General features: G+C 38.8%; 2 protein-coding genes and 1 long non-coding RNA gene across 4 annotated transcripts; all 3 read left to right on the top strand.

Moving 5' to 3' along the window:
- The first annotated feature begins 24097 nt into the window (after positions 1-24097).
- On the top strand, positions 24098-61152 carry LOC124253705. Of its 2 annotated transcripts, XM_046687519.1 has the most exons (18): positions 24098-24168; positions 28348-28640; positions 32543-33235; positions 33355-33392; positions 33762-33828; positions 34238-34299; positions 35703-35766; positions 35943-36066; positions 37260-37306; positions 38199-38236; positions 38617-38683; positions 39083-39144; positions 40912-40975; positions 41141-41276; positions 46886-46932; positions 47842-47879; positions 55031-55089; positions 56151-61152. In XM_046687519.1, exons 2-18 carry the CDS (start codon positions 28364-28366, stop codon positions 56197-56199), a joined length of 1932 nt encoding a protein of 643 aa, XP_046543475.1. In that variant the 5' UTR covers positions 24098-24168; positions 28348-28363; the 3' UTR covers positions 56200-61152. The 2 variants fall into 2 exon arrangements, with proteins under 2 accessions (XP_046543475.1, XP_046543482.1); XM_046687526.1 differs by lacking the exons at positions 55031-55089; positions 56151-61152 and adding an exon at positions 43755-43759 and having other exon boundaries at positions 34238-34298; positions 35702-35766; positions 41141-41280; positions 46895-46932.
- Positions 61153-63204: 2052 nt separating this feature from the next.
- Positions 63205-75942, top strand: LOC124253727. The gene is made up of 3 exons (XM_046687551.1): positions 63205-63319; positions 70327-70476; positions 75148-75942. The coding sequence occupies exons 1-3, from the start codon at positions 63205-63207 to the stop codon at positions 75417-75419; spliced, it is 537 nt and encodes a 178-aa protein (XP_046543507.1). The 3' UTR covers positions 75420-75942.
- Positions 75943-88073: 12131 nt separating this feature from the next.
- On the top strand, positions 88074-94529 carry LOC124253747. The gene is made up of 3 exons (XR_006892279.1): positions 88074-88399; positions 89922-90046; positions 93289-94529. It is a non-coding gene; the product is annotated as an uncharacterized LOC124253747 (long non-coding RNA).
- Positions 94530-122818: the final 28289 nt, after the last annotated feature.

Below are 122818 nucleotides of genomic sequence, written 5' to 3' on the forward strand. Positions count from 1 at the left end.
AAATATTTACACACCTTAGATATTTATGTATCATACCGGATTTCATGGGTATGTATATGAACGGTTCATACACCTTCATGTTACCTGTGCTCAAGCAAGATGATCATATGTTTCCATGATGTGAATTACTTGGTTCATGGACCGCCTCCGTGGTGTAGTGGTTAGAGCGTCCGCCTGGAGAGCGGAAGGTCGCGGGTTCGATCCCCGACCGCGTCATACCAAAAGATGTTAAAATATGGTACTTGTTGGTCCCTGCCTTGCGCTCGGCATTAATGGGTACAACAAGGACTGGTCGGCTCGGAGTCAGTATAATGTGTCTGAGTGGGGTATTCATGGATGGTTCATGTAATTTCATTGTCACACATGTTAGTACGTTTGAAATCAACGTTCACATGACCTCAATATTCTTATCACCAACAGGGCCTGACAACGAAAGCAGTATTACGCAAGCTATCACGCCTTATTAAGTTGCACTCGCTCCTGTTACCAGTATCTGTTACGCCTTGTCTGTGGTGTTGGCAAATCTTGTGAGGTTCATGTTTCGAGGGATTTAAAGATGCCCCTTGGTCCTCGCAAGTGTCCCTAGCTGTCCCAATAGAATAGCACTTTGTCTGTCAAAACAGCCAAATACACCACACGTACCAACTCGTAATTTCTTAAGTCTGTTCAGCTCGCGCATCACTACTGTGACGTTCTTTTGACATTACATAATTGGAATATTATTACACTGCATGTGATCTTCCTTAATAGTCTCACAGTGCCTGAACAATGTTATTTCTCCATTCGCTCAGCCTTTGCTGAAATAACGCCATACATAAATTTTAAAGTTGTCCACATTTGTTTCACTAAGGCAAAAGTATACGATAACAAACAATGCCTTATCAAATTGTATATTCTGTGAGACATGAAATAAAAAATGGTTTTTATCGTGTAGCGATTATGAGCGGATAGCACAGGCGGGTGCGTTCTCTGAGTATATCATAGGCATGTTGGATCTACTTGCCTTTTGTGAAATTTGTCTATATTGTCCTGTTGAAATTGACGATCCATAACTGAGATTGCGAGTAAATATCACGTAAGTAATTGTGATGTCGCATTGCTGTAAATATCCCTGTCGGAGAAGTCATTTTCACAAGATATATACATTTATTCCCTTGTTTGGAGAAGGTCTATGGCTATTACGCCCCAGTGTTGCTAAACATCTTGTAGGCCTTTAGTCTGACACAGACGCAGACCTCGCATGTTCAAGTTCAGATCTGACAGGGGCTGCAAATATCATTCCGACATGAATACAATATCTCAGTGTTTTCCTAAGTAAGTGGAGTGCTTTCTACAACATTGGAAATAACTGTATCGTTGTCCTTCTGATATTCTGCCGAACGGAAGCTCTACCGATTTAGGGTACAATGTGTAAGTTACAGAATTGTAGGGAATAGTCTTAAGACTTTTCTACTTTGACCAGGATTCTTCGAACTTGTAACAGTCTTTTGAGAAGATCCAAAGAGAAAAGTGCGCGATGTATCTGACGGACGTATATGGAGAACGTTCGAAGAACTTTATTAATACAATAATAGAAATACCGGTTATGTTTAAAACGTACCCTCAATCTGATAGCCAGAGGGATTATTGTGAAAGATCGCAGTATGTATCATCATAAATGGGCCAAGATAAAAGTACATGTCATTCGTCCCCACATTTCCTCCCTTTTATAGACACGGCACATCGTTGTTACAGGTAGTGCAAACACTTTCTCCTAAAGGTATCTGCCGGTTTCACGCTACATACATGTGTTCAGATTATTGAGAAAACTAGCGAGGCAAGTTCTCCTCCATCACACCAGAGACCATATAATCTATCAAATGGCCCTTGATCACAAATATAATTGTATAGATACCCATTGTTTAATGATAGCGATGAAGCAACTTATCAAAATTTACGGCCGACAGTATCATCTGCATTACTACTTACATAAGGTGAAATATCACTGGGCTGTCATGGAAACGATAATTTGGCATACTGTTTATTGTGTTATTTTTAAATCTGCGATTAGAATTTCAATAAGTTTTGTCGTGAGCATGTTAAGAAAAGAGAAGCTGTAAAACGAAATGTATTGTGATCGAACATATAGGACTTTGTAAAAGCGAGTTTCAAGCCACCTACATAAAAACCTGTTTTCATGATAAATACCTGCTAATCCGTGGCACGATTCCGACCATATCATGGGCATGTGTTTGTGAATCATAATCAAATAGTGATGTTACAAGGCGTCCATGCCGCGTCAACAACACATGCAAACAGGGGCGTAGCTACCATTATAAAAAAAAACAGCTCGAGCTTACACATGATCTTTGCTAAAAAATATTTTTTCTTCTAATTCTTGCCAAAAATACCTACAAACACGTTCCATTTAAAAAGTGGAAATCCCTCTATGAATCATATTGACTACAGTAATCTTTGATTAAAGCATTACCATGTACAGTAAAGAGGTTATTTTTCATATCAGAACTTTCAGTGATGATTGTTTTTCCATTGACGTGTATGAGGATTTATTTGTTTATCATTTAATTTAGAAAAACACACCAAATTCTCGATGAATGGCATTGTATCAATGCAGCAGACATGTGTAAACTATGTCCAAACATATTTGTAGATGAGGAAATCACATTTCAACTTCCATGGTGGTAAGGCTTCCGTCCGTATCCCCCTTAAATTTTAACGATGAGGAAAACTTTCTTTGAGAGTCATTTTTAGAAGCAGAATATGTCTTTCAGTATGTTCAGATACAATTAACAAAACACGTTAAAACTCATCCTTATCAGATGAGGAATATATATTCAGGTGATATGATTTGACTAGAATGAAATTTAAAGGGGGATACAGGCGAAAGTCTTTCCACAATATTTTGAAGCTACTGAAATCATCAAACGTCAAACGTTAACTCTTCAGGTCTCATACAAAAATCAAAGTTTGGCAAACCCTCAATACCATCTAAAATATAAGGCTTTGCAGCCCATAGGGCTTACACGAAAAACTTGGCTTGCTACGCGCCTGGCAAACGCACGAGAATTGCAATACGGGCCTCTAACCACTGATTCTCCCTGACCTGGATACGCATGTGACTGAGCGTATGTTGGGACGTCGTCCGTCATACAGATATTTCCAAGCCGACGCAAGTCTACAAAATGTGGCAAGTCTAGATTTCCACAGCTTCAGGAGAAAGTCTCAGGGCTCCTTTTCATTATATTATATATTTCTTTTACTATGTACTTTTTTTCTGTAAAATATGGTCATCTCAGAGACTAGTTGTTATCTAATTCTGACGGGTAGAAGACAAAAGACAAAATGGATACTAGTGTTTTTACATTTTTTAAATTATATATAAACATTCGTCCTTTTCTCGGGATAAATGTATATTTTCCACCAAATGTACATTCGGAGGATATCGAAATCTAGGTTATTTGAATCATATTTACAATTAAAAGACCCAAACAATGATTTGTTGTGCAAATTTTTGGCCTTTTTGTAATGCTTTGGTTGCACATAATGATAGGTGATTGTTGTACATATGATGTTTTTGAAGGATAATCTCAGCTGACTAATACTTTGCACGTGTTTCCCCCCACTCTTTTCATACCCGTAAAAGTTAATTTTCCATATATATGTCTGTAAGAAAATACTGTAAAGTAATGGGATGGCTGAATTTGGCCACCTGAGGTAGTGACCACAGCTCTCTGGTTATAATGCATTGAGAGAGGACAGAGCTTGGCAAGATACCAATAAATATGCTTGTCATTTAAACCTTTATCTGATGTTTGTGGAATGTGATTTTATCATTGAAGATGCTTCCTGCACCTGTAGCCCCAATATAGATGTTGTTAGTCTGTGAATTTTCCAAATTACTTCTTCTCTTTTTTTTCTATTGAAATTAAGATCTTTGCCTTTTATCAAAATAATATATTCTAGTCTTAATGTGCCTATCTCGGGAATCAACCACCGGTTTTTGACCTGACAGGCAAAGCTTTAACCACGAGCGTACCCCATCATTCCTTGATTCTGTTAAAGAATATACATTGGTACATTTATTATACATTCAAGATTGAACCCAGTTTTGTCACCATATATCCTTCAGTTTTTATGTTAGTACATGATAATTTGATGCACACTGATAATTTAAAAGAGGAATAAAAATAATGATTGTTTGCGATCTTTATCCAATTTAGTTTTCCATTTATCTAGTAATTTTCAGTTTTTATTTCCTGAAAATTCTGTACGAAGGTACTTTTAACAGTTTCACAGTAAAGCATACAGATAATACGTTTCGGTACTTTGATAGATTAATAAGTACACATTATATTCCATGATATTGAGATACCAAAATGCTTAACATAATTATATAATGTATAACAAATTAGACAGCAAAAAGCAAAAGCAAAAAAGAAAACGCATGAGCAACATAAATGCTATCAGGTAGTAAGCTTTCAATAATTATCGAAACTGCTTAGTTATGCAATTGCAATCACTACAATTTTCTACAGTCTTCCCAAGAGATGGAAACAAAATAGGTCTACAGTATATTCCGTCGGGTAGCTGAAATTTGAGAAAACGTCCGTATGGGATAATACCTGTATTCCGAATCAAAAAGAGGTCATACGAAGTATGTGCATGTTCACACATTTACAACAGTAATTTACACCGGGAATCATTAATACATTGTAGTAATCTTTATGAAAGTATAGATAATGAAATTTGTTCAGTTATGATCAGTCGGATAACTCATACAAGTGAACACTAAAATTAGGGACCTACCGGTTCATGTCTGTGTTTTATTGTAACTAGTAAACAGCCTTTTAAACAGACATCATGTGTATGTCAAGAAAGACACGCACGTTATTAGTGGTGCTCAGTCATGGGTATCACTTCACCATGTGTTTCTAATTATCTCAGTACATTATGGCGTGGTCGGATGCGCCAATGAACCCTATGTGACAGTTATATTACAGAACCATTGAAATATATGTTAAAGTAGTGTCGTTTGTATTCCACGTTGGTCAAATCACGTGCGTGCCACATATACCTTCGTGCCATACTCGCGACTGGCCATCGATGCTTCGGTCCAACTAAATGACATAATCTAACGTTCACAATAACAACGTTATCGTAAGTTTTATCTGTAAACGCGATTATTTGCGATAGTTAGAATAGATATATAGTACGGATGACAGTCACAAATCAGGGTGTGGCTGTCTAGTAAATTCACTCAGGTAAGAAACTTTATTTCCTTCTGCTTTGACATACTATTGTTATTCTATGTTAACTTTAACCTATTGTAAATACCTTAACTATAAGTTACCACCCTTGGCAGTACCTTCAGGTTTATGTGGAACGAGGCATCCCTTAGTATGTGTCTCATATCTTCTGTGTTACAGTTTAGGATTGTTAATTTAATACTGATTGACACTACACTGTTTTGTGACTATTATAGAATGTATAGAGTGTGTCGGATATTTTAACTATTGTGTTACGTTGTGAACACTATGCTGTTTGGGACCGTTACAGAATGTAGATTGTATGAACCCCCACTGGGGTGATGTGTAGTGCACTGAACTATTGTTGTGTACAATGGAATATGTGTCGCGATTAATGTAGTATGTGTCGTGTATAACGAATCTACATGTAATGTTTATTTACTTTGATAGATGATTACAGTGTTAACATGTTCTAATAATTAATTGTAATCGTTCAGTGACTGCTGTGTAATAAACTCCTTGTTTATTTACTCAGGTGTTGCGTTGTGTTGTGTGTGGGTTGGTATAGTCATACCTCTTGCCAAGCGAGCTGATTCCCCAAAACACTCGTTTTAATAGGTGGCGGGGGGCCCAAAGTGGCAATGGCGACACACCAACCTACAAACATGGTAACACCTGACGCAGAACCGAGACCACCCCTCCACAGACAACCCAAGACTCCACCACAGAACCGGGCGGAACAGACGAGCAACTGGAGGATCCCGCAAACCAATGCCCCAGGTACCAACACTACAGGTACTCCTCCAGTCACTATATATGGGGTCCCACTTCCTACACGGTCCATATCGCAGTAAAGCACCGGTAGTTGACATGATGGATGACAAAGGCAGCGTCATGGCGGTCGTCATCATGGATCACAGAAGAAGATGACCAGAGGCAGAAGCCCAGACAACCCGGTCATCATCAAGATGTCAGCCGATAATCAGGACATCGTCGGTAACCCAACATTCATGTGAGTGAACCAACTTTCAAGTTCAAGTCAACCTAGGCATGCATCACGAATCATCTGCAAGTTTCTTCCGATGTGTGTGACAATATCAGTGAACTTTGGTTCTGACTCTAACCGTGAACTGTGTACGTGAACTTCTCAAGGACGTTCTTGTTTATGTGAGGTATGTTGTATGTTCTCCGGTCATTGTTTCGTTGTGTTCACATTTGTCATGTTTTTATATATTGAGTATGTATTGTAATCTATGTGATGTTATCAGACATACATCTTTATCAGATTAAGTTGTCGCAATCGGCTTGGTTCTTACTCTACGGTACGATCTGGTCACACCTTACGCCCTACACATGTACGCATTTAGAGCAGATCAACGTTATCGGCGGGATCCGAGTCTTCCCATACAAACCAGACTCCCAGTTTCAAGGATTTTTCTCATACTTTGTAGGTCTATAACCGTCACTATAGATAATAGCTTACCATAAGCTATTCAATACAATATGATTTCCTGCTTAAATTTTCATGTCATCCATTTTGAACATGTGAGCATCAAATTTATAAGTACTCATTATGAAAGATATGACATATCGTTCCCTGTCGTAACAGCTTCTGTACAAGAATACCCATGTTATGGAGACCCATTGCTAGGCATATTCACCGAGCTATTTAGTGGAGACTGTATACCCAGTCTGTATCGTACTACATGTACTTCGTTTCGCCTCTGTGAGTTTACTCTTAACTATGATACCGGCGGAAGTAAGTAACTTCGGGTCCCTGGCTCACAATATACGATTCGTAGAAATATCGTCCAGCCAAATTCACTTGAATGAATTTTTGATTATATGTCAGTGAAGGCTTTGAAGTTGGTTAGGTTCCCTTCTCTTCATGTCCTTACTTTGTTTAGAGCAGATCACAATAGCTGCTAGCCTTGCGGAGTCTAGGCTCACAATATAAGACTCCCAACTTCAAGGATCTTACTGTTTTCATGAAAATATTATATTCATTTACAAACGGCCGTAAAGACAGATAAACGTAATGCACCTTGGTTCTGTTAGCTTTAGAGATACTGGTCCCGGATTATGTCCGATGATCGTTATCAATGTGACCCTTGGTAGGTTTAAGATTGAGGAACGTAGTCAGTTCGTCTGTAATATTTCCAGTTTTCAATAACACATATCGGTATATAATATTGGTAAAACTTTGTCCAATTTTTCCGTGTTAATACGTTGTTCATATGGCCTCCGGATGAAACGAGTACTTCCTGACGTTAGTAAATTTTGGTAATACAGTCATTTTGTGTTGAGTCAGGAGGGTCATCTTTTCTCTCAGGAGGAGGTGTGTGGCTGTTATTGATGCTGATGGTGGACACACGCGATACTGGCGTTGTCTTCCTTCTTGTTGTGTACATGTGTGAACGTTTCATTTACCCCCGTCTCTGTTTAACCCACGTTGCCTTGGTCAATAAATGCAGTGCAACTTCATAACGCATTTCATTCTCTTCTTAAATGGTTACTTATCACATCGTTCTCTGAAAAATTATTGGATGCCAAAACGCACCTAAGAAATATGGTAATCTAGCAGTGATGCGTTTCTAATGGCTTTCAGTGTATATGACCTTTTGTTTCAACATGTTTTGACGTCGCAGTAAGGTTTGTAAAAATTCACAATTAACAAATTCGGCATGTCTTCCAGTGACCTTATGCTTGAGGTTCGCCGCTGTATTGTTGTTTTATAGGATTGTAATTACTTTATGATGGTGTCGGTCAATTTGTGTCAGCTCCATGGCCGTGGCGGTGGAAAGAGCAGCATTTCATTAATGAGAGTCGGTTACAGCAGGACTGACTGACTGAGTTTAGTTTTACGCCGCTTTTAGCAATATTCCAGCAATATCACGGCGGGGGACACCAAAAATGGGCTTAACACATTGTGCCCATGTGGGGAATCGAACCCGGGCCTTCGGCGTGACGAGCCAACGCTTTAACCACTAGGCTACCCCACGGCCCCGTTACAGCAGGAGGAAACACATGAGGTAGAGCGTTTTAATAATTAACGTACCAAAGGTGGAGACCATTACACGTGAGCGTGGAGTCATGTGTAATACGGCCATGGCATAATGGCCGCCAGGAGAGGGGAAAATTGAAGCGCAATTATTTTGGCATTTACAATATGTACAATTTCAAGTTACATTAATAATTCTAAGGTAAGAAGAGTGTGTTTTATGGTATTTGTCAACTATGTTAAGCTTACGAGCAACACCGTAATTAATGGTAACATGTAAATATAAAACATCTGATGAAAAGCGTAGTAAGTGAGAGTGTAGATAATATTGTAATCGCTGTAAAATACACTGATAGCAAGACACATCTTCGATCCTAAAGTTAATGCCCAACGTGTCCATCAGAACCAGCATGAGAAACAGATGTAATTATCAGAAGAAATTTTCCCTTACATAACATCCTCTGAATATGAATGGGTATGTATATGTTAGGATTCTCTGCACAAAAAACAACAACAAAATGACAGGAGTAAATGACAGGAAAATAAGAGCTAATTTCATCATGCCATGTGTTGCATACATACACTTCCGCATCGGAGGGTGGATATCAGTGCACAAAGTTTGTTCAACAACTGACATCGATCAATAAAGACACACCAATACAAGCTTTGTGAATACGGCTTCTATCAGAATATCCAGGTACACCTTTGTTGATCATTGGTCATGTGTAGCCGGCACAGATTCTATTTACCCGGAGTCAGTAAGGATACAATGAAGGACTAAGTGACTGGATGATTTGTTATTCATAAGTTGACTGTTCAACAGACCCTTCATGGTGTATTTTCCAAATCATACGAACTAAGTATGTCTAGTGAAGCTTGAAATGAACATCCCTTCTGGTTTTTTTCGCCTATATTCTGCGCAGAGAAGAAAACGCCTCGCATTGATTTGTTTAAGAAGCTGGATGGAACATTTGAAACGTGTGCCCATGGTGCCTTTGATACCACATAAACGCACCGTGTAAGGTCACAACTTACACATTTGCTTTGCTTCTTGACGTCCGAATGATGTATGTCTAACATTCCTTGTCATGGGCCGAACCAGCCTGGTATTGAATTGGTAGACAAATACAGCTATTCGTGTCATATTCTCTGGAGTATACCATCCCTGTATCCCTGGTGTCAGCATTTTGGATATCCGGTGCTATTGGACACCGTCCTTGTTGACACTCCATGGTGGGTGGGGAGCAGGGATGGCGAATAATTTTCCTTTCATCATGACTCTCCAACAAGCTGGTTAAACTCGACTAGATCGTCCATCTGACACTCACTCAAACGTTGATTCCTGGGCTAGATTTCTAGTGATTGAGGCTGCTGATTTTTTGCCCATCAAACTGAACCCATTTGCCGTGTCAAAAGCTACCTATGGTGTTTGTGGGGAGGTGAAAAATGTTACCCGTCTCCTTAGTGGTTCACTTCTGGTGGAGTGCGCACGGAGACAGCAATCTCTAAATCTTATGTCTTTCAAAACATTTGCCAACATAGAGGTTGCTGTGTCCGTGCACAAAACCCTCAATTCTTGCCGTGGTATCATACGTGACAGGGCTCGCTGTCTGTATGATATGACTGAAGAGGACATTGCTACCAAGCTTGAAGATCAGTCGGTTACAGCGGTGAAACGTTTCACCATTAAAAAGGATGGCATCGTAACCAAAACAGATACCTATCTCCTAACATTTGCCAGATCATCTTTACCACAGTCAATAAAGGCAGGCTATCTTAACATCGGGGTGGATGTGTATGTCCCCAATCCACTCCGGTGTTATAAATGTCAACTGTTTGGTCATGGGACTTACTCATGCCGTAATCCTGCAGTATGTTATCGCTGTGGAGATCACCATGACGGCACAGACTGCTAGAATGATCCTAAGTGTGTCAACTGTAAGGAGACGCATCCTGCTTCTTCTAGGTCATGCCCTATATATCAAAGCGAATCGAAGATAATGAAAATAAAATGTGAACAAAACCTTTCCTATTTTGAAGCCAAAAAACTTTTCACCAGTCAATCTTCAACTCCATCAAACATCACATATTCCGCTGCAGTTAAACGCTCTGTAGCAATGTCCTCAGCTGCATGTCAGACTGACTTGACTTGGGTCAAGTCAGACAAACCTGTGTTTTCATCTAACAAACCTGCTTCCCCACCTAAAAAAACTACTGCCTCATCCACTATGTCAACGTCTGAATCTCAGACAGAAATTCAGTCTGAGTCATCACAGATGACTGCTTCGCAAATAGCCACATCACAGCCAGCCACTGATCTAGTGAAAAAGAAGAAAGGAAAAACATTAAATAGAAAAGAAACACCTGTCGTCCCTTTACCCTTAGAGGTTCCTTTACAGAACACTTTTGGGGCTCTAGACATGGAGGTGACCCTGTACTCACAGGATAAGCAGGGGGGCTTACCCCCCTCACATTCTCGTGAAAGATCGCCAATGGAGCCACCATGACTCAATTGGCCAATATAATTCAATGGAACTGCAGAGGGCTTAAAAATAAGTTCAGCGAGATACAATTACTCATACAAGATCATCACCCGTCAGCATTCTGTCTCCAAGAGACACATCTTAAAAATACAGATAATTTTAATCTGAGACAGTATAGTGCTTATCATTCTTTTTCTCCTCCGGGGGATCGTGTAACTGGAGGCGCTTCTATTTTGATACATCACAGCGTTATTCATAGCCCTGTCACTCTAAATACGGATTTTCAAACTGTTGCTGTTCGTCTGACTCTGCACGTTGCCCTGACATTGTGCAGCTTGTATATTCCTCCATCTTCTAATATACGTCAGACAGATCTTCAAAATCTGTACGATCAACTCCCTAAGCCATGTGTTATCATAGGCGATCTTAACGGACACAAACCGCTTTGGGGAGGTGTCCATACCATCACTAAAGGTAAAATCATTGAGGAATTCATTTCCGATAATAATTTATGTATTTTTAACTCAGCCACTTCTTTACATCCAGCTACGGGAACATATTCTTCCCGGATTTATCACTTGCTGACTCCATCTTGTATAATGAATTCGAATGGATGGTACATGATGATCTATGTGGGAGTGATCACTTCCCTGCCATTCTCAAGACAATCAACCCTGGTGATGATCCACCTTTATCGAGAAGGAACTTCGCCAGGGCTGATTGGTCATTTTATGAGACATTATGTGCTGATCACTTAAAACATGATGTATTTGCGAACAGTGAAGATCCGATACAGTTGTTTTCCGATTTACTCAATGACATTGCTGACCAAACTATACCAACGTCCTCTGCAGTTCCACATATTCGTAAGCCATGGTTTGATAATGAATGTAAACAGGCCAGAAAGAGCAGGAAGAAAGCTGAAAAATATTTTCAGCGACATCCTACTGTCCATAATTTAAATAAAGTTAAAATTTTAAATGCCAAGGCTCGACGTACATTTAAACAGAATAAGCGTCAGTCTTCGAGGAAATATGTTTCGAAAATAAATTCACGCACACCGATTTCAAAGGTGAGGAACATGATCCAAAGAATTAAGGGCAAAGGTGCCAAATCTACTATCTGAAGGATGGTGACAATATATTAACTAATAAAACCGACTTTGCCAACCAACTTGGCGAACCTCTCGCCAAACATTCATCTCCATCCAATTATGTTCCTGAATTTCAGAAGCACCAGAAACAACAGAAGAAAAGAATTAACTTTAAATCAACTTTGTGGCGTAATGCCGTTGTTGTCCCTATTCGAAAGCCTGGCCGGGATCATACTGATCCATCTAATTACAGACCAATCTCTTTAACGAGTTGTGTCTGTAAAACCATTGAACGAATGGTAAACAATAGATTAGCTTGGTATCTTGAAACCAACAACCTTATAACAAATATTCAATGTGGTTTCAGGAAAAATCGTAGTACCATTGATCATTTGATACGTTTAGAATCATTTTATCAAAAATGCAATAGTAAATAAACAACATGCAATATCGATATTCTTATATCTTGAGAAAGCATACGATACCACCTGGAAGCATGGCATTTTAAAGGATTTACATGATTTTGGTTTAAGGGGTCGTTTAAGGCAATTTCAAGTCTGCGTGGGTTCAACCCTGTCTGACCATTATAATTAGGATCAGGGTGTCCCACAAGGCAGTATTTTGTCTGTAACATTGTTTAGTATTAAGATAAACAGTTTATCCAAGGTTTTAAATGATTCAATCGATGGCTCACTTTTGTGGATGATTTTAACATTTCTTGTCGCGGTATGAATATGCATACTATTGAGCGGCAACTACAGTTGTGTTTAAGCAAAATAAATAAATGGTGTCTTGAAAACGGCTTTAAATTTTCTAAATCAAGAACCAATTGCATACATTTCTGCCGTACATATAAACCACATAAAGACCAAGAACTATTTTTAAATGGCACTCCCATCAAGGTTGTCAAAGGGGCCAAGTTCTGGGGTCTTATTTTCGACTCCCATTTAACCTTTCTTCCGCATATTAAATCCCTAAAAACTAAATGCCTGAAGGCACTCGATTTATTGATAGTCGTTTCTAATCCAAAGTGGGGAGGGGACCAAACTACCCTTCTACACCTATATAGATCACTGGTCCGCTCGAAGCTTGATTATGGCTCCATCGTATATGGTGGAGCCTGTAAAAACAACCTAAAACTATTAGATTCTGTCCATCACCAAGGTTTGAGATTTTGTCTTGGGTCATTCACAACATCTCCTGTTGACAGTCTCCACGTTGAAGCAGATGAACCATCTCTTACCCAACACCGTATAAAATTATCATTACAATATATTACCATATACTATAATCTAACGAGTCTAATCCTGCATTTCACTGCATCTTTAATCCTCTTTATGAGGATTTGTACAACAAGAAATCTTCTCTTGTTCCGACTCTTGGGCTCAGGATTAAGCCAGTCATTACTGCTGCCGGCATTGAGCTGGAATATATATCTCCTTCCCGTCTTTTTTTCACCTTCTCCAATTGGTTAGGCCACTAGTCGACCTAACACTCACTAAATTTTAAAAACCAGAAACTAATTACTTAATATATAAACAAGAATATAATCAATTAAAAAGTAAATATAATACATATAAATCCTTATTTACAGATGGGTCCAAGGATGGTGGCGCGGTTGCTTGTGACACTGTCATTTGGTCCAAAACAATATCTTCCAGATTACCCAATGACAGTTCAATTTTCACAACAGAAGCGAACGCAGTACTAACAGCTCTTAAATATATAAATAGACACCCTAAATATAAACAATTATTAACATTTTCTGACTCTTCTTCTTGCCTTCAGGTGATTAAAAATATTTCTTGTAAACATCCACTTTTAATAGAAATTATAGAATTATATACTGATCTTGCAATTGACCAATACGACATCGTCCTCTGTTGGTTACCCAGCCACGTTGGCATTTCTTGGAATACAATGGCCGATTTTGCTGCCAAGGCAGCACTCAACAAATCTGTGACACCACTTCTTATCCCCTACTCCGATTACAAAGCTAGCATTAGAACTTACATCCGTGATCTGATGCAAAAGAAGTGGGACGCCAAAGTAGGTATAAATAAATTACATGCAATAAAACCAACTATCGGTTACACCTACTTGGGTTGTCAGTCCAGATTTGAAGAGGTCATCATACGACGATGTCGTATTGGCCACTCAAGATATACTCATGAGTACCTGTTGAAAGGTGAAGATCCTCCGTTTGTATCCCTTGTGATGAAAGAATCACAGTCAAGCATGTCCTGCTATACTGTGTTGAATATTCCATCACAAGGGATATCTATTTTAAATCACGAACTATGAAGGATCTTTTTAGTAATGTCAGTTCTCTTTTAATTATTGCATTTTTAAAAGAATTAGATTTGTTAAATGATTTGTAAATAGATAAATGGTATTTTAAACATGGTAATATAAATTTGCAACTGCGATTGTTAGTGGCTGTATCCTCAAAGGGGGTTGAAGTAGCGTAAAATCATTGTCCTCCTGAGAGGGTACGTAAGTCCCAAAACTTTCAAAGTTAAATTTTTGTTTACCCGATTTTTAAACGTAGTATATTTTTTCCTTTAAATTTCGGCTAAACTTGTCCTACAATCGCCATTGGCTGAAGGGATGGTGTAAATCCAACTAGGGTCCGTGCAGGTAGCAAAGTCCCCATGGTCCCTAGTATGGTGATCTACCTTCAGTTGTTGGCGATCTATAGCCCATTTTACATTGGATTGTCCCGAAATAATTTTCTACTTTTAAAGATATATTCTAGCTAGTTTTAACTCAATCTGTGATAATCTAGTGGTTTTACTGTCCTTCGTTTTGACAGGCTTGTATATATTATATGTATGCATTATGAATTTAGAACTAGTTTTAGTCACGATGTGGCTGAAATATTGCCGATGTGAATCTTAACTCACTCACTCATTCATATGTCACAATTCGTGTCTGTTTTTTGTGCTGGAACAAGTTGGACCATGCGTTGTGTGTAGATGTGAACATGGTGAACTACCAAATCACTGACTCTATTTACAGCAGTAACATATACAGCTATTGTAAAAATAAAATAGCAGGCAAATACGTACAGTTGATTTAAGCTGAATTAAATGGTGTATGCTGTCGGATAATATGATATAATAGAGATAGTGATATAAAGGAATAGTGATACACTAAGATTCATGCTTTAAAGGAGTATTAATACAAACTCACACACAATAAATCATAATAGACATCTTGTGACAAGATATTCATTTGTTACTGCAGAGAATGTGTCAAAACACGTTTACCAAGATTTCATGTACATGCAACATTTAATGTATCCATGCTGCTTCAGAATTTTAAGAAATTGACGCATCAACCAGCCTCCACTGTAAATAATCCAGTCAAAAAATCCAGTGATGGACATAATGGAACTATGCGATTGGGATTCAATGACATAACAGTGCAAACCAATACAGTTGCCTCTTACCACGGCTATGAGTTGCTGAAGATCAATCCTACTCCGGGTCATAACATGTCACGCCATAAACAAAGAAAACATGAACATAAATAAACAAATAATGGTATTGTTACAATAATATCAGAGGGAAGACGGTCTCGCAATAAAATTGCCTTAGTTCGTGATCATTTCTTATATTTGCTAGTTTTACTGGGTGAAGAAACAATTCACTTGAGTTAAACAACATAGTGACATTGCTCCGGTCATGGTCCCACAGGTATCTTCCAGGCGGGTTAAATATATTCTCTGCTTTTTCAATCCCATAAAATGCGGTTGGATAAGCTAGTTCGTGAAACAGCAGATATTTTGCGAAGATGTTCATAAGAAATAGAAACCTTTTCACATATGATGCAGGCACAAACACAATGTCAGACCATGCCTTATAGAAACCGTCGAACCGACCCGAATTGGCTTTGATAAATCCCCTGTATCTCTTATAGGCTCTGCCATAACTCTTAAGCTCGGATAACGATTTTGTAAGTGCAGAAATACTGTATGTACTTTCCAATAAGCAACATTCGATTGGTTCATTTCTAAGTAGAGGTTTCATGTGGGGTTTATTTATCCAAAGCTTGTCCTTAGGAAATGATGTCTTGATCATCAACCATGAATTCAGTAGCGTATCGTCCCCTATGATCAGATACCCAGAAACACGATACTGCATGTACATAGCTGCAATGGTACACTTGTGCGAGAAAGATCCATTACGCACAGTTACCTGAACGAAAGAAGGAGCATTATCAAGATACCCTGTCTGGGTCTGAAATGCTTCAAAGTTTGGACCACAATAAAGTCTTTGTGGAAAATGTAAAGAGTACAAGGTTTCCAACATTTCTACATTTTCATAATATGGATGGTTGAATACGATAACGAGAAGGATGTTGTCAAGCTGTGTATAATTACCCGTGTGAGCAAATTCGGGGATTCTGAAGTTAGTTTCTGGACACATCTTGCTCATTTTGGCAACGACATTCCAAGCGGAATCTATTCTCCTTTTTGTGATGTTATTTTTATCTGGTTGTTCATTCAGTGCAGAATACTGAACCCTTAATGGTTTTTCCGACGTATTGAAAGTTGAAAGATGAAACAAATTAGGTTGACGTACATATTTCACAAAGCTGGACACTGACAATGATTTTCTCTTGGGTTCTTGGTACCCAGCGTTCAGCAAATCAGACAGCCACGATTTGGTCAATTCTACATCTTCAGATCCCCAGAAGCCCCTCTCTGCCATATTGTGTGACAACAATAGGGCGCAGTCAAAGAGGCTGTTATACACAGGGCATGACCATTGGAGCATATATAGTATAAGCTTTTCCGCTTTGAAGTACAGATCTGTTTCCTCATAGGCATCATTTATATAGGAATGTGAATTTCGTTTCTGGAAAGCATTGGGAGCAATGAAACCTAGATTGCCTCCAATCTCCCAGAGTAATCTCTGCGCCCAGTAAGCTCTCCAGATGTCACACACACGAAACGTCACCGTCACTGGGATCATCAAGGCCCAGAATGCATCATAGAGAAATAACGTATTTTGGGCGTTGAATGGAGCAAAGGTCCCCTTTGGAAGAATAACGTTTGGTGCCATTACGTCAAACGTCACATTCAAGATGCTATGTTTCTTCTTACGGGTCAGTCTGAAAACAGCATCCATATCTGGGTCACCATTTACGAGCCCCTGTTGTATGAGAGGTGACCTCCAGACATGGAGTTTATAGATGGGTGCTGACGTCTCTGTGACGTGCTCAAGAGGATACCCCCGTGGCCAGAATGTTGGCTGACCAAAGTGTCTGTAGGGATTGAATAAATGAGTTCCATTATACATCAAACCAGAGGTTACAGGGCCATATATAAAATTTGCCAGTTGATCCAGTGGCCTGTTGTCGTCGTCAGTCTCATATATGATTTTAGCACCATGCTCAATAGCGAATAGATACCCAATATTTTTCCGCGAGTAACTATCCATTCGTACCCACTGGGAAGTATCGTATCCAAGGTGTCGTTGTTGATCATAGCTGAGGAAGATACAGTTGGTATACCTGAAATGTGTAGGATATCAGCTACAAACGCAAATACTTCAAATATCGCACACAACGCTACATAATTATTATACTGATTTTATTCTTGTAATTCTTAAACCTGGGGGCTTCATTGAGACTGAGACGATCGTTTTCATTACTTATCTTCAAACCCGTGAAAATCCGGGTTAGAATATTGATTTTCAGTAACCCATGGTTGTCGTAAGAGGCGACTAACGGGATCGGGTGGTCAGGTTCGCTGACTGGGTTGACACATGTCATCGCTTCCCGATTGCGCAGATCGATGCTCATGCTGTTGATCACTGGATTGTCTGGTCCAGACTGGAATATTTACAGACCGCCGCCATATAGCTGGAATATTTCTGAGTGCGGCTGAAAACTAAACTAACTCACTCACTCACTCACACACTTATCTTCAAACAAATCTGGTGAAGTCGTATGTCACCAGACATGTTGCACTGAAACGTATATCAACTTGGGATGTCAGCTTAAGGGCCACCTCACAAATATGTAAAGTAAACACGCATTATACTTTCTTTTGTTCGTGACATTAGAAAACATACTTTGGATAATTTTCAGTGAGTCTCATTATAATAGCAATTCTAACAAAAGTTGCTGTGTTTACCACGTTCAACATATGATTAGACAGAACATGTTGTTGCTTTGAGGTGCAGTCGCTAAATGAAGAATATATCATTCAGACATTCCTAGTTCATTGTTGGTTGTTTAACGTCGCACTGTTCCAGCTGGACAACAACCGTTTGCAAATAATCATCAGAAAAACCATTGATTGGCATTGTAAGTATCGAGCGGCGCACCTGGGAAACGATGACATGCATCAACCAAGTCACCTTCCCTGACCACCGGATCCCTTTATAGCCCCCCTACGGCATGCCTAGGGTGGTGAACGTCAGTGCTGACCTGATCACTACATGCTATGTCATTTTGTTACCAAATAGCATTTGCAGAAAATAATCATCAATGAAATTAAAACTCTATTTGCTTAGTTCTTCTTAGCTGGAAGAGGCGGAGGGGGAAGCCTAGTGGTTTAAGCCTTCGCTTGTCACGCCGAAGGTCATGGTTCGATTCCCCGCATGGGTACAATGTATGAAGCCCATTTCTGATGTCCTCCGCCGTGATATTGCTGGAATATTACTAAAAGCGGCATAAACCCATACTCAGTTGAGATTACGACTTAATTTGACCATATTTAAACATTAAGTTTACATTAGGCAAAATATGATATCATATGGGACATTCAGTCAAGCACAATTCTTGTAAAGATCTATATTGCATCTGTTTGTGAACTGATAGAATAAATGTAGTAAGTGGAGTTGAACTCTTACGACCAGTTGCTAGGGGTTTTCCTGTCCCCTACTACCACCACTTTCCATCCGGGTATCTTTGCAAGGTATTGGACATCCGGTGTAGGTGGCGCTACCGTGGTAATGACAATCCATCGATCGTGTTGGATATGGTTGTACAGCTCTGTCCTAACATGAAAAAGTAAGTATACTTTAGTATTAGATACATGCTGTATGTGATACCCGGCTTATGGGATCTGTGGCGTTTACGAATATTCCTTGGTGTGTCACCGTGTTATCAATATATAAGTCACTTTAAGTTACCCCACCAATGTCAATCATTATGTAGTGGGCTGCGAATCAAAGGTTAACACAACAGCAAATACAGAATCACTGTCATCCACGAATATCCGTTGTTATATTTATATATACAGACAGATAGATAGATATATACTACCCACAAAATACAAGGGGACATATCATTAGAAAGTGTTGAAGTATTGTTGAGGTGAACTCACATGATGCATGCGCATGGTGCATGGGTATGTTGAAACCGCAAGTGTGTTCACCCATAAGGGACCACACGATTACTGATGTAACTGAGCTGGGCATTTACTAATCAAGCCACAGATACGTTAAAGACAGTGTCCCAGTCATGGGTGCGGGGCTCCGAAAGATGAAACGTCAAACAAGTCAACCTACCCATGAAGCACATATTTGTTAAACATGGAATAACAATCGCCAGTGTCTCTAGCACGTACAGAATGCCAAGCCAAACAACCCTCTTCCATATGTGAAGCACATACAGGATGACAATTCCCTCTCACACACACATTTACACACACAGGCACGCACAATCGTACGCACAATCACACGCACGCGCGCGCGCGCGCGCACACACACACACACCCTCCATCTGTGAAGCACATGCAGGATGCTAAGTCAAGGAACACCCTTCTATATATGAAGTACATGCAGGGTACCAATTGAAACAAACCCCTTTCATCTGTGAAAGATGTATAGGATGCCAGTTCAAACAAACCCCTTCTATCTGTGAAAGACGTATAGGATGCCAGTTCAAACAAACCCCTTCCATCTGTGAAAGACGTATAGGATGCCAGTTCAAACAAACCCCTTCCATCTGTGAAAGACGTATAGGATGCCAGTTCAAACAAACCCCTTCCATCTGTGAAAGACGTATAGGATGCCAGTTCAAACAAACCCCTTCTATCTGTGAAAGACGTATAGGATGCCAGTTCAAACAAATCCCTTCCATCTGTGAAAGACGTATAGGATGCCAGTTCAAACAAACCCCTTCCATCTGTGAAAGACGTATAGGATGCCAGTTCAAACAAACCCCTTCCATCTGTGAAAGACGTATAGGATGCCAGTTCAAACAAACCCCTTCTATCTGTGAAAGACGTATAGGATGCCAGTTCAAACAAATCCCTTCCATCTGTGAAAGACGTATAGGATGCCAGTTCAAACAATCCCCTTCCATCTGTGAAGCACATGCAGGATGCCAAGTGCTCCTGTAGAGATCACATGTTCGGAGCCAACACAAGGATGGGTAAAGCACATGTTTGATGCCATTTCAATCAAACCCACCAACCTGTGCAGTACACTGGATATTCCAAGCAAAAAGTTAGATATACTCATTTACACAAAATCCACTTTTCCGTTGATATATTTCGCGTGTCCTTGACTTCATTATACAGTAAAAATACGCACCGTGATGACGCATCCTTGAAAAGGGAGGGCAAGAAATAGGTGTTTGTCTTCATGTGTTCGACTGCTATCCATAGTATGCATGAAATAAGACAAAGAATGAAGACTCTATACATGCTGCTCCCTCCCTTCCACGGCAGTAATTGATACCTATACCAGTGACGCATCTGTTCATCTTCATCTTTATCTCGTGTTTCGAGGCAGCTGCTGTCTACCGGTCAGAGTATCAGATAATTAAATCCGTCTTCTATAATTTAGTCACAGCTGCTTCCAGCTTTAGTCAGATAAGAGCACAATAGGATTTCAATAAAATAGTACTACTTTTGTTCCTACATTTGACAATGGCTCAGGCATGAAATATAACAACGGACAATGCATCATTGTTGTAAATCCCTTAACTTATTATTATTCAATTCGTTGTGCTGTATCTCTCACAGGTTCCCATGTCACTTTATGCTTGTTTTTACAATGGGAACAATGACGTCCCTTCTTCATGTCAACTTCAAAATGCCTCTCAAAGAATATGTACCTTCCGGTTTGCCCTATTTTATAATGGAAATATATATTCTGCTTTCAACGGAGCTTTTCAATCATGTTTTAACATCACAAATGCCTGATTACGTCATTTAGAACAACTTATTCCATTTGTTTTTCGCTGCTCTATTCTAGACCCCATGGTAACCGCCTCCGTGGTGTAGTGGCTAGAGCGTCCGCCCGGAAAGCGGAAGGTCGCGGGTTCGATCCCCGACCGCGTCATACCAAAAGACGTTAAAATATGGTACTTGTTGGTCCCTGTCTGGCGCTCGGCATTAATGGGTACAACGACTGGTCGGCTCGGAGTCAGTATAATGTGTCTGAATGGGTATTAGTCTGGGCTAGTACAAGCAGCTGCTGGGCTGGTACACATATACACATACACGCATGCACGTCGTCATATGAGCGAAATATTCTCAAGCACGACGTAAAACCCAATTTCACCTCACCTCACCTCTAGACCCCATGGGAATCGAATCCTGGGTGAAGCGACACGACTGAACACATCGACCAAAGACACGTCTACATGATGTTCGATGAATTTACATGCCACTCACATCTGCTCACGTGTGTATGTGTTCATTTGCATTCCAGAACTTTGCACTTACATTCAATGGTTCGAAACATAATCAGTCATCTTTTCAGAAGAGATAACACTATGGTAAACACAGGAAGCCGACATGGGTGCCGTTCCACTAACCGATCTTAACTAAGATCAATCTTAGCAAGTTACGCCAATTTTACAATCGTCTTAGCTAAAGTTACACGCGTTCCACTAACCGATCTTAGGCCGATCGTAGCCGGTCCCGATCTTACGATCCGATCCACGCTAGGATGGAGACTCTTTCGTTAGAGAGATAGAGGAATGCAAGGCACGAGTTATTTCCTTTGCATAGTCTAGTAAATGATGGAAGTAGTTAACGAACCAACTGAGTGAGTGAGTGAGTTTAGATTTACGCCGCACTCAGCAATAGTCAAGCTATATCGCGACGGTCTGTAAATAATCTAGCTAATTAAGATGCATAGCGTTCACTAACATGAGCGTTCATGTTAGTGAACGCTATGTATCTTAGCTATAAATAATCGAGTCTGGACCAGACAATCCAGTGATCAACAGCATGAGGATCGATCTGCGCAGTTGGGAACCGATGACATGTGTCAACCAAGTCAGCGAGCCTGACCACCTAATCCTGTTAGTGGCCTCTTACGACAAGCATGGGTTATTGAAGTTCAATATTCTAATCCGGCCCTTCATGGGTATTTTTCCAACCAAGTGTAAACGTGGAGAAAAAACCTAGAGCAAAATATTAGGGTAGTGAGCACCTTGGTTTCAGGTGCAAGTGTGTGTGAACGCTGGGTATCAGGCATAATATAATAATAATATATGCATATTTATAGTGCGCCTATTCCACATCCTGGGGCATGCTCAAAGCGCTATGTACAGATAATTTACACGAGAGTATTTACAGCCGAGATTATAAGTAATATACTGAGAACAGGTTTTAAGTCTGGACTTAAAAATGTCAATTGTGTCAGAGCTTTTATTATGTGCCTGAACCTTGTCAATCAGAATAAACAAGGCGTGACGAGGCATCCTCTATAACGTATGTAGAATCTGTCAGTGGTCTTGAATAACACGCGGCCTGCCTTTAGAATCCCCCACCAAATAAGCGCACGTGAAATCAAACATATTTGTATCTTTTTGTTTAAGAACATTGTTCACTTCATGACCCGTCCCTATTCTTAACCATGACGTTGCAATATTGTTGTACAAATGTGTTACACCATCTCGCTCGGTTGTGTTCCCATGACGACAGTGGTCAGACTGGCCTGACATTTGTAAGGCTTCAGTGCAATGTTTGTTTACATCACAGAAATATACAAATTCATTTCATGGGGGATTTTAGGGGACGCTCACGGTGAAATGCTCGCTCTTATTTTTCACATAGAATAGGAAAGCCACCATTTTGGTTTCTCTACCTTTGATTTTAGCTATCCTAAGTTGGTCATGAGCAACTTAGACTTTGAATCTTAACTTTACGATTGACTTGGGTAAGATTGGTTAGTGGAACGGTATGCCGATCGTAACGTCACGCTAAGATTGGGATTTTAGGGGTTTACGATTGGCATAGGGCTAAGATCGGTTAGTGGAACGGCACCCTGCATCTACAAACACGTCAGCAAATCAGAAAATACCATCAGTCCAGTTGCGTGATCTGGTGTGTTAGATATGTCAACGCAGATCCAAACTGTTGTTGCACTGGAAATGGATGATTGCATATTTCAGAACCTTGCTCTCCTTGAAAGGATTTCAGATAACGATTCTCAAACATAAAATATATTAGTACATCGTGATTGTTTCAATGTTTTTAAATACGTCGCACATGGTCTCGGTTTCAACGAAGAAGAACCCGTGAAGATCCGGGGAAGAATAGGTCTTCAGCAACCCATGTGCTTGCCATAAAAGGCGACTATGCTTGTCGTAAGAGGCGACTAACGGGATCGGGTGGTCGCTGACTTGGTTGACACATGTCATCGGTTCCCAATTGCGCAGATCGATGCTCATGCTGTTGATCACTGGATTGTCTGGTCCAGACTCGATTATTTACAGACCGCCGCCATATAGCTGGGATATTGCTGAGTGCGGCATAAAACTAAACTCACTCACTCACTCATTCAACGAAGAAGCGTAAAGGGAGAAACAGTAGCCAGTTTTAGTTATTAGTTCTTTGTTTCCATTGTGCGGGGGGGGGGGGGACCATTTATGAAAGAAGCTCAAATGAATGCTACATGAAACAATCATGTGTAACTATAGAAATGCTGTAGAATGTACTACACTAAAGTACCATATGCACATATTAGAATATATACAGTATATTTGTTTGCTGGCGAATAGGCGCCTTAATCGAGTTAAAACCTCGGATGGGACCCAGCCACGAGAAGCATTAGATTCTGTACACCACTGAATGTAATCCCAAATATAACGCATAATTATTACATAAGGTATGCATGTTTGCATTTTCTGTATCAGTCATTCGTACGTCGCCGAATTTCTCTTCATAAGCAAGGAGAATAGTCGGACAATATAAAGTTGATAACACTACAGGCACAAAGAAGGCTTGGTCAGTTGTTCCCCTTTATGCATTATGTAAAGTATCTTTTGATTGGCTGTTACTGCAGTTACAGAGCGGTGATCCTTACAGAAGACAGGCGTTTGTTTTTCTCGCAGATTACATTCCAGAAAGGATCAAGTGAGGTTTGTCTTTTATCAGAGGTTATTTGTGATCATGACAATTTGAAAGGTTATGCCAGTTTTATGTGTTAATTGACTGGACGCGGTAATTTGATACATGTATATGCAGAAAGTGTATCACAGGTTGCTATTGTTCGTACGCTATGTGGACTTGCACAGGTTAGTATTACGACAATAAAATCGATGTGTATAGTCATGGCTGTAGATCGGTGCATGATATCCACATGCACTTGTCTCCATTTTAATGAATTCAAACGGTAAAATGAGTTACTTTACAAAAGGGCACTTTGAACCTTGAGTAGAAATTTAGGGAAAGTCCCTTTCAAAAATAGCTAATTTCGGGAAACCCGGTTCTATTTATACATTTGTATTGATCGCGTTATCAACAGACATAACAAAAGGAGTAAATAAATAAGAAATGTGTATATCAAAACACAACAACTTCGGTTTGTAAACATAAATACCAAATATATATATGGGAGAAAGTGTCACAACAGTTATGATTTTTAACCCTTTTTTAGCCATTTAGACTCATATCATAATTATGATTGTATGACTGTTAGTGGTTGGATTTATCACTATATACATTTTCAATAATATTATCATTTATTATTATTATTTTGACCCTTCGGGCGTTCATACATTGATTTTATATATGCACGTGATACGATCAAAGCGAGCATAATTGCAATGTAGAATGATGGCAAGTCATTGCGCGGAACTGCAACGTATGTTGGTTATCGACTGTAAACCGTTATAATTATAGCAGTTGCGTTATACTCACACTGTTTGAATAACGATAATATTTTCGGAAAATCCCTTTCAAATATAGTTACAGCCGGAAAAAACCGAAGCAATCTATATTGTGTATTGATAACAAAATAACACTGCTGAGATTGGCCATTTCTGCCTGGAAAACAATAATCTAAACTAACGTTATACAGGGTGACGAAGCCGTTATTATTTCAGACACACACAGACACATTCACCACACACAGAGGTAATCTTTGAGGGGCGGTGGGGTAGCCTCGTCACGCCGAAGGCCCGAGTTCGACTTCCCACATGGGTACAATGCGTGAAGCCATTTCTGGTGTTTCATGTCACGATATTGCTGGAATATTGCTAAAGGCGGTGTAAAACTAAACTCACTCATTCAGCCATAACCTTTGTACAGCAATGTGAAATCAGATGCATGTAGTTTGAATTGCCACCTGACGGTAATAGAAAGTCCATATAAAAGGGCACTTTGAACCTGGAGTAGAAATTTAGGTAAAGTCCCTTTCAAAAATAGCTAATTTCGGGAAACCCGGTTCTATTTATACATTTTATTGATCGCGTTATCAACGACATAACAAAAGGGGTAACCAAATAAGAAATGTGCATATCAAAACACAATAACGTGTATGAATTGGTTTATACACATAAATACCAAATACACATGTATATATATGGGAGAAAGTGTCACAACAGTTATGTTTTTCAACCGTTTTTTAGCCTATTAGACTCATATCATAAATATGATTGTATGACTGTTAGTGGTTGGATTTAGCACAATATAACTGTTCAATAATATTATTATTTATTATCATTATTTTGACCAATCGGGCGTTCATACATTGATTTTAGATATGCACGTGATACGATCAAAGCGAACATAATTGGTATGCAGAATGATGGCAAGTCATTGAGCGGAACTGCAATGTATGTTGATTATCGACTGTAAACCGTTATAATTATAGCAGTTGCGTTATACTCACACTGTTTGAATAACGATAATATCTTCGGAAAGTCCCTTTCAAATATAGTTACGGCTGGAAAAACCGAAGTTATTTATATTGTGTATTGATAACAAAATAACACTGCTGAGATTGGCCATTTCTGCCTGGAAAACAATAATCTAAACTAACGTTATACAGGGTGACGAAGCCGTTATTATTTCAGACACACACAGACACATCCACCACACACACAGATAGTCTTTGAGGGGCGGTGGGGTAGCCTCGTCACGCCGAAGGCCCGAGTTCGATTGCCCACATGGTTACAATGAATGTATGTATGTATGTATGTATGTATGTATGTATGTATGTATGGATGTATGTATGGATGTATGTATGTATGTATGTATGTATGTATGTATGTATGTATGTATGTATGTATGTATGTATGTATGTATGTATGTATGTATGTATGTATGTATGTATGTATGTATGTATGTATGTATGTATGTATGTATGTATGTATGTATGTATGTATTTTCATAATCTTTGAGGGGCGGTGGTGTAGCCTCGTCACGCCGAAGGCCCGAGTTCGACTTCCCACATGGGTACAATGCGTGAAGCCATTTCTGGTGTTTCATGTCATGATATTGCTGGAATATTGCTAAAGGCGGTGTAAAACTAAACTCACTCATTCAGCCATAACCTTTGTACAGCAATGTAAAATCAGATGCATGTAGTTTGAATTGCCACCTGACGGTAATAGAAAGTCCCTATAAAAGTAAGGCTACAGTTAAAAGAACCGCATTTTGTATATAAGTTTGTAATCAACGCGTAGTCAACAAGAAACAATAAACCACAATACGCATGCAAACAATTAGCAGTCTGTGTTGTTTGTGGGCAGTTAGATGGCCTATATACTAGTATAAGGTGTGTTTACAGCACACTTGAGTCGGTCGAAAACCAGCAAGCAAATGCATTATCTGGACAGATTACCACTGGTTGAGAAAAGTTCTGGATGTTTTGAAATTGTTTTCAAAATATAAATGTATGAAACGTATATACATACACACGCACAGGCACACACGCACGAACGCGCTTCAGTTAGAATACTAAAGAACAAAAGAAAATATTTATACACGTATAATGTGTCACACTTTACTATTGCTATGACGTTTGATTTAGAAAATGAATAAACACAAATGAAAGTAAACTCGTATTACATCATTACTCAAGACATCTGTCCACAGTTTGACTGAGAAATTGAAACTACTTTGTGCATTGGTTGTGCGGTGCAAAACGTTCGTGTCGAGGTCGATAGACAGGTTGTCTCCCATCCCGTCGTTCAAGGAGGAAACGCGATTCATCGCTGAACCAAACGCGCGCGTTCCAGTTCCCCAGGTTCCATGCCTGTGCCCTGTTGCACCTTTGGACACGTTGTTGTCGTTGTAGTCGTGTCAGGACAGGTCCAACTTTTGGTTGATATGCTCGAATTCTCACTTCTATCGGACGATTTCTGATTGTTTGGCTGGAATTTCTTCGAAGACCAGAGGCGTGTTCAGAACCGTGAGCGCCCACGCCTCCACAGAATAAAAGAAGTTGTATATCCATAATAATTGTCATTATTCTTCATCAACTCAACTTCTAAAATGCCCATCAAAGGAGACATTAAACAAGGTCGACATCTTGGTTCGCATGGCGAGGCAGCTGCGAGGATGGTTCGCGTGCGCGCGCGGGCGCTCGAACGGGCACAGGCGTTCAGGATCGAGCGCTGGCTAGCGTTCGCGGGCACTCGCGGTTCTGAACACGCCTCAGACACCTTTCCTTCAGTGTCCGTTGCTGTAGCAAATCGGTGACCTAGGTGAAACACCCGAATGAATCGGTCCTGAGCAGGAGTTGTCACTCTTGGTCTTCAACTTCTGGGGGGCGGTGGGGTAGCATAGTGGTTAAAGCGTTGGCTCGTCACGCCGAAGACCCGGGTTCGAATCCCCACATGGGTACAATGTGTGAAGCCCATTTCTGGTGTCCCACGCCGTGATGTTGCTGGAATATTGCTAAAAGCGGCGTAAAATCAAACTCAGTCAGTCAGTCAGTCAATTTCTGGGACGATCTTTGGTCGAATTGAAGCGGGTATATCGAAGGCATGATCGAGATATGGTGCTATGCTGGACGTTGAAGTGTCTTGCAACTGCAAATTGGGGACTTAAATTTTTGTCGTAAATTTCGTACTGAAATGATGAATTTGATTTGGCCTTTTATAGTCGGTGTCTCCACTCATGTTTCCGACACATTGCACATGTATTGCGTGGAAAATATTTTTCTGCATGCAATTTGCGCGCACTACACAACAACCACGGCATGACTAGAGGGATTGAAAAATAGGAAGTGTCCTTAATGACGACTGCTGTGAAAATATCTCTGAATGATCTACTGAAAATGCATGTGCGTTTCTGCTTTGTTGTTTTAGCACTATTTGGCAACTGATGGCTTTGAATAGACCTCCTGCCTTGGACGGTCTGTCCGACTGGATAGTCAACATAATAGTCCAAAAGCAACCTGTCAACAGTACCATGAAAGAGACGATCAAGCAAATGATTTCTGACAATTTATCACAGACAGCTGAGCGGTGTAGAACTTTTTTTGAAGATCAACTTGCAGCAAACAAAACAGAAGAAGAAATGAAACGTTACAATTCTCATATGGAGGATTTTTTGATCCAAGCTTTCCGACAGAGACAATTGGAGCTTTTGGAGTCAAAAGGTAGGAACCATTTGTTGACGTTACGTGTCCAACACAAACAGTACTTAATCCCATCAAGGTATTTTTGTAAATATAACCTGCGAGCGAATTGTCACAGTAAGCATTATAAACGTCAGTGCCAACGTGACTCATGGCACGTTGACATATGATGTTTAATTAGTCATGTAAGCACTTAAACGTTGAATATGAATAGAAACTAGTGCGATGTAGCCGTTACTATTTCAATGTAAGTTAAAGGATGACCATGTACGTATATGTACGGCAATTGCTAAACAACATGAACTTAGAGTCATTAAAATTATTGAGGGAAACTGCTTTCTTTTTTTGCTCCAAGATTTCATTTTACATGAGTGAGTGTGTTAAAACTTTACATGGCATCGGCATTATTACAGCCATATAGCGATGAAAAGAAGGTAATCAGTTTAAATATGTGTCGACAAAGGACAGTAAAACCAACTAGACTATCACAGATATATATTTAAAACTAGTAATTAAGTCTAAAATACTTTAACTATAGAGGACGATACAATACAAAAACAGGTTATAGATCGCCCACAACTGACGGTAGATCACCATGCTAGGGACCATGGGGACTTACAGTACCTTTGCTACCTGCATGGACCTCATTTTACATGAAAATGATTCTGTTTGCATGATTTCCTTTGGATATTTATGTAAGAAGTACATTTCATCATTGTGACTGTATCAACCTGAATGCCTTTGGTATGCAAAGGAGTGCAAGATGAAAACTTGAATATCCTAAGTGCCTTATCTATAGTTTTGGTCGAAAGATAATTTCACCATTTGCATATTTACAGTGATTGAAAGATGAATGAACACACCGAATGAAACCTTTTTTACTTTTAACTAATGAAAGCTTCTATTTTTGTTTTATTAAGAATTTGGTAGGACAAAAATAAACCAACAAAATAAAAACCCAGAAAAAATATGAATCTATTACCCTCAACATTTCTTATTTTTTTAGTCGCGTATCGAAAACCCTCCGTCTAGCCAAAAAGCCCACCCAAACATTTCCTTAGCTTCCTAGCCTACGCGCCTTGTTACATTGAATAAAGTGTTCAGTGTGTAATGTGCATCTTATACCAAATTGGCCTAATCATCGTCAATACTATTATTTGAATACACAATGCCATATATAGGAAGTGGCCAAATGCATCACCTGTTTTATTTCGGGCTACATTTCCTCAGTAACGTCCAAATTCTATTACTTTCGTTTGGTTGGGTCCCATCCGGGATTCGAGCCCACACTCTCAAAGTCAGGTACCTAATCGCCGGCACACACAGTCAACCATCTAAGCCACTCAGCACCGCGGCCAGGTAACGTAACTTCCAAAAATTAAATTCTTTATTCATGTGAATGTCGGTCATTGGCCCGTGACACAATGGTATACATTAGCAGCCTTCAAGCTGCAGCGGCGACGATTGTTAGCATAGAAGATGAACATGGCATTTCTTTAAAACAGAGGAGTAGCATTATATATCAGTCCGTTACATTCACCCATTTGGATGGGTGAAAACATCAACAGGGATAAAACGTTTACGAAGGTCATAAGCAGTACATATCCATAAGCAGTTGTAGTCATTTTTAACATAGTTACAGGAACACATTTCACACAATCTTGAGCTTTTTGGTGTATTCATATATCTACCAGTTTCTATATTCAATTGGTGTGACCTACATCTGAACTTCACTATAGCAATATAGCAATTTCTTGATAGTTATGCAATGGAGACATGGTTCAACACCAAAAATGAATCTAAACTGAGAAGATAAATAAGTTCTGGAGCCATTAGACAGCGAGGAATACCATTCCTGTAAATATGTTTTCGCTCTAGATATGAATTCAGAAATAAAAAGGTTTATATCAGGAATAACTTGACTTTCCTATATGTATCCAAAATCCAATGTGTACAATATGTTTTTCAATTTTGAAAACCCAGTTAATTTTACCATTTGAAGCATCTATCAGTTATAAATTATAACATTTCTTACGACAACGAGTAGAAGGCATATTTAACAGTGTGTACCAATAATACAGCGTTTGTACGCAAAGATATACATAGGGTATCGCCCGAATTCGCCACGTACAACGTGGTTGGGGGTACATAGTTTAACATAGAGTACATATGTGCAGGCTAAGGTATGGATAGATTCAATACAATAGATGAATTAGACTCACACTCTAGACACCATACATTGGCACCATAAAAGCTAAATAGGCATTACTTTAGTGTACAAAATTCTGAAGAAGACATCACAGTTCATGTGTTCATGTTTTGTTCAAAATACCAAACAAAGCCTTTTTGGATTGAAGAGTAGAGCTCTCAAAATATTTATGCCATGACAATGTTTATGAAAATACTATTCCCCAATATCTATATGATGAAACACAATCAAGTAATGTACCATTTCTAAACACAACAATTTTGGATTTATCTAAGTTGACATATAGCTTATATTCCTTGCAATGCTAGCTGTTCAAGGAGATTAATACGTTTTTGAAGCATATAGATGGTGTCAGAGAATAGAATAACATCATCAGCAAATAGAAGGAGAAACAACTGAGTTAATTCTGGATGTAACACAACTATAGATGGATTTGATGCAACCTAACATCTTGGGTGTTAATCCTTTCTGTTGCAAAACTAACCATAATTTCGACTTATTTATCAAATCAAATGCTTTCGAGAAGTCGACGAAGGAAGAATACAATTTACCCTCTTCGATAGAACGCTCTGTGTAATAGAATCAAGAATAAAGATGTTGTCGACAGTTGAGTAGCCTGCTCTTAACCCTGCCTGTGCCTCCGAAAATTTAACATAAGCTTCACTCCAAAAGTTAGGTCTATCGTTAATAACTGCAATATACAGTTTACTAAATACACTGAGGATAGTAATTCCTCTATAATTTGAAACTGAATAGGGACAATAAGACCAACCGACCCCTGAGCTGGAAACACACCATTCACAAAGATCATGTTGAATAAAACTGTTAAATACGGAACAAGAATATCAGAAGAATACTTGAAAAATTCAGCAATTAACTTATCGTCACCAGCAGATTTAGAGCACTTGAGGGTATTTATTGCTTTCGCAACCTCCTCTACTGTTAAAGGCGAGTCCAGAATTGTAACATTACTATCCGTGGTCTGATATTCGCTATTGTAAGTTGTATTACGATCTCGGACCAGCAGCGTCCATGTACATATTGCAGAAATAATCAAACCACTCATGCAAAGATAATTATATTGGGATGAACTACAGATGACCCCGAAAACCGTTTGAATATATTCCGAAATGCTTTACTATTACACAGATTGTCTGGTAACAATCTCACTATCTTATCCTGATACAAGCGTTTCTTTTCTCTCACGACAGAAGAAAATATATTTCTAGCCGCCAGAAATTCTTTAAATCCTCATCAAATCTACTCTTTCTCAATGCCTTTAATAACATCTCCCTCTCAGCTTGGTAATAACTACATTCCCTATCAAACCACGGTTGATCTTGACTACAGAATTACTTTGTTTCATACAATTAGCAGCTTTACATATTAAATTTGCAAATAAATCAACAGCTTCAGTAATGTTTTCAGACACAGCATCAAGAAAATTAGCAAACATGTTCATACTATCATTGGACAATAATGTTTCTCTTATATTTCAGATTTGGTTTGATCCCAAACAAACCGGTACCAAAAATATTAGAATCTGTACTTTACTGAGGAAGTGTAAACCCAAATATAACACGTTACACACTATTCTTGAATATATTTAATTGCAGTAACTAAAATATTTTTAGAATGCACGCTCATTATGCTATGAAAGCATTGAATAATGAGGCTGTTTCAAATATAAAGCATTTACGTGATTCTTTTTCAGACACACCTCCACCTGATGAGGCCCATCTGCATGCATTGTGCATTTATTCAGACAGTTTACAAGAAAAGTTAAGATTGAATGACACTGTCCTCTTGGACAGATTAATTGAGCAAAAAGCCATGTCGGAAGCTGGTAGAGAAAGCATTCTGGTTCGAAAAACCATACAGCAACAGAATGCAGCTTTCTTAAAATACGTAAGCCAGACATTCGACGCAGACACATTTAAGGCGGTATTTCTTCCTGCACTTAAGGAGGAGCATGAATGTTTGGCGACAGAACTTTCAAAGGCTGCTGCAAATCCAACTTTATCGAAGTTCTTGCTCAATCGGTGTCTCAGTTGCAAGATAAGGGAACAAATACGAATTCGAAAGTTTGCAACTTGTCTTTATCAGATTGGTGCAATATCAGCGGCTTCACATTTAGATTTAACATCAACCAACATGTCTCAAGAAGACAAGTGGAACCATTTGATGCACGAAACGAGACAAAGACCTTCGGTTTTGATGAAAGCCCTTAAAAGATACAATGCAAGTCTCTACAATCAGCTTAAGAGCAATAGACAGTTATGTTTAGAGTGCACGTGCCACGATGATTTGAATAGCACCTTCGGTCAGCGTTCAGAATCTAAAGACCATGACGTAGCAAGAATGTCTGACTTTTCCGATTCATCATCACAAATGTACATGGAAACAGGCAAGTATACTCTTTGACATATTCTCGTTATTTGTAGTTGCATTAAATAAACGAACATTAATCAACCCATTTGTAGAACATTGGCGCTAATTATGTCATGTTTCGTATGGTTATGACAGGTGATGGAATAGACGCCAGAGCGACTGCTCGTCCATTGGTAAGTCTATTTCTTTTCAACACCACAATAAGAAATAGTACAGCCACATGACAGGTGTCCGTCATTAATCGACTCGAACCAGAAAACCCAGTGATTGGCATCATACGCATCCATGTACGGGGTGTAATGCAACAGTCTGCGAGCCTGACCATCTGATGCCGTTAGTCATGCAAGTCCTATCCTGGATCTTAACGGGTAGAATCGTTGAGATCAGAGATGAAATGAGATAGTGATAAAGGTTTCAAACGAACGATTTATAATATCCTATTTTTTTCTTGAGTATCATTCCCCCTGAATATTGGACAATAGATATCTATCTTTGATATGTTGTTGTGTCTATTCATGGTAATTAGTGCATGTCACCTTTAGAGTGAAGATACCTTCCTCCCAAGATCCAGGACATCACCATTAGCCGGCTCTAACAATGAACCAGAAGGTATAATTCATATTAATTTGTTAGATTCTACACATAAAAAGTTTACCGATCCCTTTTTAAATACGCCTGTAGCACTTACACTAATGTTTATGTGTACGTTTAACCTCGATATTTACTTGGGCATAACATGACCACCATCGGCTCAGAAACGAAGATATTCACCAGAGCTTATTATTTCACTAGTGTAATATGGACAGCTCATTACATCATATGGCACACTAACAAAGATAACTGCTGTTTCATTATAGCACAAACGTTTCCGTCCTTGATGATTAAGGATTTATCAGTTTAAAAGTAACCTTATAGAATAAATCCATAGGTCTCATTTATTGTCTGCTCACCTTATATATATATATAATATATTTGTGAGCAATATACGTTGTCTCAAAAGGACATTATTGTGTTCCAGGACCAAATCATGGGATACATGTTCCTCAGAGAATGATGAAAGCACCTTTACTACCTGTCAATGTGAGTACAGTTTGTCTTCCTGGACTGCATTAGTGTCTGAAAAGTAGTTATAACATGACCTGTTCGATTCTGGAATAGGTCCTAAATGATGGCTTAGGCCTTTAGCATGTTAGTTTGTGGAATATGCTGAGTACACTAGATTCTTTAACAGGGCAAACTGTATTTCAAAGACCTGTGCCCTCAGGGTACAGTGGCACATTTACTGATAATTTTAAGATTCAATATTCAAGATTTAAGGTTCAAGATTCTAGATACAGTATATAAATCCTCCGACCCAGAGCACATGTTTAGATCATTTGATTCCTTATCATAACAGAACACAAGTACAGATGTATCAATAAATATAAAAACAAACAAAATGCAATCCAAATGTCATCAGAGTGAGTGAGCGATTTTAGTTTTACGCCGCACTCAGCAATATTCCAGCTATATGGCGTCGGTCTGTAAATAACAAGGCAATAGAGGACCAGACAATCCAGTGATCAACAGCATGAGCATCGATCTACGCAATTGAAGTACTATGACATGTGTCAACCAAGTCAGCGAGCCTGACCACCCGATCCCGTTAGTCGCCACTTACGACAAGCATAGGTTACTGAAGATCAATATTCTAACCCGTATCTTCACGGGTCAAATGTCATCAGAGCTTTGAAATTATTTCAAACAATGTCATGCGCAATTTCATGACAGCATAGATTACCTCCCATAAACCCTCTCAAATTTGCACATCGGAGGTTAAAAAGAAACCACAATAATAAAACAAAGTAATAACATTGAGCACTCAGAAAAAGCTTTTAGGTAAATAATACAAATAGTGAATCGTTGACAGCTGATGTACCTGATAAAATAATAGAATAATAGTTGACAGAATATCTCAAACCACGAATCTCTTCAATCATGTTTCAATGGTTTCTACAGTGATAAATTTGGAAACGATGGTCAATTGTTATAAACGTCATAGTGCCAAACTCATTCATTCATTCACTCACGTATTGTTAGCTTGAAAAGGTCGAAGCCAATCATCTTATTTTTATACTGTGAGCAATTTATGTCTGCTCACTGTCTTGTTCATAGACATGCGATAATATCATATTTATACATTGAAAGCTACACATATATTATGTACTATTATGCCTTTAGGCCTGTTCTACTGAAAATATCCTTGGTGTAGGAAATATTTGTGGGCTTCTGATTTGTGTTTATCACAGTACATTTGTTCCGTATACGTGCTTAATGGTTTCATATCTGTGTAGATGTCCAATAACCATGCCCACTGGTACATTTTATACATTGCTTACATATGTCCTTTTACTGACAAACGAATGTACAAAACCTATACTTCTTTGAATGTTGAGATATAGAAAAGGGGGTTATCATGAATATTTCAGCCTATACTTCTTTGAAAAGAGAATCCGTGTACAAAGCAAAGAGGAGATCAGGATCGGAAATTGCAAAGGATGTGGCGAGGTAATGTATAATAATGATAATACTTTCCACATGCATAATGCATGTACAACGTGAAAGCTTGATGACTGCTGAATTGAAGTATTTTTGTGAAAAAGGTTCTCTATGAGAATACGTAAACGCATGTAGTCGACTTCATGTCACTGATGTTGTTGGTGTTTTTAACATTTTACTCACAGAACACTCTACACCGACGAGAGTCAATAATGAATTCTCGCGTTGCCTTCCAAGAGCTGTTCACAATTTGGAACCCAGTTGCAATGAAGATGATAACTACAACTGCATGAAGAAGAAACGTAAAAGGTAGGTTGGTTTCCTGTACAGTTAAACAAGAATTCATAAATACAAAAATTCCTTGATACAAACACTAGACATACATACATACAGGACTCTCTATATAACAAACATATTGTACTTTTGATCCGATTTTGTGGCCTTGACTCCGTTTTCAGTGCAGCAGATTTGAAACTGAAAATGTATAAAAATAACTCTCGACCGTGAAGTACAAACATTAACAATAACGCATATTATTACCTTTAGATAAAGTGATACAGTAGGTAAAGATTTTTGATTTAGCCATTTAGAACCCCACTCTAAAGTGATACCTCTTTCAGTAGATAAAGATTTTTGATTGATAATGAAAGCCAACTCACTTGGAGAATTCAACTATTTAATATCACGAAAAGCTCTCTTTACCATTTTCATTTTAAGAATAGGCTATTTTAACCATGAATTGGAACTCGATGGGACTTAATATATAGTTTAGCGGTGGTATGATTTGAAAAAAACACGTCCCTTAAACGACATACTAACAAGAGTTGTCCCTCGTCCAGTTGCCACAATCATTGCATGAACCGCTTTCCATCTCAATCCACAACAGAAATAGAAGAGAAACGTATCAAGAATGACTTTATTGTGGCATTTACTAGAATTTCACACCTAAAACAAGTAAAGGGTAATAAATTCGTTACACGGTCATTTGCCAGGTAGTATGGGATGGTACAGTCCGTTGAAGCCATATTTCCTGATGCTGAGAAATGACCGTGTAACGAATGTTATAGACGTTTAATTGATTGTGCTTGAGTTTGGATGGAACTCATTCTCGATCTTGTCTACATATTCCCTATGCCATTGGAGCAAAACTAAACATACTCGTATATAACGTCTACCTCAGTGAACATCCATCTCGATATGATGGAATTATTAACCATTAGCCATGAAACCAGATGTTTGCGGAAAGTGTAAACTTGTCCTGCCCTGTCAGGAGTATCCCCGACTGACTGTTGTGGATGTATCTTTGCCTCAAACTCCGCCTGATCATTTAACAATCACGACACAAACAAGAGGTTTACAACCATAATGGCTCGATGTTTCGAATTGTAATAACACTATTTGTCATTAACGTGTGATGATGTAACGATTATTAGTCACGTTACATGTTATATTATTGATGTCAGAATCACTATGATGTGGATATATTTTATTAACTATTTCAGGCACGTCACAGAACTAGAGGGTAAGGAAGAACCACTAAAGACTATAGGTACTATGAAACAATACTATCAGACTAGGTCGTATGATAAAGGACTTGCTGTTGATCTCTAATCCGTTGGTAGCTGGTAAAGTTATACTTTCTGGATTGATTGGGAAGTTTAAGTGTAACATTCGTTCCTGTACATTTGCATGAGAAATAATATGTAATTTGGATGTTATGTGTTATGAGAAATTATCCTGGGTGTTTTACAATACAGTGTTCAAAACTCATTAATACAATTAATCCTGATTGTGTATAAGCTCTTGTTAGTGGATGCGAGTTGAGTAAGCAAATATATGATTGGCGGTGTGTGTAGGCCAGAAATAAGTTGAAGCTAAATAACGTTAGTCGCGGACAATCCTTGGATGGCTGGCCGTGTTTGGCAGCTTGACTCCTGAGAGTTTCTAGGACTTCGGGCGTTGGGGTAGTCTAGTGGTTAAAGCGTTGGCTCGTCACGCCGAAAATCCGGGTTCGAATCCCCATATTGGTACAATGTGTGAAGCATATTTCTGGTGTCCCCCGCCGTGATGTTGCTGGAATATTGCTCAAAGCGGCGTAAATCCAAACTCAGTCACTCAGTCAGTTGTAGGACTTCAGTCCTGCACCACAACGAAGCACACTTGACATATGTGGTCCTACCTTAGGCAAGTGAGTTTCTTCATGAATTGCCTCTGTTTTCCCAGCAGTGAATGGGTAGCCGGTGAGATAAGTCATATCCAGGGTAATAACGCGTTAGTGCTTTGGACATACACAAGTAACCATTATTATTATTATTATTTCTTTTAACCGCTGTTCACGTTGATAAATCGTTACCTGTAGTTGCGTTAAATAAACGAATATTAATCAAAGTATTTGTGAAATATTGGCGCTAATTATATCATGTTTCATATGATTATGACAGTTGATGGAACACACGCCAGAACGACTGCTCGTCCATGGGTAAGTCTATTTCTTTTTCAACGCCACAATTAGAAATTGTGCAGCCATATGATGACGGTCCGTCATTATTCGAATCGGGACCAGACAACCCAGTGATTGACATCATACGCATCCATATCTATGGGATTGAAATCGACAGTCAGCTAGCCTGACCATCTGTTCCCGTTAGTCGTTTCTTACGACAACATGTGTTGCTGTAGACCAATCCTAACCTGGATTTTGACTTGTAGAATTAGTAGGGCCAGACAACAGATTCAAAGGAACAATATATAATATCCTATTTTATTGTTGTGTATTATTCCCTCTGAATATTGGACAATAGATATCTGTTGTTGATATTTTGTTGTATATTCATGGTAATAAGTGCATGTTACCTTCAGAGTAAAGATACCTTCCTCTCAGGATCCAGGACATCGTCATTAACCGGCTCTAACAATGAACCAGAAGGTATGATTCATATTGTCAGATTCTCCACATAACACGTTCACCGATCCATTTTTAGATAAGCTTGTATTACATACACTATTGTTCATGTAACAGTTTAAACTCGTTTCTTTTCCTTGGTACAACATGACCACCATCGGCTCAGAAACGAACATGTCCACCAGAGCATATTATTTTACTGTTGTAATGTAGACAGCTCATTACATCATATCATACACTAACAAAGATAACTGCTGATTCATTTCAGAACAAACGTTTCCGTCCTTGATGATTAAGGATTTATCAGTTTAAAAATAACCAAATAGAATAAATTCATAGGTCTCATTTATTGTCTGCTCACCTGATATAAGATGTATTTGTGAGCAATATACGTTGTCTCAAAAGGACATTATTGTGTTCCAGGACCAAATCATGGAATACATGTTCCCCAAAGGATTATGAAAGCACCTATACGACCTGTCAATGTGAGTACAGTTTGTCTTCCTGGACTACATGAGTGGTTGAAAAGTAGATATAAGATGACCTGTTTGATTCTGGAATAAGCCCGAAGTGATGCCTGAGACCTTTAGCATGTTAGTTTGTGGAAAGTGCTGAATACGCTAGATTCCTCAACAGGGCAAACAATGATAGGGTTCCCGCACACCAAATGACAGACACGTGCCCTCAGGGTACAGCGGCACATTTACTGATAATTTCAAGATTCAAGATTCAAGATTCAAGTCCTTCGGCCCAGAGCACATGTTTTGATCATTTTGTTCAAGTTGATTCCTTATGCTTAACTCAAGTACGAATGCATGAATAAATAAAAAACAAAATACAATCCAATTGTCGCCAGAGTGCTTAGTTTTACAGCTATATTACAGCAATATGTATGGCGGCAGTGATCAACAGCATGATCAGCGATCTCAGCAACTGGGATACTATGACATGTGGCAACCAAGTCAGCGAGCCTGACAACCCGACAATTCAAATTTGCACATTGGAGGTTAAACACAAACCACAATAATAATACAAAGTAATAATACTGAGCACTCAGAAAAAACCTTTTAGGCAAGATAATACAAATAATAAGTGATTCATTGACAGCCTGATGTACCTTACTAAAACTATTCCGCTTAACTGTTTATATGAAATAATAGAATAATAGTTGACAGAGTATTTCATACCACGAATTGCCTTCAGTCATGTTTCAATGTTTCTTACAGTGACAAATTTGAAAAAAGATGGAAAAGTGTTATAAACGGTATAGTGTCAAACTCATACATTCATTCTCTCACTTATTTGACATACGACTGAAGGAGCACAAAACATCTGTTAAAAAATGGACCAAAAATCAGCTCTCTCAGAGCACATCGTCCAAAAAAAACCTACTCATTCCATTGACTGACAACAATCAACCATATTAACCACTAATGTCCATGATTGGTGCAAGTGCAAACTATTAGAGTCTTTAATGATAAGACAATTACAACCGATCAGCTGAACAGGGATCCCCAGGGTATACCTCCCTCGTGCCCTGGGAAGTCAATTAGCTCATTTCTGGCTTCTACCCACCTGCAAATCACTTGTATAAACTCTTCTCTTGTATAAACAATGCCCATCATCTGTACATCTCACTCTTTCATCTCCCGTGTCTTATCCAATTTATTGTATATACATGCACCACTGGCTTCTTGTACATTTAGTATATATACTCATTGATGAATCTTGTTGGTTACAATTCACCTGACAAAAGGGCAAGGAATAGCCCAGATACGTTGTGATATACAGAAAAAGAAGAAGTTGTAATTCATAATATTTGCGTTTCACTCACTTATTGTTTGCCTGAAAATGTCGAAGCCCGTCATCTTATTTTTTTATACTGTGAGCAATTTATGTCTGCTCACTGTTTTGTTAATATACATGCGATAAGAACCTTTACATCATATTTATATAGTGAAGGCTACATACATCTTATATACGATTTGGATATACTTCAGGGTCTTTAGGTCCGTGCTACTAAATATATCCTTGGTGGAGAAAATGTTTATGAGCTTCTGATTTGTGTTTATCATCGTACATTTGCACCGTAGTGTTGCTTAATGGTTTCACATTTGTATAGCTGCATAATAACCATGCCCACTGGTACATTTCATACATTGCGCACATCTGTCCTTTAACCGACAAACGAATATACAAAACCTATACTTCTTTCAATGTTGATATATGGGGGGTTATCATGAATATTCCAGAAAGAGAATCCGTGTACAAAGCCAAGAGGAGATCAGAATCGGAAATTTCAAAGGATGCGGAGAGGTAATATATGATAATGAAAATAATTTCCACAGGCATAATGCATGTACACCGTAAAAACTTGATGATTGCTGAATTGAAGTATTTTTGTGCAAAAGGTTCTCTTTGGGAATACGTAAACGCGTGTATACGACTTCATATCATCGATGTTGTTGTGTTTTTTTCAAGTTTTAGTCACAGAACACTCTACAACGACGAGAGTCAATAATGAATTCTCGCGTGGCCTTCCAAGAGCTGTTGGCAATTTGGAACCCAGTTGCGATGAAGTTGATAACTACAATTGCCCGAAGAAGAAACGTAAAAGGTAGGTTGGCTTCCGGTACAGTTTAACCTGGAATTTAAAAATGCAAACATTCCTTGATGCAAAATCTAGATATACATGCAGGACTCTATATAACAAACATGTTCCGATTGATCCGATTTTGTGGCCTTGACTCCGGTTTCAGTGCGGCAGATTTGAAACTGAAAATGTATAATATTTACTCTTGACCGCCAAGTGCAAATATTAACAATAACACATATTATTACCTGTAGATAAGGTAGATAAAGATTTTTGATTGGTTAGTAGCCAATTCATATGAAACCGCACTCTAAAGTTTCACGGGTAGTATTAGGACAACTTAATCAGTTTGCGACTTTGATAATGAAATCCAACTCACTTGGAGAATTCAACTATTTAATGTCGCGAAAACTTCTCTTTATTATTTTTATTTTAAGAATAGGAGCTTTTATCCATGAATTGGAAATCGACTGGCTTTAAAATATATCTTAACTTCTTAAGTGGTGGTATGATTTGAAAAAAACCCAAGTCCCTTAAAACTTACATAAGCTAACAAGAGTTATGTCCCTTCGAACATCAAATGTTCCTCCGCGACAGTCCATCTCAATCCACGAAAGAAATAGAAGAGAAACGTTTCGAGAATGACTTTATTATGACATTTACTAGAATTTGACACCTAAAACAGGTAAAGGGTAATAAATTCGTTACACGCTCATTTTCCAGGTAGTATGAGATGGTACGGTCCGTTTGAGGCCATATTTCCTGAGGCTGAAGGAAGGAAATACGGATTCAAACATACCGTACCATTCTGTTCTATCTGGCAAGTGGCCGTGTAAGGAATATTATAGACATTTAATTGATTGTGTTTGAGTTTGCATGGAAGTGATTCTCGATCTTGTCTACATTCTCAATGCAATCTGAACTAAACGTCTACCTCAGTGAACATCCATCTCGTAAGAAGGAATTAGTAACCATTAGTTTTGAAACTAGATGTTTGCGAAAAGTGTGAGTATGTCCTGCCCTGTCAGGAGCATGCCCGACTGTCTGTTGTTGAAGTATCTTTATTCGCTGTTTGTTCTTGAATCCGTTGGTAGCTGGTAAAGTTATATTTTCTGGACTCATCGAATCCTCCTTTGGGAAGTTTAAGTGTAACACTCGTTCCTGTACATTCGCATGAGAAATAATATGTAATTTGGATGTTATGTGTTTTGAGAAATTACCTTGGGTGTACAATACAGTGTTAAACACTCATTCAAACAATTAATTCTGGTTATGTATGAACTCTTGTTAGTGGATGCGAGATGAGTAAGCAAATATATGATTGGTGGTGTGGTCTTGTGCATAGAACTCTTGTGCATAGGTTACAAATAAGTTGAAGCTAAATAACGTTAGTCGCGGACAATCCTTGGATGGGTGACCGTGTTTGGCAGCTTGACTAATGAGAGCTTTTAGGACTTCAGTCATGCACCACAACGAAGCACACTTGACACATGTGGTCTCACCTTAGGCAAGTGTGTTTGTTTATGAATTGCCTCTGTTCACCCAGCGGTGAATATGTACCCGGCGGGATAAAATGACGACTATAATAAGGAATACTTGTGACAAGAATATCCCAAATAAAAATTGTTACTATTTGACCATCGGATCCACTTTGGATGAATAACGAAATTAGATCGCTAACACGTAAGCAACAGACATCATTGCCTCGCTAGGAGGAACACTTCTGTTACCCTTTGGGCTCGATTCAGACAAAGTAGAAATAACTTAATCTCGGCTATCCAAACAGCGAAAAGAGCGTATGCACATGAACTAGATGAAATGATAAATCGATCAGCTACGGACAAATGTTGGTGGAAATTAGTCAATAATTACGTGAAGAGAAATAATAACAACTCTAATTTTCCCCCCGTTGATTTTGAATGATGTTGTAAGCGAAGATTTACAAGATATAACAGATTCTTTAAATGATTATTTCACTCGGCAATCGCGAGTAGAAAATCCGGATTCAACACCCCCTAATATAAAGATAATCAATAGTCTATCAGAAATTAATCTTACTAACAGTGAAGTATATGATATCTTAGTGAGTGTTAATACTACGAAAGCAACCGGCCCTGAATAGAATTCTTAAATTAATCGCTGCCATGATTTCACCCCTTTTAACCAGACTTTATAATCTATCACGTATTCCCGGCAGTTTGGAAAGAAGCAATCGTTATACCGATTCATAAAAAGGGAAGTGTAAATGATTGTACAAATTGCAGACCAGTAGCTTTTACTAGTTGTGTATCTAAAATATTTGAGCGATATATATTCAAACATGTTTTCAATTACCTCAGAGGCAATAACATCTTATCCCAATTTACAGTCAGGTTTCATCCCAGGGGACTCTTGCGTGAAACAATTTGTATAATTTCATAGCCAAGGCAATAGACGAAGGTAAGGAAATACGCGCAGTATTTTGCGATATGAGCAAAGCTTTTGACCGAGTGTGGCACAAAGGTCTCGTGCATAGGTTAAAATCTTGTGGAATTGATGGTTCACTATTACAATGGTTTAAAAGTTATTAAGAATATCGATCCCAGCGTGTAGTCATAAATGGTTATAGTTCTAATATTAAACCGGTAAAAGCTGGCGTCCTGCAGGGTTCTGTTCTAGGACCACTTCTGTTTTTGGTCTATATTAATGATATTGTGTAAGGCATTGACAGTAATATACGATTATTTGCCGATGATACTTCTATCTATGTAATAATAGATGACCCTTATGTAGCGGCGTTTAGTGTAAATAATGATCTACTGAAAAGAGCAAACTGGGCAAAAATCTGGAAAGTCGATTTCAACCCATCAAAAACTAAAACAGTCTTATTCAGTAGGAGATCAAATTCAAATCCTCATCCAGGCGTGTTTTTCAACGACGTTCGAATTGACGAAACTTCGAGCTATAAACATTTAGGTATAACTCTTCAAAACGATTGTACATGGGACATTCATATAAATGACATCGTTAAGAGAGTCAGCCTCATGATAAAGTGCTCAAGAAGCCTTAAATAACGTCTTAGGAGAAACACCCTGAAACGTATTATACGTCGTTTATTCTTCCGATCTTTGACTACTGTAGCCATATTTATGACAATTGCACCAAAACCCAAGCAACAATCTTGGAAAACATGCGCCTAGACGCGTTACGTACGATATGCGAAGCTATTCGCGGCACCAGTCACGATAAAATCTTCGCTGAAACATCCTCTGTTTCTCTTTGCAAAAGGAGAAGAATAGCAAAGCTAGTCATATTTTTCAAAATGTATCATAACAGATTACCTAACTATCTTAACGAATTTGTCCCTCCCTCAAGTCAGTAACTTTCCGTTAGGTAACGCATCACATTTGCAAACTATCGCCTGCCGTACGGCTCTATATGACAATTCCTTTTTACCAGACGCTGTAAGTTTATGAAATACTTTACCGCAAAATATTAAATCTCTTGAAGACCTCAATGATTTCAAATCTGCCTTAAGTCCCAGAGCTAAAAATATTCATTTCGATCGAAATATAGGTTCAAGAGTTTGTCAAATACTCCACTGTCGTTTAAGGTTAGAATGTAGCGATCTCAAGGCTGACAAACACAACAGACATATATCGGAGAGAGCAGATGGTTTGTGTGGCCACCCTACTGAAGATACACGTCATTACTTCTTTCTATACTAGGCCCATAAAGAAACTGTGCATACAAAAATTTAAAATCTAAATTTATCCAACCTGTGTAGACACATAAGGATTCTAACTCAGAGATTAGTGACATGTATCCAACATGCATGTACGTGCCACGTTCCGTGACGTCAGTGGGTTCTTTCTTGAGACGTGCAATACGTTGTTGCACGTGCATTCCGGGAAAGAGAAACAGAGCAAACGAATGTCACACAATACTGTCACTTTGGAAAGCTCAACCCCTGCCCTTGCGATCGTTGAAAAAAATAAACGGCTATTGAAACGCATAGCATGCCAAGGCTCACGTCTGCACAACGTCATGAGGCCATTGGGATGGTCCGTGGGGGAATGTCTCAACGACAAGTGGCTGCACATTTCCACTGCCACCGGAACACCATTTCTGCACTGGTGAGACGCTACCAGAACACAAATGACGTCATCGATCGGCCACGTTCTGGACGTCAACGTGTAACAACGCCAAGACAGGACAGATGGATAAGGGTGACCCATCTGCGCCACAGGTTTCAGACTGCAGTGATGACTGCCCGAACCATCCCAGGACTTCGCCGTATCCACCCCAACACAGTTCGACAACGTTTACGTCATCACGGGATCAGACCACGACGTTCCGCCATACGGCCTATCCTGACACAACGTCATCGACAAGCTCGCCGAATGTGGTGCTGAAATCATGTCCGCAGACCCTTGTTTTGGTGGAGAAATGCTGTTTTTACAGATGAGTCCAGGTTTAACATTTCCCATAGTGATGGACGTCAACGTGCCTATAGACGCGTGGGATAACGTTATGCACAGGCCTGTGTCTTGTAGAGGAATCGCTTTGGTGGTGGTTCCGTGATGATTTGGGGTGGATTAACAGCACGCCAAAGAACTCCTTTGGTGATTGTTCAGGGCAACTTAACTGGTGTGGGCTACAGGGATCAGAGTCTTCCACCTGTGGCAATTCCTTTTCTGCAACGTCATGGCCCTGGGTTAACATTCCAACAGGACAATGCCCGCCCTCATACGGCATGGGTTGCTATGGATTTCTTGCAACACCACAACGTTGACTTACTGCTTTGGCCTGCCAATTCACCGGATCTCTCCCCGATAGAGCATGTTTGGGACGAGATGGATCGACGTCTACGTGACATCCCACAAGCCTTCCTTGCACGCTCATGATCCCTCCATTAAAGTTTATATGCACCTTTGACATTGTTATAGTACTTATCAACTGGGATAATATTTTGACAATGCACAGTTTCTTTATGTGGCAAGTATATGTCCCATATTTGATGCTATAAGAGTAAATAAATTTTATTATACCAATGGCTTTTCATTAGAAACAATCTTATATGGAATGTCTTCCATGAACCCACAAACTCGATCCGATATCTTAAAATCGGTCCATCAATTCATAATTGAAACAAGACGTTTTAACTGAGATAATCATATGCTACAACCTATAATTCTCATAACTTATATTACTATTGACCCCGACTTCAAATGCTATAAATGTATACAACCATCATGATCCTAATTTTTTTACTCCATGTCATAACATTTATTTTCATTAGATATCATTTTTCTTGTCACTGTTTAATATATCTATGTATATTGGAGCGGTCTACATACGAGTTCTTTTTGAGCTTGTCGGCCAATCAAATTCATGAAAATTTCGTTGTTTGTTTTTTTCCATGAAATAAATATGTTTAAATCATATATCTTTGCCTCAAACTCCGCCAGATCATTTAACAATCACGACACAAAAAAAGAGCTTTGCAACAATAATGGCTCGATGTTTCGAATTGTAATGACACTATTTGTCATTAACGTGTGATAATGTTACAATTACTAGTCAATCAAAACACGCAATATTATTGATGCTAGAATCTCTATGATGTGGACATTTTTTACAAACTATTTCAGGCACCTTGTAGAACTGGAGGATAAGGAAGAACCACTAAAGACTGTAGGTACGTGAAACAATACTATCAGACTAGTTCGTATGATAAAGGACTTGCTGTTGATCTCTAATCCGTTGGTAGCTGGTAAAGTTATATTTTATGGATTGATTGGGAAGTTTACGTGTAACACTCGTTCCTGTACATTCGCATGAGAAATAATATGTAATTTGGATGTTATGTGTTTTGAGAAATTACCTTGGGTGTTTTACAATACAGTGTTAAAAACTCATTCATATAATTAATCCTGATTGTGTATAAGCTCTTGTTAGTGGATGCGAGTTGAGTAAGCAAATATATGATTGGCGGTGTGTGTAGGTCACACATAAGTTGAAGCTAAATAACGTTAGTCGCGGACAATCCTTGGATGGCTGGCCGTGTTTGGTAGCTTGACTCCTTAGAGTTTCTAGGACTTCGGGCGTTGGGGTAGTCTAGTGGTTAAAGCGTTGGCTCGTCACGCCGAAAATCCGGGTTCGAATCCCCATATGGGTACAATGTGTGAAGCATATTTCTGGTGTCCCCCGCCGTGATGTTCCTGGAATATTGCTCAAAGCGGCGTAAAAACCAAACTCAGTCAGTCAGTTGTAGGACTTCAGTCCTGCACCACAACGAAGCACACTTGACATATGTGGTCCTACCTTAGGCAAGTGGGTTTGTTCATGAATTGCCGCTGTTATCCCAGGAGTGAATGGGTACCCGGTGAGATAAGTCATATGACTGTCACAGCGTGGGTTATCCAGGGTAGTAACGCGTTAGTGCTTTTGACATACGCAAGTAACCATTATTATTATTATTAATTCTTTTAACCGCTGTTCACGTTGATAAATCGTTACCTGTAGTTGCGTTAAATAAACGAATATTAATCAAAGTATTTGTGAAATATTGGCGCTAATTATATCATGTTTCATATGATTATGACAGTTGATGGAACACACGCCAGAACGACTGCTCGTTCATGGGTAAGTCTATTTCTTTTTCAAAGCCACAATTAGAATTATTATTATTGCCACCTGTGTGTCTGCCTGCCTGTCTGCTAATGACAATATTCAATACACAGCTGATATCACTGACCACATGCAATTTGAACTTAACACCAATCAGCTATACACCATAAACAAAATGCATTGATTTATGGCCCGAGTTCGGTCTCTGTCACATTATGTAATTACACAGACAGGCAGGTGTGATACTTGAACACATGACATGTTATGATGTCTGTTGATTGCAAAATGTTATACACAAAAAATGAGCATGTATTTACAAAACCCAACATCTCTATATATACACACACAATGAGCCGTGAGGGCATCTGCAAATGAGCCAGCCGTTACACTTGAGTGCACACCCACCCGCTCTGACTGGGTTCGGTATCCCAGCTGATTCGTTTCTTGGGAAGTAAACCCAAGTACACAATATTGCACTTTTGATTTGCAATTGTACGCTTATAATTTTGTTTATATGTTTTTCTCATAACCAGCAATGTATATTATATGTCATGAATAAGTGATAATTGTGTTTTAATTATGTTTGATTTTTTGGTTGCATGTGACTTTTAAGCAATGTCATACGTTATTGTATGACAGCATAGATTACCGCCCTTTAACTTCTTCAACTTTGAACATTGGAGATTTAAATGAGTGAGTGAGTTAAGATTTAACTCCACATCGGCAATATTGCAGCCATATCGTGACGAAAACAAGCCATACAATGAAAAGTAGAAACATTTTAAAGATTAAAACCTGTCGACGATGGACAGTAAAAAGACTAGAGAATCACAGTTATAAATATAAAACTAGCGCAAAGTTAAAATATTCCAATTAAAGAAGACAATACAATATAAAATACGGGCTATAGAGCGCCAACAACTGAAGGTAGATCACCATACTAGGAACCATGGGGACTTACATTACTTTTGCTACCTGCATGGACCCTAGCTGGATTTACACCACCCCTTCAGCCATTGGCGTTGATGCTGAGATTTACCCATACATTAAAAACACAAATATACTACGATTAAAAACCTGGTACACTTAAACTGACTTGAAATGTTTTGGGACTTACGTACCCTCTCAGGAGGACAATAATTTTACGCTACTTCAACCCCCTTTGAGGGTACAGCCACTAACAATCTCAGTTACTAATTTAATTACCAATAATAAAATATTTATCTATTTACAAATCCTTAACAAATCTAATTCTTTTAAAAATGCAATGATTAAATGAGTACTAACATTATAAAAAAGATCCTTCAATGTCTTGACATTAAAATACTTATCCCTTGTGATGGAATATTCAACACAGTCAAGCAGGACATGCTTGACTGTGATTCTTCATCACAAAGGGATACTAAACGGAGGATCTTCGCCTTTCAATAAATATTCATGAGTATATCTGGTATGGCCAATGCGACATCGTCATATAATGACCTCTTCAAATCTGGACTGACAACCAAAGTAAGTGTAACCAATGTAGGGTTTTATTGCATGTAATTTATTAATACCTACTTGGGTGTCCCACTTCTTTGCATCAGATCGCGGATGTATGTTCTAATGCTGGCTCTATAATCAGAGTATGGGATAAGAAGTGGTGTCACAGATTTGTTGAGGGCTGCCTTAGCAGCAATATCAGCCATCGTGTTCCCAGAAATGCCAACGTGGCTGGGCAACCAACAAAGACGATGTCGCATTGGCCAGTAGCAAGTTCATTGTACAATTCAATAATTTCTAATAAAAGTGGATGTTTGCAAGAAAGATTTTAATAGCCTGAAGACATGAAAGGGAATCGGAAAAGATTATGTATTGTTTATGTTTAGGATGTCGTTGAATATATTTAAGAGCCGTTAATATGGCGTTTGCTTCTGCTGTAAATATAGAGCTGTTATCTGGTATTCTTGAAGATATTGTTCTGGATCCAATGACAGTGGCACATGCCACTGCGCCACCATCCTTGGACCCATCTGTAAATAAGGATTTGTATGTATTATAGTTATTCTTTAATTGATTATATTCTTGTTTATACTGTAATTCGTTAGTTTCGGATTTTGTAAACTTTGTCAGTGTTAGGTCAACTTGTGGCCTCACTAAATGCCAAGGAGGAGAAGAAAGAAGACGGGAAGGAGATATATTCTCCAACTCAATGCCAGCAGCAGAAATATATTGTTGGATTCTTATCCCAAGAGGTGGAACAAGTGAAGGTTTTTTTATTATACAAGACAAGAGGATTAAAAACGCAAGTGTGAGCAGGATTGGATTCATTAGAATGTAACTTTGTGATATATTGTAGGGACAATTTGATACGGCGAAGTTTTAAAGATGGCTCATCGGCCTCAACGTAGAGACTGTCAATGGGAGAGGTTCTGAAAGACCCAAGACAAAGTCTTAGACCCTGGTGATGGATAGAATCAAGTAGTTTGAGGTTGCTTTTACAGGCCCCACCATATACGATAGAGCCGTAATCAAGTTTCGATCGGACCAGTGATCTATACAAATGAAGGAGGGTGGTTTGGTCCCCTCCCCACTTTGAACTGGAAACGACTTTCAACAAGTCGAGTGCCTTCAGGCATTTGGCTTTTAGATTTTTGATATGTGGCAGAAAGGTTAAATGCGAATCAAAGATGAGACCAAGGAATTTAGCTTCCTTGACAACTTTGATGGGTGTGCCATTTAATGATAATTCTGGATCTTTATGGGGTTTGTATTTCCTACAAAAATGTAGACAGTTGGTTTTGGATTTCGAAAATTTAAACCCGTTTTCAAGACACCATTTATGAATTTTGTTGAGACAAATTTGTAATTGTCTCTCAATAGTTCGCATGTTTTTACCACGGCAAGAAATATTAAAATCATCCACGAAAAGAGATCCATCGATTGAATCACTTAAAACCTTTGACAGACTATTTATTTTAATACTAAAAAGTGTGACAGATAAAATACTGCCTTGTGGGACACCCTGATCCTGATTGAAATGATCAGACAGGGTAGAACCCACGCGAACTTGAAATTGCCTGTCCGTTAAAAACTGTGAGATAGAAAGAGGCAAACGGCCTCTCAATCCAAAATCGTGTAAATCTCTTAAAATACCATGTTTCCATGTGGTGTCATATGCTTTTTCTAAATCGAAAAACATCGACACTGCATGTTGTTTTTTAATAATGGCATTTTTAATAAAGGATTCTAAACGCACTAGATGATCGATAGTACTTCTGTTTTTACGGAAACCACATTGAATGTCTGTTATAAGGTTATTAGTTTCCAAGTACCACACAAGTCGATTATTTATCATGCGCTCCATGGTCTTGCAAACGCAGCTAGTTAATGAGATTGGTCGATAATTGGAAGGATCAGTATGATCACGTCCAGGTTTAGGGATGGGTACAATAATAGCATCGTGCCATGAAGAAGGAAATTGTCCAGAAGTCCAAATATTATCAAAAATGTTTAAAAGGGTTTCTAAGCATGAATCCGGTAAGTGTTTCAGGAGCTGATAATGTATGTTATCAGCACCTGTAGCCGTATCATGAGCTTGATCAAGAGCAGTATGAAGCTCATGAATAGAAAATAGTTCATTGTAATCTTCCCCATTATCTGAAATGAAATTAATAGTTTTCTTTTCCTGTTGTTTTTTTATAATTTTGGAATTGAGGTAAATAATTCGATGAGGAAGAGTGTTTGGCCAAAGTTTCTCCAAGTTTATTTGCAATATCAGATTGACTAGTTAATAATTCGTCTCCATCTTTCAGATGCTTAATGCTACATTTAGAACCCTTACCTTTTATTTTCTGGATCATATTCCATACTTTTAATATCGGCGTTCGTGAATTTATTTTTGAGACATAAGTTCGCCAGGATTGACGTTTACTTTGCTTGAAGGTACGCCGTGCCTTAGCATTTAAAATTTTGAATTTATTCAAATTATGGACCATAGGATGGCGACGGAAATAATTCTCAGCTTTCTTCCGTGCCTTCCTAGCCTGTTTGCACTCATTGGTGAACCATGGTTTTCGTATGTGTGGAATTGCAGAGGATTTGGGGATACACTCATCAGCAATATTAATTAGTTAATCAGAGAAATCTTTTATAGGATCAGTACATTCTATAAAGAGTTCGGGTTTAAGTCTGCTACAACACAGAGCTTGGTACAAAGGCCAGTTAGCTTTTTTAAAGTTCCATCTCGAATATGGAGTAATATCAGATGGGCTTACAGGTTTTCAGTACAGTAGGAAAATGGTCACTTCCACATAGGTCATCATGGACTGACCATTCAAATTCATTTAGTAATTCTGAATTCGTGATTGATAAGTCGAGAGCAGAATAGGTTCCTGTACCAGGGTGTAAATACGTGTTGGAACCATCATTATAAATACACAAATCATTGTCTGAACAAAACTCCTCCAGTTGTTTACCTTTAGCGTTTGTATTTATGCTACCCCAAAGTGGGTTGTGGCCATTCAAGTCCCCCCATAATAATACAGGGTTTAGGGAGTTGGTCATACAGAGTTTGAAGATCAGTCTTCTGAATGACTGAAGACGGTGAGATATATAAGGAGCATAATGTAAATGCAACGTGTAAAGTGAGTCGCACTGCAACTGCTTGAAGATTAGAAGTAAGTGTAATAGGGCTATGGATAACAGACTGTTTGACTAGGATTGAAGAACCTCCAGTGGCCCTGTCACCTGGAGGTGAGAAATAATGATAAGCACTGAAATGACGTAGGTCAAAAGAATCAGTCTGCTTTAAATATGTCTCTTGCAGACAAAATGCTGATGGCATACAATCCTGGACTAATAACTGTAACTCATTGTAATTATGCCGTAGTCCTCTGCAATTCCACTGTACGATGTTGTTCGAAGAAACTATCTTTTCGGGGGATTTATTGGGGATCTACCCCGCACTGTTTTGGAGGGCGACAAGCTTTGTGCCCTAGAATGGACATTTTCGGACACGTCCATGTCCTCAAGTGATCCATATTTGTTGTAAAGGTTAATTTTATTTTCAGACCCTTTTGGGGTTCTGCCACTTTGTTTTTTTCGAGTAATCAGGCTTAGGTTTATTCTTCCCTTTAGTAATGTGATGTACATGAGCTTGCGATTGAGACCTTGTGGTAGACTGAGATGATGTACCATGATCATGATCTGGCTCTGGTTGACTGTCGGACCTGTCAGGAAGTGATTCTACTGTTTGAATTGATATTGCAGTGGAGAAAATCTGTGGAGAAGTGGTGTTCACCCAAGTCAAATTTGTTTGGCAGCTTGAAGATGATGTAGTTACTTTAAGTGTTGCCTCAGATGGAGTCCTGGTTTTGGAGGCATACGTTTCTTTTAATTCCGATCTTTGGACAAGCTGTTTGGCTTAGGCAAAACTAATATTTTGAGTGAAATTGATCTTATTTATCTCCATCTGTAGCTTCCAAATTGGGCAGTCTTTAGAGAAAGAGGAATGGTCTCCAGAACAATTTGTGCATTTCTTATAATTACTTGCACAATCTTCTGTCGTGTGTGTCTTCTCACCACAGTGAGCACACACAACAGACAATGTGCAAGTATTTACACCATGACCGTATTTCTGGCACTTGAAACATCTCAGTGGATTCGGAATGTACGTATCCACTTTGATTTGACAGTAACCAGCCTTTATGGAAGTAGGAGCAGTTGGAGTGGAGAATGAAAACAAATAGGTGTTCGTTTGTTGGATCTCATTGTTTTTTCGGACAGTGAAACGTTTCACGTAGAGCACACCTTGTTCCTTCATCTCTGATGCAATGTCAATTTCTAGCACATCAGCAAACAGTCGGTCTCGGTCTCTCACAATACCCTTGCTGGTGTTAAGCGTTCGGTGAGCCGAGACTGATACGGGAATGCCGACAAAAGATTTAGTTGACAGAAGGTTGTTTGCCTGATGTCTCTTACTGCATTCAACAAGTAGAGAACCTGTCCGTAAACGTTTGACCTGTTTTACATCACCTGCAATGCCTTGTATGCCTTTTGAAACAGCAAAAGGGTTCAGTTTTAAAGGAGTCTTGTCAACAGTCTCAAGCACTAGAAAACGTGGCCAGTATTCAATAGAAGTGGTCGGTCGTTGGTCATTAACCTCAGGATCTGTGTCAAGAGGACGTTTCTTTTTGGTAATAGGGGTTTCGGTTTCCCCACCCACCATGGAGTATCATGAAGACAATGCTAAAACAAGTGGGTTTCCAACTTGCAGCACCAAGGATACTCGGATGATATACTCCAGCAGAAGAAAGTAAAAGATGTATTCTTCCACCAGATTGGCCCATGAGCCACCGCCTTCTGGGCATACGACTCTAGGCAAAAAGATACATATAATAGTGTATTTGAAATTATGAGATCAAAAATTGGCCAAGACTTAAAAATAGCATTACATAAATCCCAAAATTTTGTGTTACAATTCACAATTGTAGTACACACAGGGCTTGGCGTGACCAGCCGATTGGTTGAACCGGGCCAGTTCAACCACCCGTCTAGGTGAAGTAAGGGGCGAAGTGGTGTGTTGGGCAAAGGAACACTGTTCCTGGAACCAGTGCCCTCAACCACCAGCCTCCCGTCCTCCACCGACACAGGGGCGCAACCCACGGCAAACGGGTTGGTGGACCAAATATCCCCCCGGGTCCACAACGGGGAGTTGAAGGGCTCTTAGCGTTACCCAGCACCCACCACGAGGACGTGGCCCTTCATGGGTGCCTTGGAGATTTAAAAGAATGCAATAGTAATACAAATTAATAGTTTTTAGCACTAGGAAAAACTCTTAAGTAAGATAATACAAATCTTAAGTGATTCAGTAACAGCCAAAAGTATTCCGCTTAACTGTTAATATGTGATAATAGGATTTTATTAATAATAGATAGATTATTTCATACCATGATGACAGGAAACGAATTGTAATCAATTATGTTTCAATGGTTTCTACAGTGAGGAATTTTAGAAAGGTGGAATGTTGCTGTAAACGGCACTGTACCAAACTCATACATTTATTCACTCACTCACGTATCGTTTGCATGAAAACGTCAAAGCCCATCATCTCATTTTTTTCATACTATTTATAAACCTATACTTCTATGAATGTTGATGTGTGGTGCCTATGGTGATTGTTTCAGAAAGATGACCTGTTGGCAATGCTAAGAGAACTTGTTGGTCTGCAATGTGAGTTAGAGAGGTAAGGAATAATACTGATAGTATTCGAACTTTTCACATACATAATACATGTACACCGTGAAAGTTTTATGAAGTAATTTTGTGAAAAAGTTTTCTATGGGCATACATAAATGCGTTTAAACGAGCTTATATAATTGATGTTGATTTAGATGTGATTTATTCACAGAACTATGCAAAATACTTGACTTACATACTAAACTATACATAACAAAAATATAAGTACTTCTGAACCGATTTTGTGGATTTGACACCGGTTTCAGTATAGTAGATTTGAAACTGAAAAGGTAGAAATAACTCTCGGCCTCGAAGTGCAAATATTAAGAATAAGACATATAAGGCAATTAGAAGACTTTTGATTGGTTAAAAGCCAATGAACATGAAACCATACTCTAAAGATTCATGGGTAGTACTAATCTATCATCGGGTAGAATTGAAGAAATTTAACAGTTTGCAATCTTTGATATTGAAACTCACTTAGAGAATACAACTATTTACTATCAGGAAAAGTTCACGTAAAACATACTTTAAGCTTACAAGAGTTATGTCCCTTCGAATATCAAATGTTCGTCATAGCGCAACGTTTTCGGCCTCATTTCACAACATAAATAGAGAGAAACGATTTAAGAATGACTTTATTTTGATATTTACTCGTATTTGACACCTAAAACTTGTAAGAGGTAATAAATTCGTTACACGACCATTTGTCAGGTATCAGGTGAGGGTACGGACAGTATCGTTCCATACTGCCTTCAAATAGCCGTGTAACGAAATGTTATAGATTAAATGTTTTAATGGACTGTGTTTAAGTTTGGATAGAACTGATTATCGATCTTGTTTATTCCCAATGCAACTGGAACAAAACTAAACAGCCCAGTTATATTTTCTGGATTCATTGAATCCTTTGGGAAATATAAGTGTAACATTCATCCCTGTACATTTGCATGAGAAATAATATGTAGTTCGGGTGTTATTTGTTGTGACACCCAATGAAATACAGTGTTAAAAACTCATACAAATACACAGCTTAACAAAACTGACACTTTATCGCTTATGTTGTTCCAGATCCAGATCCAGACCAAACAACCAAAATACAACACATCGATGCAAATGAACGAAGATTTTTTACAGACCAGGACTAAGACAATATTATATATCTGAACTTGCCCGGTAGTCAGGCTCTGTGACGGCTTAACAGTGTGGTCAAACTGGGAGAAGTCATACTGGGAGTAGTCAAAATGGAAAGATACCATTATTTCAGTCACATGTTTACCTGGGTGCCGTTGGACAAAACAACCTTAGCGCTAAGATTATCTTATCTCCTTAAGTTTTAACCATGGGCTTTGGCTAAGGTTGACGCCCCATTGCACAAATCTAGCTTACGCTAAGGTAGCTTTAGTTAAGGTGAAAATTGAAGGTTGATCTGATCCAACCTTATCGTGGCTAAGTTTGACGTTTCAAGTACTTTCAACATGGCTACATTCTTGTTCATGTGTGAGGAAACTGGTAATTATTCGGTGTACGTTTTGAGAGATATAAATAGGATAATTACTCGGTGGGATTACTGGGAATTTCATCAATAACATAATGGTGATTACTGATGCCTGTTTGTCATCAATCACCAGTGGTAATTCTGGAACGTCACCGATAAATCGCTTGGGATGTTTTGGAAAGTACACAAATACGAACGCCGAAGTGAGGTTTGCGAGAAAATTGGATAGTGTTTACAAAATCACGTTTATTACACACTTAGCTGCTACAAATACTTCTGAATTCCTCATACATTTTAGAATTACAAAAGGGTCTTTGTCACCAAAACCAAGTGTCCAGATAAAATCAAAGGAAACATATAGGATGTAAACACGAACGCTGTGCTTGTTGGAAATGTAAACAAAGAAATATTCAATATTTACACTATGAAGCATTTTCTTAAATTTTCCATCTGTTTTCGTCTATTTGTTTGCATGCATTGGCTGAATACGTCTAGAATATGCTTGGAAGGAGTATCGTAGCAAGAAATTATACATGAAAAATACATACTATACAGTGATTCGGTAAGTTCATAGTAAATGGTCAAAGTTTCCGTGACGCCAAGATTGACTCAAATTCACGCAGCACGACAACGGTAAAACTGTTATCGGCATATCTGACTTCTTCTCTTACTTACATTGAAAACATTAAATACAAATAACAATACGCAGATAGTCAAAATCTTTTTGGTTACGTACATCATATGGGCAAAACGTTCCCTGAATCAAAGAAAGGTCCCACGCAAAATCCTGCGAACCGGTGTCAGCGATCATTTTGTTAGAAATTTGCCATCAGTAGTCAACATTGTTGTACATTTCTTTGCAATTTCTTTGAGGTGAAGCTCGGTTGAGTAAGAGTTTACACAATCTCCCTTTCCTGTTGCTTGCACTTTCCGTATTATAATGTATATTTTGCGTATTGTTCAGATATATCTAACGAAATTAATTTGATTATAATAATAATAAGTGCATTTATATTGTGCTGAGCTCCTTTCTCTGGGTGAATGCTCTGACAATCAAAGCGCAGCACATTATTACCCCGGATAAGCCAAGCTGTTTGTTATATCATACAAGGACAAAGACAATACAGTTTATGTTTGTTTGAACAATATATACAAGACATTGTCACATCTTGCGTCGTACACGACATTATCAACCTCAATGCAAGTAGTGAAGATGAAATGTAGGCATAACTGCATCATGTACTTTAGTTCATGCAATAATCAATATTAATTGTAATTTCATATGAATAAATTAATAACCTTTTGAGTAAAACTGACAATCTTAATGAAAATGATATGAAATATTTCAACTAAATATGCGCACATTTTAAAAGAACTGTCTTGTTAATTGAATTTGTTAATGCCGTTTTATGGACAAAACAATGATGTATAGTGATTGGCCAGGTGCGCGTTTGTCAAGACCTTTTACGATCCACTCTCATTGTTGTTGATACTAAAATCAATCTATACTCGAAAAAGAGTTGCGATGACATGATATCTAACTGTAACTATATTATTTCAACCAGAATTATAAAAAATATATAAATAAACCATGCCATGTCTTCCTTTGGACAAACCCTACATCATTATTCTGATAGTTCCACACATAAAGAGCTGTCTTTTTGCATCGTTCATTGTATGATCATGAAGGAAAAAGCCACATTACCATAAACAAAAGAAAGTCTTATCCTAAAACATATATTCATGTGTTATGAAATATTTCCTTTTATTTACATTAATTTGATGCCAAACAGATGCGCGTGTTTGGCCAAACCATCAATTGTTTATCAAGTCGGACGGGAGATAACTCACAACCGTAAGTACAGACATGATTTAGTCTCCTGCACTGAAGATTTCAACCTCAGTTAAGATCGCAGCTAAATATCCTGACAGAGTTAAGGTTGACCAAAGGTAGGTTATTTTTTCTTAATGTTACCTTAAGGTTAACCTTAGGCACCAAGTTCAAAGACGCTTGCTTGACAACGGTACAAGAATCTGTATCGAAACGTCGCACTCACGAAATAAAGAAGTTGTTATCCATAAAAACTTGTTCCATAAAGTTCAACCTTAGTTAAAGGTTATTTTGTACAACGACACCCTGGTATAAACTTCCTTTTTTTATTTCCATTTTTTATTCCCACTCTTATATATATATACTCTTATATGCACACATATACATATACATACATGCATAGACATAGATAGATAGATGTACAAGTTCTTCCCTTCAACTGAAAAAGATGGGTGGATTTACAGATAGGCATTCTTAGTTCCGGCCATCATGCACATACCTACTACAGTTTTATGTATGAGAGTATACATAATTTTAGTCTCAACTGGAAAGTATAGTTTACAGATAGGTATTCTAAGTTTGTTTAAACGTGGGCATAGATAAAGCATTCATATATAAAGATGTACATGTATTTTCTTTCACTTGGAGGGTATGTTTACAGGAAGACAGTTTAAGTTCTGTCAGTCATGCACTTAAATAATACAATCATAAATATAAAGATGTACATATGTTTCCTTTCACTTGGAGTGTATGGGTTTCAGATAGACATTAGATATTCTGCCAATCTTACACATAGATAGTACAGTCATAGTATAAAGATGTACATGCGTTTCTTTTCAATTGGAAGATGTAATTTACAGATAGGTATTCCGTGTACATAGAGAATAGTCACACTTATAAAGATGTGCATGTTTTCCTTCCAGTTGAAGAGTCTGGGTTACAGATAGGTATTCTAAGTTCCACCGGTCGTGTACATAGAAAATATAGTCATGCGTATAAAGATGTGCATATTTTCCCTTTCTATTAGAAGGTATAGTTAGCAGATAGGTATTCTAAGTTCATCCAGTCATATACATAGATACAGTTATATATATAAAGATGTACATGGTTATCCTTTCTATTGGAAGGTATAGTTTACTGATAGGTATCTTAGTTTACCCCCGTCATATACATAGATAATACAACCATATACTAGCATATGAGATGTACATAATTTCCACTTCTATTGGGAGGTATACGTTTCAGATAGGTAATCTATGCCCACCCATTTGTGTACACACATAAACAGTGCATTTATAAAGATGTATATGCTTTTCCTCCCGTTTGGAAAATATAGATTCAAATGGGTGTTATAGGTCCACAAAATGTTGCCCACACATTTATTATATTGGCTTCAGTACTTCTCTTAACCATCTGTCTAGTAGACAAGAGATAATAGATGTTTTAGGAAAATACTTAACATTGTTCGTTTTAGGGAGAAATGTGTAGTACATTGTAATCATCTGGTTTCATATCGAATAATTTGTGGAAGGATGACCAAAAGTTGAAAATTTGCTGTTGGAGAAAGTTGAAAAAGCTGTATATCTGGTGGCTTCATAATATTTTATAATTTCTCTTTGTGCATGATTAAAATGAATGCTTTTATTTTACATACGTTGGTTTACAATCACTTGTTTTACTATCAGGCACACAACATTTAGTGGGTTATTATGTTTTCCTTGAAATCCTAATAGTATGTTTTCTGGGTTTAATGTAATTTCTCCTTCTGCAGCCAACTAGTCAGACGTCTCCAAAGCTCTTTTACATGGCTATATTCGTAAAACAAATGCATGACAGTTTCAGGTTCTCTTCCACAGAAAGTACATAGAAGGGAATCCTTACGTCCAATCTTGTATAAGAATACGCTTGTTGGTATTATTTCATAAATTATTTTGTAATGCAATCATATTAGATCGCTACTGTTTGTACATCTGTGAGCCATTAGATAAATATATTCCAACATTTTGGAATGATATTGTTTCTGAAATATTCTTTCCCACCTTTTATGTGCATATGATTTGTTGTAACCTGCATCAAGCAGTGAGGCGTATTTTCCAGCTGTATATATTTTTTATCCAAATACTTTCCCCATGCTTCTACGACATCTTTCCAAAAAGTGTTTCTAATTGTAGGGACGATTTTTTTATGATATATTGAGAATCGGCTAGCCATATTCTATAGTTTTCTGGTATACAATTATCAACCAATATTTTCCATTTAGCATTTCCTTCTCGTAGTCGTTTTATCCAAGATATTTATTGAGCACAAATTAATACATTTAGTCCTCCATACTTTGGTGGCATGCTTAGAGAGCATCTCTTTTGATTCTATCCGGTTTACCTCTCCATATGAATTTGAAACATTTTGCCTGAAAAGATTTGAGTATCGCGTATCAGGAGGTGATGGTATGGATGAAAAAAGATGGTTAAGTTTAGAAAGTAATAGTGATTTCAAGATTGTATTTCTTGCAATTAGAGTTAGAGTACAAAATTCATTTCGCATTCTATCTTTCTCAATTTCTCATAGTAATTCAGTTCAATCATCTTTTCCATATCCACATAGAATTGTATTCCTAGCAGCCTAAAATTGCTTTGACACCAATTCAAATTCTAATCTGTACATAGCTTGTATCGACTCCTTTTCTTTGAGCCTATCCATAACAACCTTGTTTTTTCTGTATTAACCTTTAGTCCGGAAAATCTTGCGAAAAAGGAAAGATTATTTAGTAATGCGCATAAGCTGCCCTGATATAAACTTGATTTATAACATGCCACCGTGATAGTGTTAGAATATGGATGACCGTGGCTAAAATGTATAAACATATAATCTGGTTTGGGAAATTTCTTACCTCACACTTAAATGTCGCTTTCTGATTGGCTGAACGCTCTTCTATTGTTTTCAATGTACCCTGCTTACAAGCGAGTAACATTTCAATGTATCCCGCTGTCAAAGGCAACTCATTTGGTACTTCGTGGTAGTAATTCTTTATCTCAAATAACATTGAATCAGGTATGATGTACGGAAATTACTGATGTTTTGCGAATGCAAATCTACAGAAAGGGAGATAACTCCAAATCTGTGTTTCTTGTCAGCTAAATTTAGCGATGGCTACAAAAAGATTTGTACTCGTGCTTCAAACAATTCAAAATTAACATTAAGGTGTTCGGTAAGATAAATACGTTGTTCACTGGTCCCTCGGGACCCATGGGTTGATGTACCCTCGATGTTTGTTTATGTTCCCTGTACCCTCGATGTTTGTTTATGTTCCCTGTACTCTCGATGTTTGTTTATGTTCCCTGAGCCCGAAGGGCGAGGGGAACATAAACAAACATTGAGAGTACATCAACCCATGCACCCCTCGTGACCAGTGAACAACTTATATTGTACCCATGTTATATTGAACCCGGACCTTCGGTGTGACAAGCGAACGCTTTAACCACTAGGCTACCTCGCCGCCCCTATGACGGTGTGAATTGGCAAGCGAGGTCGAGAAACCGAAGCCCAAGCATATACTCTCAGGCCCTAATCATTCCTCAATGTATGCAATGAATGTGTGTGTGTTGTCGAATGGGGATGATTATTAATTTGTTTTGAATCAAATTATATTGACAAACTAATAATAACTCTTGTCATTTGTAAAGTCCAGTGACGTGCATTCTCTGTGTTCCTGTGTACGTCTACTGTGTGTCTCTGGAAGATGTTATAAATTCCGCTATTTTGATAGTGAATAGTATTGTTATGTTGAATTAGAATCATAAAACAAGTTAGATAGTATTTATAACTGTGAATATCATTCGCGTTGTAATAATAGAATGGGATCAATAAAATGGTTAAATTCTTTCTATTAACATGTATTGTTATTCTGGTATATTGCATCGTGTATATGTATACAAGAAATGTATACCTCTATTCATGGGAATGTTTGAGACAGTTACGCCACAGACGAACTGAATATCATGTGCAAATAGATAAGATACACAAAACATTTCAGACACAAACCACTCATATAGGACATGTCCACTCAAAATCCAGTTGGAGAACTTGGATAAGAGGGGACAGAGAAAGCTACCCATTTAGGAATCATTTTACAGCGCAACCGGAACTACACACGGCTCCACAAGTGATGGACGTCATAGACGTCTACTTCTTTGTTGCAACCAACATGCACTGCTACCTATAACGAAACAGGACGTATGACCAGGGAGAGTCGGCATTCCAGACAATGACTATATTCAAGACCTCATGCAAAAAAGATGGGACACCCATGTAGAAGATATATACTTCACGAACTGAAACCAACAATCGGTTGTACCTACTTGGGTTGTCAGTCCCAACGTGATGAGGCTTACGACGATGTGGTCCTGGCCTCAGTCGGTCTACTCATGAATATCTGCTCCAAACCGATGGACATGACCTCCTGTGTGTGTCTCTTGCGACGAAGTGTTCTGCTTGATATTCTGCTTGGCTGAGTGGAATTTTCAACTGCGAGGGATATGTTTTGATAGTAGGTTTGAAATCACTAAACGGGATCAGCATCGGTCTTTGTGTTGCCTGCTATGTTGACGTAACCAGGCAACCAGCAGCGGACAATATCACACTTTCCAGTAGAAAGATAGTTGTAAAGTTCTAAAATGTCTAGAATGATAGGGTGACTCGAAGTGACATTTTGAAGTGCTTGAAGGCAAGACAGAGAGCCTGTAAAAATGATGAAGTTTTTGGAATGGTTCTGCTGTTTAATATAGGTCAACGCAGTGAAGATGAAGTTTGGACTCAGCAGTGAAAATGGAACTATTGTCGGTAATTCCGGAGGAGACAGTCTTGGATCCAATGGCATTGGCACTAACAACTTGGATATCATCCTTGGATCCATTTGTAAATATGGATCTATGGGTGTTATACTTGAAACAGAACTGACTGTATTCCTGTTGGAACACCAAGGAATATGTTTCGGACTTTTTGAGTTTGGTGAGGGAAAGATCGGCCTGTGGTTTTACCATCCTCTAGGGTGGAGAGGACAGAAGCCGGTAAGGTGCTATGTTATTGAGATCAATGTTAGCCACAGATATTTGTGGTTGAATTCTGATTCCAAGTGGTGGAACCAGGATTGGCAGGCTAGGAAACAGACGCAAAGTATGTAGTTACTTCTGTGACATGAGTCATTAAAAATATTCTTGAACACACCTTTCAAAAATTGTACAACAGCGTCGTGTATATATTCAGGTAAACAAAAGCATCAACGCAATTGCTTTGTATTGAATTCAAAGCTGCAAACACTAAGGCAGTTCGCAATCAAACAAAATAGTGAAACCAACTGATGCAGCTGTGGAGAGGTTAAGGAGTCTTGGGGGTCGGTGTGATCTATAGATCCATGACTAGAAGGCTTTTGTCCTGGCTGATATTCCTTCAGGCTATAAACCGGCATCTAAGTAATAGAGCGTTGACCACAGAAACAGGGTTTTTTTATATTAAATTATGTGCCTAACTCCATGGTAATACGACAAGCATTCTGAGACACCGATATGTATGTATAAAACTTGTGTGTTTGTTTGTTGTTTAACATCGCACTCAGCAATATTCCAGTTATATGGCGGCCGTGTGTAAATAATCAAATCTGGACCAGACAATCCAGTGATCAACAGCCTAAGCATCGATCAACGCAACTACGACACGATGACATGTGTCAACTACGTCAGTGAGACTGACCACCCGATCCCGTTAGTTGCCTCTTCAGACAGGAATTTGTTGTGGAGGATCAATTCTAACCTGGATCTTCACTGGAAGTATGTATGAGCATCCGTGTCTGAAATAGTTCTCCTATAATGGTCACAAGAACAACGCGTATGGATCCAGTGTTACAAGGATAAACTAAATGACAGCCTCAGAGATTAAGAGGACGTTGGGGGTTTAACTGAGAGTGACTTTATGATTATACAGAGAGTTATAGCGCTGTATATGTGGCAAACTATTTTACGGCCGGTAAACACACATACCTTGCCATGCATGTTTGATTAATATAAAATATTAAAACACACAATGATATTTCATATTACTTTCTCTGTCCATATTTGCTTTTTGCAATATCTGGCATTTTGGACCTAGTTACTACTCTCATATCGACTGCCTTACATACTGCTCCGTCACACATCTGGAGTGTAATGATACCATTGTTTTCAGAAGGGGTGGTGGGGTACAATGTGTCGAACCCATTTCTGGTGTTCCCAGATATTGCTGGAATATTGCTGACGGTGGCGTAAAACTATACTCACTCATTCACTGTTTTCAGTATCAGGGTCACGCTGGTTTGCCAAAACAGAAATATTGAATCCGTGACACTCCGGTACAGTGCTGTGTGTTTGAGACACAAACCCGCGAGTCTCAGTGTCACGACAATATGTGTAGATTGTACTGCAAATTGAGATACCGTGCTTTGTGACGCTCCTCGTTCACAACAAGGACCTTTTGAAGGTCTACTATCCTATCCGTCACGATTATGAAATAAAAGGAGATAAAGAAACAAAATGAATCACAACACATGATGTAAATCAGGGGCGGTGGGGTAGCCTAATGGTTAAAGCGTTGGCTCGTCACGCCGAAGACCCGGGTTCGAATCCCCACATGGGCACAATGTGTGAAGTCCATTTCTGGTGTCCCCCGCCGTGATGTTGCTGGAATATTGCTAAAAGCGGCGTAAAACCAAACTCAGTCAGTCAGTCAGTCAATGTAAATCACAACACAACTCACACAGATAGCGTGTTCACATCATTTTGTGGAGTTGGACAATACGATGATTAAGCCGGATTTCTTACTCCAAAGTACCCTTGACAAAGATTAACAAACAGTCATATTTACTGGAAATAGTATTTTCATCCTGTTTAAGTAAACCTTTATAGGGTGTCAGAAATGCATATATATGTGCACAAACGACCGTTTTACTAAACAGGTAACACAATCGCCTACCGAGCTTGACACACTTTTCAGATTTTTTTTTATCTGAACGTTATATTATAAGGTAAAAATGCATCCCTAAACCATCAGAAAATGACATTAGATTCATTATGTAGATTTGCGGATATTCTCATGGATGCTTTAAAGGTTGGGAGGTCAATGGTGACAGAATGTCGGGAGTTACAGGGACAGGTCAGAACACAGTCGCCATGAGAGAAAAGAGTCAGTGATGTCCGGTATTTTTCCAATCACGTGAGTTCAAGGTCAGGTACAGTTTTAACGAATCAAAATAATATACGGGAACATGTGATCAAGATCAGGTTAGAAACGAACCATTTAAAAAGATATATTTAACACGAGTAGAGTGGTCCGCGCTTTTCAATTGACGGACGCCAATCGCCGTCACTCAGTTTCCCACTATGAGCCAACCCTTCGTTGTGTTGAAGTTGTAGTAACAGAGATGGACTGAGGCAAAGTAAACGTATGTGAGTATAGAACTGAGTGTATGTGTGCCAGTACATGAATGTAATGCTGTTAGACAGGAGTCACGGTCGTCCGACCCCTCACTCCTTGTATTATTTACAGATTGCCGTCATATGCATACAATGCGATCGTAGTTTGCAACACACCTATACGAACATTCACTGGACAATCACTCTATTCCAAATATTTGGAAAACGTCAGAAATCATACCCATTTCAAAGAAGAGCAAGCCCCAAGAACTAAATAATTATCGTCCAGTCGCATTAACCTCCATTCCCATGAAGTGTCTCGAGCGCATCGTTTCATTGAAGTCTCTGAAGACAGAAGTAAACCATCTGCTAGACTCTATACAGTTTGCATACAGATTAAAACGCGGAGTTGTACATCTCGAGACCCCCAAGTCCTACATTAGAATTCTGTTCAACATCATAGAAAGCAGACTACCACATCCCGAGGTATGCTTGTAAAAAAACTCACCAAGTACTGATCAATGTAACTTACGGATGTTAGCTTTCTCAATTTGACTTCCTTCTCCCACGTCGTTTTTTAATATTTATATATATGTTATCAGCGCCCTTAAGAAATAACTAAGAAAAGGATCGTGTGGAAAGGATCATATCATGATATTTTATCGTCATTCGATATGGTGGATCACTGCTACCTAACATTTCTTTCACCAATTCATTTACATCAGAAGTCAGTGCTGGAATATAATAACCGACATATGAAGCTCATCTTGATATAACTATCGTTAAATGTTACAGTTGCAATCACAGTAAAAGGGAATTCCGACCGTTCTTGAAGTTCTGTGATCAAATTGCCTCGTTTTGACAGAGCCAAGAACAGAAAACAGAAGAGAGGGTCCTATCGCATCCTCTACAGTTATTGTTTACCTCACATGTATCGGTTGCATTACCTGACGGATGTATTACCATAAAATGATAATCGTTTGCACAGTTCATGTGTTAGAGCGTATAACCCGGGGGTACACGCCCATAGGATATGGAAAATGTGAACAGTGTTCATGTGGATATAGTAAACATCAACAACGGGATATATTGAGAATGCTTGTCGTCTGACGGAGTCAGGTTATTTAGGCTCGTAAAGTGTTTATATCGGTGATGTCGATCATTGGATTGTTGGATTGCCTTGCGAGACTTGGGTATTTACTCAACGGAAACATTTTATTCCCGAGAAACCATTAACGGCGGTACACGAGATAAACGTATATACATTTGCATAATATACAAGATAGCAACTTATAAATAAGAACAATGCTTCATTGTAAATGCATTAAATACGTGATTCAGTAATTAAGAAAGGCCTTTAAGATCGCTTATGCTGATAGTAGATAAGAGTTTATAAAAGATGCACATATTTGGAAATTCTAAGCATTTATCGTTCAGAGATTGATGGCGCAATTGGAGAAAAACTTCACATGTCAACAAGTAGTGGAACTCGTCTCCAACAGCGTTTGAAGCATAACCACAAAATGGACATTGTCCTTCTTCACTTGGAATGCTCAACCATCGACCTGTCTCAATTGATAATTTATGGTTAGTTGTTCAGAACTTGTGTTGTGAACAATGTTCGTGTGGATACAGTAATCATGAACAACATAATATATGCTGAGAATGCTTCTCGTCTAACAGAGTCAGGTGTTTAGGCTCCCTAATTGTATATATCGACGATCATTATGTCAGTTACTGGATTGTTGGAATGCCTTGCAAGACTCGAGTACATACAGGCCACTGTCATACAGCATACACTTTTGCCGATGCAGCTGTATAGAAGGAAAGAAACAAAACAGTTGTTTAGGCAACTTGCAAATACAGTTAGACGTCAGTGGTGGGATGCAACACTTACCGCTCATGCTGTTTTGGAGTCGGGACAGCCTGGACAAAGTAAGATCACAGACTTTGTAGTAATGAATGTTACTGTCGTATGAATGAATGAATATACTGAGTAGGAATGTATCGGACTGTACAGTATGTCTTTATTGTTCTTTCAATGGAATTTCGTGAATAGCGAACTACGGATATAACAAACTAATTTCAGTGGTCCCCTGGAGTTCGTTATAAAGGTATTTTACTGTATACAAGCTGCACATGCGGATTTTCTATGAACAAATGTAATCGCTTCTGTGTGAAATTACACAGTATAACACATGATGTTGGTTCCTTATTATACTCGCTATATATTGTTGTTTCGCCCATAACAGCACATAACTTCCAAATACTATACATGCTATTGTTCCCCATAGCAAAACACAGACTTCACAAATTATACAACAAATGGCCTCCCTATGAAACGAGACAGTGTTTCACATGGGACAGTACTTAGCTTCCCTATCACACAAGACAGTGACTCCCATGGAGTAACAGATGGTTTCCCTGTTATACACGGGCTGTGTTTCCGATAAGAAAATGCACAGCCTACCTATTTTACAAGGCAGTGTTTCCCATATACTATACTATTCATAGGTTCCCTGTTATACAAGGCTGTGTTTCCCATTTGACAATGCATAGCTTCCCTATTATACAAGGCAGTGTCTCTCACGGAACTATACATAGCTTCCCCTATCATACAAGACAGTGACTCCTATAGGACAATACATATCTTCCCTTATTGCTCAAGGCAGTGGATCCGTGAAGGTCCGGGTTAGACTTCAGTAACCCATCTTTTCAATAGATGCGACTAACGGGATCGGGTGGTCAGGCTCGCCGGCTGACTCATATCATCGTATCCCAATTGCATAGATCGATGCTCATTGTGTTAATCACTGGATTGTTTGGTTCAGACTGGATTATTTACAGAGCACCGCCATATAGCTGGAAGATTGCTGAGTGTGGCGTTTAACAACAACGAAGCAACACAAGGCAGTGTTTCCCATGGAGTGCATAGCTTCCCTATTATACAAGGCATTGCTTCTCCCGCGAAAACCAAAAGATACCCTGCTATACAAAGTTTCGTGTTTTCTTAAAGAAACAAGAATTTTCCCACATGACAGGACGCACTAACCTCAAACTGTTTCTTTCTTCTGCGAAATTAACAGAGGGCTCTTTTTATAGTCAAGGAAGGGTTGAAGGGAAAAATTAGTAAATAGCTGGAGCTAATGATCTTCCAAAGGGAATAAACGTTTATATTTTACAGCGTTTTGTGCTTCCTGTCACGTTTCATCGGAGCGTGAACCATGCTTTGTTAGAACATTTTATTTCACTCAATTATTGAAGAAGCAATACAAGTTTGTTCGTCAGAAAGACGCCAGTCAGTGTTGCTGCACACAGAGACATGGCAGGCTGCAAGACAGTTGAGAATGTTGTGCATTTATTGTGCTTAAGTGTCCTCCTCCGTGTTGGCTCTGTACCAATATCGTGCAGCATCGAGTCAACTCCCAGCCGTGATGACGTTAACACCACACACAAGATGAGATGGACGTCAGTTTTGTCAGCTCGAGTCGACTGCCTTCTACGGTGTTACAACGACATCCTCTGCAAGAGCTTCATCTATAATCCACTGACTGGTATCTGCTCTGGCTATTTTGCCTATTCCCATACAATCAAAGCTGAAGATCTCCACAACTCTTCTGGCTCGAAGTGGTTCACTATGTGTACAGGTATGAAGACTCTACAATACTACCCCCAGATTAAAATAGTTAACTTTGTGTTGAGGTATGTAGTCAGTATTGTAGCATATCATTTCTGTAAGTCGTTCGCTATAGTATCCCTGCTTAGAGCCGAAGGCCATTAATGGGATTGGTTAGTCAGACTCGATCGCTGATTTAGTTGATGCATGTCATCGTTTCTTACTACATAGGTCGATTGTGGTCTGTCAGTTGCTGTTATTTAGTTGCAATAAGACAACGAACAAACAATTAGTTTCCATCCTAAAATGTGTTCAGGTATGTAGCCCTCACTGTATCACTTAGTCTAAAGTGGTTGGATGTATAGGAAAATACACCTACGTGCCCGAAATGATTGCGCATATGTACAGGTATGGAGACGTGTCACTTACTTAGTGCAGGAAGTGTTAATGCATGAACTTTGGCACCACTGTAGTTTATTCTGGTTCGAAGTGGTGCAGTTTTTTGTATGTTGGCACCATTGTATGATACCCTGGCCCATAGAGTTCATTTTATACGCGGGTATGTACTCGCCATTGTAGTATATCCTGTCTCGAAGTGTCCAGTTTTTGTATTTAGAACCATTGTATTGTCCTGTCTCGAAAGATTTCAGTTTGTTTATGGAATATTGGCACCATGGTACCATATCCTGGCTTGAACAGCTTCAGTATTTGTACATGTATGTCTGCGTTATTGCAGTTTATCCTTGTTCGATGTGGTTCATAGACATGATGCAGTTGCACATATCAGTGACGGATTCTCGGTTTGTACGTATTTGTAAAAATCTGCATTATTTCTTGACGTTGATGAATTAAGGGTAATGTGATAGTTCACTATGTCTGCTTATTTCCAGAACTCCGTATTGTCACCCGACGGTGCGGGTCGGAAGGATGTCCTGTCACTGCCTCCTTCAGGACAGGGCTCTGTGGGTGTGGTTTCGGGCGCAGGTTTGACCCCTCCTCAAAATCATGCCTGAAATGTGAGTACAAGTGTGTTCAATTAACTTCTTGTTGCTGTTCTCATTCCCAGATAGGTTCCGTCTATACCTAAGCCTAACCCTATGCAATATACAAACAGTTGTTATCCATAAAGTCGTCTGCCTAGAATGCCGATCACACAATTTCTAAAAGTGGCGTAAAACAATCAATCAATGAGGCCAGATCAAAAAGAAGTTATAAAAACAGTGGTAGTGGGATAAGGTAAAGCAAATTGACACATGATATTATGTCACTCCGTTATTGTCACTCATAGTTGGTTCACTTTTAGTTTTAAGATTAAATACCTAAGGGTCACTCTATGCAACAAACAAAAAGTTGCTATCCATAAAGTCGTATGTCTCTCAACTTTGACGTCGAAGTGGTGTCAAATCCCATTCATATGACTCGATATACTCACTGTAGGTGCTCTCATAAAGCTCCTTGCTGTGACCGTATACATTGAAAAGTGTATACAGATACAATTGGAATATGTGAAATGCACGTGCTTCACTCGCTTTTTCGTGTTCGCAGATTTGATCTACATTTAAGCTGTCATTATCAGACAAACTAAACTATGTGAAATATACACATCCAAGAAGGCAATGGTTTGCATGATATTTTGTCCGTAGAACGAAGACCTCAGAGTCCTTAACCATAGTAGTTATGTATTGGTCACGCTGGCACTTTTTGAATGGGCATTTCCATGTTAAAATTTTTGACAAAAAGAGGTCCCCCAATTAGCAAGCTCTGCCGCGGCGCGCATCCACCGCCCACTAATTAAACACATCGCCGAGTACGACAAACACCAACCCCGGGAAGCTACCGAGAAAAGTACACAGAGAACCGTCCACAGATTAAACACATCGCCGCGTAGGTAAACACATGTCACGAGAAACTCCGAAGAAAAGTACACAAACGATCAGCATCGACTAGTAGGTAAAAGTATTTTAATGAGTTTTACATACTCACGAGAACCATATAACATACGGACATACAAACACCAAAGCCATTAAATATTTTGCAATGGATACGAAACAATATCAAAGGGTTATTGTCGCTAAGCCTCCACAACAATATAGATCGCATTTCGATGACGAAGTTGTGCTCGGATGCAGCCAGAAAGGAGAGTGCGTGCGCCATCAAGGAAAAAGAAGCTGCGATATAGACCCGTGGACATTCCGGACTCATGGGGAAGCCCGTACATACTTATATATTCTCGGACAGCGTACAATCAACCTAGTCCGTACATCATCGTGGACAGGAAATGAACTCACCAACGGAAGTGGACGAAATAGACTCTGAGATAGTAACAGCATATTTGGAATACTATCTATCGCACGCCTATGCCGCAGTGGTATGGAAATTCATTAAAAAGTATGAGAGGGAGACAGAGCATGATTTCAAAACACTTTTTCATACGTCTATGAAAGCGATTGACGAAGACGTGGTTATTCTGAAGTGGCGTCAGTACGTGGATGGTGATCCGTATCTACGCGTCGTCTCTCCAGACTACAGAGACACCAGTGTCCAAACCGACCAGTGGATGAACCATATCAAACGGACGGTTAAACGTTGGTGTGGGAAAATATAGTCATGAAGGTTGATTATCAACAGGAATACTACAATCCCAAGAAACCAGGCGCTTTTGCTGATGAACAAACATTTTACGCTGCTCTGAAGCGTCGTAACCCTAACGTCTCTTCTCATGGCGTACAAAGGTGGATGAGAACGCAAGACGCCTACAACCTACATCAAATGAAGCTAGCATACGGTTTGATATATACGCGGACAAAGCAAATATCAAACCTCTACGAAACAGCAACTTTGCATTTAAAGTAGGAGACCACGTCAGAGTATCATTGGTCAGGAGAACGTTCAAGAAGGAATACGAACAGAAATGGTTGGTAGAAGTATTTAGGATACGTCAGCGTCAACTCAGAGACAATAAACATGTATATTGGCTAGAAGACCTCCAATCCGATCCCATTAAAGGATCCTTTCATCAAAACGAGTTGCAGAAATAGTGAATTGGCGAGTTGAACAAATACTAAAAACGAAATACGTCAGTAAGAAAGGAAATAAGAAAAGGACCTCGTCTTCCCATTTCTGGTCGGAGCTTTCTTCGTTTTCTTCTTGTGCGGATTTCTGTTCGTACGTCTGCCTTTCGTAAGGGCCTTCTTCCAACTGCTTCCTCCGTGCTTGCGACCTCTTTTTTTAATCATCATACCTTCGTTTATGGCTGCTTTGGAGACAGTGTCTGGGTTGTGTTCGATCTCCGACTTGGCTTGTTCTACTGCCTGTTCTACTGGACTCACGAGGTTTATATCCTTTGCGACGTCTACTAATCGTTCGACACGCGCCTTCGGGAGAGTTGACGTGTCACGTGGTGAGTTGATGATCATCGGATTTGATGCGGATCCCGGTGACATGGTCGTGACATGGTTGTTTCTGGAGTTGTTGTTTTGGTGAAAATAGGGGTTTATTTTCCTGTGCGCTACATTGCCGTATTATTTCTTCCATGTGTTTGGATTCGGAATATACTTCCTGTCGGGTGGGTTTGGTAGTGCGTCGTCGACATCCATATGGCTAAATGTTATGTAATGAGAGGATATGGTCTCAACTGCAGGGTGATAGACGAAATGTCCGTCAGAAAAATGGCTGGATTGCCCCAGGCGTCCGTTATAAAGACATCCAAGCGCTCTCATCACTCTCACGCCGATGTCGTTCGGTTCGGAGAATGCAGCCTTCCACGTCGATGCTGTTGACTGTTGCACTCGTCTCAACAGAGGTTGACGTTGACCGTGGACTATGATCGGTTTGCAAATGGAACAGAATATATACAGCATTCCATTCAAAACTTCTCTTTTCTTTCTTCTTTCTGGCGTATACTTCTCGTAGCGATATGGTCCAATGTCCGATCAGTCTGAGTGGTTGTTTCAGGTGCACGGAAAATTTATAAGGTTTATTTTCATGAAAATACTAGACGCTATCGCCACTCTTAGTCACAATCCATTCCGTTGACGTCATTCTCTCAATACGTGTACGTTCTTGATTTGGTCAGTGTCGATACATGAATTGAATTTCTTTGGATATCCCAACCACTTTACTAAAACACGTTTGGTCCTTTTCTTATTTCCTTTCTTACTGACGTATTTCGTTTTTAGTATTTGTTCAACTGGCCAATTCACTTCGTTGGGATCTTGAGGATATTTCTGCAACTCGTTTTGATAAAAGGATCCTTTAAAGGGATCGGATTGGAGGTCTCCTAGCCAATATACGTGTATATTGTCTCTGAGTTGTCGCTGACGTATCCTAAATACTTCTTCCGACCATTTCTGTTCGCATTCCTTCTTGAACGTTCTTTTGACCAATGATACTCTGACGTGGTCTCCTACTTTAAATGCAAAGTTGCTGTTTCGTAGAGGTTTGATATTCGCTTTGTCCGCGTATATATCAAACCGTATGCTAGCTTCATTTGATGGTTTCACTTCCACGGGTGCTCATCCTCTCAGGCTCCTGTGCGGGCGATGGTTGTAGTTAAAAACAAGGTCTTGTAATACGTCGATGTACCTATGGGTATGAGGTTACGTGAGGAATCTATACATCATAGATTTCAAAGTACGAATGAAAGGTTCAGCGTAGTTCGCTTTAATGTCTGACTTTTGCGTAACCAAATGTTTGACGTTAAATAGAGTGTAAATCCGTCGCACTGTTTGATTCCATTCCTTTGTCCATTCTTAGACTGCATGGCGGTTTCTTCATGGATGACAATAGTTCCCTCATTGCTTTGGCGGTCGTGTTTGATTCTTTATTTTTCATAGGTTGGACCTAGACATATCTCGAAAAGCAGTCGATTACAATGAGAATATACTTAATTCCATTGTTGTCTTGCGCTAGCCTAGATACGTCGAATAAGTCTAAGTCTGTTTGTACATACATTTCCCCAACGATGACTTTATTTCTTGAAAATCATTTCTTTGGTAAACGATGTAGGTTGTAGGCGTCTTGCATTATCATCCATCTGTGTACGCCATGAGAAGAGATCTTAGGGTTACGACGCTTGAGAGCGACGTAAAATATTTACTCACCCGCGAAAGCGCATGGTTTCTTGGGATCGTAGTATTCCTGTTGATACATCGAAATGCGATCTATATTGTTGTGGAGGCTTAGCAACAATAACCCATTGATATTGTTTCGTATCCATTGCAAAATATTTATTGGTTTCGGTGTTTGTATGTCCGTATGTTATATGGTTCTCGTGAGTATGTAAAACTCATTAAAATACTTTTACCTACTAGTCGATGCTGATCGTTTGTGTACTTTTCTTCGGAGTTTCTCGCGACATGTGTTTACCTACGCGGCGATGTGTTTAATCTGTGGACGGTCGTCTGTGTACTTTTCTCGGTAGCTTCCCGGGGTTGGTGTTTGTCGTACTCGGCGATGTGTTTAATTAGTGGGCGGTGGATGCACGCCACGGCAGAACGTGCTAATTGGGGGATATATGTTTATCGGAAATTTTAACATGGAAATGCCCATTCAAAAAAAGTGCCTGCATGACCAATACATAACTACTAACCATTTCGTAAACTTCATGCACAGCCTTTTCGAGGTCTCTTCAATTCTGATATCTAATTGTTTACTATGTGTTATATAATACGAACTGTCTATTTCAGCGTGCAGTTCATACGGGAACGACTACACGCAGTTGACGGGCATTGCTATAAAGGGCTACAATGAGAAAATACTTGCCATATCTGACCCTGACTCCTGTGCAATAGCTTGTTCAGCTGAAACATCGTTTGTCTGTACAATGGCAGAATCTGTATTCGGAACGTGTCGCCTGTCCCCAGGGATTTTTGAAGTGGTAAACATAACCGAATTGACCGTGGACGACACAGCAAATCTCTTTCAACGCCACTGTGCCTTCTTTCAGAATGGCTTGTAGGCTACTCAGAAGGCAGAAATAGTGTCAGCCATGCAAGCATATGGTTTGGATTCAAAGGGTACAATACTAATTCAATAAATGCATTAATTATGGTAACAATAGCTATGCTTTACAAACTGATTAGTATTCACTATGAGGGAACTGAACCACTCTATCAGCCATTTCACCCTAATTCTGACCCCAGCCACTACAAATATAACAGGACAAATTTAGCGGATCATGATTTGGTGCTCCAGACATGTTTGCACATGGGTACATACCAGCAAGTATGGCTACAAAGTGCGTACTATTTGTGCGCATATTTGGTCAAAGCTTCCAAAATGCAAATACCGCAACCGAAGGAAGAGGAGCTTTGGCTATACTATCTTCACAACACCACGAAAACATAAAGTAGTCCAACATACACAGAGACAAAACCCATAGTCCAGGAGGAGAATCTCAAAAGCGGCCTAGAAATAGGGATTCGTAGCTTCCCCAGTACTGATTTTGTTTGACACTATTTTCAGTTAGTATGATGTCTTGGGGTCATGAAAAGGCCTGTAATACTCTCAGATTGTGGCATCAGTTTTTTTATACAGGCCATTATATGTAGTGGGGGTCTGCGAGCATTAGGTCACATTTGGTTAGCTGCCCGTCAACACCTCAAAGTTAATCATTAATAGTTTTACTACTATCAATCTGATCACTTTCATTTTGACTTCTGTGTACTGCTAAAGGATGTAGAAATTATTTGACATAATTATTTGACATTAATGTTTTGAAAAGAAAATCAAAATGGCCGCCATTTTGTTTTGTCGTATTTTGCCTTCTCAGCACTTAAATCTATATAAAATGAACACTGAATGTTTCCATTTACATCCAAAGTTGATAATTTTGATGTGTTTTGCCACTTGTTTCTCCTAGAGTGATGGCTTGGGCACAAAAAATAGTCATTTGGCTGGTCATATCGTGGTAGTTTAATGTTTTACAGCTTATTCTTTGAGACAGGGGTATTTTAGCGATTCTCCGACTTTTCATGGAAATGTGTGAGTGTGATTTATTTAATGGCAGTTGACATTATTTTTGTTACTAAAACAAGTTGTTTTTGTTTTCTGTTTACTTCTAGAGTGACGGCATGTTATTAGGGATATTTATATATTACCCAGAATTCAAAATGGCCGCCAAAATGGCCGCCATTGTAGTTTAACTACATATACTTATTGGAGGACTAAATTTGTACTTATATGAAATCCAAAAAAATCATTTGGTGTCTAATGTACAGTATAGGAATAGAGCTTAATGTCAATGATAGGGTCAATCAAAGCTTCACACTCCTAAAATATTTGATGAAATAACATTATCCAAAAGTGTTTGAAAACTATGCTTCATGGCCGATAACTACGTCTAAGCTCTGGTTGTAGGCATTCAAATTGTTCTATCGGATAACTCTTAATCACTTTTGATACATCCATAAGCTTGCAATTAACCCTCCTTTTCACTTTCTTTCATTTCATATGTTACTTCATGTCATAATCGGACCTGTAGAGATCCGGGTTAGAATTGATCTTAAATAACCCATGCTTGTCATAAGAGGCGACTAACGGGATCTTATTGTCAGGCTCGCTGACTGGGTTGACACATGTCATCGTATCCCAATTGAGGAGATTGATGTTCATGCTGTTGATTCCTGGGTGGTCTGGTCCAGACACGATTATTTACAGAAGACCGCCATATAGCTGGAATATTGCTGAGTGCGGTGTAAAACTAAACTCACTCACTCACTTATGTCAGAATCGGAGTCATCTACTGGCAACAAGTCAAAGGTGTTCAGGCAACAATCATCTGCCATAAGAAAAGACATGCCTATGTGCACACTATATCATTCTTTCTGTTGGCATGCTGACTCTTTGCATTTACACGATGTAAGTTCAACCAATCCATGGAGAGCAGGATCTCTCGACATCAGAATAGGGATAAGCTGACCATCACAAATGCTCCAACCATGGTCAATTGGTGAAGGAATGTTCATGATTGGTTGCAGAGACTATTTCCAAACATGGACTTGGCAGTTTACTCGTTCAATGTGATGTTTTAGACTGTTGGATGTTGGTGGGAGGTTTTCATTCAATATCTTGTGTCATCTACAGACATCACTGGATTATTTGGTACATGCATACAACTCACAAACTGGCCACCAGATGTAATGAGTGTTTCTTGAACATCCAAATTGTCATCCATTTGTTGTGTGAAGCTTCTCATCCCTGGGCTTTACGGCCTTTTGGGGAATCAATGTAGAAAAGGTTTTCAGGTTCAGTCGATGTAAAGGTGTACTCCAACACACAGAACACACAATGTAGTCGTGTACATTGTGTGGTAGTCATGTACATTGTGTGGTAGTCGTGTACATTGTGTAGTTGTCATGTATATTGTGTGGTAGTCATGTACATTGTGTGGTAGTAGTGTACATTGTGTGGTAGTCATGTACATTGTGTGGTAGTCATGTACATTGTGTGATAGTCATGTACATTGTGTGATAGTCATGTACATTGTGTGATAGTCATGTATATTGTGTGATAGTCATGTACATTGTGTGGTAGTCATGTGCATTGTGTGATAGTCATGTACATTGTGTGTTGGTCGTGTACATTGTCTGGTAGTCATGTACATTTTGTGGTAGTCATGTAAATTATGTGTGATAGTCATGTATATTGTGTGATAGTCATGTACATTGTGTGGTAGTCATGTACATTGTGTGGTAGTCGTGTACATTGTGTAGTTGTCATGTATATTGTGTGGTAGTCATGTACATTGTGTGGTAGTAGTGTACATTGTGTGGTAGTCATGTACATTGTGTGGTTGTCATGTATATTGTGTGGTAGTCATGTACATTGTGTGGTAGTCGTGTATATTGTGTGATAGTCATGTACATTATGTGGTAGTCATGTACATTGTGTGATAGTGATGTATATTGTGTGGTAGTCGTGTACATTGTGTAGTAGTCATGTACATTGTGTGGTAGTCGTGTACATTGTGCTGTAGTCATGTACTTTTTGTGGTAGTCGTGGCAAATAGTGGCAGTTTGGATACATACACCAGCATAAAAGTAGCAAAAACATTGGAAACATTGACCAAATACGCACACTAGTGTCTTTTGTGTGTTTGACTACTTTGTGTGTTGTGTGTGTGGGACTACTTTGTGTGTTGTGTGTGTGGGACTACTTTGTGTGTTGTGTGTGTGGGACTACTTTGTGTGTTGTGTGTGTGGGACTACTTTGTGTGTTGTGTGTGGGGGACTACTTTGTGTGTTGTGTGTGGGGGACTACCTTTTTTCCTCTGTGCGTTGGACTTCTTTGTGTCGTCTGTGTGCTGGACTGCTTCTTGTCTTCGGTATGTTGGACTACTTTTCTGTGCATTGGACTACTTTTTGTCTTCGGCATATTGGGCCACTTTTCCGTGTGTTGGACTACTTTTTGCCTAAGTGTACGTTGGACTACTTTTTGTCTTGTGCATGTTGGACTACTTTGTATGTTCTGTATGTTGGCCTACTTCATGTGTTTGTCTTGGTGTTGTGGAGATACTATGTGGTGAATCACAAAGTCTTGTAGGTAATTCTTTTTGGGATCTGCAACATGTGAAGATTCGTAAGAACTGACGTATTTCAAGTGATACAATCCTGACTGTTTCGTCATGGATATGTTGTATTGTAGTAGTGAGATAATTGGTTGCACCAGTAGTCGACTCGAGACATATTTGAATGGTGGTTTGTTTGTAAGATATATCCGTATTTTCAATAAGATCTTGACGTGCAAGAAACCAACCTTGCTGATGTTATCTATATGTTTTCTTGGATGCGTTCTCTCTATCACTGTGAGCGACTAAGGCAGTCATTAACAGGCCTTCTCATCTGATGATACATGTTATTTTAATCTGTTTCTTGTGTCCATTTGAAACTGCAAAGGTTGTTACATTAGATCGGTTTGAGGAACTAGTTTATTCCCATATACAGCACCCTGTCAATGTAAACATGAGCGTGCGCAATGATATTGTATATATTCTGATGAAGGTATTTTACACGTTGTGAGTTTCGAGTTTGGTATATAAATACACTTCAATGCACAACGATGTATCAGCAATACATGCATTGTGAAAACATATTTTATTTTTATGTATTCTGACTATTTACTTTTATTCGGTATGCATGTAGATGAATGTAGTTCTCTCAACTGACTGTGAAATAATACGCATGGAAGACAAGATAATAGGATCTTCTAAAACATTCAACCTAATTCCACATTTCTGTATTTGAGTGATCGGTAGGTCTACAAACAGAATCATGTTTAACTTATGCCCCATGACATCGACCCCTTTCAGTCTAGTAAAGCTACTATGACTTTGTAACAAGCCGAAACGCACTCTGTTACTCATAATATAGCGTACATATCTTTGAATTATGGACGGTCGACTGTACTGAATCCGTTTCCTGGGGTTTCAATGTCACACATTGGTAGAAAGGTTGTGAAGGTCATTGCTTGTGTTCACCACGATCAGAATGCTTCAAACAGCATAAAACAAAACTTATTCATCCTTTAAATACATATTTCTGTGTCAGCGAGACGAGCGAATGAAGATGAACTCGTCAAGGCGCCCATCAATGGTTCATATCAAATGTTTTATGTTCCCTGTCTTTGTTGTTTTTCAATAAATATTTCTTTCACACAATGGTTTGCCTCTTTGTGTTTCTAATGACCTCAACCTAAAATAGTCATATTCTTGTCTGTTAACAAGGAAACGTGTCACGCTGTTTAGGTCTTGACAACAAACGAATTCAAATTCTGTTTATGCACATAATGGTTGAACGAACATGTTCGGTACTATCATGATACGTGCTTGCGTCTTCTTTCCTGTGATGATCTTTTTGTGATGAGAAACGTTGTTCGGGGGATTTGTACAGTAGAGTCTCGTTCATTATGTAGATCACCTTTTTCCAAAATAACTCCTAATGTGGAAAGAGAATTGATTGAAAGTTGAAAGTACCAATGTGCATGAAGGACACATGACATTATAATCCGTACTTGATGACATACTCGGTCAGCCCAACATGCTGCTTTGGCTCCAGAGTTAACAGTTTCGTAAATTGTTACTTATAAGATGAAGAAAATTGTTATGATCTAGTGACGAAAGGAAAGGTTTTCCGGCAAAGCGTTAACTGATGACGCTGGAGACACACGTTCAATTTCGCACATGGGTTCCTTGCATGAAGCAGTTCTGGTGTTACTTGCCGTGATATTGCAGGAATAAAACAAACGCTGGCGTAAAACTAAAGTGCCATGTAATATTTATATTAAACATTGGTATTCTCATCAACTAAGCATGTCCATGTTTGATATTTCATATATCGAGGACATCGAGTGAATTCCAGAGGAGAATTTATCCATGTGGACCTTTACAATACGACGCAAAGAGGCACTAGCGTTTCAAAAAGGATTTTACAGCCGCTTTTTTTCAATTGGAAGCACAAGCCATGTCAAACACTTGAAATATGACATTTATATGGCATCATGAATGATCAGTCTTGGGAGTAGTTGAAGATGCCAGACCACAGAATGATCAAAAACCATATGGTCAAGAAGAGAATGTTCATCATACGAAAAGGAGATATATGTTGTATCTTGCATCTATTGCAACAGCAATACGTTTGTATTAATGGGCAAAAGAAACGATGCCAAGTCGAAATCACTGATATTATAAAAAGACAAACCACCATTGTGAAAAAGGACAGTTAATTTGTGAAGTTTAATAAGAGGTGTATTGGCAACATGCACTCAGTCATTTCACTGGATAACAAATCCGTTGAGTCACTGCATAAATGAAGGAATATAGTCCATATTATCAGATTTATTTTGGTATCGTTTCTTTTGCCCGTTAGTTTAGTTGGTTGCGTGTGATGTTATCAATTTCCCTTTGCGACAGCTATTACCATCGTGTGCTATTTGATTATAAGATACAAATTGTAACCCAGTGAGAGGAAATGCCACAAACATGGGAGACACACAAACACTGGCAGGATGAACCAAATGACAGGAGGCTGTGGTTATGTTTTTGCTAGCAATTGGTCTTTAAAGGGTCACTGCTCCAGAGCGATTAATGGGTCACGCCAACAATCCAAATACTTCGCCTTGCTAGCAGGTGGTCAGTTCCTGCTCCTTCGACCGTGGACTGGGCAGCTGTCCACCTTTGCAGAATTTATTTAACCCTCACAATGGGACACTAACAACAGTGAATACCCATGAGATGCCGTTATTTAAAAATATCCCCAGTAGTTCTTGTCTGATTGTAATAAAGTATCCCAGCAGTGTAGGCTTTTTCGGATTTTCTGCATGGATGGTATGATGACTGATCCAATTCAATCCTACAAATAATCTGAAAATTTACTTCGGTAAAAAGGTAAATGCTTATATGTATTTCTTATGCAGCAATGGAGCTTCGTTCATATCCTCAAAACAGCGTCGAACCCTTCGTTCTTAAGGGCAATTAAGCGATTACTATTTCCCGTATGACTCATGTTTGGTGGTATAAACCTACAACTGTTTATTTATCATAATTCTCTTGCTGGTTAGGTATAATTAGAGGTAACACCACTCTGATTACCCAGCCAAAGTTTCTCGTGTCTGGAGTAAACACTCAACAATATGTTACAACTCACTTCAGAAATGACTCGTTTAGGCCAATCAAAACATGAGATACGATTTTAAACATGCAATATCCACTATGATGGGTATAACACGACTACGTGCGTGACACAATCCTTATTTTGTGCAAGATGCTACATCCTTGAACTGTTATATAGCATGAAGACGTTGAAACTCTCGAGGTCCCAGAGGAGATCAGTAATGTCAGACACCTTGGCTCCTGACAAAGATGTTGTCAATATACCTTCTTTCCCAGTGTGACGTCCAACATATTTCACCAATGGGTCGCCAACAAGGACTGCAGTTATTTTCAGATCACATGATATGGAAAAAGCTGCCCAACTTGGAGACATGATCGTGCAGATAAAACATGTAGCATTATCAACGTACTGTGCGTGTACACCACTGATGTAAGACGAAACATACAACTTAGTCAAAATCAACAGGGGTGCTTAACCTTTTTCAGGTGTCTATAACTTTTTGATAGAGAGCGTATGAGTTCTATATGTGCGTGGTATATTTCCATTCATCTTTCATTTCTCCAGGGACCAATGTTGTTTGTCCATTATATCTTTTCAGAAATAACTCCACTCCAGTTATAGTCCGGCTGACATCGTTATACTGTTTCAAGGTGCTGCCACAAATGTACAGCACAATGCCTGCAGAGAATTGTACGGTTTTGAGAAAAGTTGCAAAGAAGTGTGAAATGGCTGCGCGTCGCTGGATGGCTATCCAATTTCACACTTATTTGCAACGTCTCTCAACACCTTGCAAGTATCTGCAGGCACTGTTCTCTACCATTTGTAGCAGCAACTTCAAACAATATCAGTACTGTCAGAAAACAGTTTTATATACACATCACTGGTGACGCCATCAATACTTATAAATTTTGCATACAGCCCGGATAGATCTTTGCTTGCCTTTTTGTAATTCTGTTTTCTTTTTGTCTCTTTATGTTCGTAGTTGCCTAGGTTACTGCAGCCATCTTGGGTCTTATTTCCATCGTGAAATGAATTGCCAATGATGTTTGCTGACCTAGATCGGAAGTAAATAGTCTTTGTTTTTACTTTCAGGCTACTTGTAAATCGTTAATTTTCCCTTTATACTAAGATATAACCTCTCAATATCTACTACAGGCATATTTCATTTTCAATAAAAGGAGAAACACGGACAACAAACTGGAATGAAAACTTAATATTCATTTAGGTTCCCAGCAAAGCATTCACACATATTGAGAATGGGGTTAGCGATAGCTGCGTGGTTCACCTGTGTGACAGGAAGACTGGATGTATAGATCTGAATAGCATTCGAGAACTAGGCCCATCTGTGGACAGATTTTGAATACTATTAAGTATTCTTCTCCGTGACTATTATAATCAGGTTGAGCCATAAACAATTGTGGTTGATTGCACAAAGTGTCCATTCCACGTCGACATACAGCTTAGTCCTTTTCAATGTTCTATGACGAAAGACAGGGTGTAAAACAGTTTAAAGCAGTCATTTAGGAGGGACACCATTCTGTTCGTTAGTGAGCTGCTCATCCGTTTCTATCCGCATTTGTATTCTCTAACTTAACATGATTTAAACAGTATTTTATTTCCCGACATGTAATATACATGAAACATTATTAAGTTACAAAAAGGAAAAAGGATCAGCAAACAGGCTGTATCAGCCTATGTAAATGCTTCTCCTATCTAAATTAACATCATTGCAATCCGAGATGAACAATTGACTTGATTGAAAGTGTTCGTGACGTGTGCCACTTCTTGAGCAGGATATGCTTACTTTTTCGCGAACAGCTAGTATCAGCAATATCTGGCAGTGACTCGTAACACATGCTCAAGATATATCGCACAAGTATACAGCCCTCCTTTTTTAACTGGGATTTGTTTTTGACTGAAGGGTTATGTCGATGTATTTATGTCCACCAAATACCATGTACTACGACTGCAAATATGTATTTTGCCATATGTGCTGTGTTTGATTTGAAACCACACTGGGTAAAAATATGTATTATTCTCCGTCCATACATGCGTCATGCGGTCTGACAAATAGGCACGAGGGAACTGTATTATGATAAACTATTATGAAAACCAATGGCACACTAACATGTCAAGACAGAAATACCGGACACTGTAGTATATAATACAGTGTTGAGTGTTGGAGACAGGTACCTCTGTGTGCATGTCCAGTCCCGACTGAATCTTGCAGGGTCCTTTGGTTATTGTCTTTGTCCCGAGTTTGATCACGTGATTACCGTTAATTGTCTCACAATCGATATTAAACATTTGCACCCAAACATTCAACTGTACACTTACTAAAAGTGTAACTGAACCACAAAACAAATAAAACGAAAAACGAAGAGACAATAATACAACAAATGAACACAAAAAAATCACAAGCAAAAAGAAGAAACAGAGAGAACAGACAGACATGAAAAACAAATGGGCAGCAAAAAAAAAAAAACTAAAGAAAAGTAAAAAAATCCAAATGCGACTAAATAAACAGAAACATAACATGTAAAGAAATAAAAGCAAAGCAATCAAACAAATACATAAAAAATAAAAGGAAAAGAAAAAACAAAGGGAAAAGAAACATATGCATTATGAAAAACAAAACAAATGAGCAAAGAAATCCCAAATAAACAAGTAAAAAAGAAAGCGAGTATAAAGAACAGAAACAAAACATGTCAACAAATAAATACGAAAGAAGTAAACAAATAAAAACAAGAGATAAAAATACAAACAAAACAGCAGCCAGCTTTTTAAATAGCTGACGAAACCTAATTTCTTACTCCATAATTAATGCCCCCAGTAGAGAGTCATCTAAACAACTATATTTACTTGAAACATTTGTCAGTATTTCTGTCATTTACGTCAGCTTTGTAGGATGTCAGAACATACATTTAAATACATCATGGACACATTATTCTTAAATTATTCCCCGTACTGAAATGCTCGTTAGCTACCTGTGTGGTACAACTTTGACCGCAGTGCAAGCTTGAATAATCAATTTGTAGGTGTATGTATTTGTGAATGTGTATGTGTTTGTGTATGTGTGTGTATATGTGTATGTGTGTGTGAGTGTGTGTCTGTGTATGTGTACGTGCCTTGTCCAATAAATGTGACTTCAGGGGTTACCAGAAAGAGCGTCACATAGTGTATACAATTGGGAATCGACCCCTACTTGGGAATCGACATCTTCGGCTAGGCTACCCGCACCGCCTTGATATACATAATAAAATGAAGTAGTGTGAATGACACAGTTTATACTTGGGGAATCGAACCACCAAGATCTTCGGCTAGGCAAACCCACCGCCCCATACACTAGAACTGAGACACACAAGTATTGTCAATCTTTTACTAGAATGCCCCACTTCATATATATCTTGTAAAGCAGGCAATCACATCCAAAAGTATGCTTGTAAAAAAGAACAAATATTAGTGAGTGAGTGAGTGAGTGAGTTTAGTTTTACGCCGCACTCAGCAATATTCCAGCTATATGGCGGCGGTCTGTAAATAATCGAGTCTGGACCAGACAATCCAGAGATCAACAGCATGAGCATCGATCCAAGCAATTGGGAACCGAACATGTCTTAACCAAGTCAGCGAGCCTGACCAATTCGATCCCGTTAGTCGCTCTTACGACAAGCATAGTCGCCTTTATGGCAAGCACATGGGTTGCTGAAGATCTATTCTACCCCGGCATCTTCACGGGTCGAACAAATATTAATGAAGGTAAGTTAAGGAATTTACGCTTGAATTGACACGCAAAGTATATACAGGCATTATAAGTTATCAGCGTCCTTAGAACTAATATAATTAAGAAGAGGATCGTGTGGAAAAATCATATCACATGATATTTCACGTCATAATTCGAATATCTAACAGTTGTTTCACTAATTGATGGTGGAAAGTGTAACTGACATGTGAAGCTCATCTTGTTATTGCTGTCATTAAATGTTACAATTGGAATAACGGTAGAAGCAAATTTGGCTATCCGAACGTTTTAAAGTTCTAGGATTACATTGCCTTGTCTTGACAGAGCCCAAAACATCATTTACATGTATTGTTCATCGTACATGTATCGGTTGCATTACCAGGCGGATGCATTACCATAAAATGATAATTTGCACGGTCTATTTGTGAGAAATATATGAATATACTATGGACTATATAAATAGTGTTCATGTGGTTTCAGTAAACATGAACAACATGATATACTCAGTATGCTTGTCGTCTAACGGAGTCAGGTATTTAGGCTCGCTAATTGTGTATATCGACGATCATTATGTCGATCACTGGATTTTTGGATTGCCTTGCAAGACTCGGGTATTTACAGGCCTTTGTCATACAGCTGCAGTTGTGCCGATACAGCTGTATAGAAGAAACCAAACAAAGCAACTGCTTAAGCAAACAAATATACAAGCTGCAAAGCGTATTTTCTATGAACAAATGTAATCGCTTCTGTGTGAAATTACACAGTATAACACATGATGTTGGTTCCTTATTATACTTGCTATATATTGTCGTTTCCGCCCATAACAGCACATAACTTCCAAATACTATACATGCTATTATTCCCCATAGCAAAACACAGACTTCACAAATTATACAACAAATGGCCTCCCTTATGAAACGAGACAGTGTTTCACATGGGACAGTACTTAGCTTCCCTATCACACAAGACAGTGACTCCCATGGAGTAACAGATGGTTTCCCTGTTATACACAGGCTGTGTTTCCGATAAGAAAATGCACAGCCTCCCTATTTTACAAGGCAGTGTTTCCCATATACTATACTATTCATAGGTTCCCTATTATACAAGGCTGTGTTTCCCATATGACAATGCATAGCTTCCCTATTTTACAAGGCAGTGTCTATCATGGAACTATACATAGCTTCCCTATTATACAAGAATCTGGTGAGGCTGTGTTTCCCTGACAATGCATAGCTTCCCTATTATACAAGACAGTGACTCCCATGGAGCAACAGAATCTGTTAGTTTCCCTGTTATACAAGGCTGTGTTTCCCATATGACAATGCATAGCTTCCCTATTATACAAGACAGTGACTCCCATGGAGCAACAGAATCTGTTAGTTTCCCTGTTATACAAGGCTGTGTTTCCCATATGACAATGCACAACCTCCCTATTTTTCAAGGCAATGTTTTCCATATACTATACTATACATAGCTTCCCTATTATACAAGACAATGACTCCTATAGTACAATACATAGCTTCCCTTATTACTCAAGGCAGTGGACTCGTGAAGATCCTGGTTAGACTTCCGTAACCCATGCTTTTCAATAGACGCGACTGATCGGGTGGTCAGGTTTGCTGACTTCGTTGACACATATCATCGTATCCCAATTGCATAGATCGATGCTCATGGTGTTAATCACTGGATTTTTTGGTTCAGACTGGATTATTTACAGAGCACCGTCATATAGCTGGACAATTGCTGAGTGTGGCGTTTAACAACACAACACAACACTACACAAGGCAGTGTTTCCTATGGGACAATGCATAGCTTCCTATTATACAAGGCATTGTTTCTCCCGCGAAAACCAAAATATACCCTGCTATAAAACAAATTTTAAAGAAACAAGAATTTTCCCACATAAAGGACACACTAACCTTAAACTGTTCTTTCTTCTGCTATTTACTAATTTTTTCTTAAACCCTTTCTTGATTATAGAAACAGACATTATGCCCTCTGTTAAAAAGGTTCAGTTAAAGAGGGCATAATGTCTGTTTCTATAGTCAAGAAAGGGTTGAAGGGAAAATTAGTAAATAGCTGGAGCTAATGATCTTCCACAGGGATTAAACGTATATATTACAGCGTTTTGTGCTTCCTGTCACATTTCATCGGAGCGTGAACCATGCTTTGTTAGAACATTTTATTTCCCTCAATTATTGAAGAAGCAATGCAAGTTTGTTCGCTGAGTCAGAAAGACGCCAGTCAGTGTTGCTGCACACAGAGACATGGCAGGCTGCAAGACAGTTGAGAATGTTGTGCATTTATTGTGCTTAAGTGTCCTCCTCCGTGTTGGCGCTGTACCAACATCGTGCAGCATCGAGTCAACGCCCAGCCGTGATGATGTCAACACCACTAAAAAGATGAGATGGACGTCAGTTTTGTCAGCTCGAGTCGACTGCCTACTACGGTGTTACAACGACGTCCTCTGCAAGAGCTTCATCTACAATCCACTGACTGGTATCTGCTCTGGCTATTTTGCCTATCCCTATACAGTCACAACTGCAGATCTCCACAGCTCTTCAGGCTCGAAGTGGTTCACTATGTGTACAGGTATGAAGACTCTACAATACTACCCCCAAAATAGTTAACTTTGTGTTGAAGTATGTAGTCAGTATTGTATTATATCATTTCTCTAAGTCGTCCACTGTGGTATACCCTGCTTAGAGTTTAACATTTGAAGGACATTAATGGGATTGGTTGGTTAGACTCGATCGGTGATTTGGTTGATGCATGTCATCGTCTCTTACTACATATAGGTCGACGCTTATCATTGCTATCAGTCAGTCACTGTTATTTAGTTGGAATAAGACAACGGACAAACAACCAGTATCCAGTCTAACATGCGTTCAGGTATGTAGGCCTTACTGTATCGCCTAGTCTAAATGACTGGACGTGCGTACACACACACACACACACACACACACACACACACACACACACACACACACACACACACACACACACACACACACACACACACACACACACACACACATATATATATATATACCTACTTGTCCGAAATATTTACGCATGTGTACAGGTATGGAGACGTGTCACTTACTTATTGCAGGAAGTGTTAGCGCAGGAAATATGCCACCACTCGTAGTTTATTGTATGCTGGCACCATTATAGGATACCCTGGCCCATAGAGTTCATTTTGTGCAAGGTAATGTACCTCACCATTGTAGTATTCTTTTTCTCGAAGTAGTTCATTATATGTGTACTCCATACAGGTTGCAAAAGTAATGTAAGTCCCCGTGGTTCCTAGTATGGCGATCTACCTTCAGTAGTTGGCGATCTATAGCCCGTGTTTTATACTGTATTGTTTTCTTTAATTGGAATTTTTTAGCTTTGCTCGCTAGTTTTATATTTATATTTGTGATTCTCTAGTAGATTTACTGTCCATCGTCGACAGATTTCTATCTTCAAAATGTTTTCACTTTTTATTGTATAAATTGTTTCTGTCGCGATATGGCTGAGATATTGCCGGATGTGACGTTAAATATTAACTCACTCACTCATTATAGGTGTTAATATGCAGTGTGTTTCCAAATTTTGCTAGCCAGACAGCCTTATGTCGAAAGTTACTAGCCCACAAATTATTCACTGGGCCGAAATTTGAAGTGTTTCATCCTGCTAATATGATGATTTTATCAGGCCATAATCTTGATTTAGTAAAAGTGTATTCCTTTACTAGCCAGTTAAGACCTCTTACGGAATTCAAGGGCCAGTGACTATTTCGAACTGGCCCACTGTAACGCGCTATGCCAGTGGCCGCATGCAGGCGCCGCTGTGGTACATCCTGGCTGCCCAGTTTGTGTACAAGTATTTAGTACCACTGTGTTATCCTGTCTCTGAATAGTTTCAGTATATGTATGGAATGTTGGCAGCACGGTACCATGTCCCGCCTTGAACAGCTTCAGTATTTGTACACGTATGTCTGCATTATTAAATATATGCTTGCCCATTGTGGTTCATATACATACATGATATAGTTGTGATAGTTTGTACGTATGTTTTAAATTCTGCATTATTTCTGTGAGAGTTCACTGAGTATGCTTATTTCCAGAACACCACATTGTCACCCGACGGTGCGGGTCGGTCAATTGTCCTGTCACCGCCTCCTTCAGGACAGGGAACTGTGGGTGTGGTTTCGGGCGCAGGTTTGACCCTCAACGAATTCATGTGTGAAATGTGAGTACAAGTGTGTTCAATATACCTCTTGTAGCTGTTCTCATTCCCAGGTCGGTTCCGCCTGGAATGCAAGAGTGAGTGTGTGAGTTGGGTTTTATGCCGCTTTTAGCAATATTCCAGCAATATCAGGACGGGGACACCAGAAATGGGCTTCGCACATTGTGCCCATAATGGGAAATCGAACACGGGCCTTCGGCGTGTCGAGCGAACGTTTTAACCACAAATGCTACCCCAACGCCCCTGGAATGCAAAGAGCGGATAATGCACAATGCGGTACAGTATTTGTTACAGAAACCCATAAATCAGCCAGGGCACCTTCTCTTACGACCAAATACTCATCCACTAATGTACCATGTGTTATTCAGCTGCATGCAATTATTAATGTCACAAAACACTATGAATATGTACTTCTCATCAGTTGGTTGTATTCGGGGCGGTGGTGTTGGCTAGCGTTTAACCCGTAGGCTCGTCACGCCGAAGACACAGGTTCGATTCCCCACATGGGTACAATGTGAAGCAGATTTCTGGTGTACCCTTGCTAGAAAAATAGATAAAAGCGGCTTAAAACCATACTCACTCATAGTTATATTCTTGAGAGGCATTTAGATGTTGGTGAATATACAAAATGAGTATATGGATGGCAACTTCTTGATTAGTGTATAACACAGCATTTCCGGGCTACTTCTCGCCCCTTCTTCAGGTGATTAAAGACATATGTACAAAGCAAACTATATATTACAGATTTACAGGAAGTCAGATATGTTCATAAAAGTTATGAAAGCAATGATAATTTGGATTAGGTAAAGCCAGTTGACACACATAATGAGGTAAGGAGATGAGGACACAGCAGAGGGATATACAGCTAATTAAGGTGACAATTAGGTTTACAGGAAGCCAGAGATGTATATATAATCAATAAGTGAGACCAGATGAAAAAAAGAAGATATAAACACAATGATAATGGGATAAGGTAAAGCCAATTGACACATAATATTATGTCACTCCGTTATTGTCACTCATGGTTGGTTCACGTGTAGTTTGAACACGGTGTAGGAATCTATACATAAGCGTAACTCCGCATGTGTACAGAAATATGCCACCACTGTAGTTTATTGTTTGTCACTCTATGCAACAAAACAAAAACTTGCTATCCATAAAGTCGTATGTCTCATAATTGACTCACTCAACTTTGACGCCGAAGTGGCGTAAATCCCATTCACATGTCTCGACAATGTAGGTGATCTCTTAAAGCTGCTTGCAGTGACCGTACACATGGATACACATTACGGCTTTACACAGATTTCGAAAAGTCGAAATATGTGAAATGCTTCCCGCGCGTTTTCGTATGCGCGTATTTGAACTACGTTTGAGTCACCGTTATGAAACAAACTAAATATTAAGTAGAATGTACACCTCCAACAAGGCAATGCTTTTTATGGGATATTTTGTCCGGAAACACGAAATCCTCAGATTCCGTAGCCGCTGATTAAACCCCATGCACAGCCGTTGTCGTGTTTTCGGTGCTACAGGCCTCGGGAGAGCCACATTTCCGAAACAGATAGCCTAAATTGATGTGGCTCTCCCGGCAATAGTTACGGTTGCGTGAACATGGAATGTGGCTCTCCGGCAAAAAGTTACGGTTGCGTGAACATGGAATGTGGCTCTCCCGGCAATAGTTACGGTTGCGTGAACATGGAATGTGGCTCTCCCGGCAATAGTTACGGTTGCGTGAACATGGAATGAGGCTCTCCCGGCAATAGTTACGGTTTCGTGAACATGGAATGTGGCTCTCCCGGCAATAGTTACGGTTGCGTGAACATGGAATGTGGCTCTCCCGGCAATAGTTACGGTTGCGTGAACATGGAATGAGGCTCTCCCGGCAATAGTTACGGTTGCGTGAACATGGAATGTGGCTCTCCCGGCAATAGTTACGGTTGCGTGAACATGGAATGTGGCTCTCCCGGCAATAGTTACGGCTGCGTGAACATGGAATGAGGCTCTCCCGGCAATAGTTACGGTTGCGTGAACATAAAATGTGACTCTCCCGGCAATAGTTACGGTTGCGTGAACATGGAATGAGGGCTCTCCCGGCAATAGTTACGGTTGCGTGAACATGGAATGTGGCTCTCCCGGCAATAGTTACGGTTGCGTGAACATGGAATGTGGCTCTCCCGGCAATAGTTACGGTTGCGTGAACATGGAATGTGGCTCTCCCGGCAATAGTTACGGATTTGCGTGAACATGGAATGTGGCTCTCCCGGCAATAGTTACGGTTGCGTGAACATGGAATGTGGCTCTCCCGGCAATAGTTACGGTTGCGTGAACATGGAATGAGGCTCTCCCGGCGATAGTTACGGTTGCGTGAACATGGAATGTGGCTCTCCCGGCAATAGTTACGGTTGCGTGAACATGGAATGTGGCTCTCCCGGCAATAGTTACGGTTGCGTGAACATGGAATGAGGCTCTCCCGGCAATAGTTACGGTTGCGTGAACATGGAATGTGGCTCTCCCGGCAATAGTTACGGTTGCGTGAACATGGAATGTGGCTCTCCCGGCAATAGTTACGGTTGCGTGAACATGGAATGTGGCTCTCCCGGCTTTGCTGTCAAAACATGCTTAGTAATTCAAACAGTTTACCGAATTTAACAAAACAAGACATGTTTATTCATAATTTCATTCAGATCACAACAGATTTTATTTTTATAATTGGCACAATATAATATACTAATATTACATATAATATTATCACATATTAATAAAACACATCTTAATCTGTAAAACATAATGATGATGATAATGGTTTACTTTGTTGCCATTTGTACACTTCAACTGTCTGATGCATTGTGATGCGTGGACATCCACAAACACAACTCAACTCAACTTGGTTTATGTACGGTGACCCCAGTCGGTCAGTAGCGCTGAATAAGTCTTATAACCGCGATATGGTAGCATCCGTGGGCGTTGGCAACAGCAGTGTATGTCTGCAGCATCCCAATGGCGCTTTCTCTCTCTTCCGCTGTTAATCGTGGCATATTCGTACTTGTGTATCTGGACTCTCTTTATACCATATGAAATCATTCTACACGTAAAATTAATGCAAATATTATTGCTGCTTTTGGCAACTGATATTGCTGTGAGTAAATGTTACTTTGCCAGCAAAAATGTTAACAGGATCATTTCCACTTATATACTGATATCTAATTGTTTACTATGTATTACGTAATACGAAATTTCTATTTCAGCGTGCGGATCATACGGGAACGACTACACGCAGCTGACGGGCGTTGGTATAAACGGATACAATGATAAACCACTTGACATATCTGACCCCGAATCCTGTGCACGAGCTTGTTCAGATGAAACATCCTTTGTCTGCACCATGGCAGAATCTGTCTACGGAAAGTGTCGTCTGTCCCCAGGATTGTTGACGTGGTTCACATATCTCTATTGTACGTGTCCGAAACAGCAAATCTCTTTCTACGCCACTGTGTGTAACAGCCATAGGTTTTGTGGTCGGGTGTTTTAATCTCAATTCGAGTAAGATTAATTTGTAAACGTTATGGTGACAGGACTGAGAAATATGTTCCTATTACATTATTTATTATAATGTTTGTCTCTTCGGTGAAGCATTTTCTGTCCAAAATGAGTTTTAAACCCTATTGCAGCCTATCCGCTGTTATACGAAATGAATCCCAAATCCTGACATTTTTTAGCGCTTATGTATCATAAAAGCAACTGTCAAACTCCTTGCATTAATAAGCGGTTCTTTACATATATCTAAAACGGAATATCTTGAATAACCAGTTTTTTCATTATGTCATAAAACATCCAGAGCAATCACAATTACGGTCTAAACTGTTGAAGAGAAGTATATATGGAATATTTAAAAGGGAAAATGTATCTGCGCATGTAAGAGAGAAGCACATCCTGCATAGCGACCATGATCTCAGTCGAAAGAATGAACGTATTGTATTCAAAATGCATACTATCTCGACAGATGATACATTCACAAAGGATTACGAAATATAGCGTTAGAAAAGAGCTTGAAAGTTTGGATGATAGGACACATTTTGAGTTCAAGTCTGTTCCTCTCAACTGCTGCGCAGGAGAAGGTTCCATGGTGTGTTTGTGTTACCGTTGGGATTCTGCAGCTGAGTTCAGGTCGCACAAATAGCTACACACAGATAGGTGCATCACAAAGTCTTGTTGGTGATTCTTTTTAAGATCTGTAACGTGCGAATTGATGTGTTTCAAGTGCTGCCAACCTGACTGTTGTGTCATGGATATGCAGCATTGTAGTAGTGAGATAATTCGTTGCACCTGTCAAAAGAACATGACAGCAGTCGACCCTAGACATATTTAAATGATTGAGTGTTAGACATATCCGTATTTTCTATATGATTTTGACTTGCAAGAAACCAACCTTGCTATTGTTATATATTTATAATTATACTGTAAGCCATTAAAACGCAATTGGTATCTGTTGTTCTGAAACTCACAAAAGTTCTATTGAAGATTTTTTCCTGCGATATCTGCCAGTTAGGTTTATATATGTTGAAATTGGTGTGAGTAAAGAAAGTATGAATGTCAAATTGCGTTTTTAATGGCTTACAGTATATTTATGTTACAGGGAATGTGTGAAACCAGGGATTTCACGTAATCCCTGAAAGATTCAGTGATTTCAAGTGAAATCACTGCGACCCCAGGGATTTCATGTATTCCCCAAAATTTCCAAGGATTTCATGAAATTACTGATTTTATGGTGTTCCATTACACAAATTCCCTGTTAGGATATCAGTGAATGTGTGAAATTAATGTTTGAAGCTTAAAACTTTACTGTTGAGTCACATTTCATCCCTTAGTTCTTTGAGTTGAAAACTTTGACAATTTACCGATGACACTTTTGGATAATTACTATCTTGAGTCGGGATACCAAGTTAATTGTCTCACGGATTTACTGTTTAGTCTCATTTCATCCCCTAGGTCTTAGGAGTTGAAAACTCTGACTATTTACTGATGACACTAAGTCAAGCTAAGAGGGAAATTACATGTTCCTGGTTTCCAGTTGATGTTTTGACAAATGACATTTGTATAGATTATCTTCATAAACTGTTTTCTACATGTTATGAGACTGGTCATGTACCTTCCAACTGGGCACAGGGGATCATTAACCCTTCCCCTAGGTCTGGAGCTGACAACCTGAGAGACCCAATGTCCTATCGCAGCATCACACTAGTGCATCTTATTGTTATGACTAATACTTTAATCAATATTCCTTTGTAGTTTCAAAAGTTACAGACGTTTTATTTAGAAGGATTTCTGTTTATAAATGGAAACAGGACCTTTACAAGTTGGTAGCTTAACTGGTAGGGGAGGTAATACGTTACACACGTACAGCACTTTAAAGGTGGATTTTTGCAGTGATTTTTATGTTAATTGTAATGTCTGGCTCTATGAGAAAAGCAATAGCTTTGTTTAGATGTGTGCGGTAGCGCCGCTTAGAATCGAAACTGTAAAGATTTTATTGAAGATGAGTGTCATGTTCTATTGCGTTGTCCTTTGTACGCTGATGAGCGATTGCAACTTTTATCTAAATGTACAAGCCTTTTTAGATGTTTTTTTTTTAAAAATCTGGGTATGTTGAAAAAGTTTAGTTTCTTCTAGCTTGTCCAGGTGTATCGTTTTATCTGCCAAACTCTGCCTTAATATTCTTAAAAAGCGTACTGCAAATTTGTATATATCTTCTTAATGTAACTTGTACCCTTATTATTGCCTTTTTATATGCATATATCATACTCTGTATATTGTGGCACAAGTGTCTTTCATAATTCCGTACGGAATGGCTCAACATTTTACTGTGATATAGAATTTAAAAATTTAGTGAGGTTTTTCAAACATTTTGTTTTCTTTATTGAAAATAGACCTTTAAGTTTAAACAGACTAGACCATTCATAGAAATAACTTGGAATATACATCATCCCGCTGTTGAAGAAGAGCTCTGGGATATGAGTTTGGGAAGGAAAACCATATTTCATGTTTGTCCTCAGCGTCTTCTTTCTACGAATGATGTGACAATGGACAAAGAACTGTTTCTCCACACAGCCGTGATTTTCGAGTCGAATTGTGGTGGTCAGGGTTTCCAGAAATATAACTGTTGTCCTAACCAGTGTAAATCGATACGTTGTAAATGTTTTAAAGTGCTACTGAAGTGTAATAGCTTGTGTGATAACACTCTATCTTGTCCCAACAAATGAATTTTATCAACATATACTATTGACTCGCATTATAAATTTGGTGTTCTCTATTTCAATATATTTACAGGATTTCATGAAATCCCTGAGCTAATATTTCAGTAATTTCATGAAATCCCTGGAAATTTTAGGGAATACATGAAATCCATGGGGGTCACATAAATGTCTCTCTTCATTTTAACGTGTTTTACTTGATGTACTTGATGTTTGCAATCACTGTGGTTGATTGAGGCAGTTATTAACAGACCTCATCTGATGATGCATTTTATTTTAATCTATTTCATGTGTTGAAACGGTTATGGTTGTTACTGTAAGTCATTTTTTGTAAACATACTCTGGCGTATTGAGGAACCATATACATCATTGTCAAACATGGTGGCATCCTGTCAGTGAACGTACGAAATGGCATTGTAAATATATACATGAAGGCATTTTACACATTGTGAGATTTTCGAGTTTGGTTTATAAATACAATTAGATCAACAACCATGTATCAGCTTTCCATGCATTGTGGAAAGATATTTGATTTTTATGCACTATGCCTGCTCTATTTTAATTTGGTATGCATATACATATGTAGATAAATGAAGTTCTAAAACATTTAATCTAATTTAATCTTTATGTATTATCGTATTTTTCTGAATTATGGACGGAGGGTCGACTATACTGATGCCGATGTTTCTGGGGTTTTAATGTGTGAAGACCATCTTTTGTGTTCACCAAGATATTGCCCCAGAATGACCCAAACAGTGTAAAACAACTCTTATTCATTCTTTGAAATTAACGATTTCTGTGTCGAAGAGACGAATGAATGAGACTCAATATACACGTCAAGGCATCCACGTCAAATGTTTTATGTTCCCTGTGTTTGTTGTTTTTCAATAAAACTTTCTTTCACGCAATGGTTTTTCTGTTTGTTGACCTCAACTCAAAATAGTCACATTCTTAACGAAGAGAGTTCTATGGATGTACAACTTCTTTAATATAATATGAGCGACGTTTCGATGTAGCTACTAACACCGTTATCAAGCAAATGCCACTCAAACAAGAATAAAAATTCTGTTTATGCACGTTATGGTTGAACGAACTTGTGGTACTATCAAGATATGTGCTTATGTCTTGTCAAAACAGAACACAAAACTCCAAAACAAACTTCCAAAACTGCAACAATTTCCTCTAAAAACGAAACAAACGCATCTGTAATGGAAATGGAAACAAAACGGCAGTCACAGCATCCCGAAACTGCATACAAATCGTCAAACATGGTGGCGTGATACTACGCTTCGCATGATAGCAATCCTATTTCACACTTGTTTGCAACGTCTCTCAACTCCTTGCAAGTATCTGCAGGCATTGTTCTGCAACATCGGTAGGAGCACCTTGAAACAATATCAGCTTCATCAGTATACAGCCTTTATATACACATCACTGGTGGCGCCATCAATACTTATAAATTCTGCATACAGCGAATAGATCTGTGCTTGCCATTTTGCAGTACTGTTTATCTCTTTTATTCGTAACGCCAGTTGGCAAGGAATAAATAGTCTCAGGCAACTTGTAAATCATTAATCTTCATTTCATACTAACAATATGACCTCTCCGTATCTGCTACAAGCACATTTCATCATGCCCTACATGTACAACACCATTAACAAAGAAACCCGGACAACAAACTGGCTTGAAAAACCTCATATTGATTTAGACTCTCTGCTACCTAACATTTGTTTCACTAATTCATTTACATCAGAAGACATTGCTGGAAAATAGTAACTGACATATGAAGCTCATCTTCTTATAACTATCGTTAAATGTTACAATTGCAATCACGGTAGAAGGGAATTTGGTTATCCGATCGTTCTTGAAATTCTGTGATCACATTGCCTTGTTGTGACAGAGCCAGAAACAGAAAACAGAACACAGGGTCCTATTGAATCCTTTACATTTACTGTTCACCTCACATGTGTCGGTTGCGTTACATGGCGGATGCATTACCATAACATGATAATTCGTTTGCACAGTTCATATTAGAGCATATAGTGCGTGAGTGAGTGAGTTTGGATTTACGCCCCTTCTAGCAATATTCCAGCAATATCACGGCGGGGTACACCAGAAATGGGCTTCACACATTGTACCCATGTGGGGAATTGAACCTGGGCCTTCGGCGTGACGAGCGAAACAAAGCTTGAATCACAAAGTTTGAGGTAGCTTCGTGATTCAAGCGTTCGCTCGTAAGACCATATAAACTGAGAGTACACGCCCGTACGATATAAACCGGGACAATGTGATCAGTGGATTCAGTGAACCTGAACAGCATAATATACTGAGAATGCTTTTCCTCTAGCGGAGTCAGGTGTTTAGGCTCGCTGATTGTGATCCAACTTGAATGCTGGATTGCTTTGCAAGACTTGGGTATTTACAGACCACTATCATACAGCTGAAATTGTGCTGACGCAGCTGTACAGAACAATCGAAACAAAATAATTGTTTGAAGGGGACACTGATCCAGGGCACTTCCATCCTCGGGAATGGTTGTTGTTGCTTTGATTATTGTTTTTCTCCTAAAGTCAAATACTTACGGCAATGTTACACTAGTAGAGGTATGATGTCATAATGGTTTCCAGTTATGACGTCATAATACTGATATTAATAGTATTAGACCCTGCTTGACTCGAGGAAAGGTGAGAGTCATCACACTGTAGGCAGTTTTTAGGAGAGCAATAAGCAGAATACTAAGCTCACTTTCGTTCGTTTGATACCAAACCATTAACATAAAATTTCAGTTGAAAAATCTGATCTCAAATCTGCCCACTCAGAACACATCGTCCAAAAATCCAAACACTCTATCAACTGGCAACACACTGAAATCCTGGCTTCCATTATCAGTAATTGACGCAAAAGAAAACTTCTTGAATCAATCAACATATGAAGATTAGTACCCGAGATCAACAGGGATCAAGGGGTTTACCTCCCTAGCGCCTGGTGCATGGTTAAGGCTCATAACGCCGACCTTTCGACCAAACTTCACGGTTGAGTGAAAAAATATATCGGCGTCCTGGGACTAGTTTCATTTTGTTTGAGTGGCATTTTAGAAGTTGAGACTTACAGTATAGAACAAGTTTTTATGGATAACAACTTCTTTATTTCGTGAGTGCGACGTTTCGATACAGATTCTTGCTTGACAACGGTACAAGAATCTGTTTCGAAACGTCGCACTCACGAAATAAAGAAGTTGTTATCCATAAAAACCTGTTGTATATAGTTTCATTTTGCCAATTAATAAAGGGTTACGAGGACAATGAAGGATCAACGAGTTGCTAGAAGAGGATAATCCGAATTATGCGGATGATAGCACACCTAATGAGAAGACGACAACAGTTTATATTTTTTGTTAGTATATTTCCTCACTTGAAGCACTCATCAACAAACTCAGTTGTCAGAGTTTAACGGGTTTTTTTTACAATGATGCACATAAGTAAATACGTGACATTTTTAGTAAATACATCGCATATCCGATGCGTATTCATGATACATGGAGCACACAAACTGTTTCACGGACAGTGTTCCTTGTCTGAGCTGGTGACGGATGTCAACCGATCGTCGCTCCAAGTCCCTGTATTTCTTCTTCTTGGACGGACGCTTGTTTTCCGTGTTTGTCTGTTCTCGTGACAGGAACGGCATGAGCTTGAAGATGTTTGGGTGAGCTTTGTCGACGTAACTCTTCTGACGTGATCGATAATGCCACCCTTCCAAGTGGTTGTTAGTTCTTGGCCCATCTGAGTTGTGGTGATTCCATTGCGTTCCACTGCGATATTTTCACCTAGAGCGACGAGTTCACCTTCTAAGAACATCTAGAGTAGATTATCCGCAACCCAAATTACGCCTAATCAGAACCTAACCTTCAAAAGAAACCGTAGGTCGGCGTCCCGAGACTAGTGGAAAATCGAAAGGTCGGCGTCCTGGGACGACACCTGGTGCATCGCCAAGAAATCATAGACTCTCAAACCTTCTGCTGTGTAAACATACTCTTGTTCTTATTGTAAAAACATACCCTATCATTGTATTATTCTCTTTCATCTCACTGCATTGTTTGTACACACTTTATTTTATCTCCTTCCAGAAACGTTGTGTAAAACAAATCAAGAAGTTGTTATCCATAAGATTTGTCTTGTAAATCATTAACTCGTTTAATAAAAATGGTATAACACGAAAGGTAATTTAGTATCCCCTATATATTTTATAGCATTACCTTCTCTTCCTGTCACATTTCATTGGAGCGTGAGCCATGCTTTGTTAGAACATTTTATTTTCCTCAATTATTGAAGAAGCAATACAAGTTTGTTCGCGAGAAAGACGCCAGCCAGTGTTACTGCACATAGAAACATGGCAGGCTACAAGACAGCTGCGAATGTTGTGCATTTATTATGCTTAAGTGTCCCCTCCGTGTTGGCTCTGTACCAATATGATTTAAACATATTTTTATTCAAGGAGATGAATTGGGATTGGTGAACAAGCATTACTGCTTATGTTAACACCGCTCCCATGCAACGTATAATACAACATGAAATGGAGGATATGACGTCATCGATACTGACCATTGCATAGATATAATATTTTTAAATATATATAAATATATACAGATTACATGAAATACAACTATTCAGTAAGTAGTCATAAGTTAGAGAGTTACAGTTGTGTGTGTCTAACAAGCCATTGTAGAAATATAAATCAATCATGAGAAGGTTGTTGAGTAAATTTAATTATTTTCCTGAGGAAATTTGAAGCGTTGTTTCTTGGTGATATACGGATTCAACTATTTTCTGGTTTACACAGGGAGTAAGTTCTTTGTTTCCCTTAAGAATGGTATCCATGTTATAACCGGTAGTGTAAAAATACATATTAAGTCTTATCCTAGTATAGTTACGGCAAGTGAGGAAATAGTGTAGGGCGTTTTCACTCTGATGTCCACAAGAACAACATAGGCTGTCTATTAAAGGTCTGTTATACTTATCGGCGTTTAGGTCGCTACATCCGAGCCTGAGGCGGCAGTGACCGATTTGGCAAAAACGAGTGCCATAATTAAGGTCAAAGTAAATCTTATTTTCAGTTTTTGAAATTAGGTTTGTAAATTCTGTGAGACTACATGACGCTTTGGAATTTGGTAGGAATATAGTGGCAGGTAAAAAGGATTTGGAGGCATTGCGACTGTACATTCCTTGTATTTCATAGTTATTCCTCAAGCTGTAGTTTGTAGTTCCGGAGACGGAGTTTAGATCAGGTCACAAATTTTAAAGATATTTTGGCAATTGGTTGTTGTACATCTTATAGAAAAAAGTTAACTGCTGGCAATGCCTTCTATCTTGCAAGGACTGAGATTTGGTTTCATTATAAAGTTTATTATGACTTGTGCCACGAACGGCACCACATATAGTTCTCAAAGCATCAAGATGTAAAGTTTCTAATGAACGCGATTGCTCAGGCGTACAGTTATCCCAAATATGCGAACAATAGTCAAATATTGGCAAGATATAGGACTTATACATAATATCCAACGTTTTACGTGATGACCGGTATTTACAATTCCTCAGGCAACTGATCATATGGCGAACTTTACGAACTATATCATTAGAGTTACCATTCCACGTACAATCGCTTTGGAGTGTTAATCCGAAATGTTTATGACTTTTGACTTCTTTTCTGATTGTTCCGTCCATGAATAGGTTCGGTTTTAGAGACGGTTTCGTTTTACGTGAGAACTGAGTAGTTTCGGTTTTATTTGGATGAAATGTAACCTGCCACTTACGGGTCCATTGTGAAATTCTATCTAGATCATTGTTAAGACAGGTAGCAGCAACTGATGGATCGTCTATGATAACATATAATGAGGTGTCATCCGCTAAGAGACGAATGTTACTGTCAACATTACATACAATATCATTGATGTATATCAGAAAAAGAAGTGGTCCAAGGACAGAGCCCTGAGGTACTCCAGCTAGTACAGTTTTCTTGTCAGATTTATAGCCGTTAATTGCGACCCGTTGTACTCTATTTTCTAAATAACTTTCAAACCATTTTAATTGTTCGCCTTGGATACCACAGGTTTTCAGTTTATAATAATTCCTCTATGCCAGACCTTATCAAAGGCTTTACTTATATCGCAGAATACTGCTCTAACCTCTTTTCCTTCGTCAAGAGCTTTGTCTATAAAGTTGTACAAAAAGGTTAATTGATTTGTTGTGGAATCTCCTGGCATGAATCCTGATTGTGAATTTGTCATTAAGTCGTTATCTCTTAAGAAATTGAATACATATTTAAATACACATTTCTCAAAGACTTTCGATAAACAAGATGTGAGTGCGACAGGGAGGTAGTTAGAACATTCATGTATGCTATCTTTCTTGTGAATAGGTATTACCGATGCTGTACTGTACCAATATCGTGTAACATCGAGTCAACTCCCAGCCATGATGACGTTAACACCACAAAAAAGATGAGATGGACGTCAGTTTTGTCAGCTCGAGTTGACTGCCTACTTCGTTGTTACAACGACATTTTCTGAAAGAGCTTCATCTATAACCCACTGACTGGTATCTGCTCTGGCTATTTTGCCTATCCCCATAATCAAAGCTGAAGATCTCCACAGCTCTTCTGGCTCGAAGTGGTTCACTATGTGTACAGGTATGAAGACTCTACGATACTACCTCCCCTGTTTAAAATATACACCCGTGCATTAATCAAGCACCACCCTATTCTGAAAATAAGATGTGATGCTACAGAAAATTTAGGGTATAGCCATCAATTTAATCAACCTGTAGTTAAAGAAACTTTATCTACTGACAGTTTTACAAATACCATAACCTTTTCTCTTCTTTATGAAAGAATATGTTGTTGAATATGTGATGGGACTGAATTTATACCCCAAATAACTATTCCTCTCCAGCTCAAACTACACAATTTAATTAGGTTTTGACTAAAAATAACAATTCTGTTATATACCAAGATGCCATTTACACATCAAGTAAGCTTTAGTCATGCATAATCAGGAAGAACCCAAATGTCAAAGATTTAGACCTTTTTCCAATAATTTAGATAGCTAATAGACAAAAACTTAAAAAGGCCACATTAGTAAGATTTTGGAATAAATGTTTTATGATTTTGAGTTTATTGTAATGAATAAACACTTCTCCTTGCCGGATACTGATAATTACAGCTAAAGTCTGTTTGTAAAGCAACTTTTACTGCATTTTAAAAGTTTCCTTTATGGTTTGACTGTAACTTTTCCTAAGTTTACAAACTTTCATCCATTCACAATAAATAACGAATTTACAGGCCACACAACAATCAATTATTACTTTCACTTTTCAAAATAAGGTAACTTGTTTAAGGACAGAAAAACACCTGTTTTAAATATAGGCAATCATCCTAATTAAAGTACATGGTAATTCCAATGATGTTTTCGTTTTTGAAATGTTAAATGCTTGCTCTATCAAATTATAAAGGTTAGGTTTTTTTGGAAAGAGTATAGAATTGTATTTCACTAGTGTAATACCTGTAGACGTATGACGTCATAATGGTTTACAGTTATGGCGTGACAATGCTAATACCCCTGTCACAGTGATATTAGAATCGCGGAAAGCTGAGAGTCTTCACACTGCAGGTACTTTCTATCAATTTATTTTGAAGAGTAATAAACAGAATACTAAACTCGCTTCCGTGAAATTCCATTTTGATTAAAGTCGTCCAAGATTTAGTATCAAACTTGCTTTCGTTCGTATGATACCAAATCAATAACTCGTTTAATAAAAATGGTATTACACGGACGGTCGTTTAGTATGCTCTATGTTTAAAAAGGTTGAGTGTGCGTATATATGCTACAGTCACTCTGTCAAACCAGTCATTTGACCAAATGACTGAAACTTGGACCGTGGTCGTGGTGATTCGAGGAACATTCTAGGTGTGATCACCAGTGTGAGTGACAACGGACAGTTTACAATCGCTGTCCTGCTGGTGTCCTCCAAGGCAAGTTCTCGAGGAACCAGTTCGACTTGTGCCCAGAGAAATACTAAACTTTATCAGAAGTCAACACTGAAACTTCAGTATCCCTTTGTACTGCTGTTGGAGCCGAGTTTTTATCAGGAGGCCAGGGTTTCGTAAAGTGTAAATGTGCTGGTAGCAAGAGATGTGGAACCAAGAAATGCAAATGCTATAAGAACAATCTTCTGTGCAACAGCCGGTGTCATTCAAGTCTCACTTGTCAAAACAAGTAATGCAAAGCTCTATGTTGAAACTGGATAAAAAAAAGTGTTCACTTTATTTTTTATTTGTGTTTCATATTTTAACTTAAACGATTTAGTCATTTGGTCAAATGACTGGCCAAAACTTTAGTCATTTGGTCAAATGACTGGTCAAAAATTTTAGTCATTTGGTCAAATGACTGGTTTGACAGATTGACTAACATATTGGAAAGTACAGGTGTGGAAATTTGTTTGTATCACTTACTTAGTGCAGGAAGTGTAAGTGCAGGTAATATGGCACCTCTGTGGTATATCCTGGCTCGAAGTTGTGCAGTTTCTTACGTTGGCATCATTATAGGATACACTGGCCCATAGAGTTTTATGTGCGAGGTTATGTTGGCACCATTGTAGAATATCCTGTCTCGTAGTGATTCAGTATGTGAGCGGGTACGTAGGCATCGCTGTTGTATATCCTGAGTGGAAGTAGTTTAGTTTCTTGAAAATGCCATTGTGGTATTTTATGTCTCGAAGTAGGTCAGTTATGTGTGTAAGTATTTAGGAAAGGTCTGATATATCCTGACTGGAAGTTGTTTACCTTCTTGTAGATACCATTTTAGCATTTCCTGTCTCGAAGTAGTTCATTTTGTGTGCAAGTATGTAGGCGCCATTGTTGTACATCCTGGTTGTCCAGTTAGTGTTTAGTACCATTGTATTGCCCTCTCTGGAAAGATTTTAGTAAATGTATGGGAATGTTAACACCAAGGGGCCATATTCTGGCTTGAACAGCTTTAGTATTTATACACGTATATCTGCGTTATTGCAGTTTATCCTTGTTCGATGTGTTTCATAGACATGATGCAGTTGCACATATCAGTGACAGATTTACGGTTTGTACATATTTATAAAATTCTACATTATTTCTTGACGGTGATTATTTAAGGGTTATGTGAGAATTCACTTCCATTTCCGGAACTCCGTATTGTCACCCGACGGTGCGGGTCGGATGGATGACCTGTCACCGCCTCCTTCAGGACAGGGCTCTGTGGGTGTGGTTTCGGGCTCAGGTTTGACCCCTCAACGAAATCATGTGAAATGTGAGTACAATTGAATTTACTTCTTATAGTTGTTCTCATTTCCAGATCGGTTCCGTCTGGAATGCAAGAACGGATAAGCCACCAGTATTACTTGTCACAGAAACCCACAAATGAGCCAGGGCACTTATCCTGACTACAGAATGCTCTTTCGCATATGTACCACGTGTTATTCAGTTACATGCTGTTATTACTACTAATAAAATAATAAGAGAATAGTTTATTACTGTGTCATTTTGTTACATTTCACAATATATTCAGTAGTAAAATAATATTACAACCGGGCCTCCAAATTTAAAACATTACTTTTAACAAAAATCAAAAACAATGTTTACACTTACATGTATAGAATACAAATATTCGCAATCATACATCAGCACTGCCTCAACTATCTAACTGACACACTGATACACACAAATTAGCATACTACATTTTAAACTGACGCATCAACTTATTTGGACAGACACATTGAATGACTCGAACAGACACACCGACTCACTCAAACAGACACACCAAATCACTCGGTCAGACACCCATTCACTCGGACAGGCACATCGTCTTACTCCGACCGAGGCACTATCTCATTCACACTGACACACCATCTCAATTAGGACTTACACACCGTTTCACTCAGACTGACACACCATCTCACTCAGACTGACACAATGTCCCACTCAGACAGACACACCATCTCATTCAGACTGACACACACAGTTACACTTAGACAGACACACCATCTCTCACTCAGACTGACACACCATGTCACTTAGACTTACACACCTGTCTCAGACTGAGACTGACACACCATGTCACTGAGACTGACACACCATGTCACTGAGACTGACACACCGTCTCACTGAGACTGACACACTGTCTAACACACCATCTCATTCAGACTGACACACCGTCTCATCTCAGACTGACACATCGTCTTACTCAGACTGAAACACAGACACACTCAGACTGACACACCGACTCACTCAGACTGACTCACCGTCACACTCAGACTGACACACCGACTTACTCAGACTGACACACCATCTCATTCAGACTGACACACCATCTCATTCAGACTGACACACCATCTCATTCAGACTGACATACACCATCTCACGCAGACTGACACATCATCTCATTCAGACTGACTCCAGACACACTCACACTAACCTCAGACTGACACACCGACTTACTAAGACTGACACACCATCTCATTCAGACTGACACACCATCATCACTCTCAGAGTGACACACAGACACACTTCAGACTGACACACTGACTCACCTCAGACTGACTCACCGTCACACTCAGACTGACACACCATCTCATTCAGGTTGACACACCATCTCACTCAGACTGACACACACACACTGTCTCACTCCAGACTGACACACAGACACACCTCAGACTGACACACAGACTTACTCAGATTGACACACCGTCTCATTAAGACTGACACACATAATGTCATTCAGGCTGACATACCATCTCATTCAGGCTGACACACGATCTCACTCAGACTGACACACACTGTCTCACTCAGACAGACACACCATCTCACTCAGACAGACACACCTTCTCACTGACACACTTACACACCATCTCACTCAGACTGACTCACTGTCTCACTCTCAGACTGACACACAGACACACTCCAGACTGACACACCGACTTACTCAGACTGACACACCATCTCACTGAGACTGACACACCGTCTCACTCAGACTGACACACAGTCACACTCAGACTGACACACCGACTTACTCAGACTGACTGGACACACCATCTCATTCAGACTGACACACCATCTCATTCAGACTGACACACAGTCTCATCTCAGACTGACACACCGTCCATCTCACGCAGACTGACACATCATCTCACTCAGACTGACAAACTGTCTCACTCAGACTGACACACCATCTCACTCAGACTGACACACCATCTCACTCAGACTCACACACCGTGTCACTCAGACTGACACAACATCTCAACTCAGATCGACACACTGTCTCACTTAGACTTACACACCGTCTCATTAAGACTGACACACCATCTCACTGAGACTGACACACTATCTCACACAGACAGACTGACACACCATCTCACATAGGCTGACACACAGACACACTCAGACTGACACACCACGTCTCATTCACACTGACACACCGACTTACTCAGACTGCTCACACCATCTCATTCAGACTGACACACCGTCTCATTCAGACTGATGCCTCACCGACTTACTCAGACTGACACACCATCTCACCCAGACTGACACACCATCTCAGACTTCAGACTCAGACACACCATCTCACTGAGACTGACACACCTGTCACTCAGACTGAGTCACACCATGTCACACTCAGATCGACACACTGTCTCACTCAAACTTACACACCGTCTCACTAAGACTGACACACCATCTCACCCAGAGTGACACACCGACTCACTCAGACCGACACACTATCTCACATAGACTGACACACAGACAAACTAAATTTTAAGTTAAATGTACACCTCCAACAAGGCAATGGCTTTGCAGGATATTTTATCCGTATCAACGAAGACCTCAGAGTCGTTAGCCACTAAGTAAATGTCATGCACAGCGGTTGGCCTCTTTTCGAAGTCTCTTCTATACTGATATCTAAGTGTTAACTATGTCTGTACCAGCGTGCAGTTTATACGGAACGAATACACCCAGCTGACGGGCGTTGGCATAAGGCGCTACAATAAAATAACTCTTCCCATATCTTAGCCCGAATCCTGTGCTGTAGCGTGTTCAGATGAAACATCTTCGTCTGCACCATGGCAGAATCTGTCAACGGAGCGTGTCGTCTTTCCTCTAGGGTTTTGAAAGTGGTAAACATTTCTTTATTGTCGTGCACGAAACAGAAAGTCTCTTTCAGCGCCACTGTGTGTAACAGCCTTTAGTTTTGTGGTCGGCAGTATTCATCTCAATTCGAGTATGATTAATTTGTAAAACTTATGGATACGTTTTCATATTACATTATCTATTATTATGTTTGTCTCTACGATAAAGCATTTTTATCCAAATATGAGTTTTAAACCCCATTGAGGCGTACCCGCTATTACATACAATGAATCTTAAACTCCATTACCTGCGACAGAGTAACTGTCAAACTCCCTTACACTAATAACCCGTTATTTACATGTATCTAAAATGGAATATGTTTAAGATTCAGTTTGTTCTTTATGCCATGAGACTTCTGGAACATTCACAGTTACGGTGTGTTAATTTGTTGTCTCTCTGCTGCTAATATATGAACAAAACTCGTAGATTGGCTTCTGGTTAACTCAGAAGGCAGAACTAATGTCAGTAATGCAAACATATGGTTTGGATTCAAAGGGCAGAACACCAATTCACTAAATGCATTAATTGTGGCAGCAAAAGCTATGCTTTTACACATTTAATTGAAAAATGAGTTTAAACTGTATTTGTACTCAGTCAGAAAGAAATGCCTTTTAGAGTCCATGAAACTGTAAGGATTATTGCCTATTCAGATTGTTGTTATTCAAAGTTCCATGCCCTCCGGTCTACTTAACACGTGTATTTAGAAACCAATTATATACAATGATTGGTAATAATCTCTAATGGAAATGATAATTATCCCTCCATACAACATAAATGAGACATTTAGAAAGAAGAAAGGTATCTCAGTCAAAAGAAAATGAGCGTCTTGTATTCAAAATATTTCAGTTCAGACTTGTTCAACCACTTCCCAATTTCACCTCACCTCACCTTAGGTTTGTTCCTTCAACTGCTGTGTAGGAGAAGGTTCCATAGTGTGGTTATATTACCGCTGGGACCATCACTAAATTCTGATTCTGAAGCTCAGGTCAGCAGGTCGCGCAAACACCAATCGATCAAAGTCTTGTAGGTGATTCTTTGGGGATTCAACCTGTGACGATTCGTGAGAACTGATGCATTTGAAATGATACAAGCCTGACTGTTTTACCATGGATATGCAGCATTGTAGTAGTGAGATACTTGGTTGCACCTGTCAAAAGAACACGACAGTAGTCGACTCTAGACATATGTAAATGGTAGATTATTTGTTAGGTATAACATCTTTTCAATATGATCTTATACATATAAAATCCATATTTACAATAGTCTTTCAGCGATTGGTCAAATGATCGATGATGACAACTTCGAAAATGTCCCTCCTCACGAATATATCGTGTCTGTCATTTTGGCGTGTTGTACTTTTGAGTGAGTGAGTGAGTTTAGTTTTACGCCGCAATCAGCAACATTCCAGCTATATGGCGGCGGTATGTTAACAATCGAGTCTGGACCAGACAATCCAGTGACTGAGCATGAGCATTGATCTGCGCAATTGGAAACCGATGACATGTGTCAACCAAGCCAGCGAGCCTGACCACCCGATCCCGTTAGTCGCCTCTTACGACAAGCATGGGTTGTTGTACTTGGTGTAATTGGACGTTGCCATCACTGTGGTTGACTGAGGCAGTTATTAACAGACCTTCTCATCCGATAATACGTTTTATTTTTATCTATTTCTTGTGTCCATTTGGAACTGGAAAATTTGTTACTGTTGGTGGTTTTTTTTGGAAACACAGTCTGGCGTATTGAGGAACTAGTTGATTCCCATATACAACATCCTGTCAGTGTAAACATGAACGTTCAAAATGATATTGTATACTCAATCAAATTAAATACTTCACACCCATAATTATGGAAAGAATGAATTGAAATTTGTTAACTGACAGTTCTCATGAACATTGACGGTAAGGACATTGTCAAAGACGACACACCGCACATAAAATGCATCGGACAGCACCGGTCATTCCATGAGGAGACGATGCATCGCAGTTGTGAACGTACGTGGGGGCATACGCGTTATTGACATCCTGCTTTGGGAACAGTATCCAAGATGTGAATTACCGTTTTCACTCTTAGACGTTTGAACGACTGTTCTGGTCGGAATGGTCACACTTTGGACCCGATATCTAGGGTACTTCGTCATCGTGGTGTCAGAATTAAAAAATTAGTCAATGCATCCTTTGCTCATATGTTCTAACTGGCGACCGTCAAACATGTGTGACGTTTTTAATTTGGCTGAGTATATATATTTTGATGAAGGCACTTTACACATTGTGAGTTATTCGTGTTTGGTACACTTAGATCCACAACCAATACATGCTGGAAAGATAGATGCACTACCTGTTTTATTTTAATTTGGTATGCATATACATCATGTAGTGATAAATGTTCAAACACATTTAATCTGTTTGGTATATAAAACACTTATGCACACCGATTTAGCAGTGTTTATTGTGAAAACATATTTTACTTTTATGCATTACGTTATTTTAAGTCGGTATGCACGTAGATACATGTAGTTCTCTCAGCTGACTGTGAAATAACATATATGGAAGACAGAGAGAAGAGGCTCTTCAAAAACATGTAACCTAATTCCATATTCATGTATTTGGGTGATCGGTAGGTCTACAAACAGAATCATGTTTAACTTATGCCGTGTGACATCGACCCCTTTCAGTCCAGTAAAGCTACTATGACTTTGTAACAAGCCGAAACGCACTATAGCGTACATTTCTTTGAATGATGGAATGAGGGTCTACTATACCAACTCCGTTCTTCTGGGGTTTCATTTTCACACATGGGTACAAAGTGTGAAGGCCATTTCCACCACGATATTGCTACAGGATGCTTCAAACAGCATACAACAACTCTTTCTGTGTCAGAGAGTAATTTATGAGACTCGTTATACGCGTCAAGGCCTCCATCAAAGCTTTTTATACAACCATGAACGTCCGCGTTAGAATATTGATCTTCAGTAACCCATGCTTGCCGTAGGAGGCGACTAACGGGATCGGGCGGTCAGGCTCCCTGACGTGGTTGACACATGTCATCGGTTCTCATGCTCATGCTGTTGATCACTGGATTGTCTAGTCCAGACTCGATTATTTACAGACCGACGCCATATAGCTGGAATATGGCTGATTGCGGCGTAAAACTAAACTCACTCAAAGTTTTATATCAAATGTTTTCTGTTCCCTATGTCTGTTGTTGTTTCAATAAATATTTCTTTCACACAAATCGTTTGGCTGTTTGCGTTTCTTTTGACCTCATCCCGAAATAATCATATCATTGTCTGTAAACAATGAAACGTGGATTTGTTGAGCTTGACTCCAAACGAATTAAAATTCTGTGTATGCACTTTATGGTTGAACGAACTTGTGTGGTACTATCAAATATATATGTGTTTGTGTGTCTTGTGATGATCTCTTTTATCAGAAACATGGTTCAAGGGACTCGTACATTAGATTTTCATTATTGATGTAGTTCGGGCTTTCCAAGGTAACTCATTATGTGGAAAGAGAAATGGTTGTAAGTTAGGAGTACCAATGTACATGACACATGACATTACAATCCCCACTTGATGACATGCTCGCTCGGCCCAACATGCTGCTGTGGCTCTAGGGTTAACCGTTGTGCACATTGTTACTCATGAGATGACGTAAAATGAGTGAGTGAGTTAATAATTAACGCCACACCGGCAATATCTCAGCCATATCGTGACGAAAACAATTTATACAATATAAAGAGAAAACGTTTGAAGATTAAAACCTGTCGAAGATGGACAGTAAAAATACTAGAGAATCACAGATATGAATATAAATAGCTAGCAAAGCTAAAACATTTCAATTCTAAAGAAGACAATACAGTATGAAACACGGGTTAAAGATCTCCAACAACTGAAGGTAGATCACCATACTAGGAACCATGGGGAAGATGACGTAAAATGCTATGAACAAATGACTGAAGGAAAGGGTTTTCGGCAAGGCGTTAAATGATGACCTGGGTTCAATTTAACACATGGTTTCTATGCATGAAGCCCATTTATGGCTATATTCGTGGAATAATGCCAAACGTAAAAAACAACGTCAGTTCACGCTTTTAAGTTAAGGACGCGCGTTTTGCTTATAATCCGCAGACACACATGACAGACACAAGTCCCCAAAGTCTTTTGGACCGAAAACATCTTAATAGCAAATCAAAGTTTTGTCAGTTATAATTTATGTGAAAGTGTTGAATGTTTAGTGTTCTGTTTGAGGTCAACATCATACATTGACACTCGTGTCTGTCGGTAATAAAGTGCCATGTCATATTTATACTGGACACAGTGTGCGAAATAGCCACTGGCCCGCTAGCCTATGGCTAGTAAAATCCAGTCGGGCCAGTAAATAATATTACTGGCCCGACTGGGTAGCGAATTTTCATGGGGTCATTTTGTAAATATATCGCTCTCTCCGACTTGTTAAGTTATAATACGCTTTTAAATCATGCAAGATTATGGCCTGATAAAAATGTGCATCATATTTGCAGCTAAATGATGCTTAGTTTCTACATTCAAATTTTGGGCTAGTGAATTATTTTGTGGGCTAGTAATGTTCAGGCATAGTTAGCCTGCCTGGCTAGCATCATTAGAAACTACTTCGCACACTGACTGAACATTGGTATTCTGATTCAACTAAGCTTGTCCATGTTTGATATTTCATATATCGAGGACATCGCGGGAATTCCAGAGGAGAATACATCATGTACACCATCACAATGCAACGCAAAGAGGCAATGGCGTTTCAAATAGGATTTTACAGCCGCTTTTACAATTGCAAGTATAAGTTGTGTCAAACCACTTGAAACATCACATTTATATGGCATCATGAATGTTCGGTCCTGCGAGTAGTTGAAGATGCCAGTCCATAGAATCATCACACGGAATGAATATATCTGTTGTATCTTGCATCCATTTCAACAGCAATACCTTTGCCCTTGTACATATGTTTGGTTTTGTGTGATTTTATCAATTTCCTTTGCTTCAGCAGTTACCACGATGCTTTTTATCATAAGATACAAATTGTAACCCTACAATGTTAACGTTGAGTGGAAATGCCTCATAAATGGGAGACTTAAAATTATTGCAGGCACTGGAAGCATGAACCAAATGACAGGAGGCTGGGGTTGTAATGTGTTTGCCGGTAATGGGTAGTTAAAGGGTGAAACCGTTGTATTTTCTTCCGGGTTTCAAGAAATTTGAAACATGGAAGTATTTAGTGAGTGAGTGAGGTTAAAAGTTAACTCCAGCCATATCGTGACGAGAATTTGACTATAAATAATATATTAAGATTACGAAATCTGTCAGCGATTGACAGTAGAATTACTAGAGTATTTCGTGTATATGTTACAACTAGTTGATAGCATCACAATCACCTTTCAAAAGCGATCATTGTACAATCACAACTATTGTCATGGGTCGGAAATGCAAGTGGTGATGCACTATCAAGACATTCATTTTTATCACACCAACATTGATTGACTCCGACATATCTCCCAATTTGTTCAATCGTAAATTAAAAATGAGTGAGTGAGTTTAGTTTTTACGCCGCTTTTAGCAATATTCCAGCAATATCACGGCGGGGGACACTAGAAATGGACTTCACACATTGTACCCATGTGGGCAATCGAACCCGGGTCTTCGGCGTGACGAGCGAACACTTTATCCTCTAGGCTACCCCACCGTCCCAAAATTAAAAATGAAGTTCCTCTACCTTTTTGTAGAGTATATATATATAGAGAGAGAGAGTTAACTTTGATGATCATTTCTGTTCATATATACAAGGAAGAAGGATAGGAGGAATTACTGGCTAATGGAAGTGACAGTTACTTTAGCTACATACAATGTTGAAATGAAGGAATGTAAGTTATGAGACATGTTCAAAAGCATACACCTTTTTAATTACACTTACTAGTCATTGTCATAACGATTAAAATGCGATTTTACTGATGAAAGAAAACATAACCCTGTCTTCAAGATTCAGTAAATACAAAGGGACGATGAACCCCATGATTTTGCTGGAATATTGCTAAAAGCGCCGTAAAAAAGTATACTCACTCAGTAAGTACAATTTGGTTTTTAATTCATTATAATATTATTGCAAAACTTCAAAGAAAGTTCCATCACTGCAATAAACATTCCTAAATTTCCAGAAAAGTAAGGAACATTCAAACCCATAAACAAATGTTTACATGTTATAATCAAGAGGCTTCATTAGATATAGAGACCCCTTCGTGGTGTAGTGGCTAGAGCGTCCGCCCGGAGAGCGGAAGGTCGCGCGTTCGATCCCCGACCGCGTCATACCAAAAGACGTTAAAATATGGTACTTATTGGTCCCTGCCTGGTGCTCGGCATTAATGGGTACAACAAGGACAGGTCGGCTCGGAGTCAGTATAATGTGTCCGAGTGGGGTATTCATGCTTCACTGCGGCATGGTATCTCAGTGGGCTAGCACTATAAAACCAGCTTAAGTCTGGGCTAGTACAAGCAGCCGCACATACACATACACACGCATGCACGTCGTCATATGAGCGAAATATTCTCAAGCACGACGTTAAACCCAGTTTCACCTCACCTCATTAGATATAGAACTGAACAACTAACACCAACATGTTAGCGTGTATATCTCATATACCATGACAAAATATGACCAACTAGGAAATGCATGCCGTTCAAACAAAAGTACCTAGTAACCTACTACAGAAATTTCCACAGAACCATCAAAAATAGACCTTGGTGGCATGGCCACCATGGAATCGGGGCCCTGTTGAGAAGTATGAACACATATTTTTTTTTAATGTAGGGGAACCTGAAATTTCAATTTGGATAGGAAGTTAAGCGTTAACAAACTTTTCAAAGACAGACATCTTATGAACGCACCAACATGTCTCTAAGCACCCGTAAATGCAACGCATGGGATTCACATGCACAACGCAGTAGCCGCATGCACGTGCTTGGGGTGTCATTCTTGATTTTGACTGTTTTCAAGACGGTCGATAGATCACTGTAGACCATTAATTTTGACAATCTTCTTGCATCACACAGTTGTTAGTGTTTGTTTCTAGTCTGGGTTTTGTCAATCGTAATTAAAAATGAATATTGCTTAACTTAATGGGAAAGTTGACTGTTGGAATGTTGAATTCACACAGCCTTGTTTGCAGGGTTGCAGACACAAATTGATCGACTGGTTGTGCGAAAGTACGTAACAATAATGGAAACTTATAGTGTGCCTGTATCCACCCAGGTGCCCTGTCAATAACGGAAGGGTAACAATAACAAATGTCCTTGGGATATAATTCAAAATAAGCGAGTGAGTGTGTTTTATACCGTATTACGCCGTCTTCAGCAATTATGGGTTCATCCCTTACTTGGGCTTCATACCTTTCACCCAAGTAGGAAATGAAATCACTTAATGACGCCCTCCTCCCCACCCCACCCCACCCCACCCCAACAGCTTATTTCCATACAGGGTAACCAAAGAGATCGATTTTTGTTCAAAAGGTTTGGATTCTTGAACTAATTAAACTCATGATAAGATAATTTCATATGATCGTATATGCATTCGTCTAGGAAGTTATTGATGCTTGCTAAAGCTAGGTCGTTTAAATGCTAATACCTTTGCTGAATTAGAACAAATCAATGAACCTGAAACACGGCGCACTTGGTTGTCTTCGTTTGTTGGTTACAGATCGGCTTTACTGCAAACGAAGGTTCATGCAAAGGGAAGCAACTCTTTCCACACTATCTGAATGAGCGTCTGACTCGACCAATCCTTTTGGGATATGACGCTTGCATCATGAGGGAAATACTTATGTTTGTTTGTTGTTTTACGCCGCACTCAGCAATAATCAGGCTATATAGAGGCGGTCCGTAAATAACATAGTCTGGGCCAGACAATCCGGTGATCAACATCATGAGGATCGATCTACGCAATTGGGATACGATGACATGTGTCAACCAAGTGAGCGAGCCTCACCACTCAAGCATGGGTTGCTGAAGATGAATTCTAACCCGGAACTTCACGGGTCGGAACTACGTATGACAGCTTCATGTTCTGACATAATCCTCGCGGAGATATGCTCGGAGAATACTAATAACATGTGCTATTATTATAGGCATTACATCAATTTTAATGTTATACCAAATGGCTACACAATTCATCATTTTTTATCAAATATCACTGTTTTGCTTGTTTTTGTTCGATTGTGAAATGTTGTCTATCACACGCCAAAGTAAGGTTGACCAGGGTGGCTTCAACGTATTATATATCATATACGACGCCTTTCTCACATATTGTCACAATATTCCAATTCCTTTTACGCGAAGAATATATTTGATACCATTTACTACATATTTGGATAATTGATAACTATTTTAATCTGCATTGTTTCGAATGCTGTTCCAAAAGAAATATATTGCTGTTTGAGATTGAAATAAAGACACAAGAATCGATGACATGTTTTGTAGTGAGTGAGTGAGCTAAGATTTTAAGTCATATCGGCAGTATTTCAGCCATACCGTGACTATATCAAGTTATATATTAACAATAATTATAGGTAAAGTATAAAAACCAGCCAACGCAGGACAGTAAAACAACTAGACTATCACAGATATATATTGTAAAACTAGTAATGAAATTAAAGACAGTTTAACCATACATGACAAGACAATATAAAAACAGGCTATAGATCGCCAACAACTGAAGGTAGATCACCATACTAGGGACCATGGGGCCGTACAGTGCCTTTGCTACCTGCATGGACCCTAGCTGGATTTACACCATCCCTTCAGCCGTTAGCAATTTTGACCAATCTAGCCAGACATTAAAATGACACATATTCTACGATTAAAAGGTGGAGAGTTTAACTTTACTTTGAATGTTTTGGGACTTACGTATCCTCTCAGGAGGACAATAATTTTACAGTACTTTAACCCCCCTTGAAGATACATCCACTAACAATCTGAGTCACTAATTCAAACTTCCAATCATAAGATATTTATCTATGTACAAATCAGTTAACAAATCTAATTCTTCTAAAAAGGCAATAATTAAATCAGAACTTAAATTACTAAAAAGATCCTTCATAGTTCGTGACTTAAAATTGTTATCCCTTGTGATGGAATATTCAACACAGTCAAGCAAGACAAGTATAGTTTAGTAATATACTGCAAAGATAATTTGATACGGCGTTGGTTTAAAGAAGGCTCGTCATCTTCAACGTAATTACTGTCAATTAGGCCGTGGGCCGAACTCTGTAGGGCCTCTAGAAATAGGAGAGTGCTTCAACATACTTGGTGAATACAAGAACTATATATCAAAATGACCCCCAGGATGTGCTTGTTAAGAATCAAAACTTTTCTTGGAAAAATAGTTGCACATTAATGATTCACAGCTCCTGAAAGAAGAGTACCCCCTGACCGGATTCCGATTACACGGCCTTGACCTTGGCGTGTTGGGAACAGCCTTTTACGGTACTTGTACACTAGTAATTTGTAGAAACATTAGAAATTTTTTCATAATTTCATAATTAGTAAATATTTGTCAAAATTCAAATTTCTTGAATTAAAAATTGCATCAATTAAACGTTGTTCAGGGTGTTGATCTTTACACGGCCAATCATGTAAATAAAAAAATTCAAAAAGAGTATTGTCAAAGAACCATATTAATCTCTGTGATTGCACAATGCCATTTAGAAAGTGGTCAAATATAACATATATTATATTTGGGATTACACTTTTTTAGTTAAGTACAGAGTCTAGTACTTCTGTTGGGTTGAGTCCCATCCGGGATTCGAACCCACACCCTTAGAGTCAGGCACCTAATCGCCAGCACACAAAGTCAGCCGCCCAACCCGCTCAGCCACCACACTCTATGGAATATCATACATTACATTCGTCTTTGCAACTGATTTAATTAATTACTTAAATTTAATTGATGTATATGATACAAATAAATTTCATGTATATATCACATGAAACTATCAAATTTGAATGGTAACAGGCCCATATTTCTATCAGTTTCAGCTTTCTGGAAACAGATTTGATCAGACAAATGATATGACAGTATTTACACTTTTGAAATACCTACAGAATGGAAAGTATCAGTCATTAATACACATTATGCTGATGATTTGAATGTCAGAGTCAGAGATTATTTCCAGTAAAAGACCATAGGCCCAAAATACATTAAAAAGTGCAGTGTCTTCAGGGGTACAGTGATCTTTCAGGAGTGTTTATAATACTCTTTTTATCATTAAATAGACATTAAGCAACATATTTTACAAGTAAAATTTAAGTTAGTATTCTCCAAAAGATTAACTAAAAAATATAAAGTGTAAGGCTTTTTAACAACTTTTGTAATATACCTCTCTCAGAGTTGTGAATAGGATTCACAAATAAACAATACATGGAATTCATCTTCAATATAGGTTAGACCTTTATTGACATGATGTACAGAATCTTTGATTATAGTCAGTGTTGATATAACGCCCTGTTTCTACAGCTATCTTACAGCTTACTACACCTAAATTGTGCTAAAGCAGTTCTTAAATGGGAAGAAAGGTTAGGTAAATAACATGCAACATTTAATACTGCCTTAAAATACTGATAATAATTGCATTTGGAGAGATTACTCAAGGAAGTGTACCAAGACTGCTTTAAATTATCTCATAATCTTTGTTTGAATAAGCTTATAAACATTTTTACATCACCAACATCTTGGCTCAACCAAACATATCCAACACCAAAATTTAATAGAATACTTTTACCTTTTGATGCCCATGTTGTTCTACTACTATCATCTAATGACTTAACCATAAGGTAACTTTGAAATGGTAATCTGTCATGGGGAAGTTGTATTTCTCTACACCAATATATGATTACATGGGTCATATAAAGGCAATTTTATCAGTTAATCATTTTCAAAGGAAATTTGGAAACATTAATGGTAGAGGTTTATTCAAAAAAGATTTATTCACTGATCACACCAATTTTATGCTATGGCTCAAAAATATGGGGAACTTCTTATTGTAAAAGTATTAAATCTGTACAGCTTGATTTTTGTAAAAAGTATCTTAAAATAAGTAGGTCATATTGCAATTCTATGGGCCTGACTGAATGTGGCAGATTGTCCCTGCAGCTTAATTCTGGCTTGAGATGCTAAACATAAGGGTGCTCTGGACCAAACAAGTTTTGGTGTAAATATAATGCCTTATATTTAAAAAAAGGACACAGTTTCCAATTATTCTCCATTAATATACCACCTGTCATAAGATCTAGGCTCTCCATTTCTAAATATAACAGCTTTAGTTTTCTTAAGATTTACTTTCATTCCTGTTTCTTTACAAAATAATTCAAGGGCAGTCATTTTTTTCTGAACTTGAATACACATGTCTGAAAGAGCAGAAACATCACTAGCAAACATAAGGTCATACACATTATTATAAACAGTGGAAATAGATATTCCCTTACCACCTTCATGTTGCATAATTGTACATAAATGATTGATAAATATTTTAAACTTTTGTGGGCTAAAAATGCATCCCTGGCGGGTACCCACATTACAAGAAAATTGTTTAGAAAGTCTCTCAAGGGTTCTGACACAGGCACAAAGTGAATAATACATACAAGTAATATTATTTAAAAACTTCCCATCTAACCCAGCCTTACGGATTGCATGCAAAAGTTCATCATGCTTAAGTGACTTGAAAGCTTTTAAAAAATCAATAAAATCTACCCTGTTTCTTAAATGAATATTTCTGTATGATAGCCTGGTGTGTAAAGATGTGGTCTATTTTAGAACAGTTTTCCCAGAAACCAGCCTGGTATTCACAAATGATATTATTTAAATCGCACCATACTTTGATGTTTTATTTAGAATTGATGTAAATAATTTACAAAGGGAGTCAATGAGGTTATATACCATTGTAATTGTCGGGGGTCGCCAGATTTTAACAAAAGGCATCAAATGCCCTTACCCCAAATGGGAGGGAAATAGCCAAAGTCACAAATTTTATTAAAAGAACAGTGAGAGTTGGGACAATGAAACTTCTCGACTCTTTCAGAAATTCATGTGCAATTCCGCATGGATCAGGGGTTTTACTATTTGGCAAATAGAAAATAATATTTCTTGTTCGCACAAAGGTTGGTTTAAAAAAGAATGTGTGTTGTTTGTAGGTTGTAAAGGTGGAGGTAAATGTTCTTGTGTGTTTTGAGGAGTATTAATGCATAAAAGATTTGAGAAGTGATCTATCAATTGTTCAATTTGTTGACATGATTGTGATATTGGTTGAAAGTGTTTTCCAAAATAATTTAGGGTTAGTGCTTGCTGCTACTAATTTATCTTTCTATTTGTTTTGGAACCGTCATCTTTTTTTGTTTAAATGTACATTTGAAGAGTGCTTGTAACTGACTGAAGATATTAAAGTCTACATTGTGATCTCTATGAGCTCTATGTGCTGCATACTTGTCATGCTTTATGTTTTCTAATTCCTGATCCCACCATGGTGGTTATGTTATCGTTAGTTGAAGCAAATGTAGCATCATATATGTTTTTTGTGTGTGATCAGCTGCCTTCAAAAAAAGTGTTACCAAGTGTAAAGTTTGTAATGAATGCACATTTTTCATAGACATGTATTTTGTCAATTTTGTCCTGTTCACCCTCCTGTGTATTAGAGGTAAATGTGCATGACAGGGGAAAGTGACGCGAGTTTTCTAGTGTGCCTACATTAAACTGTGTGGTGAAAGGAAATAATGAAGAAGCTAACATGTAGTCAACAACACTGCAACCGTTATGAGCAAAGTATATACATTGGCCACATAAATCATTACCTAATCTACCATTTAAGGCATGAATGCCAAAGTGCAACATAATTCTGCCAGTTCTTTTTTGGAATAGAATCTACCCAACCTTTATGTATACAACCCTTGTGTTTTCGTTTCAAAGCTCTCTCAATGCTAGTCTTATCAGTAAATGTTTGGTAACACTATAGATGGAACTTAGCTGTGCTTTTAGAAGCTGTATTAACTTTCTCAGAGACAGATTTTTCAATGCCATCTAGTTCTTTCCATATTGCAACACATTCACTCACTTTTGATCATGTTATATCCGTAAAAAGAAGTAAATCACCGATTTTATTGTCAGTAATGAGACATAAACATACCACAGCCATGGCAGCGGCCATGTTGTAATACTGCACAAAATAGCTGCTTCCTGTATTCTGATTGGTCAAAAATACCTTGCAACCATGGTGAATCACTGCTTTAGAATTTTTCATTCAAAGGCTTCTAAATAATTAATGTGCAAGTGATTTAACAAGAAAAGTTTTTTTAATATGCTTTATAAATAACAGCCTTAATTATAAAACACTAACTTTGTATTCACCAGATATGTTGAAGCACTTTGACACAATTTGGGGATTCGGCCCGCGGCCTAAATAGGAGATGTTCGGAACGATCCAAGAAAAAGTCTTCGACCTTGGTGGTGGATAGAATCAAGTACAGTCAAATCCCGATGAGTCGAATGCCGGTGTCTCGAATATTATGCATAACACGAAGTACCTGTCGGTCCCGACCATTCCCTGCTATTTTTGTCATCATTTGATTTCCGGTTACACGTATTCGTCTCATAAATACACACGATGACTCGAAATGGAAATTTGGTCCCATGAGATTCAAACAATAGTAATCTTGTATACATAAGCCGAAGTCAGTCAATGAAAAGTTAATTGTAGTTTCAAGTTGCTTTTACAGGCCCCACCATATACGATGGAGCCGTAATCAAGTTTTGATCGGATGAGTGATCTGTACAAATGAAGGAGGGTAGTTGATCCCCACCCCACTTTGAACTTGACACGACTTTTAATAGATCTAATGCCTTCAGGCATTTAGTCTTCAAATACTTTATATAAAGTAAAAAGGTCAAATGTTGGTCCAAAATTAGTCCCAGAAACTTGGCTTCCTTCACGATGTTAATTGGAGAACCATCTAAGAACAATTTGGGATATTTATGAGGCTTATACTTCCGACAGAAATGTATACGTTTGGTCTTTGTCTGTGAACATTTAAAGCCATTCTCAGGTGACCATTTATGAATTTTATTCAAACACATCTGTAATTGTCTCTGAATGGTATGCATATTTTTACCACATGAAAGGTTAAACCCATCCACAAACAATGACCCATCTATTGAGTCATTTAATACTTTTGAGAGACTATTGATTTTTATGCTAAACAAAGTAACAGACAAAATGCTGCCTTGTGGAACCCCCTGATCCTGATTATAATGGTCAGACAGGG

The sequence above is a fragment of the Haliotis rubra genome, unplaced genomic scaffold (assembly GCF_003918875.1).
Source record: "Haliotis rubra isolate DU_JTF1 unplaced genomic scaffold, ASM391887v1 Scf1144, whole genome shotgun sequence".
Lineage (NCBI taxonomy): Eukaryota > Metazoa > Mollusca > Gastropoda > Lepetellida > Haliotidae > Haliotis > Haliotis rubra.

Excerpts from the sequence above, each read along its gene's own strand:
- LOC124253705 (XM_046687519.1), top strand. The coding sequence starts at position 28,364 with ATGGCTTTGAATAGACCTCCTGCCTTGGACGGTCTGTCCGACTGGATA. Across the intron at positions 34,300-35,702 it reads CACCTTTACTACCTGTCAAT|AAAGAGAATCCGTGTACAAA; the intron begins GTGAGTACAGTT and ends ATACTTCTTTGA. Across the intron at positions 46,933-47,841 it reads AGAACCACTAAAGACTGTAG|TTGATGGAACACACGCCAGA; the intron begins GTACGTGAAACA and ends TGATTATGACAG.
- LOC124253727 (XM_046687551.1), top strand. The coding sequence starts at position 63,205 with ATGAAGTTTGGACTCAGCAGTGAAAATGGAACTATTGTCGGTAATTCC. Across the intron at positions 63,320-70,326 it reads TATCATCCTTGGATCCATTT|TTCACTATGTCTGCTTATTT; the intron begins GTAAATATGGAT and ends GTAATGTGATAG. Across the intron at positions 70,477-75,147 it reads CTCAAAATCATGCCTGAAAT|CGTGCAGTTCATACGGGAAC; the intron begins GTGAGTACAAGT and ends TGTCTATTTCAG.